We start from the raw sequence: 117,396 nt of genomic DNA, 5'->3' as shown, positions 1-117,396 counted from the left end.
AAACGGTGCTTGTATAGTTTCGTAACCAACTATATTGCATCATAAGAAGCTATAAATCGAGAATCACGTTGTTGAACTACCATTCGAAACAAAGTCACATAGTTTGGAAAAACAGAAACATAGGTTACGAGTCCAAACGTACAAACTTAGAAGCGAGGAAGAAATAGTTTGTTGCTAAGATGGGAACAGAAATGGATCAACGGTAGGAACAAATACAGAACATAACATCCAAATAATTTATGGTGCAAGAAGCTGAGGATTAAAGGTGGCGAACGCTTCAACAGCATACCTCTCACCCGCAGTACGGATACAACCTTCAGTAATGTGTTCGCAGAGGTGAAGCTTCTTTGTTGCATGAAGCTCGAGCAAGATGACTGACGCAACACATGATAAGCCTAGGTAAAGGAGGAAGTCTGTTAGCATTCAATAAATTTGGCCTGTAAAAAGTGACTAATGCAAGGGACGATGGTTAAGCGCAAGCATGTACTATACTACTCAGATGGTCAAGAAAAATAGTATGGAATAAAATCTGTACCATATCAGATTATGGACTTCAACATAAAATGAAACATTCTATGAAAATACTAGTGGAAGGTAGTAGGACCTAACCTGTAATTTCACATAGGAGATTGATGTCCAAACGCTCAACTGGCATACATTCTGTTAGTACTCCGGGCCTTGGATGTGGTCCACCATAGTGTTTCACCAGTTCCGGAAATATTACTGAGATTGGGTGTAATGTGTTCTCAACATTGGTCTCAGAGACACAAGCAGTGTTGCAGTCAAGGACATGTATGCACCACTGCTTTAAATCAATGGAAACACCAACCCAATGCTGGCCATCAATTTGGAAAGGGCAATATAGAACATCGATGTCAACACACCACCTACGAATGCTCGGAAGGGAGACACCACTGACGGTTGTGAAATTGAAAGCTGAACTGCAACCTGGATTCTGGGCCTGTCTGAACTCCCGAATAAGTGACCGTAAGAACACAGAGGGCAAGAATTCAAACCGGTGGCTGCCCTCTACCAAGTTGCGGTGGCGGATGAAGCTGACAACCATGTCAGCAGCCTGTTATAAATAGGTATGTCAGTCTGGGAACATATAACCAAAGATAGAGATACGTTCAGGCGGGGGAACAAACCTCAAAGTGAAGGGGGCGAGTTCCATGAAAAACATCCTTGAACACCACATTTGATATTGTGGCACCTTCCCCACCGTTGCAGTCACTATAAGAGAAATAATTCCTGATGAATATGGGCTATTGATAATCTCGTATATTGAACATGATGTGAGACTTACAATTGTGTTGCAGTTACATTCTGAAACGCCGCAACACGAAAAGCATTGAGGCCAACAAATGGTGAAAACCCTGACAAAAGTGTTCCTATCGGGTCATGTGTCGACGCCTGCGGAAGCTCAGCGTCCATTTGAACAATTTTCTCGACGGTTTGTTCTGTTTCAGCAATATTGAACTTAGTTTTTTTCCCTCCATCAACGGGTGGCGTATATCTGTTCGCCCTTTTTCGCAGGCGGGTGCTCTTGCGTGGTATTGCGGGCAAACAAGTTGCAACGTCATCACCGTCTCCCTTAAACAAAGGAAAATGGTAATGTGACTTTGGGGGGAACTACAACAAATAGTTGATGTAAGAAAATAGTGGATCATACTAATCCAACAAATACTACACTATAAGCACCGCAAATTATAAAATACCAGTTAACAAACAAACTTACGTCAGTCTCTTCAAGGTGCGTGAGTATCTGATTGGATGCTTCGCCAGCATGCTCAGACGAAACATCCACAGTTGTAGAGGACAGTATATGTCCTGTAGTGCTCACCTTCATCTTACGACGCAGTTGCGCTAACGAAATGTCCTCATCGTCACTTGCACTCTATTCCAAAAAATGTATGTTATACCCCGTTTAGTATACTATACCACGCCCATCATATAGTATAGGACCGGTTTAATTAAAATTTACTGTCTGACTATTCAACACCAACCCTACCTGGTCTCCAAACTGAATGTCCTTGCTCGTTGATTGAAAGCTCTTTGAAAGAGCAGTCAATGGTGGTGCTTGCGGGGGTGCGGGGACATCACCGTCTCCAGTTCCTCCAACAGTACTATGTAAGGCGGGTTGAACGGAACATGTAGCAACAAACGGCAAAGGTGGGGAAGACGGCCCAACATTATGTTGATCCTGGTTAGACAAGTGCAAATAGGCGTAAACAAATGAAGTATTTAGCTTTATTTGATGCATTATAAAGATAGTAAAGTAATTTCAATGTGCCATATTGAATAGAACACCGAACTAACCATAATCATGTGATTGCGTCCTGGTTGTGTCCCACTGGCCAAACCTCCATCGACATGTTCTCCAAAGGTTGAACGGAGAGGGGGTGGTGACGTTTCTGGAATGGCCTCCATTCGGCTTGGAGGACACCGTTGTCCGTCTTCTTCCGGTTCTGTGGGGAAATGTGGAGACCAGGATCTGTCATCCTTCGTGTACCGCAGTAACAGGTCTTTCAGTTGTTTAATTTCTTCAGACAATGAATTCTTCACGCCAGATAAAACTGTGTCGAAATGGGATTTCAAACTCCCAACCACTTGCAGCACACGTGCCTCAACATCTTCTGATGGGGCACCAGTAGAACCAGAGTGACCAACATGCGACTCAGGGACGGCTGTGTGGTATGGGGAGAAACTGTCTGGTTGAAAGTTGCTTCCACGCGCGTTTTCATCAACTAAACCAACGTCGTCTCCTACTTCCTGCAATCTCTTTGCGTCTACTGCCTTCACACCCCCTGACCAACTGTTGTGCTCAAAAGGAAATTTGTTGTTGATGAGTGCAACCATGTGGGTTACCGTGACATCAGTAACTTCATCTCTAAACCCATCTATACTATGATTAGGACATAGAATAGACGTCACAGTTGCCTGCAGCATAACGAATACAAGATAAGTTTTAAACCGTAAAAATACAACTATTGAAGTTTTCAATTATTACTATACCTGGCCTTCAACTTCCAAGTTCCTACTCGTCACAACATTTATTTTCAAACTCCGAGAACACACTTCTTCAACGATGTCTTCAATCTGGACATCTTCCTCAAGCAATACCCTATCAGCAGGGGATTCACAGATAATCTGTGGGCAGCAGCAAACTGTTACCAACACAATGGCATGTGCAAACCCTTGTATTGCTATTGTGTCGCTTGCATACTGCGCAGGTGACCGTCCCTTAACACTTCTGATCGTTAAAATAAAGGATTCTCGACCCCATGGATATTTTAGAAACCCATCCAGATCGGCCAACATCTCAACCACCTCTGCACTAATGTTTGTTGACCCACTGGTAGGGCATAAAATCCCTTCAACCAACAGCAAAAGTGCTAACCTCAATCTAGTTTCGTCGTCTTTGTATTTCTCCCGCATTGCCAGCCGTTTTATGATATCAGATGGAGTTATCTTATCATCACTGTCGAACAAAGATTTCCACACCGGTCCATCACAAGGGACAAGTTTCCCCTTTCCTTTGCCCTTCTTTTTAGGGTGGGCCACACGGCCTGTTGTAAGTGAGTTGGGCGGTGGGCAGTTACAGTTAAGGCCAGTAACTAACACAAACTCCCCTATTCCATATCGAATTGGCTTCCCCGCAAGTAGCCACCACAGCTCATACTCTTTAGCCGTTACCAACTGACGGGACAATATTTGGTGACCAAACATGACAGAAAATGTATGATGGCCCATCTGTAGAAGTTGCCGAAATTGGGTCTCCACCAGCATCTCATTCTGCGCGTATGTGAGGCTGTCTTTGATAACTTGGATCCATCTTAGGTTGAAGTAGTTGTTGATACGCTTCCGACCCGTTGGTTCGAACCCCGTCTCAAATAGTCTCTCCGGTAAGCCTATCTCTTCCATCCTACATAGAAAAGCAACATGTTACGTTGGTTAGTCGTGGTTCCCTTTACCATTTACCTGGGAACTTTACTAAAGAAAGACTATATCCTACTCGGAAACTATACTACACAACTACTATATCATAGTCACGACCCCAAACATACGGATACCGTATTTTACCAGACCAATTTACTAACAATTACAAACAGCAAACAATCGGTCACATAACAACTCCATAACAATTTCCTTACTATAACACATAGTATAGAGTAAATTAGTTACTACACCATAAGCTTACATGATTCACAAGAACCACTCCATGGACGACATTACAGTACTAGTGCATGTCCAGATCCAACAAACATGAACTTATAGAAACGGTTTACAAAACATTCCACACCAACGGACCAAAATTTAAACAAAAAGTTCCCCTGTTCTGTAACCAAAACCTTATTTAGAAAGTAACTCACCTTCTTAGTCGGTGATTTCACGATGCAGCTGTGTCCAGTACTTGTTTGTGTCGCGCCCGTTCAGTCACTGCTGCCCTGTATTGTTGCGTTCGTCGTTCTCCAACACGTACCCACTTCACCAGCACCTCAGTGGTCGAGTTACAGTTTACAAAAGGCCATTGTTGATTACGCAACCCTCTGCTTTTATTTCTGTCGCTGAATTTAAACCCTAAAAATTTACCTCTTTCACTCCCGTTTTTTTTCTCTCCTTTTGTCTTTTTCTTTTCTCTACAACATAATAGGTCTGCTACGTTTCCTATTCAATGCGCGTGGGGTAAATTGGTTCAAGGGTATTTTCGTCAAGCTGCTGCTGTAATATATATTATATCCTAGCCATGTATTTCTTATGGTTAGTCGGTGAATTTTAATTTTTTTTTTGGTTATTAGATGCAAAAACTCATAAAAATTCTTACAGAAGAATAAAAACAATTATATCTGGCGTGAAATTACTGAAATCAAAATCAAGCCCGTCGGGTCAAAAAAAGAAAAAAAAAACAAGAGAGAGGAGAGAGAGAAGCGATTCTCCCCTTTGTCTCTCCCCACATAACCCTAAAAACCTAGATCTGCCGCCGCGCTCCTCCATCTCCGGTGACCAGAAGCTCCTCTGGCTCTGGTCGCCACATCCTGTTACTAGAGCCACCAAGCCTTTTTCCCTTAGCTTCTCCTTCTTGCTAGCAGTCCTTCTTGTTTGGTGTTCTGGAGTTTCGCCGAGAGCAAACTAACCGGAGTTTCATTAGTATGTGGCTCCCCTAGAGCACCAACGAGGAGTGGCTCTGTCGGAGTGTCTAAGGAGCCTTCGTTTCAGCCCTGATTTACCAATTGTAGCAGATCTGGGTCAGATCTGATCTTGCATCTACCGAAGAAGTTGGACGAGCGTCGCTGCCTCCTCTACCCTTCTCGGTCTTGGCTTGTACCCATGCAGCTTTGACGGGCTCGTCTCAAGGTATCTTTGAGCTTCTCCCCTCCGTTTCGGAGAAACCAGCGGTGTGAAGGCTAACCACTCGGAGGACCTCTGTTATTAGTTCAATCGACGATATCCATGGTGTTTTAACGGTGTCTTCTCACAGCTTCTCTTTTCGCTCCTGTCATTGGCTCTTGGGTCTTGAGGACAACCCTTTGCGGTCTGATGCATATTGCAAGAAAATGGAGTTGTCGATCTACTGCTGTCTCACCTGTTTTTAAAGAGATTCATTCTCTTTCTATGCTTCAGTCCCCTCGCTTTTAGCTCCGATGAATCTCCCTGAGTATTCCTTGATGTTTCTGCCCTATGTTTGTGTTGCGTGGCCGGAAGAGGAGTCAAATTACCGCCTGCGCTTGACCAGTTCTGTTCTTCAAAGTAAGCGGTGTCATGTCGGATCAACTCAGTCTGTTTTTTAGTTCGAGATAGCTTTGGTTTGCTTATGCGACGTCCTCCTCTACTGGTGTTCCGGAGCCGTTGCCTGTCGCCCCCGTTGAAGCCGTGTGGAGCCACACTCCGGTGAGGTTTCGTGTGAGCTCCTTTAGCTATTCACTTGGTATCTTTGTTTATCAAGGATTCAAGTAGCGCTTGAAGTGGGACAAATTGTTGTCTTTTGCTCTGTTTTTTGTTAGCTCTAAGTTCACCATTATTGGTACTTTTGGAGTTAATTTCTAGTGTTTCTTAGGGACTTTTTTTAAACTTTTTTGCAGTCTCTAGGAGCAGATTGGCTTTTTAAGCAGAATCTGGTTCAATTCATATTGTAACTATACCTTCGTTTCTTTGGAATGACATTACAATTTAACAAAAAAAAAAAGAAAAATCAAGCCCGTCAGCCAAAAGACTCAAAGTACCCAAAACAAAGGCTTCTAACTTTAGCCCACATGTCATAATTGGGCCAACCCGATTCGACTCGGCGTTTACAAACGCGATTCCATCTGTTTATTCCGTTTACCTTACATCTGCTGGTTTTTGTGAATCTTCAATCTTGTAATGCTAAAAAACTACGATAAATTATTTATGCAGTACAGCAGTAGAGTGTAAGAATCTTATTCATTGCTACTCCTATGAATGTTCAATGATAACTCTGTACGTGCTCGTGGGGTTGAGCCTTGGAGGAGAGTTTTGGACATGGTTAAAGTCGATGTGGGCATGGAAAAATACTACATATCCATACATAGGTTATGGCCCTAACTCCATCCTACTTGCTGGCTCCTTCGCCTCTACATCTTGTTTCATCCTTCTCAAGCCTATCCTCTACGGCGAATTTATGTATAATCACAACCAACAAACCATATTAGTGTAAATGAGCAGAGTTGCTTACAGTAACTCATGTAAGAAAACGGTACCTTATGACAAACACACAACAAACAAAGAGCGCAAAACTGACAATATCTACAAAGTCAAACAAGATGTTTTTACTACAAAGCTTCTTGTCGGAAGGAATCTAAACTAGAGCGTGTCCTTTCTCCAAACCCCATCACCGAGTTACCCAAATCAAAGTCCAACACAAAGCCTTCTAACTGCAACCCACCCATTGTAATCGGACTGACCCGGTTCGACCCGCCGTCTACAATTCCCAAGCATTGGACCCCACCACCAACATCCACCAGCAGATTCTCCCCCTGAATCCTCCACCTCACCATCTCGCTCTGCAACGCCAGATCAACCGCCGGAAAATCCGAAGAAGACGTGCTCGTGAAGCAGAGACCAAACGGTGCCACGGGAGCCACCGATTTAGCGTTGCTCGCAGCAGCTTTAACGTAAGCATCCGCGAAAACCGCGTAGAGCGAGCTCTCCATCGTCGTGTAAGGGACCAACGTGCTTAGCTCTGCGGATAACGTGCCGTTCACGGCGAGCATGAACCCGTTGACTCTGATCGATTTCACGTTGATTAAGTAACCGCCGCTCGAGGTTGTTGACAGTGGCGTGTAGACCAACGATCTAGCTGCAGCCGCTCCGAACACATCCTCCACCGAACGCGTTGACACGACGCCGTTCGACGGCGAGAGATAAACAGTTAAACGACGGGGTTCGTTAGTTTCCGCGGCGAGTTGGGAAGGGAGAGAGATTTGGGCCTTGGAAAGGCCCATTACTCCTTGGGCTCCACTAGGGAGTCCACGTAACAGCAACGGAGGAGCGCAGGCGAAGAGAAGATCAACCGTTCCCTGAGAAGCAACAGATCCATATGATAAGACGTCTGTTGCGAGCTCTCCTCTCGCCGTAATCCCAACGACGCCGTTTCGGACAAGCAACTCGCAATCACCGTTTTGGTCTCCGCGCGATGAAACTCTGTCGTTCCCAGCTTTGGCTTTCAGACAGCCGCTTGAGCTTCCTGAGATCAGACTTCGCGACGTGGAGATATGTCCGGAGGTGCAATCGAACCATAGAAGCGTACCGGATAGATCAACGACGAGGTTAACCGGCTCATACGAGTCGCCAAGGCGAATCTCTGCGACGTATTGACCTGTTGATAGGTCTCGAGTAACAGGGAAAACGACACCGTTGACCGAACCAGAGATCTGTGATTTGGTAATGAGTAGAACGGAGAGGAAGGAGAAGACGAAGAGATTCAGACAAGAAGTAGAAGATGCCATTACAAGTGTGGTTGATTGAGTGAAGGGAAGGAGATGGATCAGGACGGTTTAAAAGGATAAGGTTCTTGTTTGAGAGAGAGAGAAGAGAAATGAGACGCGGTGGGGCGACGCCGGTTCAAGGATTGTTTTAAGGTAAGTGCTGAGTAGACTGCGTGTCGTTTCGGGAATTGTGGGGACTTTTTCTTCTGGTCAATGTTTTATCCATTTATTAGGAAAAAAGGTAGCCACACTAGAGGAGGTTTGGTATGTGCGACGGTAGTATTTTAATGCGTCGAGATATTTTGATTTTGTTAATTCTTTTGGGAATATCCTTAATCGTGGTAGAGTTTATGCGCCAGTTGGAGTTGTTTGGTACTTTGCTAATTCTCCACGTGACAAATAATTCATTTGAATATACAAAATTACAAAAGTTAGATTAAGCTTAGTTTATTATATACGGGCCTACTGAAAAATCTATATGGTTACGGCCCAATAGATTTTGGATCCTTTGCGACTCTATGTAGTATATAGTAGTGACTAGTGACATTTCAAAACTACATAAGACAATAATAATTTTATGAGTTGATTACACTAACACACACTTTTTGAATTTGTATTACACCTAGAGACACTTCTAACATGTGACACACTTTGTTGTGGGTCAGCAACATATTGTAGACAATTTTGCCCTTAATGGAAAGGATAGTTGTGGATGAGTGATTTGTGGACGAGTGATGTGTGGTTGGGTGATTTGTGGACGGGTGATGTGTGGATGAGTGATGAGTAATGTGTGGATACGTGATGTTAATGTGTTTATAGTACATACGTGGACAAACTCTCTATTTTGATTCTATAAAACTATACAACAATACGTGGACATAGACTCATGTTACTAAATTATACCATAAAACGTGGATACGGAATCTGTTATCTCCAATACAAACACTTGGCTTCTTCAACTCAATTGATAAATTATCTGCAGTTAAACTTCAATCAAGATGAGAAAGAGATGATATTGTGAGTATGAGCAGAGAGAAAAATCGAAGAAGCGTTTACCTTTTCTCGGAGAGTAATAGATCTTGCATGTCAGAGATTTCTGATCTAAGGAATTTGAGCTTTGTCATGATGTGGATGGATGTAATTTTGATTAGAATTGAATTTAGATCCCGAGATGATGAATGAAATCGAATGAATATTGTCCATGTCCACAACTAGTTTATAATTTTGTTAAGATGTTCATGTCCACAACTAATTTATAATTATGTTATCCACGCTTTCGTGTCCACGTCCACATTATATTTACACATTAATATATATAATTATATTTGAACATGGATCTTAAAAGATAAGAGAATTTTATATATAGTTTATTATGACAATTATTTTTGTTTAATATATTTTAAAACTTAAGATAAAAGTAAATAAATACATAAAGTAGAATAAAAAAAATAATAAAATGAAATAAGAAGAGGAGAGATATTCTCTTTAGTTTAGGATCATAAGAGTCTTTTTAACAAAAGAAAGTGTGTCTCAAGTGATAAGTGTCTTGTAGTGCAAATTGAATGTGAGAAATTGCCTCTACATGTAAAAAATTCTAATTTTATTAATCTATGTTCTTATACAAAAACCAAGAATCGAGAGTATGTGCATTAACAGCTGATCTTTCTGCCCAGTGAACCTATGTTCTGTAGTTTGTAAGTTAATGATGATAAGATTATTGTACAAAGTAATCTTAATCTAACCAGCAGCTTGTTTCATGACTCTCTGATTTTCATGGTCCTGATGTGATTGAGAGTCTATCTTTATCAAGAGCGGCTCATTTAAATCAGCCGGAACATCAGCCACATCGTTCAGCTCAGGTGAGGCTGCAACCGCTCCGTTCATGTCCCCTCCGTGCTCTGCTAAAGCTTTTCTTAGAGCGTTCTGCGCCACCTTAGTAACACACACCATTAATATCACTGCAAAGAAGAAAAGATGAAAGAAAGAAACATAAATATCTGCAGGTTTCATAAAGATTATATCATAGTGAAAATGATCTGTCCAACTAACCGGATACTACAAGGCTCAGAATCAAGGATGCCTGCAAATTGCCAAAGACCGGTCAGAAAAGAGATTGAAAAAGAAGGTGATAATGTACTTTTAAGTTAAACTTGTGCGGATCTTACCCAGTGACCGAAAGATAACTCGCTCCACTTGTGAGTCACATCAGAAAGGTCTTTTAGAGTTGTTCCAACATACACCAACGCAAGCGTTATTGGCTGCCAAATTAACAATGCATCAAACCTGTATTCTTGCTCTCACAATTTAACATTTATCATGGAGAGAAGTGGATTAGGTGAAGATTACCATCATTCCTAACCAAGAAGAAAGCAAGTATGGTCCCAGCGTAATTGGAGTTACAGATAAGAGGTAGTTCAACATGCTGAATGGGAGAAGAGGAGCAAGCCGGAGCAACAAGCAAATCTATATTCAGTTTTGCATTATTCATAAGTTTCAAAAGTCAGCAGTAAAAAAATGATTAAAACTTGCATTGGTTGTTCTCACCTTGAAACCGGATTTCTCAATAGCGAGAGCCACTGATTGAAACTGAGGATAGTCCTTGAGTTTTGCAACTACAAATGGTTTTCCAATCTGCATAAGAACATTCATCATGTAAGCAAAACAAAGAGATAGCATATGTCTGCAAATCTTCTAATCACATAAGAAGTTTAAGACACTTACCGTACGGCCTAGAAGAAATGCTGCTCCAGAGCCAAGTGTAGCTCCCACCGAGTCCGCCACGAAACCAATTGGCAGCCCAAAGAGGTAGCCACCACCGATCTGAATATCATAGCTTCAACCAAATAAGACTTCTCACACACGAAAGAGTGGATAACAGCATCCGTAGTATACTTACTACACACAAAAGAATCAGGATGTGATGTGTATACCGTTAGAACAGAGGCAGGAACAGCCAGAACTGTTAGAGGAATGTAGGCGACAGCTCTACACACATATTACAAAAGAAAGACAAGTTCAGTAACTAGGTAAAAAGGCCTCCTAACTCTTATGTTTCCTCAATTTCTAGAAAGTTTTGTTTCCCAAAACCATGGTTAAACATAGATAAAGCTACGTCTGTTGATGAGCTCACAGCTACAATTCACTCCAGAACATAATTAGTATCATAACAAGAAGGAGAAACACTTACAGGGCAAGAGGTCCCCAAGGCCCTAGATCTTGTTCAACCCATAACAAAAAATCCCTCAAAAGCTGAAACACACACACAAAGAGAGAGAGAGACAGTAAGTTTCAGATCATAACTAGCTAATCCTACAAAATCACTAGTTCAAATTAAACAAATTCAAAAGAAAATATATCAATCTGAATAGTTTCACACATAAACACAACTTTCTCATAAACCATATGCCAAGAGTTAATATTTTCCTTTCACATGATCAGAAAGACGATGGAAAAAGCTCAAAACTTTATTGCTGTGAAACCTCAAATGAGACAATTCGACCCCACATTCACCAGAAACTCTAACGAAAAGGAAATGAATTTCGAGAAAACAACAAAGACCCATCACATAAAGCCACAACTGAAACCCCAATTTGGCAATTTACGGACCTGCTCGACGGGGAGGAAATAGAAAGCTAAGACAATTGCAGCTACAAGGATCAGAAGAACGGAGATCCGGAGAGCAGATCCCCACGTCAACGCCATTTACGGCGACCCTAAATCGATTGTGGTTGTCTCTGCCAAGCAAAAAAAAAAACGAGATCTTCAAGGGTGGAGAGATTTGTCTCTTTCGCTTGCCTGGAGATTTATCTAATCAGAACAATTGAAAATGACAAGAATTTAATGTGGAACGGAGGTTTGTTGAAGGATGATCATTTCAATTGTTGATTTGGTTTGAACACTTCCCAATTCCCATCTTTACTCTGAGCCGTCCTTTAATATATTTTCATAAATATCTTAATCTTTAGGGATCATATCTTAATACAATATTTGTTTGATTTTATATTTAAAAGTTTGATATTTTACTCTCTTTTTCTACATTTGATGTTAATATTTATTGACATGTTTAAGTAAAAACTATACAATTTAACTTTCACGGTTAGGCTAGACTACTAAGAGCATCTCCAAAAACCCACTCCAAACTCCATTTTGCAGTAAAATCATCTCCAACTCCATTCCAAAATGGAGTAATAGACATGATCAACTCATTACTCCAAAATGGAGTAATAGACATGATTACTCCAAATATGGAGTAAACCAACTCATTACTCCAAATATGGAGTAAACCAACTCATTACATACATGAAACAATACTTAAACCAACAATTCATTAAAAAGAGAACAACACACAGGAATGTCTGTTTTCAGCATCAATCAGTGAGGTGAAAAGTTTGATACCAATTAACGGACTTGTACCGTTGAGTTTGATAGCTCTCTGATCAAAACCAGCCATTGACGATTATATGGAGAAGACAAGAAACAATTTTGTATAAAGAAAAGATAAAGCAACAAAAGAATTTGGGGATTATATAACAAGGACAACTTTTTTAACGATCCAAGATGAAAGAGAAATGACTATGAATCAGCTAAGAAGTTGAGTTAATTCATCGAGATTGAAATTTGTATAATTTTCATCCAAATAAATGAAAAGAAAGAAAAAAAGAAGATTTAGCTCCAAGGATCATCCCAACCACTGGGTCCTTCTCTTTTGACAAAACTCATAATGGCTTGAACAGCTTCATGAACTCTATTGGAGAGCGAGTGGTTCCCATGCTCTACCTCCACTTTCTCTGCTCCTCCCATTGCTTTACTCAACCTGCAATCACACAGATCCAATCAATCCTCTTGATTTGTTTATTCTTGTGCAATCATTTCTATACCATTTTGATAACATGTAATCACATGAATCAAATCAAATCCTTTTGATTTGTTTATTCATGTGCAATCATTTTCTACATTATTTTGGTCAAAAGTTTGTGTCTAAAGGACACTCTGTATATACTTATTTTAACTCAAGACTCTTAACATATGAACACAATGGAAACAATCTTGTCTTCCTACTGTCACTTTAGTTTAAGGCCTTACCTATTAACCAGAGCTTTTTTGTCGACATAATCCGGTACATACTCATCACCCATGGAGAAAATCACCTGTGTCCAACAACGGACATGGAGAATATAAGAAGCTAATCAGATCCCAATGGCTTCATCTAGAAACAAAATGTTCACCGGGACTGGAAATGAATCAATGATTGTGATGTTTAGTTTAGTTTTTACCTGACAAGGTGTGTTAGCCATGTGACCAAGTCTGGTTTTCAACTGATCATCACTAAGGTCAGAACTAAACATATCGTCGTCTCCCATGTAAGCGCAGAGGGAGTGGTATCTGCAGGAAGCAAACAAAAGATTGATTTTTGTATCCTCAAAACACAAGTTTTTTTTTTATTTTTTCCAAGGCTGTGATTATAATACAATGAAATAGATACTTACCTATAGGCAGAGATTGGAGCACTAGGATCAGCTTCTCTAGGCATTAGCTCCTCTGCTCGGCCTTCTTTTATCATGTTTGCAGCCAAGTCTATCATAGCTGGTGTTTCAGGAAGTGTTGCTTTGTACTCTCTATCGCTGACTGGGGCCTAAGGAAAGACAATGCAATATGCAATATGATCAGCTCTACATTAAAGTAAAAAACAAAATGATATAACAACACTAGACAAGATTCAGCTCAAGTCTTTTCACATACGATTACGAGCAGCTTTAAGAGAAGAAGGGAAAAATACAAGTCGAAGAATCTAGAACTGGCACCTGCAAAATTGCAGCCCGGACGGCTCGGGAGCATGCAGCATTTGTTCCCATATAATACACAATGTCCTGTTTCAAAGGACGTGAAGAAAAAAGTCTCTGTCATAACTTTTCTTTCAGAACCGTGGCCAAAAGTGTTTGAGGGCTTAACCAATCAATCACCTGGCAGCCAGTGCTATGACCAAGCAGAACAACGCCTTCAGAGTTCTCTTTGTTGATGAGATAGCTTATAAGTTGGTCGATCTCTTGTGCATCCTTCATCGAAAGGAAGAAATAAACCGAAGAAATTCATAGTTTTAGTCCAGAGTCTTATCAATATCATATGAAATCTATATCAATTGACCAAAAAAAAAAACACTCTTTACTTGTTTCAAGCTGGAAGTGCCGAATCCAGAATAAGAAGATGACATGAGTAGTTGAACAAGTGACCATTTCTCTTTGTCCAAAGCAATTGCAAGAGGTTCCAAGTAACTGAAAAAAAAAAACAATTTGTGAATGTTTCATTAATCAATATACATTGGAAAAAAAAAGCGAGATTCGCCTAAAAGGCAACCATCATCTAGAATCAGCGGGGAAAAAAACAGTGCACAATCTATGCGAGAAAAAGATAGAGATTGAGGGCAAAGGGAGAAGCCACATACTCAGTAGCTAAAAGCCCATCGGTTAATCCACCGATAAATATCACTTGTTGCTTATACTCCCCAGTCTTAAAAGCCACCTGAAGGCGATACATGTGGTAAAAAGACAAGGAAGCTGTTAAAAATTTGATCATAAGCATCCACAAACAAGAATCTACAGGTTTGTGCAAGAAACCATTCCGAATTTGATCATCTGCTGCTTTGAGTAGTCAACTAAAATCATCTCACATAGCTTGAAACATTGACTTAAATCACCTTAAAATGATCAATTGATCATGATCAGGAAACCAATTGATGAAAGGCATTGGCAAAGAAGCTTGAGATGAAAAAAGTCGTCTCCTTTTGACTCAAAAGCAAACGCAATTAACAAAACTGAACCTGAATTGATTTGGGACCGTATTTGAACAAAACTCCGCGAAATTGGTTCTTCCCTTTTATGGGTCCACCGTAATCCCCGCTTCCGATTCCCGTCGCGGACGCGCTTTTCGATAGCTTCGCGGGGTTGGGTTTGTCGCCGCGGCCGCGAACGATTCCGGAGAACCAGGACGTGGTCGACGAAGCGGCCGCCGGAGAAGACGAAGACTTCGGTGTCGAAGCCGCCGCAGCAGCGGAAGAGGAGGACATGGAGAGAGACATTCCTCGGCTTCGCAGAGACCGTGCGGCGGTTTATCAGATTCGTTTCGAATTCGAGACGACTGAGATATGGAATTTCAGCGAATGAAATCACGCGCCAACACCCGCGTTACTGGGAGGATCCAAAAAAAAACAACGATGGAGAGCCTAACGACTAATATTAATGGGCCGAAAAATAGGCCCAAACTAAACAAGCGAAGTAAAAAAGAAACTGAAGTTTTGGTCATTAGCTCTCTCAAGGGTGAACTTTGACGGAGATGGCACTGTCTCACATTACCTCACTCTCAACTCTACAGTCTCCGTTCCACAAACTTCAATTCGTCGGAGTATCTCAAAATCGGAGAGAACTTATAATCCCGACGGAGAAAAATTCAAGATATCATTTGGTTTCGTTATGTCATACGGCGAGAAGAAATCGGCGGACCATCAGCTGCGTCGCCGGAGAAGTATCTTCAACTCCCTCTACTACTATCTCGTCGATATTCGTGAAGGGTATATTCGATTTGATTCGTCCTTTTATGAACTCTGTTCACCATATGCCTAGGTTTTATCAGAGATTGAATCTGTTATCTCTTCAAGTGTAATTTACAGGGCTTGCGGATTCAGTGAGTGAAGGCCGTTTGAAGAAGGTCTTCTCGCAGTTTGGACAAGTTAGCCATGGTGAACCTCTCTCTCCCACTCATATAGAGAAGAGCGTTGACTATAGTTATTATGTTGCCTTCTTAAACAGTTGCTAATTGCTAGGCTAATAGGATCGAGTTAGGGAGGTTTTTGGTAGAATTTGAACCTCTTTATTAGCTTTTGCAAATCTTAAGCTAGAGAAACAAATGAGGGAATCCTGACTTTGAGCTAATGAGAAACTATTGATTTGCCAAAAAAAAGGGGGTTTCAAAACTTATCTTCTTTAGATAGAGAAACAAATGAGGGAATCCTGAATTGCTACTATTATAGAAGGAGACCATTATAACTCTCTCATTCAACATTTGGAACCTACCTGCATATGTAGCAATAAGAATATCGTTAGGTTAGCTTGGTTAGAAGAATCAGTCTGGAAGCTAGCACGTTCTTATTTACGTACCTTTTCTCTTGGCAGTAAAAATCATTGTGAACGAAAGAACTCGGCAGTCTCTAGGATATGGCTATCTCTGGTTTAACAAAAAAGAGGATGCACAGTTGGCTGTTGAAGCTATGAACGGAAAGGTATAAAAGGCTTCTTTGAATTCTATAAACATGTGTATTTTCTTCCATGCGTCAGTTACATCTCCAAGATCATTTTGACAAAAGTTTTTTTTAGCTTGATTCCGGATTGATTTTCATTCTTGAACACGTATAGGAATATAACATGACATTGTTGTTGATATCGTTTTTTTTGGTTTAGTTCTTTGATGGCAGGTTTATACTTGTTAAATTCGGCCAGCCTGGATTGTCCCGTCGCCGGAGACCAAATTCCGATTTTCTTTTTGTAAATAAATAAATGATCTTACTATATTTTCTGTTGTGAGCGAATGTAATAAAAACTCGGATTCTAAAGGAGGAACCCATTTTTTAAATGTCCCATAGAACAGGCTTTGGTACTGACTTATCGATAATTGACAATTGCTAGTAAAAATGCCTGTTGGCTAGTGAATTTGTAGTGGTCAGAGAGGCGATCGAACTAGTGATGTTGAGTGTCTCCTGCCTTCAGTGCCTCAGTGGTGTTGTGTTGTGTTATTTATTGTTCTGACCCCTTCTTAGGCATTTAGTGGGCTTATTATTGTATGGGCCTCAGTAGATACTTAATTAGCGATCCAGATATTTTATTAAAGCAGAAAAGAACTAATCATTAGAAGTTAAAAAGAAAAGGAAAGATAATTATCACGCCATTTGGTATTTTATGATACAAGTCATGTGATGCACATGGACTGAAGCATTTCCACTAGGGCTGGGACGGATCGCGTATCCGGGTAATTTTAAAGTATATCCGGCGAATCCATAGTTTTACTATTCTTATCCGGATCTGGGGTTTTCGAATATCCGAGTGTCAGATATCCTTCTAAAAATTGTAATATCCGGATCCAGATTTGGATCCTTAAAATAAATAAAAAATAATATTAATATATATAAAATATTAACAATAATTTAAAAATAAAAAAAATATAATGCTTTTAATTATTTCTATGTATAATATTACAAAATTTACATAAAATTTATATATACTATTGTAAAAATTAAATATATTAAATAAAATTAATTTTTATATATAGATATTACTATTTTTGAAATAGTTATTAATAAAATTTACGGATCCGGACATCCGGATTAAAAAATTAAAATATCCGGACCCGGATCCGACTTTGACGGATCCAGCGTTTTTTTATCCGGATCTGGATTCGACCCTTCTGGATATCCGATTTTCGGATCGGATCCGGATCGATTCTCCGATCGAATCCGGATCTCGGATAAAAATTCCGGGCTTAGTTTCCACGGATTTTCTCGTGGCCCTTCGTTCTCCCCTTGGTTTCTTTTGAGTTTCCAATAGTATTTTATTGTGAAAATGAACGTTTATTTAATTCAGTATTCTATCATCTAGTAATTATTTGGTTAAAATGAAGTTTTAATATGTATTTGACTTTGATGTGAGCAGAAAAATCAAAACAAGAATTTAGAAAAGCAAAAAGAGAAGTAGAAATACAAAATGCTTGAAATGAAACTAAAGTAGTTGTTGCGTATAAAATTTTTATAAGTATTCTCTTTTTTTGTCAACGAACATTTTAATATCCGCTATAGATGTTCTGTTTATCCATCATATTCCCATTTTTTATAAATAAATTGATGGTTTTTGAAACCTATGTTTTCGTTCATTAAACATGTTTGAAATTTTTGTTTCCCTTTAATTATAGTGAGAAATTCATGGTAAAATCTACATCATTTATATCATTAGATGACTTAATATCAATATGAAATTAAAGAAGCCTATAAAGTTTTTTAAAAAGGATTATACTTCCAAATAATTAAATGGAACATAAAACAATATTTTATACAAAAGTAAAAATATAGACTATTATATCCGTCTTTTGGACATTATCCAAAGCCGCGAGTAACCAAAAACGTGAGGGTAAATAGGATAGGACTTTTCATAGTAGTATAATCAGACTCCGCTTATCTGCTTTTTTTTTCAATTACCACATAGAGAAATCACATCAGTAATACTAATACTACATAAGTACATATACATGCTCTGTTCTGTTTCGTTCTTCATCATCATATAAGAGAATTTAGATCTCTCTGTTACCAAGGGAGAAACTCGCCTCTTCTTCTACTTCCCTGGCTTGAGTGAGTGATTTTGTAAGCAGAGATTGATAGAAGAAGATAAGAGAGTCTCGTCTTTCTTCATCTCAAAGGAACAGTGAAGCCGTTCTCAAAAATACCCATCTACCTTTTCTTCTTCTTACTTACTTCTGATCCATCGATTTGATCGCAAAAGCCACAAACTTTCCTCTCCTTTGGTCTCCGCAAGTGTTCTGATTTGTTTCAATCTTCCTTCTGAGCTTTACTAAATCTTCACTGAAGCAAACTCTGTGATCTCAATCCCTTTCCATCTCTCCGCGTTAGCCTTGATTCAAAGCTCACTACTTTGGACTCGGAAGTGATTCATATGCTCTGTAGCTGAAGATGCATCCTGATCAACGCAAAAAGGTCTTACCTTTCTTTCTCTTCTTTTTGTCAGTTTTGTCACACTATGTTCCTTCTTTGGTCTGTCTCTCTTACAAAACCTTTTACTGACATTGCGTTATTCAGTCATCGGTCGAATCAGACTTCTTCACTGAATACGGAGAAGGCACCAGATACAGAATCGAGGAAGTGATCGGCAAAGGCAGCTACGGCCTCGTCTGCTCAGCTTACGACACCCACACGGGAGAGAAAGTCGCCATCAAGAAGATCAACGACATCTTCGAGCACGTCTCCGACGCCACGCGCATCCTCCGCGAGATCAAACTCCTCAGGTTCCTGCAGCATCCGGACATCGTCGAGATCAAACACATCTTGCTCCCGCCTTCGAGGAGAGAGTTCAAAGACATTTACGTTGTTTTCGAGCTCATGGAGTCTGATCTTCACCAGGTTATCAAGGCTAATGATGACTTGACTCCTGAGCATTACCAGTTTTTTCTCTATCAGCTTCTCCGTGGACTCAAGTATATACACACAGGTTTGAGCTAGTAAACGTTTTAATAAGTGTGGGATGATGATCTTTGTTGTTAAGCTGAGTTTTTTTTTCTATCAGCTAATGTTTTTCATAGGGATCTGAAACCGAAAAACATATTGGCTAATGCTGATTGTAAACTCAAGATCTGTGATTTTGGACTTGCGAGAGTGGCATTCAATGATACACCAACTGCTATATTCTGGACTGTGAGTAGTAATCCAATGGTTACCTTTAAAAGATTGCTCTTTATTTAGTATGTAACACATTTGCTTTATGACCACAGGACTATGTAGCTACTAGATGGTACCGTGCTCCGGAACTGTGTGGATCATTTTTCTCTAAGGTGACCATGATTTTGTTTCATCACATGTTAACTGTAATTGTCTTAGAAATGTTTTTAAATAGAGTTCTTTGCTTATGTTCAGTATACACCGGCGATAGATATATGGAGCATAGGGTGTATCTTTGCAGAGCTCTTAACAGGGAAGCCTCTTTTCCCCGGGAAAAATGTGGTTCATCAATTGGATCTGATGACTGATATGTTGGGAACTCCATCTGCGGAAGCTATTGGAAGGGTCAGTGTCTCTTACCACAATGATTAGCGCCGCTGCATTGTTAGTTTTTCTTGGCTGAACTGCTTGTACTGGAATGTGACAGGTGAGGAACGAGAAAGCTCGGAGATACTTAAGCAGCATGAGGAAAAAGAAGCCTATTCCTTTTTCACATAAGTTCCCACATGCTGATCCTCTCGCTCTTCGTCTTCTAGAGAAGATGTTGTCTTTTGAACCCAAGGACCGGCCTACATCTGAAGAGGTGCTTCACACATTACATTCCTTTTGTATTCAATTAAAATTTATGGTTTTATGTGTGACTTCACAGGCACTTGCGGATCCATACTTCAAGAATTTAGCTAAGGTTGAAAGAGAGCCCTCTTGTCAACCCGTCACAAAGTTGGAATTCGAGTTTGAGAGGCGGAGGATCACAAAAGAGGACGTGCGAGAGCTCATTTATAGAGAGTCTCTTGAGTATCACCCAAAGATGCTGAAAGAATACCTGGATGGATCAGAGCCAACGAACTTTATGTATCCTAGGTACTTACTTACCTGCTTCATCAATATACTCCTGTTTTACTCGTCCATGATCTTTAAAGATATGCATTGTTCATCCCGCAGTGCGGTGGAGCATTTCAAGAAACAGTTTGCATACCTTGAGGAACACTACAAGAATGGTACTTCTCACAACCCTCCAGAGAGACAGCAGCACGCATCGTTACCTAGGTATGGTTCACTTTCTGTTAACATTTTGGGATTCTTTAGAGACAGTACAGTGAGTCTATGCTCTTATGTTCTGCAGGGCTTGCGTTTTGTACTCTGATAACAATCATGCAGCGGCTGCACAACAGAGTTCAGTGGAAGTCACTGATGGACTCTCCAAGTGTAGCATCAGAGATACAGAGCGACCGCGTGGTTCAGACAGGAGAGTTCCTGTTAACGCCCCTCAAACAATCCAAGGTCTCATGCGCTCTCTCTGTTTGATATAGTTTTGATGCAAGAACTTCTTTGGTTTCTGAAAATTTTACCTTGTTGTAATGAAGCAGGTGCCGCAGTAGCTAGGCCTGGAAAAGTAGTTGGATCAGTGTTACGCTATAACAACTGCGGAGCAGCTACAGGAGTCGAAGCTCTTGAACAACAACAGCGTAGGATGGTCAGAAATCCAGCTGGTGCGGCTCAGTATCCGAAGAGAACTCCTCAACCTTGCAAAAGCAACAGAGGAGATGAAGACTCCGAAGGTTCAAGCAGGTTAAAACAAAACCCTCAGTATATACCACAGAAAGTGGGTGGAGGGCAAGATACTGCAACGAGTCGCTGGTACTAAGATGATGTTTTGGGGCTAGCAGAAGCTTTACTACATAACGTCTTAGGGAGAGACATGGCTTAAGAAGGGTGAGAAGCAAGATCCTGCCATGTTCTTTGTCTTTATAAAATTGTTTTGTTTTCTTATTGTATCACTCACTATATTCCCTCAAAGAATTAATGTCAGATAAACACAAGGATTAGTAACCAAATTTCATTGGATATTTGATCTTAATACAAAGATTGAAAAGGATTCATTGTACTTGCTGGATCAGATAGTTTCAGATCAGCCATTATCTTTAACAGTGATTATACAATGCACAATTCTGTTTAATGCAACCGTTGCTTCACTCTTCTTCCATTGGAATCACAACCATCAGCAAATATATCTTTTGGATGTCCCGGTGCAGTTACAGAGTGTTCCCTAAGCCTCGCCAAATACTTCAATAGCTCAGTTAGTAGAGATGGACAGCTCCTTTTTAGATAATCAAACCCATCCGTTTGCATCACAGCTGATAAAAAAAGAGAGAGGGAAAATAACATGAGCAGAGAGCTGAGTTAAAACTATTTCACAGTAAAGAGCATGAGCCTCTTTTTTTTTTTTACCTTTCAAGTTCTCTGGCGACGCCACGAATTTGAGACAGACTGCTTTTAGCTGGAAACAATGGTGCTGCTCCGCTAGGGCCAAGGTGGTTGCAACAGTGTTTACGGTGATTCCTTCACAAAGTTTTGACTCGCAGATTGCTTTAAGCCGCTCAAGAGCATACCGGTCTGCCGCTGCAAGCAGATGCTGAGCCACAAGAGTAGAAGCCGATTTGGAATCTGTGCCTATTAGCTCTTGCATATCAGGCAATTCGTCCCAGTAGATAAAATGTAGCAAAACCTGCACAAGCGCAATAACACAAAACAGGGAAACAAGGAGTTTGTGTCAGAGCATACCAGTGACAATAAAACTACCATGAGTTAGGATCTGAACCTAAAGCAAAGACTAATAGCCCTAGAAGCAACTTATAGGACCTGACATTACATCACAAAACCTATCATGGCAGTCAAGTGTTCATGAAAATTTTGAAACTCTAAACCCACCACCCAATCTCACTAATGTGCCAAATAATCAATTTGTTCATTAATCTAAACCACATAGATACGTCTGATGGGAATAAGAGCAAAAGACATTCATGCAACCAACCAGGAAGAGAAGCGGAAAGAAAGAACCTTATCCCGGGTAAGTAAACTCAACAGGAGCAGCGCCCCAGGAGAAGATCCCGGATGGTACATTCTGGAACAGAACATCCTGTATGACACCACAATCACTCACCCGGAAAAAAAAAAAAAGGCAACAAACCAAGAAATCTATCTATTCCTATAAGACCTGTAGATATCTAATCTACTTACACATTCCCAGACTGAAACATAAATCCCAGAAAGAGAATTAAAGAGCGGACCTTGAAAATGGGGGCCTCCACGTCTTCTATCTCTATACGGTCGGTGTCTCTGTCTCTTAACGGTCCAAAAAGCTGCGCCCTGAAAACTGGAGAACGCGTTGCAAGAACAAGTTTGTGAGCAGAGAAAGTTTCTCCATCGACTTCAAAAGTAACATCACAGCCTTTCCCACTTTCCAAAAGACTCCCCAACTGTTGGCCCAAGTTAGAAACTGGTACACTGATATTGTAGTCCCTCGGTCCCTCGGTGCAAGACTTCACCACACCGACACGGCACCGAACCAAGAGACTATTGTCCTTGAGATAGTCTGATGTCTCTAAATTATCCCTCCTGAAAAACCTCTTGTATCCCCTAAACCAAACAAGATACATTACTAACATTGAAACAACACAAACATGGAATCACTCAAAAGTCAAAAACGTGTTCTTTCATTCCAAGATTGAAACTTTACAGGACCAGAGAGAAGAGAAGTTACTCACCACATGCTTCCACGATACTTAAGAGCATAGGGTCCGCTCTCGAGCGCTCTTCCAAAATGGCTATGAACCTTATGCTTCTCATTGCCACTCTGATCAACAAGCGTGAGCTCGAACAAAGCCCTCACATCGGCTCCTTCGCTCGCCAAGGCAATGAACAGAGAAACGTGAGAGGAGTTATCCTCCGGACTCTTTCCGTCTGGGTAGAAGTAGACAGCCCACGAGTGACCGTCGACGGTGAAGGTATCGGAGGCGACGTATTTGCCGACTCCGACGCCTTTGGTGAGAGAGTAGCCGCTGATCTTGAATTCGTGGAAGCCGTTGACGGTTTCCGTGAGGGAGGTCGACACAGTGAGAGGTTTTGTCGCGGATTTGGAGACCTCACCGCAAACCCTAGTTGTGTTCATCAACGAGACGGGATCGTGAAATCGATGATGGGTCGGTTTGAAATCGAAAGAGATCTTCGATTGTAGAGGAAAGTCAAAGGCTTTGAATCCGAATCGGGGAGATTCCAGATTCAGGAGCGGAATCAAGGTCGATAGTTTCGGAAACAGAGATGGGTTTTTGAAAGAGATTACAGAGAGACGAGACCGGGGAGGGATAATCGGCGAGAATCTCCGGTAGAGATGGAGGCGAATGGTTGATCGACGTCGTCGGTGGAAACGAAAAGGAAAGGGGAAGAGGATGATATGATTATGAGGTTTTAATGCAAGTTATTAGGAACAAGGTTGGCCAGTTACTATATATATAATTCAAAATCATTATGATGTGCAAGTAAAGAGAAGGAAAAAATAATATAAATGTGAGTAATTTAGGAAGCTTGCTAATTCACACCTCTTGGGTCTTAGGCCGTTTGTTTTAATTTATTATTTTTTGTATCCACTTGACAAGTTGACATCGAAGAACGTCAAAGACGACCCATGGAGAAGTCTATGACTGGATTTGCTTAGTCCCTATAAATTCGTCAACCACTAGATCATGTGTAGCTTATGCACATGTTTAATATATGATTTAATGTCATGCAAGAAGAAAGAACAAAAAGTAGCTTATGCACATGTTTAATATTTGATTTAATGTCATGCAAGAAGAAAGAACAAAAATGTGCATTTGTGATGTTTATGCAGTATATTATCTTATATATTAAAACAGAAGTCACAACTTTGATTCATGTGTAATATTTTAAATAATGGACCCTCACTAGAAATCAGTTATCATTCATTTATTACTAATAATATGACTTAATAATATATCATTCATAATATAACATCTACTCCTATAAAATCGGATTGGTTAACAAACCCACATTTGATTCCTTAATAAATTATACATAGTGGTAATGTAAACCATCGTATACTTGCAAATACTGATCTGATTTAACTAATTTAACCAATGTATATATAATGGTTGTATAAACATAAACCATTATAACCAGTTCATAGACTAATACATTTTCACATTGTTCTAGAGTTCTGGTATGTTAATATACATGCCGTTCATGTATTAAACAAAACCAACTCGTATCAACGACATTTGTAGACAGACCATACAGTCGGGTCGTTGTTAATAACTCGACCATTTCACCTAAAATGATCCATAAAACCTCTGTTTTAGATTGTTGTAGTCACTTACACATTATTTATACATGCTCAAAGTGATGATTCGAGTTCGGTTATTTGAACTTGTTCACCTGAAAAGAACTATCAAACCGGTCTTATCATATCAACATCGAGCATTTAAACCAATATATGGTGTCTTTCTATTTTATTCAAATAAATGTTTATCTTTAGAACCAATATAACAAGATTTTTCAAAACCAAGATTCTGTTGCAACAATATATATATATATATATATATTCTTTATATCGAAACAACTAATTTACACAGTATCATATTACTTGAACGTTTAAAAAAAGATATTCTAAACATAATGGTCGAATTATAACTTGCCGTCGACTCCTCATGTGTGTTTCCTAAATTTTTGCTATGAAATAGCGAAACAACTAAGAAGAATATCCTCTAATATATAATAACCATAACAACTTATTCAAAATTTACTACAATTAATATATATTACTTGTGACATGAAGCTAAAAGTTCATTTTTAACGATATAAATCTACGAAGCTGAAAGTTTATTTTTCTTTAAACTTTATAAATTTGTGAAATGTTACAATATATTTGAAGATGACAATAAAACAATATTTTATCAATCTTTATATATATAGTTAGGATTTCAATAATGAAATAATAATCCAAAAAATATATATATAGAAAAATATACAAATACATGTGAAAGTTTGAAACCATCTATTCAATAAAAAAAATATACCGTAAATTTTTTATGTTTTAAAAATTGATAGACACACCTCGTATATATTATAACATATATCCATTTAGAATTTAAAACAAAATATTTATATAAAAATAAATAGAAACAAAAATGTTGCACGAATCGAGATTTAGTTTAATTTATTATTGGTTAGAAGTGAACCTCGCTTTTTTTTCCTCGTTAGTTTCCCCGGAAACGTTTCATTCCTGACAGATTTTCCCGGAAAAGTTTCAGTCTGACAGGTGTATTCGTCATTTTGTAGTATTTTTTGCTTCTTCTTCCTCTGTGAAGAAGACAGCAAAATAAGGTTGGGATTTGATTCGTTGGCCAAAGTGAAAGACAAAGTAAGGAACTTAAAACATTGATTGCAGCTGAAGAAAGTTTTATTCCTATAAACTGGATAAACAAATATATATATACACAGACATACAGAGATCTTGTGATTATCCCAAGACAGAACACAGAGAAAGTCTTTTCCAATTTTTTTTCTTTTTTTGTCGGAAAACTCAGAGAATCTTTCTTTTAGGCACTATAATGGCTTCAGGAGGATCAAAGTCGGCGGCTTTCATGCTTCTGTTGCTGAATCTTGGCCTCTATTTTGTAGTCACCGTCATCGCTGCCTGGGCTGTTAATCACGGCATCGAGAGAGCTCGCGAGTCCGGTAATTAACAAAACATAATGATCCAACTACTTTCATGATTGAATGTGATCAATCAAATCTTCTTCTGGTTTATGCAGCGTCGGTGCTCTCTCTCCCGGCGAAGATCTTCCCGATATACTTCCCGGTGGGGAACATGGCGACTGGTTTTTTCGTAATATTCTCGTTGATCGCCGGGGTCGTCGGAATGGCGACGTCACTCAGCGGGATCATGAACGTTCTTGAGTGGGACTCTCTGAATCTCCACTCCGCCGCCGCTTCCTCTCTCGTCTCCTGGTCGCTCACTCTCCTCGCCATGGGGTAAAATAAAGCTCACCACCGGTTTATGATTAATCTTAACCGGGTTTTAATCCAACTTAATTAATAACCAAATCTAAACCGATTTGGTTTTGGCGCAGATTGGCTTGTAAAGAGATCAACATCGGCTGGACCGAAGCCAATCTAGTGAGCCTTTTTTTTGTTTTTTACTTAAAACGAATGTGATTTGCATAATAATATTCTCTTACGGGATGCTTGATATGTTTTCATCTTTGTTGATAATTTTTTTTTGACAGAGAACTCTTGAAGTGTTGACAATAATTGTAAGTGGTACTCAATTGTTGTGTACCGGAGCCATTCACGTCGGAGCTGGAGAAACAGCTGCCGGAGAAAGGCCTCATGCGGGAAGGGTTTGAGTTTCTAAACTTAAAGAGATACATATTGGTTTGATTTTCTTATTTCAAGCGTGCAGTTTACTCAAAACAAGAGTTTGTGATCGTGTAATCTACTGTGTGTTGATTGTTTTATTCGTCTAGTTTTTTCTATTATATTCCTTGATTGTATACGACGCTATCTGAAACTAAGGAAGTGTTATCATGCAAAAACAATTGTTGAATTAGTGTCTCTTATATCAAACAAAAAAGTTATTGAAATGCCTCTGCTGAAATGCCTCTGCCCGACTGCCCCTATACCTCTGTTCTTGTAAGTGTTAATAACGATTTGAGAACAAGATAGATTTATGATAAAGAGAGAGCTCAAAGGAGCTTTTAAGTTGTTACCTACCTACCAAGAGACTAAAAAATATCTTATTAATTTTATAGAGTTGCAAGAAGCTAATCTCTCCGCAGCTTTTAGTTACACTTAACACAATTGTCTTTCCACACATATTATATGAAATCTATCATGCTAAAAACCTTGATACATGGGCTAATCAGCTTCAATGATGGACTTAAGCTCTCCAATAGGTGTTAGTGACTTACTGTGTAAAAAAAGTTTCAATATAACTCATTCGAGATCCACGGCCAGTCTTGCTTACCATATGACGGACCAAATAGTGCACCATGATTCCTCCAGGGTTTGCATATCTTCATCCACGTCCCAGACACTCTCCAGAAACGTGAATGTGTTGTTGTTCACGTCCCTACCGCAACGCATAGAGCTTACTAACCCATGAAGTGTATTTTTTTTGTGTGTCAGATAGACCATCGAACGCAAATCTAATAACTTTCTCTATATCCTTATTATTCTCAAAATAAGTTCCGAGTTTAGGCACTTTTACCATCCACTCATCTTTGCACTTCCCACGAAAAGACGAACCTAAGACTTTGAGACCAAGTGGATAATGAGCAACAAACTTAGCTACTTCAACAGCTTTCTCCACGTAACTTCTTGGTGGAGACTTTTGACCAAACGCAGCGTACGAGGAGATCTGCAACGCCTCTTCCTTTGATGGGAAAACCACTTTGTATATCTTATTGATCCCATTAGTTTTCAGTTTATATACATCTTCACTCGTCACTATCACCTTACTTCCAAACCTCAGACCCTGAATTAGATTCCCCAAAGCTTTTAGCTCATCACAACCAACATCATCAAGAATGAGAAGGACTCTCTGGCGCTTTAGCCTAAACTTTGCTTCTTGTAAGTCAGGTATCTTCATGTCTCTGTGATCAAAAACTCCAGAGTTTATCTCGTTTTCCAAATAGTTTTGCAAGTAATGCTTGTCAAATTGGATCGTCTTATACTTTCCCTCAACATTCTCCTTATAATACTTGAGCTGGAAGTTACACGACACTTCTTTGTATAAGGCTCTAGCTATAGTGGTTTTGCCAATACCTGCAGGACCCCAGATCCCTACAACCTTCACCTCGTCTGAATCTAAGCACATCATCGATTTCACATTTGCTACATGATGGCAACTCGTTAGAAACATCCGTGACAATTTTCGACATCATCTCTGCTTCACTAGCCCTAAAAAAAGACAGTTATAACAATACTTGATCCACACGGAAACTGGTGAAATAGATTTAGTTAGGTTAGAAGAGTAGTATATACCATGAAACAGAATGTTCTCCGGCAATAACCGCAACTTGAGTCAAAGCTTGTCTCCATCTCTGTTTTTCTTCCTCTGTTTTCCCATCACAAGTTTCTTCAAAGGCCTTCCCGAAATCTCCGGTCTGTTTTCTTACATCTGACGGATCCACTTCGTAGAAGATTGTCATAACAGTCTGTCCTAAAGCTAACCTGCACTCCATGATCAACTGCAATTCGTTCAGACACCAACTTGAAGAGGCGTAGTTCTTTGAGAGAATAACGATAGCAATCCTTGCTTCCTTGATAGCTCTAACGAGCTCGGAGTTAATAGATTCGCTCCTCGTGATCCCATTGTCTATGAAAGTGTTTATTCCCTCTCTTTTCAGCCCTTCAAGAAAGTGGCTGAGAAAGGTTTTGCAAACGTCTTGACCGCAGAAACTGGGGAAGACATCGTGCATATATCCGCGAGATAGAGAAGAATTAGGATCCATGAGGGAGAGTCGGAGAGAGAGGGTGGTGTATCTCTTCTTGTATCTCCCAAATCGATCCGAAGCTTTTTTTTTTTTTTTTTTTTTTTGAACAACAAAAAATGTCTTTTTCTTGTCTTACAATGTCAACCACAGAAAATGTCTTTTTTTGAACAACAATAAATGTCATTTTTTGAACAAATCGATCTGAAGCTTTCCCTAAGAAAAATGTCTTTTTCTTGTATTGTTTTGTGTGCCAATAATAATAGAGAATTTTGGTCCTATAACCATTAAAAAAAACTACTTCAAAATTAAAAAAAACTAACCATCATTTTCCTTCTCTCTGTTTTTTTTTCTTCCTATATTTCTCTAACTCATAGTTAGTTTCTTAATTTTAGTTTTTTTTATTATTTCACCAATTCTCCCATAACATAACCGAAGTCTGATTTTTTTATTTTACTTCTGCATATGGTTCTAAATTACAATATGTTAGAGCACGTTTGCAAACCTTTGCTGATGTTGCACGTTCAAAATCTAATAAGAATCGAGAATGTTTTGACCTTTGCTCTTTCTGCAATGATCGATCTTGCGACATAGAAAAATAAACCGTATAGAGAAAAGAATAACACATGATAGGACTGTCTCTCAGTGTTCTTTTACTTTTATACTTCTTTCTCTCAGGTAATATTGGGAGTGATCTCTTGAAACTTGAAAGCCTAGCAATCTAGAATTTTTGAAAGCCTAGCATTCTAGAATTTTTGACTTAGAAATGAATCACCAAGGCTCTTCTATATCAGTGAGAAGGAAAAAAAGAGATTGAAAATGATATTAATAGTACATTCTAAAACTTCTAGGATCAAACGACGACACTTGGTTCTCTAAACATGATCCGTGGATCACACCAAAACCCTACACTTCTCATCTGTTCTCAATTTCTTAGAACATAAACAACACACAAGAGACAATAAACATGTCACTGATAATAATACATCACAAGAAGCTGCCATTGCAAATGATGACAATTATCACTGGGAAAAGACAATGACCACAACTCCAACCCCACCACCACCACCACCACATACAGCCACAAGGGTTAACATTAGAACGTAGAGCAAGAAAGACTTCATATTCTCCAAAGGGTAAAAAACCTATAGCATTAGCAACAATAACATCACCAAAAAACCCAAGAAACTTCAGCAACTTAAGAGACATGCCACTAATGATCTAACTTCAGATTAGATATCAAAGAAGATTTGATCTTACATTTTTTTCAAGCCGAGTTCATCATCTCTGCCAACAAAGCTTCTTGCCACCCTCACGCATAATCTCATAAGCAAGTTTATACTTCTCCAGAGATGAAGTCCCAAACTCTATATACTTAGAAGCAGCCTCTCTCAGACTCCAAACCATCAACGCCTTAAGATCCTGAGAGCTCACACCAGACTCCATATCACGCACAAACCCAAACTCAGCATTCTTCGTCCACCTGTGCAGTATATACTTAGACGGAAGCTCTTTAACTTCCAACAGATTAAACACTTTCAACACATGTCTACACAAAAGCCCTTCGTGCTCAAACATCTGACAGCTGCAGCTCGAGTTCAGATTCGTCGCGTTGAAAGTCACCGCGTGTTTCTCGTTCTCGTTCCCGCATTTCCTCACCAAGAACCTGCTCATCGCTCCTTCCTCGTAGGTCTTCAAGCAGAGGTAGCTGTAAGACTGGACGAGCTCGTTCTGGAAGATTCTGAAGACGGTGAGAGTGTAAAGCCTCCTGCACTGTTCCTCCACTGGCTCCTTCGTCTGCAAGAAAGGCTGCAAGTTGTAAGAGTTGAAATCCTCTTTTCTCTCCTCCTCGCGTCTCTGCTCGAGTCCTTGCTCGTATCTGCCGATGAACTCTCTGAGAGGCGTCAGAGCGTCGAGAGAAGGGCCAAAGAACGGCTCGAAGGCTCCGTTGATCGGGATCCCGGCGAAGAAGCTCGCTCTTAGATAAGCATGAGCCCAATGCTCGCGGCGCTCGTAGATCTCTCTGAGCCAGACGTCGTCTCTGAGACCGTACTTGTTGATGAGAGAGTTCCAAACTGAATCAAACTCCACCACGGTCTGACTCTGGTATATACACTTCTCGTACTCGTACTTGAACTCGCTCGGGAACGGTCTGAGATTCTCCCGCTCTTTCTCCCTCATCTGCCAAGCTGAGTACCTTCGATGCGCTCCGGGGAAGACCTGTGACAAAGCTTGCTGGATAGAAGAGTCTTGATCGGCTACAACCGACCTCGGAGGACGGCCCGACATGGCGCGAAGCCATGTCTGAAACAACCATAGGAAACTATCTTTAGACTCATCAGCAACCATTGCGCAACCGAGAAGCACTGGTTGTCGATGATGGTTAAAGCCGAGGAAAGTAGCGAAAGGGACTGAGTAACTTCCTTTTCTGTACGAAGTGTCGAACACAACTGCGTCGCCGAACTGACTACAAGCGAATCTCGCTCTGCTATCCGCCCAGAAGAGGCTGAGACAGCTTCCGCTGTGAACGTCTAGCTCGACGGCGTAGAAGAATCCCATGTCTTCGGTTTGTTTGGACTGGAAGTAGTCGAGAAGGAGAGGATACCATTCTTTACCGATTCTGTTCTCTCTTGATGTAGCTTTATTGATGTGTTTGTTGTTGTTGTTTAGTTCGATTAGCTCAACTGAGTCTAACCCTCCTGTGACATCGTCAGTTATCTTTTTCAAACCGTCTTGGTTATTTTTCCCCGGTTCGAGGTCGTGGTTATGATCTTTGTTGAGCCGGTCTACTATCCATCCGCCCGAGTCTTGCCTCTTGATCCTCATGTAAGCTCCGCATCCCATCCTCGAAGGATGCTGGAACCCTTCTCTCGAACAAACAAACCGTCTCGAAGTGATGGAGTTGTCGACTTTGGATCTGAACAGCTGACCGATCCGAACTCTAAACCCGACGACTTCCGCATAGGCTTGGTAGAACTGACACGCTTCGTTAGCCGAAGCAAACTCCAAACCTGCGTAAGGCTCACTACCGGAAACAGCTTTAGAATGATGATCGTTGCTCACTTCTCCTTCACCAACGCTACAGCTTTTGAAGCGTTTGAGAGAGCTTTTGGAGGAAGATCTTTGCTCTCTGTCAGACTCGTCAACAACTTTCATTTTCGGTCTATGCTGATTAACAGTTGTAGCAAGCTTAGTAGGAGCAGGAGCTCTAACAGGACGCGGAGTCGTCGTGGTCTCCTCAGCTTCACCTCCGAGCTCGTGGTTATGCTCTTTCTGGATCTGGTCAAGAACCCATTTCCCTGTGTCCCTTCTCTGGACGCGGATGAAAGCAGTGCATCCGGTTCTCGAATTCAACTGAAAGCCTTCCTTAGAGCAAACGAACCTCCTCGAAGAAACTGTTCCGTCTGTTCTCGATCTGTACAGCTGGCCGGTCCTCGCTTTGAAACCGGTTCTCGCAGCGTAGACGTTGTAGTACTCGCGAGCTTCCTCTGCTGTGTCGAACTCTAGACCAACGTAAGGCTCGGCTCCTCCTCCTGAGTTGTTATGTTCTTCCGTGTTGTGGTTCAGAATCCGTAGTGGGTATGCTTTTGTTACCATGGTGTTGAAACCGCTATGCTCAGTAGCTGAACTATTATTGAGGAAACACACATAAAAGAGTTAAATCAAAACCCACAATGAAGGAAGGTTGTAGATACATAACAACAGAACTAATCAATCATCCTCCAAGACAAGAAAGGTAGAAACTTTAACTAAAAAAGAGAGGAGCTTTAAGATTATAAACCTAACTACACACATCCAACAATGAGATTCAAGGGAGGGAGGGAGAAAGAACAAATCAACCAACAGTTACCTCTCCATTTCTCGACCGGAGACTAAACGAATCGGATAAGGAAAAGGTTAGCCGGTAAAAAGGGCGGAGATTGCGAGAAACTCTTCAGATTAGCCGCGGTTGGAATACACGAAGAGGATTCATTTCACGACATTCTCTTTGGCGGGAATTAGATTGGTGGTGGTGGTGGTGGGATGGTAAGAACAAATTAATTTAGGGATTTTTCGGCGAAGACGATGGATAGCGAGAAAGAGAGAGAGAGAAGAGAAGAAGAAGCAAGCCCCAAACCTTTCTTTATCCGTCAACTTGACAGCTTAGACCAAAAAAATTAAAATTAGATATCATTCTTACATTTGTTGACAAAAATATAATCTAATATTTAGTTATGTCTTGTAATAAAGTTAAAAACTTTTACATTAATCAATAAAAAAAAAACATTTTTTTTAGGGGGTGGGTGGGGAGAAAGTAAGAACCTTTCAATCTCCTTGAGAAAAATCCAAATCTAGGGTTCCGGTGAATAAAAATCACTCCTTTCTACGATTCGCGTGTTGCTGCTTCGAGATTGAATTCGAGTCAGTCGTATCTGATCACTCTCATTAGAAACAGAACTCGACAGAACCACTCTAACACACCAGATACGGAGTCTAACCCTCGAGTCTTGTCGAGATAGTGAATCCAAGTCCGACGAGCTGCAGAAATCAGAAATGGGCTAAAACTGTCTATACGATCATTAGAGAGAGAGACGGAGATGGCAGCAAACTCTGTTATTTGATTTTCCCCTCGTTTAACTTCGCGGATCCTCTGTTTTTCAGAGAACTGTTGTCATCACAGAACAACAACGTTATGTTTTCTCTCTGGTTCTTCCGTTGGCTTTGCTCCACCTTTGATTACAAACCTGATTATGTCTCTTTAAACCTTCTCTTTGGTTCCCTTTTGGATGCAAGAGCTGTAAAAGCTGCGAAAGGCTTTCTAGATTCAACCGGTTTTAACCCGGAGGTAACGTTGCTGGAGAGATACGTGAAGTGTCTTTGCAAAGATGGGTTGGTTGATGAAGGTATCAAAGTGTGTACACTACTAAAAGAGAAGAAACTCGATCGCTTCTGGAGCTTTATCACCAGTGAATGGCGGAATCTGAGTTTGATATTGTGAGGATAAAGTGTTTGATTCAAGCTCTGTGTGAAGGTGAGGAGGTTTCACAAGCCTACGAGCTTCTCAAGAAGAGTTTGAAACAAGACACGCTGTGTATCCCCAATTGATGTCTATCTGGCTACTGTAAGATTGGGAGCAACGCTTCTATGTCGGAGACTCTTCACACCATGATTGCCTGGAACCATCTCCCGACTATTTACACCTACCAGGAGGTTATAAAAGGGTTGTGTTGGAAAGAGAAGCATCGCCAGGCGTTTTGTGTATTCAACGATCTCAAAGAGAGAGGCTACGCACCTGCACCACGATGATCCACGGGCGAGTTCACTTACAGTGTGATGGTACATGCGCACTTGGAAAGAGGCGAAGTTGTGCTTGCTAAGGAACTTTACGGGGAGATGATTAGGAATGGGTTTGGATAAACGACGGTCAGCTGTAATACAATGATCACGGGGCTGTGCTCGTATGGAAGAGCTGATCAGGCTTTGGAGGTTTTCAAGAGAATGTGTGAAACTGGAGTGGCGCGGGACGCAATCACGTATAACGCTTTGGTTCAAGGGTTTTGCAAGGAGAGCAAAGTTGAGAGAGGGATTAGTCTGTTTAACGAGCTCAAGGCTTTTAGGTGTGAAGCCTTCTGATAGGACTTACGCTGCACTCCGGAAGATGAGGAATCTGAAGATGTCTGATTCTGTTGCAGCTTCCTTAAACGAGATTCTGGAGAGTGCGTGAAAGAAACTAATTTTGTTGAGTGTCTTGTGTGAGTTCACAAAACTAGTTTAGAGTGTAATGTCTATAAAGCAGTATTGAATTAGTTCTAAGAATACCTTTGCTAGAGGACAAGTTGTGAAGAAGTTCAAGTAACTTCTTATGGTTTCTTGCTAAAATGATCTTCACTTCTTGCGGCTTATTAGGATTCGCAACAAAGATCTGTAAGCACACAAATAAAATATTTTGGCCAGCGCCTGCGCAAAAACAAAAAAAGCAAGCGCCGTTGCCGGGTATCGAACCCGGGTCACCCGCGTGACAGGCGGGAATACTTACCACTATACTACAACGACTTTGTTGAACTTTTTAAACTTGAGCAATAATTCTCTACTTAGTATGCTATTTTTAAACTTGAGCAATAATTCTCTACTTAGTATGCTATTTTAATGTGTATTACTTATCTCAGTCGCACAAATTGCCAAAATCTCTTATAAATATAACAAACTGAATTTTCGTTTAATGGTTCCATTTATTCTATAGTCAAAAGTTTATAGGTCTTCTTAGTTTATTGAAGATCGACATCCCAGTTAAAATCTCTTATATACTAAATCACAAGTCACATAACCAATTAAATGTTGCCACATAATTCATGTTTACAAAATTAAAAACAATTAAAACAAAACAATCTTAAAAAAATAACTGTAGGCACCGACTTCTTAAAACAATCCACTGCTTCTTAAAACAATCCACTAGGACAACTACCCGCGATCTTCTTTCTTCCACAATTTTTTATTTTTCTCGATTCCTATAAATCTCTAAAATTTGACAATTAAAAGACGTTTAAATAGAATGTTTGAGTATTATTGAAGTCTTATCAAATGTTCGAAATCTCTAGAATGAAAGCGTGAAGTTTGTTGAAAAAAGTTTGTTCGAGACCATGATCAAATCAGGTTAGTGTTTGATTTGAAACAACAATGTTAAAATGTAACTTTTTGCTCTGTTCAGAATGATATTGTGTTACAGGAGCATAAGGTTTTAAGTATTAGAGCGAAGCAGGAAATAAATTATTGATGCGATCAGGAAGAGCTCTTGATGATATATATATATATACCAACTGCCTTGCTCATTGCTTATTTCGCAAGGCTTAATAATTTTCTCTATTCTTTTTTTTTCTCGGGTCATTTCTAGGGTTTCAGTCGCTCTCCGTCTAAATCAGAGATTATTCACTTGGCACGAGATTTCACAAAGTTTCCTTTTTGAATTGCTGAGAATTTGTTTCAGATCTGTGTGATATCGAAACACGTTCTCAAAATTTGTTGGACTGAATTTGGTAAACAGTTCTCTTAGACTCTAAGGTTTTCATATCTCTCCCACTAAGGTTCCGTACGAGAATTTCTCAAACGAACAAGGAAACGTAACGATGAAGAATCTAGAAGAGCAATGGGTGTGCTGCGAAGAAACTCTTTGAGAATAATTACTCTAGAGCAAAAATATTCATTAACTAGGCAAAGAGTTTGGATATAGATCTTGGTTGTTTAAATCAAATGCTGATTATGATCGATGTTTAATTGTTTATTGCAGGAGGAAGAGAAACTGACTGATATGTGATTCTGACTGTAGTTTGTTGCTAATGAAGAAACCGTCAAGAAACTGCACAAGAAGTTAGCTCTTTTCTTCATCTCGGACAAGAACAAGTTCAACGGCGCAAAGGGCACTTTTTAAACTGATTTTAAAAGCTTGGTCTCAGTTGTCTGATCAAGAAGGTAAACATAAAAATAGTGGAATTCAGAAATCACAAAAGCCACATGAGCCTGCTTCATCTAACAAGCCAAGGCCAAAGCCTAAGCCTGAGTATGAACCTCCGCCTAAGTTTGAACCTACTTTTTGGAAAGGGTGCAATAGATGCAAGACATATTGTGAATTCATGAGGGCTGATTACCTTAACAAGTCCTCCTGAGCATCATGCTTTACTTTTTTTCCCTTGTGTGTTCTTCAAATAAATGTGCCACTATCCATTTATACATTTAGTTTGGAAGTATGCTTTCAAATTACCCTTTTAATACGAGAATTCACCTGGCACTTGATGTTTTACTCATGTCTGATGTGAGCTTATCATTTCTGTTGTATATATTTAAAAGGTATAGTAGTAAATATCACCTATTCTAAAACTAAGGAGTTTGTTAACTTTGATTAGTCAATTATTTTCTATTGTTTTTGTAGATAAATGATTTTTTTCTTTGATTTGCTTTCACAAAACGGTGTATCTATTACAAGTTATTGTTTACTGTTTTAATTAATTGGTTGTAAATTATAATGATGGTTGACAAATAAAACTTTGTTGTAATATTGTTTTTGTTTGCAGTTGATATATATACTGAATGTTTAAAGCCATATATTACAGGTTAAGAATTAGAAAAACATAGGAAGAACAAGACATTCAGAAGTAAAACAGAAAAGCTTCAAATTAGATTATGGAGGGAGCTAAATATAAAATCATCGTATTTTTTTAAAACTAATCTAATTATATGATCAATTTATTTTTTTAGAACTAATCTAACTTAATCAGTGATAAACTGATTAGTGTGTTCATGGTTTGTTTTTTTGCTATACTCATCTTTTTATAAAAATAAAAGTTGTTTTATACATGTAATTTTAGTTATCTAAAACTGAAATTTGGTCTTATTTATAAGCAAAAATAAGTTCGCCATACTAGTACAATATAAAGTGTTTGCAATTTTCTAAGTATAATTGACGAATATGCATATAAATTTTCTTGAGATGTATCATGTAGATAATGAGATACAATGGTTTGGTTCATACCCCAAATAGGCAAATATTAATACATTACTATTTGGTTCAATTCGTGTGACTGGTTACCATTTGAGATACACTATGACAAATAAAAAAAGGAATAAAATTAAAAAAATCTCAAAAATAATGAAGAATAATTTTGTTTTATTATTCTCTACAAAAAAAGAATGATAAGGAATAAAAAAAATAATTCCTTATGAATGGTGTATTTTTATGGGAATCATAAAGAATTGAATATTCCTTCTTATTCTCTAGGTCACCAATCACACCTGTTACATCAGTAATAACCTGATTAATTTATTTCTCAATAAAAACAAATAAATGCAATATCTAGAGTGGATATATATATATATATGTGTGTCTAAAGTCCCTCCCCCTATATTTGCTCAGACCATATGCTTATGATTTGCCTACCTTAATGAGTTAAAAAGTGAAACCCTAAAACCCAAACATATGTTTTTATTGCATAGGAGTTTAGGGCTTCTGATTTGGAGACACTGTCATATCAATGTGCCCCTTCCCTATCAAATTCGTCATATCCCTCAAAACATCATCAACATATATATAGCTTCCCCCTTTTTGCTCTCAAAATATATATATATATATATATATATATATATATATATGATAAATGCAAATAAAATAACATCCCAAAGTCTTCAGAGATTTGTGAATATATTTAGAATAGCTATGTGAAAATGAATATTTTTAATAAGTTTTCTCACAGATATTAGTGTTATTTTCAGTCAAGAGAAACCTTTTTAAAAAATATATCATAAATTAAGTACATATATAGAAGAAGAAAAAACTAAAAGCTCATGTAATACAACCATCTTTTTAATAAAAATACAGAACATATTTTTTTGAACATTGTTAAAAATACAGAACATTGTTAAGTTGATTTAATGATTATGTATTGTTCTTACAAACTCTTAAGTTTTGAGTAGATGTTCACATGACATTGTGATTGTCACTACTATAGGGGTTTCGTAGGTGATCATTATTTATTAACCAGTACATATATATGCAATAGTTAGAATAGACAGGAGACATGTTTTATAAGCATAATATGAATGAGCCCACAAGCCAAGCTAAGTTAAATATTCCATAACATTGCACCAAAAAAGTCATTATGAGAGATACATGCATATGTTTAATCTAACCATATGCAGCAACGAACAAAGATTCTTTTGAAAAAAGTGTACAAAATACTGTAATAAACTAATAACTGACTATTAGTCAATGCATCATATATAATTTATAGTTCCAAGATATATTGATAATCCTCGCGTTAGAAGCAGCACTCCTCGTAGCAAAATCCAAAGTTGATTTTAGTTCAGGCATGCATATATACTTTTTATTTTTAAAAAATAAATACAACGCTTTTAAATAAGTCAGAAGCTATAGAAGCAGTAGTTGTGTAGAGGAAAATGATTCTAATGTACTAAACTGTACATGGAAGAAATTAAAAAGAGAAAATCAGTTACCTTTTGAAGAGGGCAGGGGGTTCGGGGAAGAGGGAACATGATGGCCTCCATGCTTCACCGTTCTCTCATCATCAGCTATCTTATTTATTTTCGTAAAGACTGAACCAAATCTCTTGAAAGTCTCTCCATGACAAAAGTGTCAAATATTATCTTGCTGGATTTGCACAATATGACAAAGAGATGACGCATGCTTACGCCAACACGTCTCATTATTGAGGCAACTTTATAAAAATAAAATTATATACCAGAGATAACGGATGTACTTCTCTTTGTAGAGTCTACGGCTTTGGTCCTTTGGTTGAAGCATGATATTATCGTATATATTATAGTTATTAAACCTATTTAACTTTGGTTAGTTATAAAATTGTGCTTGGTTAATTTGTTTCACCATTCGATCAAATAAACTCTTACATGAAAACCACATTCAATTGTACGGTTGCAGTGTTGAGATCAAATCAATAAGTACAGTTCTAGATATGTAATTTTGGTCCTAGAAACTTCAGTAGCAAAAAACAGAAGCAGTCTAAATCATTTAAACGGATAAAAATTAATGAAGCAAGTGTTGGTCCAGGAATCGAAAGTACAATGCATGCATGTATCAGCCCTTTCACTGGAATGATTCCTGCGTGGAGAAACCATAAGGGTCATATTATTTCCTCTCATAATCTTATTTTCTTATTCTCTACAACCAAATTAAAAATAGTTATTCTGATGTTTGTAATAAAGAGAGGAAAGCATAGCATGAGGCACGGGGAATGATTTGCATCGAATAATAAATTGCCACATATGTATCCTACAACCTCCCAAGAAAACTATACAAATACTCTTATTTTTGTTTTTGGCTAAGATGTAAATACTCTATTATTATTATACCGTATAGATTAATATACCAACTAATTACACTAGCTATTTGTTTTTTAGATCAGCTCAAGCTTAAATAATAGTATAATGATTTTTTGATGTGAAAAGAAAACACTATGGAGTATCGAGAATCATTCTGGGTTTGGTCTTTGGGCTCGAGACATCTTATTGTTATATGCATGCACTGTCTGCGTTTTCAGCATGCGCTTCTCTTTTGTTCGTTTTCCCTTCGAGATTAATATAATAACGCAAGAAACTTATTAATAAAAAAAAATGTGTACCAAAAAAAAAACTTATTAATAAAATTGGAATCTGATGACCTAATATTTTGTATGTAAACTTCTTATGATAATTTTGTAATTTAATCCAATAGCAATAAATAATTAAACATATATATATATGTGTATATATATATATATGTATGTATCGATTCTTATCTTATGATTTGATGAAGTTATCCTACTTAATTTATATTTTATTGGATGTGTCTTAACTGGAATAGTCTGAGTGGAGATATTTTCTTGGAGGATTTCACAGTTCTGGTCCAAGTATAGCAGATGAGATTATCCCAAAAATGATCCAAGCTGGTCATGGTTTCTGACTGAGTAAAAATAAGATATGTGGTCACAATATCTATACTCTTAGATATGAAAGCATAACAAATAAAAACAACAGCATATACAAAAGATAATGAGAAAGATTATTGGGAGCACAACATGAAATAGTGATGAATTAGCATACGGTGTGTGAAAGATAGTGGGCATCTTTGGTTAATTATTCTTGGATATAAACTTGTGTGCGCATGATACAGTAGCACTCAATTTATCCTAATTTGTACAAGCTTCCCCTACTCCCATTTTTAGTCTATGTTCCATTTAGTCATTTAGTAATAATATTTAATTAGAGTTAAATTAGAGACAGCAAACAGTGAAGTTTTTAACTAAAAGATTTAGATTGAAAATAAGTCCAGTAACATTGTTATATGTTTTGATATAAATCATATCTGACTGTTGAATCATGGTTTTTAGTATCTTGATAATTATCAAGAAAAAAAAGACCATCTGATAAGTATCTTGATAATTTTTTGTAACTCCAATCTTTGTAAGCAAATTTGCATTAAACCTATGATATACACTTACATACATGTACATGACCGATAAGAACGTATTTACTATACTTTTTCTTAGTCCACTAACAAACGTATTTACTATACTTTTTTTTAATCTACTAACAATCATGCTTAAACCATCTGAAGTTACTTCTGTATAACTTTATATAATCCTTTGACATATGACATGTCAAAGAAAAAAACGTACCAAATATAACTACATAAGCGTAGTTGTCACCCAGAGGAGTGACTTAAGTAGGCCACTATGTTCACATGTCACTGTCTTAAGGAATGGATTTGTTAGTTGTGGAGTCCACTTTTCTCTTATTGTCCTCGATTCAGGGCTCATTTACAATGATGCTGTAAAATTCTCACCTCTTCAGTGTGGCCCTTTTCCACATAGGCTGTTCCTTCCAAATCCATGACCTACAACATATGTTGAGAAGACGACTTGTGCCCACAAGATATGCTGATATATCTAAGATATGACATGCTTGAACTCTCGAGCTTTTGGCGATAATTCTTTTATTTTTTATTTTGGTTAAAGCGATGAGTTTATACAACTATAACTATATGGTTAATATGAATGTGCTCCCACTGATCTCTCATTGTATTGTGTATATGCTTTGTTTTCGTATTCAAGGGCATCTCCAGTGGCACACAATAATTTCCTCTATATTTCACTCTAAAATAGAGTAACTCTATTATAGTGTTGGATTTGCTCCAATAGTTCACTCTATAATAGAGTTACTCTATAATATAGTGAAATATAGATGAATGTTGTTTTTTACTCCAAATATAGAGTAAAAAAATAAGATTACTCTATATTTCACTCTATTATATAGTGAACTGTCGAAGCAAATTCAACTTTATAATATAGTTACTCTATTTAAAGTGAAATATAGAAAACATTATTATGTGCCATTGGAGATCGTCTAAGAGATTATAGAGATACCTAAATCCATTTAGCAGTCTTGGAGTGATCCACTATGCATATAGTTCCATTTCACATACCTAGTTGAAATAAGGGGTTAATCTATCTATCTTATTAAAATAGAAGTACACTTATAAATTAACTCTTAGTTTTTTAATTTATTTACATCTCAATGCCACTAAAGTAATAAAGTTACCTACCTTTTAGTATTCTTGTTTTTTATAGTTTAATGAATGCATTTTCCTAAAATGAAATACAACAAATTATGTTCTACTTATTTAAGGAATACTTCTTATAATCAAACTAAATAATAAATTACACTTAATCAATACCAGAAATATAACAAAATGTTCATTATACGGACTGGTTATTTTTTATTTTGGTATATTAACTACGTCTAAAAAACATAAAAAATGATATAAGAATAAAACTAAATACAACAAATTATGTCCTACTTATTTAAGGAATACTTCCAATAATCAAACTAAATAATAAATTACACTTAATCAATACCAAAAATATAACAAAATGCTCATTATACAGACTGGTTATTTTTTATTTTGGTATATTAACTATGTCTACAAAAATTGAAAATGTTATAAAAAATACATAATATAAAACACATCTATTTTATTAAAATAGAAGTACACTTATAAATTAACTCTTAGTTTTTTAATTTATTTACATCTCAATGCCACTGAAGTAATAAATTTACCTATTTTTTAGTATTCTTATCTTTTATAGTTTAATGAATGCATTTTCCTAAAATGAAATACAACAAACTGTGTCCTACTTATTTAAGGAATACTTCCTATAATCAAGTTAAATAATAAATTACACTTAATCAATACAAAAAATATAACAAAATGTTCATTATACGGACTGGTTATTTTTTATTTTGGTATATTAACTATGTCTAAAAAAATAGAAAATGTTATAAAAAATACATCACATAAAGCACACAAAATTATAAATAATATATAATCGATCATTTGATTGTATAAATCAAATATAGCCATAGCCAACATTTTATTTTACCTAAATTTTTGATCCATAAAAAAATACATTTACACCAATACACGGGTTATATTTTAAAAATATAGGTATAATAATTGACGGATCAAAAAATAAAATAAAATTATTCACAATAAATTATAAAATTTATGGGTTTAGAAATATATTAAACAATTATTTAATACATATAAATTTTATAAATATATATTACCATTTATATAAGATAATTGAAAAAAAAGAATATCGGCGGATGCGCGGATCAAGTTATATTTATATCTTTTTTTTTTTTTTTTTTTGTCACTGGGCGCTCTCTGGAATCCCGGAGGAGTCGAACCCGTGTGCCTTGGGATCCAGTTCACTCTAGTGTTTTACCACTAGGCTATTCTGTCCCGGCAGTTATATTTATATCTAATCTTTCAAATTTTGTTTACGGTGCAACTAAGATAAGGTTGGAATATTCTCTTCCTTTAATTATTTGATTAATAAATAATAATGTTTGGGTGTGGGAGTGATGGAAGAGACAAGTGGGAGAGACGATTGGTGGGTGCGCGTGCAGCTCCTACTTGTGGGATTGTGGTCATAATTAACGCAGAGAGGTTCTTATTGTTCTATTTTTTTTGTCTTTAAAAAAAAAAAATTATACGGTGAAGCAGTTACGAACCGCCACGTGTTAGTGTACACTGCAAACAGTACAAAAATCCACCCACAATCGGTTCTTATTTTGCATATACAGAAGATGAATCTTATGCTTTTTGTGGAGCTCAGGCCACAAAAAGTATTAAGAACTTCATTTTTTTTTGTGCGATAATCATGGCCTAATGCTTACTGCTCTCCTACCCCTAAACATTTCCTCCTTGTTTTGTCATTTTCTGTTTATCCATTTTAATAAAATCTTAATAAGATTTTTTTTTTTGAACAAAAAATAATTTTGTTTTTCTGACCAAAAATAGAATGCAATTGGTCTTCATTATTCCTTCGAAGTTAAATAAATTAACATATATTTGGGTGTCAGTAGTTAGTTATTATTTTGTTTAAGCTTACTCCAAACTCAATTAACATATATTTGGGTCGTTAGTTATTTATTTTCAGCTTATTCCAAACAAAATTGGTTTCGTTAGTGCATCATTATTTAAGAATCGGTTCTTAGATTTTTAGTTAAAAGTTAAAAAACGGTTTTTTATATTCCGATAAGAATCCCACCGTAAAAACTTTTGATTAATCATGCTCTCATGTGCTTTGATTTGCTCAGTTGAGTCAAAGTTGGCTCTAAACAAAGTAAACTCAACTCAGTTTGGGTATGTTTTATACTTTCATGTGGTGTATATACTTACATATCTAATGACTTTTGACACATCATATAACGACATTCATGTAAAATAATGGACAATGATAATGCCAGACACACAGTTAGACAAAATTGCATGGAAGCTAGAAATGATGTTGAAAGGGCACTTTTGGTGTCACGTAGCGAAGCATTCATTTCATTTTCCTAAATTAAAATTATAAAATATATAATTATCAAATTGCCACGCCTGATCGTTTTTATTTGCTAATTTCCCGTTTACAAGAGTGCGCTCAGTCTTGATACACCGTTCTCATTTGAATGGTAACCAATCCGAAGTAACTAATCTGAAATTGTAGAAAAAAAACGAATCTGGAATCGTATCAAAATTTATTTAAATATACAATAAGTTTTATATATCCAATAACTTGAATTGTCTGAAGAGCTAGAGCAACAACAGAAAAAAAAAACTAATTATTGAACTTGAATTTCTTTGGATATAAGTACATTATCGGATAAAAATAGATTCTGACTCAAAATATAAAACCGTTCGATATTATAAATTTGGTTAGACTTCTTCGTCTATTATTATTGAAAATCAAAAACTATAAAAATGAAACGTATCATTATCGAAATCGTGATTGAACACATCAACTACTAACTAGTGGTGTCGACGAGCGACTATTCCTGAATACTGGTCTGTCGTGATTAAATTCATATCTTTCATATAACTATAATCATTTTCTCTTTTGGTATCACTAAGTATATGTGTCCCAACTTTATTTATTATGTTTTAGCAGTCTTGATCCCTCTCTAGCGGTCCTAGCTATATTTAACGTATGTACATACACATTCGGATATGACCGAGCTAGTTGTGGTCAAATGAATCGAAGAGCTAAGAGCATCAACAACCCCATTCCATAATTTACTGCAAAATGGAGTTAAAAATGGAGTTATGAACAAATAAAAAATTCATTACTCCATGGAGTAATCACTTTTTTGTTTGTTCACCACTCCATTTCTCACTCTATTTTGTAGTAAATTATGGAGTGGGGTTAGAGATGTTCTAATGTGTAATGATTTATGTTGATGCAACCAAATGGACTTCACTTATGATTCAAACTTTAATAAGGTCCCTCTAAAGTTAGTCCCCAACAAAATCATCTTCAAATTAGCACACGATTTATCATTTCTCTTTCCAACCATAAAAGAGTTTCATGCTACATTCAATTATTAATTCTTTTCGCTATGTATTAAAAATTCGTAATTTTTCATCTTTTTCAGGCTGTTGTTCTTATCTTCTGTTTGAATTTTGGAGCCAGGATACATTTCGAAACTATGGATTTTTATTTATTTACTATAGCTGATTATCACTGTTTATATATGATTTTGAATGAAATACCAAGAACAAATAAACCTAAGTTTGATTGAGTTAAGAAAAGATAGTGTTTGAGTTTAGAACACATTGTCTAATGTAGATTATCCGGATTGGATCATCTTTTCATGCTCTTCATCTTCTCTTCTCAGCTTCTTATGACTAATCCTATTTGAACATATTAGATGTTTTTTTTTTAATTTGCTTGACCTGATAGTTTTAGAGGTCGATTGTTTGTGGTTTTTGAAATAGTTTTTGGTTTTTGTTTTTCATAAAACCATTTTTTTGCCAATCAAGATTTTGAGAAAATAGATTCCCTAAAATATAGGAAAACCAGATTTTGTGAATAACTACCTATTTTCAAGTAAAAACCAAAAACCAAATTTTCTTGGTTTTTCAAGTACGTGGGTTTTGTATTTCTTTTGTTCTTATTAAAATATTTGTATATTTATGTATTAATATATTAACCTTTTTTATTCTTGGTTTTTTAATATTGTACGTGAGTTTTTTATTTCTTTTATTCTTATTAAAATATTTGCATATTTGCATATTTATGTATTAATATATTAACATGATTATTATTTTTAAATTCAAAATAAACCAATCTACATATTTTTATTGGTAAAATATAAATAGTTAATTTTTTTATTTATTGATTCAGTAATGTCACATTTATTTAAATAATTTACTTATAACTAATATTTAGAAGAATTTAAATAATTTACTTATAACTAATATTTAGAAGAAATGATTAGATAAACAACATATCAGATTTAGAATCTAGTTATTACTTTGTATGTTATAATTATATAAATTTTATTCATTCTTACCATTTAAAAAAATATTTTAATTCTGTTGATATAAAATCCAACTACTCATTGTCTAAGATTAAATATACTTTTCAATTCCGGATATTAATATTTATTTTGTAAAACTGTAATTTCATAAATTTTATTCATTCTTACCATATTTTATAACAGTTTATTTTTGTTGTTTATTTTAAAAATAATATTTAATATATAATTATTTATTTTTAGTGATAATAGTAATTTTTTAAATTTTGTTTATTAATTCTTTATTTTACTTTGAAAACAAAAACCAAAATCTAAAAGCACCATTCAAGTTTTTCAAAAAACCAAAAGATACCGCAAAATCAAAAACCAAAAACTAAAAACTAAAAACCAAAAACCAAAAGCCAAAAACAAAAACTAAAAACTAACTAAACAATCATCACTTACTCTGAGGTTTGACCTTCTATTTTGAACACACTGAATGTTGACTCTTTCGGATAAGTTTGTGGCCAAACTCTAGTCAGTTCATTTCTCACCAGAGGTCCTACATCAATTGGTTTATTTCCTTTTGGTTGGACCCAGTTCTTTAATTAATGGACATGTCCTTTGGTTATTACACGCACACCAACAAATTTCCATAGCTAGCTAATCTCTAGACTGAACAATTCTCGGAGCATACGTTCAATCAGGCCTGGGCACAATATCTGTAACCTGAAATCCGAACCGAATCCGAACCAAAAAACCCGATCCGTATCCGGTACGAAATGTAAAAAATATTCAAATGGATCTTGTAAGGTGGTACAAAACATATTCGAACCCGAAGTGTTATTAACCGAACCCGAACGGTTAACCCGAAAAATCCAAAAAGATATCCGAAGAAACCGATCCGAATGTCCAAAATAATATACAATATAATTATATGAAACATGAATATATACTTCAAATATTGAATTTCATATTTATTTTGATATATTATCTAACAATAAATATTTAAAATATAAATAACTACCTTAAATACTTAATTATATATAAATAAATATATATGTCTTATGTTTTACTTTTACTTTTAAATTTTAAATTTTATTTCGGGTATATCCGAACCGATCCAATATAACCCGAATCCGAATGATATATGATTACTTTATGGGTTCTATGATGTGATACAAAACCGATTCGAACCCGATGTGTTATATCCGAACCCGACCCGTACTTGCAAATTTATTAGAATGGGACCTAGGAGGTATTATAAAAAAAAAACTGAAATCCGAAAAACCCGATCCGAACGCCAACTGGTACCCGAACGCCTACGTTCAATGGTTTGGCAATTCTGTTTGTTGGAACGGAAGAAACAAAAAATGACTATCAGGATAAATTATTTCACCTTGAAATTTTTGATCGCAAAATAAACCACTAAAGAATAATTTTGGATGCCATGATAAACCACCAAAAAAAAAAAATTATTTCATCTTCATCCTCTTTTGTTTCTCAATTATCCGTTGATGTCGCCAATCTTTTAGTAACATGATTGGTAGCTTTTGAAGCGATATTAAATTTTATTGCTAACATTTGCAAACACTATACAAATGACTTAACGATTCTATACAGTTTTACCGATACCTTAATTATGCAAATTTACATTAATCCATTACTTCAGAAACGTATGTCATAACCTACAGATCTTTCTCATTACAGAACACAAGAAACCAGAACAGAATCAGAAACACACACTAGTTAGATCTCTAACATACACTAAGATTCACAGATACATTACACGCAAAACACAAACTCTCATCATCTTTCTCGTTTCATTATGCATGTAATCATGATTTCTTGGTCTCTTAACCTCGCATGCTCCTGTTTCTCTATCCTCTAGAATATCTCCTATAAATACCACTTCTCCTCCACTAATCACCACTACTTCTCTACACACAAAAACATTTCCTCTGTTCTGTTCTATCGCCACACTTCCCCTGTTCTGTTTCACTCCCACATCTTCTTCTGACCATACAATGGCAGTGTCTGGGTTCGAGGGTTTCGAGAAAAGACTCGAACTTCGATTCTTCCACGACAACTCAACAACCAATAAAAACCCAATGGGCCTCCGTCTAATCGACTTCGAATCACTAGACCAAGTCCTAACCCAAGTGCAGTGCACGGTGGTCTCCGCCGTAGCGAACCGTAGCTTCGACGCGTACGTCCTCTCCGAGTCGAGCCTCTTCGTCTACCCAACCAAAATCATCATCAAGACATGCGGCACCACTCAACTCCTCAAATCAATCCGTCCTTTCATCCACCTCGCGCGTACTCTCAACCTCACGCTACGCGCGTGTAGATACTCGCGAGGCAGCTTCATATTCCCAAACTCACAGCCTTTCCCTTACACGAGCTTCGAAGACGAAGTCGTCATCGTCGAAGAAAGCCTCCCGAAATCTCTCCGTCACCGTAAAGCCTCCGTCATGACGCCGTCTAATAACCCCTCGCGTGCTTGGCACGTGTTCGCGGCTAGCGCTGACGTGGAACCTGATGAGAGGGTCGTTGTCGTTGAGGTTTGCATGACGGAGCTTGACCGAGTCAACGCCCGGAGCTTCTTCAGACGGAAAGGGGACGAGAAAAATAGCGATTCCGCCGGGAAAGAGATGACGCGGCTGAGCGGGATCGATATGATTAACGAAAACGCGTTTGTATGCGATTTCGCGTTTGATCCTTGCGGTTACTCGATGAACGGAGTCGACGGAGAGCGTTACTCGACGATCCACGTCACGCCGGAAGACGGTTTTAGCTACGCGAGCTTCGAGTGCGGGTTGTCTTTATACGACGACGACGGTCGTGGAGATATCGCGGAGGTGTTAACTCGCGCTATTGATGTTTTCCGGCCGAGTTGCGTCTCCATCGCCACCACTTACGGCGGCGAGGATTATGACCACGAGGTGACAAAGCGAGTGGAGCGACTGTTGCCGAAGAAGCTCGGTCTCAAGTGTCGGAGCAGACTAAAGGATGAGTTTCCGGGATCTGGAACAGTTGTTTTTCAGTCTTTCACGCCTCGCCGGAGATAGGTGTCGCCGGAAGAGAACAAAAAAGGTTTTAGATTTTAATTTAGTCGAGGGGAGAAAGAAAAGGAAGGTGGTGACGTGGAGGGAAATGATTGGTTGACTTGGGTTTAAAAATATTAAGTGGGAACATATGATTAAGCATGCACCCCACTTTGCACCTGTGGCAGTGTTGTCAGTGTGTCACGCCTAAAGCCTTTTTGAGGTTCAGTGTTGTAGAATTTTAGTGGCGGAGAAGGTAAAAATGTTTGTTCCTTTATTTCTTTCTTCTTTTCTTTGCTATGTTTGTTTTTATAAAATTTAAATCTCTTATATCAGACGTTTGATATACGGTTTACTTGTTCTTACTTATATGGTTGCAAGTTAATTCAATCATCACCGTAAAATCTAAGAAGAATATTTACATAGCCAAGGTATACATGGTTTAGCCAAAGAATAAATTACATCTAATATAATGTTGTACACACATGCAAATATGTGGATACCAAAGATATCCTCCATAGAGTAAAACATGGCATAAGTTTTGTTTAACCGGTTTTCGTTATGTTTTATCGATCTTGAGTTACATTTGGTGTTACTGTTAACAAACACATGTGGGAATTAATTAGTCTCACGCTGATATATTCTATGTCAGTTTAGATATTGACCTTATAAAAAGAAAATTAATATTATGTTAATAATCGCGCATGTAAACTCTTTATGCACTCCAACATACTAATATACAATTTGCACGTGACAATAATTAGCTAAAAGTAAACTACAATTTCGTTATATGTTTGCACTAAGATATAGTAGCAAAACGCAACTCGTTTTCGTTTTGTTTAAATTAAGATACCCTCTGAGGCTCTGAGCAGTGGAAGCCTCTTCCACTCTGAAACTTCACCTTTGTAACAGTTGATTTCTAAATTGATGATTAAGTGGTGGTTATAAAGAGAACTAACATTTTAGTAATCATCAGTAATAAAAGAAGGATATAAGCCTTAGATAGAGTGTCTACGTAGGCAAAAATAATCGGTCAATGAGAAACTATATTTTTGCCATGTCATCTCCTCTATTTATTTTTACAAAATGATCCTTTAACTTTTTACTTAAACAATTATAACCGAAAATATTTTTTAGTGAAATATATTATTTATATAAATATAATTATATTTTTTATTTACATAACAGTTTGTAAGGAAATATTTAGTATAAATAATATCATAATTTTATAAAATACTAAAATAAATTGGGTTAGTTTTCAACTTTCACAAATAAAAAGTATTATTTGTAAACTTAGAAAAAAATATATCAAAAATATTCTTTTTCATGAGAGAAAATAGAAAAATACATCGGAGACAAATCCATCTCTATTATGAAATTCTTCTATTTTAGAGAAAAAAATAGAGGAATACATTGGAGATGGTCTAAGGCATGGCCGACGTAAATAATCGACGTTGAGATTTCAGCTTTTCTGATTCTTACTATTCTAATGTTTCAATATAATTTGAATATTCTCTTTGTTTTATAATATAATGGTTTAAAAGTATTTTTTTGTTTCACTATATAAATTATTTTTATATTTAAATGTAACTTTATATTTATTGAATATTGTGTAATATAAATTTATGTGTAATTGATTAAATTTATATATTAAATGACAGTTTTCCAAAGTAATAACTTTTAAACATTACAAATTTTAATTAAAATGATTACATTTTGAAATAGATAGAGTAATCTATAAACTAACTCTATATAGATATGAGGACAAAATTGTAAAGTGGTTTCACCTTGAATTTCTTTCATTTTGTGCATTCCTAATTGGAAGGAAATAATCAACACCTAATATTATGTTACTCTCAGTATATTAAAAATGGTCGAACCGTAAACCAATTAAGGATGATGTAAGGAAGACATAAAGATGTATTTCCAGTTATCACAAATATAGAATCAATTGACAACAACTTAATTATGTCTATCGTAGGACAACAGAGAAGAGTTTCCATACCTTCTAATATTATAATATCTCACTATATTAGTGGCTAAATCAGTTTTCTCTAGCACAAATACTCACTCCATTCTTGGAGTTTAAGCTTTTCTATCTGATGATATTAGTAGTTTGATAAAAAAAAAGAAACGGTCGAACTGTACATTATAATTGGAGAAAGAATACAAATAAAAATCAATCGAAGACTTTTAAGGTGTATGAAACAAAAATTGGAAACAACAATTCTCTGCAATTAAAGAATAAGACAATAAAATTGTAAGAATACAAAATAAAACAAAAAATACGCACAGAAAAAAAGATTTAGTAAAATAAAAGCATCATATAATTTCCATAATTGATAGTGCTGAGTTACACTAAAAAGTCTAAATTTACAACATACACAATTTTATTTACATCCTCAAACCTATTATCTAATTACAATGATTCTAAAAAAAGTGTCAGCATGAAGATTTAGAAAATATACGATAAAATATAATACATAACGTTAAATAGGGGTGGACGTTCGGGTACCCGTTCGGGTTCGGATCGGGTATTTCAGATTTTTGGGTATTTCGGTATAGAGGTATAGAACTCATTCAAGTATTTCTGTACTTCGGTTCGGGTTCGGGTATTTTTAGTTCGGGTTCGGTTATTTCTGATCGGGTTTGGATATTTAGATTTTGAAGAAAAAAATTAAAATTTTCATTTCTCAAATTTGTTGTATTTAAAAATATAACTTTCATTTAACTTATTTTTTTTTATTTTTGGTAGATTGAATTGTTAATAGATTTGGACATAACATTTTAAAACTAAAAAGTCATTAGTTTGGTTATTGTTTTTAAATTTTGGATGTAACTTTTTGTTAATTCTTGAAATATAAAGTTTGACATGCATTTTAAGTGAGTAGCAAATCATTTTCTCCGTAATTCTATGTGTATCATATGAACTTAAAGTATGTGTAGTATCAATATAAATATTTTATATAAAATGAGAGATGTAAACTAGAAATATATGGTTAATTATAGATATATTCGACTATCCATTCGGGTTCGGATATTAGCCGTTCGGGTTCGGATATCCAAACTTTTCTAATTCAATACCCGTTCGGATATTTTGTTACTTCGGTTCGGATTTCGGTTCGGGTTTTTCGGATCGGGTTCGGGTGCGGCTTCGGATATCGGGTAAAGTGCTCTCCCCTAACGTTAAAATACATTATCACTGATCACTAAAAAATCATATTAGTAGTAATAAAAATGAAATGACAACACATTTATTAAAAAACCGTAGAACGACACGCAACAAGGTGTTATTAAATATACAAACTACAAATTAAATATGCTCAACGCAAACACACGTAAAAATGAGACATCGTATTTGGATATATTTAAATAAATAATTTTAAATATATTATATTCTTGATAATTTTAAAATTACTTAAAAAGAAACTAAATTATTAAAAAATTAATATACAAATAAAACTGAAGCAATATTTTGTAACGTCAAAATAATAAATGAATAAAAAATATATGATGTTAATAAAATAGATTTTAGATTTTAAAGACTTCTAATTCATGTAATATTACAAAATTCAAAATTTGTTTATTACAATTAATATTTTACCATTAGATATATTAAAATAATATTCTAGATCGATATTCAATTGTCAGTTTTAAACTATTACATGTAAAAAGTATTATTAAGTACTTTTTTTTTTGAAAATGGGGTTTTATATTTTAAGTAGGTTATTTGAGTACTTTTTTCTTTTTTTGAATTTATTCGAGATGAGATTCCGATCTTTTAAACTAAGATAATTTATGTCATATATATAATTATATATTTCTTACATAACTCTAAAATCTCGGACTTGATTCTTCATATTTTATTAGTTAATTGTGTTACATATAATAGAAATACTTAATTCAAACTAAAAATATAAAAGAAAATCAAATTTAAAAATTAGTTATATATAATTTAATATACAAAAAATCACATACAAATAAAAATGATAAATGTATCAAATTTAAATATATTATCTGCGTACGAAGAATCTGGTCTGTTATAAAAGTGAAGTTTCAGAGTGGAAGCAAATAAGAATAAATCTCAGTTTTAAGAAAGTTTCTCTGATCGTCTCCACTGACTAGTCCGTGACTGTCCGTCGAATCACCTATTCCCTTCTAATCACAAGATTCATGCTACAATTAGTTAAATAAGTAGAATAAAAATTTTCAAGGTTGTGTAGCTTTTGAAGAAAACCAGTGTCTTCATCATAAGAATCAGCTTTCTATTAACAAGGGTTCAAATAAGAGACATAACAGAGATATCCTCTGACTCTGATGAACCAAATTCAACTAGGAAGAAAAGAAACCAAGCTTTCTGAAATGCATTTATTATTGCTATTTGTTTAACTGTTATTTGTTTCGGCGAAATAACTATTAATCTCAGACACAAAACTCAACTGCTTGACAGGATCAGAGACAAAACTCAACTGTTATTTGTTTACGGCGAAATAACCATTAATCTCAGAGACAAAACTCAACTAATCAACACTTCCCAATCAGGTGTGGCTTTTGTCATTTCTTGGTTCTCCTTTCATGGCATGCCTTCAAAGCTTGAACGTCTTTACAACAAAAGATAGTCAACACCATGCCCAAAAATAGCCAGTTACTCGCACAGATAAACTAGTCAGTAGTATAACTAAACCCAATTTGTTCTCTAAAGTTAAAAACCCCAAACCCTAGTTCTAAAACCCTAAACCTCAGATTTCAGATTTAAACTTGATAAGTAAAACTGAGATAGAGAACGACGTACGTTTCTGGCATGATTTCCAGTCCCTGTTGCTATCAACGAGACAATCCTGCAAAAAGTAGTAACGATTTAGGGGGATACACAAGGAAGATCGAGGATTCGAAGAGATGATGATCTGGAAAAACAAAAGAACCTGTAACGACAAGTAGAGAGAAGAACACTCTTTGAGCTGTTTCACATTCTCATCGTCATCGTCTGCATCCATTTGATGATTCGGATGAGGAGGAGGTTGCGTCTCGGAATTGGGATTCTCCGTCGCTTTCTCCATTTCAACGGCGAAAATTTGGGTTCTTCGGTTGCGGAGGAAGAAGATTCAGATATTAATAAATCAGGGCACTTTTATTTACTTTAATGGGCTTTATTTTAGAACCCAAGCCCATTCGAAAGGTAAAACAGTACTACTAGATTGATGTCTGTCTCTAATGACTTCTGATAACCTTTGTCGGGTTGTCCGGAAATGGAGTTTGCCACGTGACGTCAACCACCAATGCGGGAGTTTGGGAGGTGGTCACATCCACCAATTTGTATATGGATTATTATTAGGAAATTTCTCATCATAATATTTCACAAATCAAAAATAATATTTTATACAACATATATTTTAAATAGTTGAAAATTTCACACACAAAATATTCGGAAAATAAAGTTTAAATATCTTTGGTTAGTATAAAAAAAAATTTCTACTTTAAAGAGAACCTCATCAATATGTAACATTCTTATATGGATCCTTTTGAAAATATTTTATTTCACTTGAAAAAAATGCCTTTTTGTGTGCGTGGAAAAATGTAAATCTGTTACTCTAAATTTAGTATTTAGAAATGTTGATCAAAGCATTGAGGATAATCTCTGGGAATTTTCTATTTCGAAGAAAAAGATAGGACTTTAGTTTCATTTAAAATTAAGAAAGAAGAACCTAAGAGAAGAGGCGGATTTTCAGTTATAACAACAGAGAAGATAAGGGTGCAAAAATCAAACAAAATGATCATGTCTTTCTCTCTTCTCTTTCCTTAGTCATTTCTTCTATTTCCCTTCCTTGCCTCATCTTCTGTCTCCAATTAATCTATGGAGCGCGTTAGAGAATCATCAGAAACTCTTGCTTCCACGACAACGTCTTCTTCGTCTCCCTCCTGGTAATTTCCTTATAAAACATCTAGAGATAATGCTTAATTGTCTTCAGAGACATACGCTGTTAACGTTGCTTGCAAAACAAGATTTGCAAATGGTTGTGTACCTTGTCTCGCAAGTCATTTCATTTATAATGCAACTCATTTTTTTCTGGTACAAAACATATGATCTCACAGCGATGTAGACGTTGAGAATCGTGGAAAACAACTAAGTCCTTTCTCGACAAGGAGATCTCGAGCTGGCTTCTCTGATTCTTTCTCTTCTCATGGTAATTAGTAATTGACTCAATAGGTTACAAATATTTAACTGACTTTGTTGTTCCTTGTGCTAAAAGATTGCATGAAAAATCTTTTTCTCTGCATCAGATTTACAATCATTCTGTTCAAATCAAGAAAACATTAAACTCTACCCCAACCAAACAGAATCAGACGATGACTTATCAAGGAGCATAGAATCTGGAACATCATGTCCCGTGGTGAGCACGTCAGACTCATCATCATCAGAAGCTCATCATCACCATTCCCACCACCATATAGGCCTCACTAGCGGTCAATGGAGAGGCCGTTTCGTCCGTTTACTCAAGAAAGGATCATCCGCAATGCCATTCAACACACCTCTTAAAGGAGTCCCTAAACTGACCAGACGTAAAAGCAAACGCATAAGAGACAACATGGTCCCTGTTCTACCTGCTACTTCTCTTGACACTGGTGACTTGTTCTGTTTCAAACCCTCCTGGAGAAACTACTCCCTCCAAGATATTCAAACCGCTACCAATGGCTACAGCCGTGGTCTGAACACTAATCTTGTAAAGAACAACTTGTTTATATGTGAAGTAATATAACATGAAAATTGTGGTTATTTTTGGCAGAGAATCTGATTGGTGAAGGAGGCTATGCGGAAGTGTATAAGGGACAGATGGCAGATGGGCAAATAGTAGCAATAAAGAAACTAACTAGAGGTTCTGCGGAAGAGATGACAATGGATTATCTGTCAGAACTAGGGATCATAGTTCATGTAGATCATCCAAACATTGCTAAGCTTATTGGATATTGTGTTGAAGGAGGAATGCATCTTGTTCTTCAGCTATCTCCTAATGGAAGCCTCGCTTCTTTGCTCTATGGTGATAAAATCTATTTCTAACTCATGTTTTCAAAGCAATCTTTAAAAACTATATGAAACTTCTAGACAAATATTTAAGTAAAAGCAAATTTATATGAAAATAGGTTTCAGTGATGTATATAGTAGGTCTTGTTTATTCAAAAACCTAATTAAGATCCTTGTAACATTTTGTAGAGGCGAAAGAGAAGTTGAGTTGGAGCATAAGATACAAAGTGGCGACAGGAACAGCTGAAGGACTGTACTATCTCCATGAAGGTTGCCAGAGAAGGATCATTCATAAAGACATCAAAGCTTCTAACATTCTTCTCACTGAGAACTTTGAGGCTCAGGTAATTATGAAGAGAAAACTAATTTATAGGCTTTTCAATTTATGATCATGAGTCAATAATGAACTTAAATTCTTATCTTTTAAATTTTTTTGCTTAGATATCTGATTTCGGGCTGGCTAAATGGTTACCAGACCAATGGACTCACCATACCGTGTCGAAAATAGAAGGAACATTCGGGTTTGGATCCTCTCAGTCACAGATATAGATCATATACGCAGATTCACATCTCTTGTGCTTCATATTATCTCACACAATCTCGTATAAATTCATGGATCAGTTACCTTCCACCGGAGTTCTTTATGCATGGGATTGTAGACGAGAAAACAGATGTATATGCTTATGGTGTCCTGCTTCTTGAGCTCATTACTGGTAAACAAGCCCTAGACAGCGCACAGCATAGCCTTGTTATGTGGGTATGTGATGTCTGACTCTCTCTTAAACCCTAGCTAGATGGAATCCTTGTCTCATACTTCCTTGACCTGGATCTTGATTAAGAAGTAGATTGTGTTATATCTATTTAGTTGTGAAATTACTAACATGGGCCACCACTTATGTTCTTGCAGGCCAAGCCATTGATCAAAGAGAACAAGATCAAACAACTAGTTGATCCGGTTATGGGAGATGACTACGACTTAGAAGAGTTGGAACGTCTTGTCTTCATAGCATCCTTGTGCATACACCAAACCTCAATGAACCGACCTCACATGAATCAGGCATGCATACTAAAACATTCAACTCCATCTTTTATTAAGTCACCAATTTTCTTATTAATTTGGTAACATATATAATGAAGTGTGTGTATATATATATTCAGGTTGTGGAGATTTTTAGAGGTGACAAGGGCAGTTTAGACCAGCTAAAACTACGACAAAACTCCAAACTGCAGAGGACTTACTCGGAAGAACTATTGGATAACGAAGAATACAACTCGACAAGATATTTGAACGATATTAACCGACACATGGAGACTGTTCTCGGAACATCTAAAAACTCATGAAACAATTTACTTAAAGCACAAGAGAGGATTAAAAAAAGCTTCAGTGTTGCTTCAACATGTTGGACTATGGTGTATGTATATGATTATGATCATGATGTTTTTCTTTCTATTTTTTTATTTCACTCTTTAACTAAAGCTATTACCTGGTAATGTCATCTTATGTATGAAATATGTTTGTTTTTGGCGTTTATTTTCACGTACGATATAAACAAGTTTGCACATAAACGAGACTCGTAAACAAGTTTTGGCAAGTTTCAAGCAAAAACTCATACAAACAGAAATTCACTAGCTCTCTATATAGTTTAATATATCTACCTTATTAATAAGGTCATGTAGATATGTTATCTTGTCGGAATACGAATTACGACAATGTCGACCTATAAAACTTGATAATGTTATTCTTGTAAAGTGGCGACACGATCAAACATACACACAGACAACAAACACAGCAGTAGTACAAATTATTTAGAAGAAACCAAATGTGAAATTTTCTCACTGATCACCGGCGAAAAGAAGCCTCCGAGAGGCGGAGACTCTCGGTTTCTTGTTATGAACCTCTAAGATCCCAGAGTCCGACTCGTCGTGATACCATCCCACCGATCTCTGCGCCTCTTGTACGATCTGAGATATACCTGTATCCAAACAGCACCGACCGTAATAAGAAAAGATATGAGAGAATCAATCCGATAGATAGAGGGGGAGGTCGAGGGTTACCTTCTCTGACGGATTGCTTGTTGTGGCGGATATCGTGGATGGTTGCGGAGATCTTCCAGTAGAGAGGACGGCCGACATAGAATAGAAGCACCATCAAAGCGATCAGGATCAGTATACGGAATGAGATTCTCGTTGGTGTTGGAGACGCCATTGATGATTGATCCTCTCACTCACTCACTCTTCTCTTTGAGAGATATCAGAAAAACTCTTAAATAAATAAAAAATGTTTATAGAAAAAGAAAGAACATCATAGGGCCCAGCAGATTAATTACGCCACGTCATCAATATGAAACTCGAGAGGCAGGGGTAACTGGGTAATTCAGTTAGCGAAAGCCTCTGGAGCTCTCAGAGTATTCAAATTTGTCCTCCTTTGTGTTGTTTATAAAATGTTTTGGATGTACTGATGCTTACATAAATGGATCTCAATCCTTAAATACTACTCCCTCCGTTTCGATTTAATTGTCGTTTTGGGAAAAAAATTTAGTTTCAAATTAAGTGTTGTTTTATTGTTTCAATGCAAAATTTATTATTAAGATTCTCTATTTTATTTTTCTATTGGTTGAAATATGGTTAGGTGTATAGGTAATTGTGTTTTTCTTTTAAAAATATACAAAATCTTATGTTTTATTAATCTACATGCATAAACGTAGAACGACAATTAAAATGAAACGGATGAAATACTAGTTTACGTATAAAATGGACGACAAGGATTGAATTGATCCAAGGGAGAATTTCTTTTTTCTTTTTTTTTTTAACATCTTAACAATTTCGAAGACACTCTACATTATGAAGAGCTCTCGCTAATCTGAAACACAGAGAATTAAATCTTGAAAAACCAACTGGTGGGTGATGAACTGTTTTTGTCAGTCCATTTAACCATGATGGTCATAACAATAAATATAGGGCTTGTGGTAAAGATATAAAGTTATAAACGTATCAAACTCTACTCAAATTACCATTAATTGCTGAATGTGAAGATTTAACAATGATGGACGAACAAATAAAATAAACCTATTCTCACAACATAGAAACAAAATCCTCATAATACTTTTTTACTTTTAAGGTAACTGATAAAGCTCATGAACACGGATTATTACTCGAGAAATCCATTCAGTGCTGATTAAAGAACCATCAAACAATGAGAATCGAGTCATTTCATTGTCTTTGAAAACTTGCTACGAAAGCATTTGAGAGAAAAAAAGTGGTGATGACAACAACAAAAAGAGGAGAGAGTAAAGCTCATTCAAAAATGAACATTTTGCTTTATTAGGCGATTGCAAATTAAAACATTGACAATAACTTGTGATTCTCATTTCAGAGGACACACTTTCTCGAAGGCTTCTTGCTCTTTCCTACACAGATCAAACTCGTTTGTGTAGTAATACATACACCCCACATAGTCATCCATCTCCTTTTGGCACTTCTGGTGTAGATCCTTCAACCTGCAACATTCACCAAACCATCAACAAAACTGAATAATATAGCAAATGTGGTGGAATCAACATCATTAATGAAACACAGTGAGATTGATAGGTACAAAATCTTTTTGATTGATACAATCATAGCATCGTATCATTGTATAAGAGTAAACAACTTCTAAACAACAAAACTGGAGTCTTAAACCAACATTCCAAGGGAAGCACTTGGCTTCTTAACAAATTTTAGCTTAGGAAAAAAAAAAAGACAATGAGAAGATGTGAAGGGAAGCATTGTATGAATCTGTTTCTACCATGCCTAGTGAAACAGAAGGCTACTCTACTACTTGGTGTGTACCAGTTTCAAGGATATCATAACACGAAAATGCATGGCACAGATAGCTCTTCTGGACTCTAAACAATACACAAACAGTTACTAGTTAATATACCGTGTTCCAAACTATCTAATGACCTCATGCTCGTGGCTAAGAATATAGCTAAGCCTGTGGTTAAGACATTAAAGCAGCTATGCTCACTTCAATGAAAGAAGTAAACTTTCACACTGAAGAATGAATCAATCCCTAAACCAACCATTTGATACTCATTATCTTCATCACAATTCACAACCAAACCAAAGAAAACCCAAAACTACTAAGCTTGCAAGAGATCATAGAACCCAAAAAAGAATTGAGCTTTTAAGAAACGTACAAGCCAAGCACGCAGCGAGTGACGTCACGACCCTTGTCGAGACACTTCTCGGGGTTAGGATCATTCTTCTTGCACTTGAGGAAGGCGACGTTCTCCGGCATACATCTTAAACCTATATGCTTCGCCGACGCAGTCAACACCGCGGAAGTAGGGATCGGGTTACCCGTCGCGTCCACCGCACTCGACATAGCTCGGAAAATTCGAAATATCCAAAGGGTAAAATCAATTGCAATCTTCCCGGTTAACCAAAAGAAAAATCAAAATCAAAATCCAACAATCCACAGTAGAATCTAAGAGCAGACAATAATCATCGTCGTACCTTTTTTCTAACGGATCGACTTGGATCTTTCTTCTCCGCTGAGTTACAAACGCGAAATGAAGAGAGAGAGAGAGAGAACAGAACGAGGTGAGAGAGTAGCTGAATGAACAATGGGCCTTATTGGGCCTATTAGATCAACTTAAAATACTGGGTTTGAAAGCCCATTCATAATCAATGGGCCCAAATATAAAGTTTTTTTGTTTTATTGTTATCACTGTTTCTTAGCTTCTTCCCACTCCCGATCGATTCCTCTCAGCCGTCGTATCGCCGCCGTCTCGTCCCCGTCTGCCTTAGGTAAGTTTCTGCTGCTCCACTCCTATGTTTGATGATCTCCTGTGAATTTCATTGGTTCAGTTTTGGATTCGCGGAAGCTTTTATTTTCTTAAGTTCTGGCTCATTTCATCGATGCATTGAATGATCTTAGGGTTTATGTTTGCTCCTTGCTGTGAAATTTTGGAAGATTTCGTGATTGCATTGTTATCTTTATGGTTGTTATGTTGCATGATGATGCAAGTATCAAAATTGAGATTTGTTGATGTTTAGTGATGTTTCTATGGTTTGGTGTATTGAAGTGAGAAAAATGGGAGACAAGAGGAAGAAGACGTTCATGTTCATCCGTCTAGTCTCAGCAGCTGGAACTGGATTCTTCTATGTCAAGAGGAAGAGTAGCAAGGGCCTTCTCGAGAAGCTCGAGTTCCGCAAGTACGATCCTCGTGTCAATCGCCATGTCCTCTTCACTGAGCAGAAGATGAAGTGATCTTTTTGTCTGCGTGTGTTTCATTGCTTTCCAAGAACAAATCTATCAATGAAATAAGCTCTCAAGTTAAGTTGTGGTTTAGACTTTGTAAGCTTCAGTTTTTGATGATTCTTTTGACACTTTTAAAGGCAAAAACGAAAGTGGGTCTCTTTAATTCTCAAATCATAGTTTTTTTCAGTAGTGAAACCATATCATTGTCAATCAATACATCGCTAACTACTCTTTAAAGTATTATCCAAGTTCAACAGTGCAGAATGACAAACTGACACAAACCCGAGCATCTTGGATATTCAACGAGTTGTTTCAGGAAACCCGGCTTGTGATTTTTCCGACAAGACTGGTTCAAACGTAGAACGATCTTCTTGAGTCTTGTCGAGTTCTCTAAGAAGTATCTTACCAGCTCCAGTTCCGTTGCTTTATCCGTGACCGGGCTTTCGATATCAACAGTTTCAAGGGACGATATCAAAGAAGGAGGCAGTAGATTCAGAAGCCTACTTGTCCCCTCCGTCACCAGAAAATGATGAACCAGTTCCTACAAAGGAACAAAACAAGGACATAGAAACACAAAGATGAGTGGGTGGAAAGTCAAGAATCTATGTGCAAAAGTAGATAGGGCAAAAATCATCACCAAGGTGAGGTGTTTGAGATTCGGGCATGCCTCAAGAATGACTGGCAACATCGCTGGAGAGGTGTTTAAGAACATAGTAGCACGAAGACGAGCCAAGCCATGAAATTTAGATCGTCGGTTTATTTCCAGGTGATAATAGATGAACTGCCAGATAGAGTTAGCTTAAAACTCTCAATAAAGAAAGTTTAGAGATCAGTGTGTAGATACCTCAAGTGTCCTCCTGGAGATAGTCATATCTCTAGCATGTGAAACAAAGGTTAGAATGTTAAGAGTGCTGGATAACACCACGTCGATATCAAACTTGACAGATTCACTCAAGCTAACTATCTGGAAGCTTGTGTACTGGTAATTTATGAGATTCAGATACTGGAGTCCCGGAGTGTCCACCACTACTGTCTCCAAACTATTTTCGACACGACCAGGATCCGCCCGTTCCAGAGTGAAGCTCTTTAGTGACTTGGACCGGACGCGTAACACTTGCACAGAATCATATTCACTCTGGCTCATTTTTAAATCCTTGAGAACCGGAGAGGATGAAATGAGCGCCTCTGCAGTTTCATCGCTGGGGAATACAACTTTTTCCAAGTGCAGAGACTTGAGACACGGTAAAGAACATGACTGGTCGTAATCACTCATCATCACGAAGCTGAGTTTCAAGCTAACTAATGTGTCACACATTGAAAAGACTAGAGACATCTCAAGGTAGCAAAACCCAAAGTAGTTCTTGATTTCGAAATGCTGAATCTTACACTTGTTAACCACTCGCGTCAGGCATGCCTCCACTGAAGAATTGGACTCGTCATCATCGTGGTCAGTGTTTAGCTTGAAGCCACGCAAGTAGGACTCACCTCGGAAATTGAGAAACTTATCGATGAAACTCACGCAGGTGTTCTCCACTGAGAAGTCAGATTTGTCCAGATCTAATCTAGGCACCCATAGCCAGAGATCTCTCCATCTAGAGGACAGAACACTTGTCCTAACAGATTCCTTGGTAGTAAGAAAGGTGAGTATATGACATAGCAATGGTTCAGGCAATATGCTTATCCTGTCTTCACCACTTGTTCCACTTCTTCCTCCTTGCATAGCTTTTTCTTTGACTTTTAGAGAGAAAACGACCTGAAAAAATTCAATTTATCATATGTTCAATCGTTTTAACTTAAAAACTTTGCAGTTACATATAGATTAGCCGAGCAAAGTAGAAGTATGGAGAAAGTAACTCACCGGAGATTGAATATTGAAACCCTCGTCGTCTATTTTCTGAAGCCCTCCTTGTTATCTTTGACCTTTCTTGTTTTTATACTCAAAGTTGGATGCATTTTGCTTGCAGCTTTAACTAATCCTTGACTAAGTATAGTATTTAAATTTCTTAGTCATTACCCAATATCCATAATAAGTTATGGGTCCAGTCAACGTCCACATTAAATATCAACCATTATCATTTGCCAAAGCACTCTTATTGATCACGACTATTTTTCAACCGTCTTGTTGACGGCAAACTCAACAAGTGGTGGAGTCAAGCTATTAAGTGACGTAAAACGGACGCATAGATTCTATGTCATTAATCAAACCAGAGCATGATATTAGCGTTAAAAGTAATAGCACTGATATCATGTTCTAAGTGCAGAGTCTTGGTAGTGATAACATATCAAAGAGCCTATAATCAAACCAGTGCATGATATAAGAGATACTCAAAATCATTCAACCAAACCAAATGGAGTCTTAAGCCATACCAGTAGTACCTCACACAAATGATTCTGAGATTGGAACCACTGGAATAACTTCGAACTGACACAAACTAGAGAGTCTTGGAGATTCAATGAGTTGGTCCAAGACACCAGGCCTGTGTTTCTCTCCAGTAGAAGACTGATTCAAACGTAGTACGAGCTTCTTGAGTGTTGTAGAATTCTTCATAAAGTATCTAGCCAAATCCAGTTCAGTAGCTATCTCCGTGACCGGGCATTCCATTTCAACAGATTCAAGAGACGACACCAAACAACGAGACAGCACAGTGGAGAGTCTAGCTATCACTTCTGGATAATGAATTAACAACTCAGCAAACACAAATCGACAGAATAAAAACCTTACTAATTGAAAAGTTTAAAAGCCAAAATTGTTACCAATGTCAAAGTGTTTCACATTGGGACAGCTCTCAAGAACGATTGGCAATAGTTCAGGGGATGCATTTAAGCACATAGTGGCACGCAAACGAGTCAAGCCATGAAATTTGGGGAGAAAGTTCGTCAGAGGGGAACTATGTATAAACTGTAAGCGGAAGAGAAAGAGCACAAACAAAGTGAGAAAGAAAAAAAAAACAATGATAATGGGAAAGTTTAAAGCTTGTCACAGACACAGTTTATATACCAGCAGTGTTCTCCATGATCTGGTCATATCTTCAGCACCTAAAAAACTCTTGACAAGATTGTAGATGATCTTCAGTTCCGACAAGTAATCAGTCATCAGCTCAAACTCGACATCAATATCAACCTTGACAGAGTCAGCTGCCATACTGGCTATCTCAAAGCTTCTGAACTGGTAGAAATCCAAGAGACTCAGACACTCAAGTTTCGGTGCATCAATCAATACTGAAGAATGTCCAGGGGCATAATAAGCAGGCTTCACTCGTTTTAGAGTGAAGCTCTTTAGCGACGGTGAGCAGACACGTAACGCGACCACAAAATCATCTCTACTCACTCTTTGCCGATAAATACTTTACTGATCTCAGAACTTGAAAAGTTTTAGCCAATTTTTTACCAATGTCAAGTGTTTCAGATTGGGGCAGCTCTCAAGAACGATTGGCAATAGTTTAGGGGATGCGTTTAAACACATAATGGCACGCAAACAAGTCAAGTCATGAAATTTGGGGACTGGGTTCGTCTGATGGAAACTATATATAAACTGTAAGCAAAAAGAAGAGCACAAAACAAAGTGAGAAGATGAACAAAAAAAAACAATGGTAATGGGAAAGTTTAGAGCGTTTCATAGAGTTTATATACCTCCAGAGTTTTCCAAGATATGGTCATTTTTGTAACACCTGAAAAATTCTTGAGAAGATTGTAGATGATCTTCATTTCCATCAAGTAATCACTCATTAGCTCAAACTCGACATCGATATCAACCTTGAAAGAGTCAGCCACACTGGTTATCTCAAAGCTGCTGAAATGGTAGTAATCCGTGAGACTCAGACACCCGAGCTTCGGGGCATCAATCAACACAGAATGTCCACGAGAATAACGAGGCTCCATTCGTTTCAAAGTGAAGCTCTTTAACGACAGTGAGCAGACACGTAAAGCTACCACAGAATCATATTTACAAAGGCATATTTTCAAAACTTGTAGAACAGGAGAGCAGGAGATCAACTCCTCTGCAGCCGCATCGCTAGGAAGACCAACGTCTTCCAGGAACATGATCTTGAGAGAGGGAAAGGAAAGAGACTTAAAACCATTCAACCAAACGGAATGGAGCTTTAAGGAGACCAATGCCTCAGACGCAGAAAGAGTAAACCGGATGTAAACAATGCCACCATGTTCAAACTCATTCTCGACTTGGAAACGTTCAAGCTTCCGCATATCAACCACTCTACCGAGACACGGCCCGTAAAGAGAAAGATTACTGTTGGAGACATCATGGTCAATGGTTAACTTGAACTCACGCAAGTAGGACTTGCCTTGGAAAGCAAGAAACTTGTCGATGAAATCAACACAGACCTTGTCGTTAGTGAAATCAAAGCTGTCTAGTTCTAACCTAGGAACCCATTTCCAGAGGTATCTCCATCTAGAGGACAAAACGCTTGTCCAAACCGCTTGCTCAGTGGTGAGAAAGCTAAGTATGTGACATAACAACGGGTCAGGCAATACGCTTATCCTATCTTCTTCTCCGCTGATAACAGCTCGTTCTTCTCCTTCTCGAGCAGATCTAGACGAGACACCTGATCTGATATTATACGATTATTACCAAAATTCGAAACGTCAACAATGCATAGTGACGCCAGAACTGTGCGCAACGATAGGATTGAGCGAGAGAGTAAGGAAGGAGGAGAAAAGGAGATTACCGCTTTTGGTACTTATAAAGGAGCTTCATTGAATCTCTCTCTCTCTCTCCTGATATCTTTGATTTGATCCGAGTAATAATCGTCTTCCCTGGAATTTTAGGGTTCGTGAACGTCGTCGTCGTCGTCGTCGTCCTCTTCTTTTTCTTCTTATTAGAAGCTCTTCTGTTTTTCTTTCTTTCCGTCTTTGGAAAAATAAAATGAATAATCGGGTATCCGGATTAAGACCGGGTCAGCTTGTATGACTGCTCATTTGCTCAAATGGGCCTGGGTCAGTGAAGAGTATAGCAAGGGACTTCTTGAGAAGCTTGAGTTCCCGCAAGTACGATCCTCGTGTCCTCTTCACTGAGTAGAAGATGAAGCGATCTTTTGATATTTACAAGGTGTTTCCTGGCGGGAAAAAGGTCATTTTACTCCCGAACTTACAAAATGAAGCCAATTGTAATCGTTTTTAAGAAGTCTACTTGAGTTGGTATTTAACAGTTCGGGATTTAATAGTTTGGGATTAAAATGACCTTTTTCCCGTTTAACAGTACAGAGTACAGAGTCGTTGAGAAGAGTAGACAAAGTTCGGGGTCCTCTACTCCCTATGGTAACCCACTTCCTCGCCAAAGTTTGGATCAAGTTACGGGGAATATCCCGCAGGTTCAAATTGCAGAAAATCACCAATCCACCTCTACAAGGGTTCTAACTCCATCTCATGACTTGAGAGACAGGCCTCAGCTACCAACGATGGAGGTCAATGCTCAACCCTCAGCTTCTAAACAGGAGATCACGCCAGCTCGTAACTTACAATCTCGTATCGACAATCCAAATGGGAGTAAAGATGCTTCACACTCGGGCTCGAGAGAAAGACGATCAGCCCTTGCCCGCCTCTCTGAACCAAGTGACAGAATGCCTCCGAGCTTTGAGTCAGGACGCCTCCAAGTAAATGAAGATAATATCGAGGGCGAGGTAATCCCGGAGCAGATGGAAGGGGAAAATGAGGCCATGGAATCAACCAGAGTCCCTACAGTTCGGAGACTGAGAGACAAACACGCGGGATCAAGCAGAACAGTTTTCCACTCTATCCCACTCGCACCCCAAAGTAAATCACTGGCTAAACGGAAAGTTACTACCAGGAAACGTATCGCAAGAAGCCCTCTACAAACACTTGCTCTCCGAAGATCAACTACTACTCGTTCCTCGACCTCAACTCGCAGAATGATAGTAGAGGATAAAGAAAGCACTATACCTTGTAATAAGGCAGGGTCCAGCAAGCAGCGAAAGAATAATGGAGCTCCGAGTACGGTGTTTATACCGGGCAGTACTAGAGGTGGGGTGGATTTTCGGCCCCAACACCACCCTCTTCCTTAGTCATATTAAGCTGGAATTGTCAAGGACTTGGGAACGTCCTTACAATCCGGCGTATCAAGGAGATCCACAAGAAAATGGCTCCTAATGTAATGTTCCTAATGGAAACAAAGAATGAGGATGAATTTATAAAGCTGAAACTCCAAAGTCTTCACTTTATCCATTACTTTTCTATACCGCCCATAGGGCTTAGTGGTGGTCTCTCATTATTCTGGAATGATGACACTGATATCACCATACTAGAATCATCTCCCAATATGGTGGACACAAGAGTAGTACATAAGGGAGTCACCACCTTCGTTTCTTTTGTGTATGGAGCCCCTGCAACAGAAGATAGAACCGCATACTGGCAGAAACTGACTACAGTGGGGCAAGGCAGAGATTCTCCGTGGTTGCTTACTGGGGACTTCAACGATATCTTAAACAATGCGGAAAAAGTGGGAGGGCCTGTGCGTTTTGAAGGCTCCTTCACGGCCTTTAGATCCTTCGTGGCACAAAATGGATTGTGGGATCTAAAACACACGGGAGAACATTTATCTTGGCGCGGGAACAGGCATACACATTTCATCAGATCTAGGTTGGATCGCTCTATGGGAAACTGCTCATGGTCAGAATCGTTCCCATTGGGACGTTGCCGATACCTGCGATTTGAGGGATCAGACCATAGACCACTACTAACCTACTTCAACGCAGATAGAAAACGAAAGCGAGGTGTTTTCCGTTTCAACAGATCACTTACTGAGCAGCCTGAAGTTACACAGCTCATAGATAAAACTTGGCATCACTCTCCTCTAGACTCGGTAATCCAGAAGCTAAATGATGTTAGGAGAGGGATCATCGAGTGGTCAAAGGATCAACAGGAGCAGAGCAATCTCTCCATCAAACGAAACCAAGAAACATTTGAGGCGGCCCTCTCGTGTGATACTCCAGACCAAAACTTAATTGACGAAATTAAGGCTTCACTTCGCATTGCTTACCTAGCTGAGGAGCAATTTTGGCAACAAAGAAGTAGAATCCAATGGCTCAAACAAGGAGACAGGAATACTGGTTTCTTTCATGCAGCCACCAGGACTAGAAGAGCAATAAATTCCATTCCAGTGCTTGAGGATGCACAAGGTGGAGCAGTATATGAGGAGCAGGACATTACTAGAGTGATATCAAATTATTTCACTCAGATCTTTACGACCAATGGCAATGACTCATTTTCGCAGATTCAAGGCCTTCTCCGGAAAAAGGTATCTCCAGATATGAACAGAATGCTAACTGCAATACCGAGTGATTCGGAAATAAGGGAAGCTGTTATGTCCATAAACGGTAACAAAGCTCCAGGCCCCGATGGCTTCTCCGCCACTTTCTACCAGTCTTACTGGCATATAGTGGGTGCGGATGTGATAAGGGATGTTCGGGATTTCTTCACTTCAAGCTCTCTTCATCCACAACAAAACGAAACCCACATTAGGCTCATTCCCAAGATCACTGCACCTCGCTCGGTTGCGGATTATAGGCCCATTGCCTTATGTAACACTCACTATAAGATCATAGCTAAGCTGCTTACCCGAAGACTCAAGCCGCTTTTACCGTCTCTTATCTCTGATACCCAGTCAGCGTTTGTGTCGGGAAGATCAATTTCCGACAACGTTCTCATTACCCATGAGACTCTCCATTACCTACGGACGTCAGAGGCTACAAAGAGATGCACAATGGCTGTGAAAACAGACATGAGCAAAGCCTACGATAGGATAGAATGGAGCTTTGTTAAAGAGGTGTTAAAGCTACTCGGATTTGATGATATCTGGATTAGGTGGGTCATGCTGTGCATTGAATCAGTTTCATATTCTTTCCTGATCAATGGCTCTCCACAGGGACTAGTGAAGCCGACTCGAGGCCTACGCCAAGGCGATCCACTATCCCCTCATATCTTCATACTATGCACGGAAATTCTATCAGCACTGTGTGCCAAAGGACAAGCTGATGGATCACTACCGGGAGTAAGGGTCTCCCGTAACAGTCCACCGATCAACCACCTCCTTTTTGCCGACGATACTATGTTCTTTTGCAAATCAAAACCAGCTTGTGTCGAAGCCCTGAAGAAGATCTTATCTCTCTACGAAACGGTCTCGGGTCAACGGATCAACCCACAGAAATCAACTATCACCTTCTCGGCACAAACATCTGATTCCATTCGAGACAGGGTCAAGGAAACATTGGAGATATACTCTGAAGGAGGTGTGGGTAAATATCTCGGCCTTCCCGAGCAGTTTGGCCGAAGGAAGCGAGACATTTTTGCTTCGATCTTGGATAGGATTCGTCAGAAGTCACATAGTTGGACTGCTAAGTTCCTCTCCGGAGCAGGGAAGCAGATCATGCTCAAATCGGTACTAGCCGCCATGCCATGCCACGCAATGTCCTGTTTTAAACTCCCACTTTCTCTGTGCAAACAAATACAGTCACAGCTTACCCGCTTCTGGTGGGATTCAAGTCCAGAGAAAAGGAAGATGTGTTGGGTTTCTTGGGACACTATGACTCTACCGAAATACGCAGGGGGGCTTGGTTTCCGAGACATAGAAACGTTCAATGACGCGCTGCTTGCAAAAATTGGATGGAGACTTCTAAAAGAACCCCACTCCTTGCTTGGACGGGTGCTATTAGGAAAATATGCACATACCTCCTCATTTATGGAAGTTCCTATCCCAGCATCAGCCTCCCATGGCTGGAGGAGTGTTTTGGCAGGACGGAGTATTCTCAGACATGGTCTCAGTTGGGCAGTGGGAAATGGCGAAAAGATTAGTATTTGGAATTCGCCCTGGCTTTCCTTCAAAACCCCTTCTCAACCGATGGGTCCAGTCACATTAGAAAATCAATCTCTAATGGTTAGCGACCTGCTCTGCCCGTTAACAAACAAATGGGAACTGGACAAGATCAGAGCTCTTTTACCTCAGTATGAGGACACTATTTTGCAAATAAAAACTAGCTCAACACCAGTGGATGATACTCTGTTATGGTTACCGGAAAAATCAGGCATCTACTCTACAAAGACAGGCTATGGGGTGGGAATACTGAGAGAAAAACCCCTACATGTAGGGAATCAGCCGGTCAACTGGTTATCACACATTTGGAATGTCAAAACGGTGCCGAAAATCAAAGACTTCCTATGGCGGGTGGTGAGGAAAGCCATCCCAGTTAGCTCTAACCTTGAGAAGAGAGGAGTTCCAAGCTTCAACTGTAAAACATGTGGAGTACATGAAGATGACCTTCACGTTTTTCTTACGTGCCCGATAGCAGAGGAAGTGTGGCGACTCATTCCGACACGGCATACACCTTCTAGCCTACTTCCTTCAGTCTCGGAATTGATAAAACAGGGCAGTAACTTTCTACCATTGCCTCCGACAGGATTAACTTCTCCTTTGTGGCCTTGGGTTATGTGGAACTTGTGGAAAGCTCGAAATAAACTTGTCTTTGAGAACAGGGTCTTCACAGCTCAAGAAATTGCACTTAAGAGCATTAAAGACGCCAAGGAGTGGAGTGAAGCGCAAAATAGTACCAGAGTGTCATCATCTAACACCCCATGCTCACTTCGCCCACATCAACGCTCCCCTTGTCCTCCACCGCCTGTGCAGACCGGAGTACTAATATGCAAAGTGGATGCGGCTTGGGACAGTAGCTCAGGGAAGTGCGGTATTGGAGTAATCTTCAGCGGTGATGTAGCGTTTAGTCACCCCACCATATCTGATTCCCTTAGTCACGTATCATCAGCTCTCATGGCCGAAGCCATTGCTGTTCACCGAGCGGTTGCTCTTGCGTTTTATTCAAACGTCCGATCCTTGGCGGTTCTATCCGATTCCTTATCTCTGATCAATCTGTTGAAGACGAGAGGGTGTCAACCGGAACTGTTCGGTATCATGTTTGATATCTACCACTTTATGTCCTATTTTGATGTCATTTCCTTTGCTTTCATTTCTCGAAACTTTAATTCAGAGGCTGATTCTGTGGCAAAATCAACTCTCGATCAGTTTGTAAGAAACACCATTCGCGGTGGGTAGAACCCTTCTAGCTAATGCAATGCTTGTTTGATCAAAAAAAAAAACTCATTCCAAATAAAAACATCGAACGAACACAAATATGGTATTTGATTCAAAGTCATTACAAACTTAGTAGATAAGAGAGAACAAAGTACAACATTCCAATACAGAAAAAAAACTACAACATACCAACAATGTAAGAGAGTGCCACACGGCCCACACCCATGAGCAAATTATACACCAAAAGCCATTGATAATGGCTTTGGAACTTTGAAATTCGACTTTTGCTGACTTTATATTTCCCTCTACTCTTTGACAACACATTTTAACACTTTGATCTCTTTGTTGATATTGCAAATTTCCAATTCATGGAAGAAACCACACATTCACGACATACACCAATAATTCTTACAACACCAAGACAAAGCCAAGATGGCAACATAATTCTCTGAAATTCTAGCTTTCTCCCTCTGGAGAGTTAATGGAGTCACAAGCCTCTGGATTATATTTCGTAATCACGACGAGGAGAAGTTTCAAGTTTTTAGGAATTCAGGGTTCTTATGATAAAACCTGGGGGTTTAATTTCTAAATGTCTACTAAACTATGGGTAATAAAACTTGACAGAAGTTAAATGCATTTAACTGTTGACTTTCTATGGGTTCAAATTAGTCCGGTCAACGAGAATTCAAGTTTTAAATGGCTAATTTTGAAAAACTGGAGATTTAAATGGCTCATTTAACAGTTCGGGATTTAATTGGCTTCGTTTTGTAAGTTTGGGATTAAAATGACATTTTTCCCGTTTCCTGGCCACACTTATAGTAAGTTTAGTACCTTTGACAAGGACGAACCTCATACCACATATTGTTCTTCTCGAGCCAAAAAAACATATGTGAAAACTTTGGTGGCCGGTACAACTCATAATCCAGGGCCGTACTTGCACCTGCAAGCCATTCACCACCAGAAAGAATCCTTAAACAAATTTATGCGCCAGTAGTATTGTTACTATTCAATCAAATAAAATTTTAAGCAACATTGAGGTTTAGGTGATGATTGTTTCTATTAGTTTTTGGTTTTAGTTTTTGGTTTTTAGATTTTGGTTTTTGGTTTTTAACTTTTAGATTTTGGTTTTTGATTTTCAGCTTTTGATTTTGGTTTTTGGTTTTTAGATTTTGATTTTATTTTATTCTTAGTTTTTTTTTATTTAAAATAAGCAATACATTGTTTTAAAATAATTTTTTAAAAAAAATTACCATTAAAATTTTTCAAAATATAGTGGCTGTTATTTAAAATAAAAACATCACCATGTTGTAAATTATTTTATGTTAAGTGTTATACTTAAATATAATTAATAAAATATCTATAAATATAAAAATTAAAATATTTTAAAATTTTGAAACTATTTATAAATTTTATTACATAGAAACAAAAGATGAGTGGGTGGAAGGGCAAGAATCTATGTGTAAAAGTTGTAGACAAAAATCATCACCAAGGTGAGGTGTTTAAGATTCGGGCATGCCACAAGAATGACTGGCAACATCGCAGGAGAAGAGTTTAAGAAAATAGTAGCACGAAGACGAACCAAGCCATGAAATCTGGATCGTCCGTTTATTTCCAGGGGATAAAAGATGGACTGCCAGATAGCAAAACTTTAACATAAATTTAGTAAAAACTCTCAAGTGAAAGAGATCAATCAATCAGTGTGCGAGTATTTTACCTCAAGAGTCCTCCTTGAGATGGTCATATCTCTAGCATGTGAAACAAAGGTCAAAAAAATTCAAAGTTTTGAATAACACGACGTCGACATCAAACTTGACAGATTCACTCATAGTAACTATCTCGAAGCTTGTGTATTGGTAATCTATGAGTTCAGATACTCGAGACTCGGAGTATCCATCAGAACTGTCTCCAAATTGTGTTCAACACCATCAGGATCTGCCCGTTCTAGAGTGAAGCTCTTTAATGACTTGGAGCGGATGCGTAAGACTTGGACTGAAGAATTGGGACTCATCATCATCATCATCATCGTGGTCAGTGTTTAGCTTGAAGCCACGCAAGTAGGACTCACCTCGGAAATTCAGAAACTTATCGATGAAACTCAGGCACGTGTTATTCTCTGAGAAGTCAGATTTGTCCAGATCTAATCTAGGTTCCCATAGCCAGAGATCTCTTCATCTAGAGGACAAGACACTTGTCCTAACAGATTCCTTGGTAGTAAGAAAGGTGAGTATATGACATAGCAACGATTCAGGCAATATGCTTAACCTGTCTTCACCACTTGTTCCACTTCTTCCTTGCATAGCTTTTCTTTTAATTTTCAGAGAGAAAAAGACCTGAAAAATTCAAATGATCATATGCTCATATCGTTTAAACCAAAAACTTTGCAGTTACATAGACCAGCAGAGCAAAGTAGATATATGGACATAGTAACTCACCAGAGAGTGAATATTCCGGCGGAGATGAAACCCTCATTGTTATCTTTGACATTTCTTGTTTTTTGTAGTCAAAGTTGGATGCATTTTGCAGCTTTAACTTATTATTCTTGAGACTAAGTATAGTATTTAAAAATTTCTGTCACTACCCATAAGTTATGGGTCCAGTCAACGTCCACAATAGATATTAAACATCACCAAAGCACTTGTATTGATCACAAGTACTTCTCAACTGCCTCGTTGACGGCAAACTCAACAAGTGCTACAGACACAAACTCTTACGTCATTATCAAATGGCTTATAATCAAACCAGAGCATGATATTAGCTTTGGAAATGATAACATATTCCAAGTGCATAATCTTGAGACAAAGTTTAATAAAGAGACTCAAAAGCATTCAACCAAACTAAATGGAGACTTAAGCCATACCAGTACCTCACACAAAAGAGAAAAAAAAAAGTAAAGGGAAGCCATGGGAATCAAGCTAAAGGCTGAGCCAACTAGTTTCTGTTAACGCCAGCTTTAGAACCTATCGGATTTTACATAAACATACCCTGGAGGCAATGGATTCGGAGTTGGAACCACTGGAAGAACTTCGAACCGAGACAAACCATAGCGCCTTGAATATTTCTTGAGTTGTTCCAAGACACCAGGCTTGTGTTGTTCTCCACTCGACTGATCCAAACGTAGCACGAGCTTCTTGAGTGTAGTCGAGTTCTTCATAAAGTATCTAGCCAAATCCAGTTCAGTAGCCACCTCGGTGACCGGGCTTTCCATTTCAACAGATTCAAGAGACGACACCAAACAACTAGGCAGCACAGTGGAGAGTTCAGACAGCCATCTGATTGGATAATCAAAAAACAATTCCTGCAAATACAAATCGACACAATTCAAATCAAGGACTGACCAGATAAATACCTTACTGATCTCAGAACTATAAAAAGTTTAAAAGCCAAAATTGTTACCAATGTCAAGTGTTTCAGATTGGGGCAGCTCTCAAGAACGACTGGCAATAGTTCAGGGGATGCGTTTAAGCGCATAGTGGCACGCAGACGAGTCAAGCCACGAAATTTGGGGAGTGGGTTTGTCTCATGGGAACTATATATAAACTGTAAGCAAAGAGAAGAGCACAAAACAAAGTCAGAGAAAACAAAAAAAAAACAATGATAATGGGAAAGTTTAAAAGCTTGTCATCAGTTTATATATACCTGCAGAGTTTTCCATGACATGGTCATATCTTTAACACCTGAAAAGTTGTCGAGAAGATTGTAGACGATCTTCTTTTCAGCCAAGTAATCAGTCAGCAGCTCAAACTCAACATCGACATCAACCTTGAAAGACTCAGCCTTACTGATTATCTCAAAGCTTCTGAAATGGTAGTAATCCACGAGACTCAGATACTCGAGTTTCGGGGCATCAATCAAAACAGAATGTCCACGAGGATAAATAGGTTCCACTCGTTTTAGAGTGAAGCTCTTAAGCGACGGTGAGCAGACACGTAAAGCTACCACAAAATCATCTCTACTAAGGCATATCTTCAAGACTTCTAGCACCGGAGAGGAGGAGATCAGAGCCTCAGCAGCCGCGTCGCTAGGCAGAACAACGTCTTCCAAGAACATGATCTTGAGACAGGGAAAGGAAAGAGACTCGAAGTCATCATTCAGACTAACGAAATGGAGCTTTAAGCAGACCAATGCCTCACACGCTTTGAGTGTTAAGGGTGTCCGGAAGTCATCAAAGCCACCACCACGTCCAAACTTATTCTCGACTTGGAAACGCTCAAGCTTCCGCATATCCACTCTACCGAGACACGGCTCGTAAAGAGAAGCCTCGCTACCAAAGACATCGTGGTCAATCGTCAGCTTGAACTCACGCAAGTAGGGCTTGCCTTGTAAAGCCAGAAACTTGTGGATGAAATCAACACAGACCTTGTCATTAGTGAAATCAAAGCTGTCTAATTCTAACCTAGGAACCCATTTCCAGATGTTTCTCCATCTAGAGGACAAAACACTTGTCCAAACAGCTTGTTCAGTTGTAAGAAAGCTGAGTATGTGACATAACAACGGTTCAGGTAAAAGGCTTATCAAATCTTCTCCTCTGACAACAGCTCGTTCTCCTCCTTCTCGAACTGAACTAGAATAGACACCCAACCTGATAATATTTATATACAAAAAATCGAAAACTTTCAACATGCATACAGGGGTTGAGTGACGAGCGCAACAACAAGATTGTGCGAGTAAGGACGGAGAGGAGCTCTTACCGCCTTTGGGACTTATAAAAGAGCTTCTCCATTGAAGCTTACTTCTCTCCCGTTTATCTTAATTTGATCGATTAATCGCTTCCCTGAATTTTTAGGGTTTGTAAAACGTCGTCTACTTTTTTTTGTTTTTATGCTCATCATGGGCAGGCCCGGACGTTTTTACCCCAATCCGAAATCTACCTAAACCCGAACCGAAAAAACCAAAACTAGATCCGAACTATTATAAAAAATATCCGAACGGGATTTATGAGTTTTTGGGGTTTGGTTATAACCCGAACCGAACCAAAATCCAAACTAGAATCCAAAAATATCTGGAATTAGTCAAATATGTTAATGTTTCTATAAAAAAAAATTCTAGTTTGTTTCATTACATTTTAGTTAATTTAGATAGTTTATCCAATTTTTAATTAGATTTGTGAATAATTTATATATTTTGAAAAAAAACATTTTATCAAGTTTTGAGGTTTAAAAAATATAGTTTGGATGATTTCAAACATTGGTTACAATCCGATCCGAACCGAACCCAACCTGATAATAATTAGTAAAATCCAAACGAGACTTATGAATATAATACCGAAAATCCGAAATCTAAATCAACCGAACCGAAACCGATGGCCCCTCGAACGCCCAAGGCCTAATCATGGGCCTCTTCTGTTTTTGTTTCCCTCGGACAAAAATAAATAAAATCCCTTTTTCTATAATGAGTAAAAACCGGGTATCCAGATTCAGACCGGGTCAGCTTGTATGGGTATTTTGGGACTGGACTGGGTATCTCCAACAATCATACGAGGGTGAGGGTATGTTACTCCAACTGCGAATCTCAAATTTATTTTTGAGTTTACTAAATTTTTATAAACAAATAAAAAATACAATTTGAAAATACTAAAATTAATTTTTATATGACTAAACATATATAATTATACAAATTTGAGGATGCTCTATTCATTCTCGTTCAAAATTTTAAAAAGGTAAAGATATGTTTGAATGCGAAATCTCAAAAAAAAAAAAAAAAATAACAAGTAGAAATGTTATAGAGAATGGATCTCTTTGACGGTATCACATCACACTTGTCCTCATTGAATTTGAAACCATATCATTGTCGAGCAATACACAAATTACTCCACAGTGTATAAAAAATAATTTCAACCAAACCAAATGGAGTCTTACGCCATACCTGTAGTACATCACACAGAGAAGTGAGAGAAAAAAAAGGAAAGGGAAGCCATGGGAATCAAGCTAAAGAAGGCTGAGCCAACTAGTTTCATCTTTAACTTCAGCTTTAGAACCTATGGGATTTTACATAAACATACTCCTCAGGCAATGGATTCGGAGTTGGAACCACTGGAAGAACTTCGAATTGAGACAAACCATAGCGCTTTGAAAATTCTAGGAGTTGTTCCAAGTCACAAGGCTTGTGTTTAACTCCAGTAGACTCATTCAAACGTAGCACGAGCTTCTTGAGTGTTGTAGAGTTCCTCATAAAGCATCTAGCCAAATCCAGTTCAGTAGCTTCCTCCGTGACCGGGCTTTCTATTTCAACAGATTCAAGAGACGATACCAAACAAGGAGGCAGCCTCACAGTGGAGAGTCCAGCTATCGATGCCACAGGATAATCAATAAACAATTCCTGCAAAAAACACATATCTGACAGAAGTCAAATCCAGGACTGACCAGATAAAAAAAACCTTTACTAACTGAAAAGTTCAAGCCAAAATTGTTACCAATGTCAAGTGTTTCAGATTGGGGCAGATCTCAAGAAGCATTGGCAATAGTTCAGGGGATGCGTTTAAGCACGCAGTGGCGCGCAGACGAGTCAAGTCATGAAATTTGGGGAGTGTGCTCATCCGATGGATTTCATATATAAACTGAAAGCAAAGAGAAGAGCGCACACAAAGTGAGAGGAGATAAAAAAAAAACAATGATAATGAGAAAGTTTTAAAAAGCTTATCGTCGGTTTAATTATATATACCTGCAGAGTTCTCCATGACATGGTCATATCTTTAACACCTGAAAAATTGTTGAGAAAACTGTAGATGATCATCATTTCCAACATGAAATTACTCTTCTCCGCAAAATCGACATCAATATCAACCTTGAAAGACTCAGCCGCACTGGTTATCTCAAAGCTTCTGAAATGGTAGTAATCCATGAGACTCAGATACTCAAGTTTCGGGGCATCAATCAATACTGAATAGTGTCTACAAACATAACAACGTTCCACTCCTTTTAGAGTGAAGCTCTTAAGCGACGGTGAGCAGACACGTAGAGCTACCACAAAATCATCTTTACTAAGGCATATCTTCAAAACTTCAAGAACCGGAGAGCAGGAGATGAGCGCCTCTGCAGCAGCGTCGCTAGGCATAACAACGTCTTCCAAGAACATGATCTTGAGACAAGGCAAGGAAAGAGACTTCAAATCATCGTTCAGCCTAACGTAATGGAGCTTTAAGCAGACCAACGCCTCACACACGGAGAGTGTTAAGGGTGTCGGGAAGTCATCAAAGCTAACAGGTCCAAACGTATTCTCGACTTGGAAACGTTCGAGCTTCCGCATATCCACTTTGCTGAGACAAGGCTCGTAAAGAGAAGCATCTCCACCAAAGATGTCGTGGTCAATGGTCAACTTGAACTCACGCAAGTAGTACTTGCCTTGGAAAGCAAGAAACTTATCGATAAAATACACACAGACTTGGTCGTCTGTGAAATCAGAGCTGTCTAGTTCTAACCTAGGAACCCATCTCCATATATGTCTCCATCTAGAGGACAAAACACTTGTCTGAACCGCTTGCTCGGTGGTAAGAAAGCTGAGTATGTGACACAACAACGGTTCAGGTAATGAGCTTATCATGTCTTCTCCTCTGATAACAACTCGTTCTCCTTCTTCTCGAACTGAACTAGACGAGACACCTAACCTGATAAGATTTATTACAAAAATCGAAACTTTAACATTTGCGTATACTATAACACAAGAAATGAGCGCAACAAGAAAATTGAGCGAGCAAGGAAGGAGAGGAGCTTTACCGCTTTTGGGACTTGTTAAAGAGCTTCTCCATTGAAGCTACTTCTTTCCTGTTTATCTTTGATTTTGATCCAAGTAATCGTCTTCCCCTCATATTTTAGGGTTTGTGTGCTTAGAAGAAGAAGCTCTTGTTTTCCTTTGCTAGGAAAAATAAATAAATTTATGAGTGTAAGCGAATAACCGGGTATCCGGATCCAGACCGGGTCAGCTTGTATGGCTCTATGCTCAATTGGGCTTGGCCACAATCTAGTTACCTGTTTCTCTTTACCTTGCCAGCTACGTTAGGGTTTAGACTTTTGTGTAAGTTCCAGTTCGAAGATTTCACTTGGCCTCAAGAGTATTTCCAACAATCAATCTCATTTTGAAAGGAAAATGCTCTTAAACTAAGGAGACAAAAGTATGTTATTTCAACGGCCACTCTCCATTTCTTTCTCTTTATACCAGTTTACATTATAAATTTATAATCATCAAATCTTATTCAAGTCTCGGAGTATCGATCACAAACTGTCTCCCAGCGTATTTTCAACACAACCAGGATCTGCTCGTTCCAGAGTGAACGCGTAATGCTTGTATTGATCACAACTACTTTGAACTGTCTTGTTGACGGTAAACTAAACAAGTGCAGATCAAGTGACCTTATAATCAAAACAGAGCATGCTATTAACGTTGGAAATAATAACATATATTCTAGGTGCGTAATCTTGAGACAAAGTTCAATAATAGAGACTCAAAATCATTCAACCAAAAACCAAATGGAGTAATCAGTACCTCACATAGAAAAGAGAAAAAAAGGAAAGAAAAGGAAAGCAATGGGAATCAACCTAAAGGCTGAGCTAACTAGTTTCATCTTCAACGCCAACTTTAGAACCTACGGGATTTTTCATGAACATACCCCTCAGGCCATGGATTCGGAGTTGGAACCACTGGAATAACTTCGAACTGAGACAAACCATAGTGCCTTGAAGATTTCACGAGTTGTTCCAAGACACAAGGCTTGAGTGTACAATCATTCAAACGTAGCACGAGCTTCTTGAGTGTAGTGGAGTTCTTCACAAAGTATCTAGCCAATTTCAGTTCAGTAGCTTTCTCCGTGACCGGGCATTCCATTTCAACAGATTCAAGGGACGACACCAAACAACGAGGCAGTACAGTGGAGAGTTTAGTACTCCCTGCATCAGCATCATCATCAATAACCAATTCCTGCAAAACACACAAAATCTGACAGAATTCAAATCCACGACTTAATCTCACAACTTGCAAAGTTTTAGAAGCCAAATAGTTACCAATGTCAAGTGTTTCAGATTGGGGCAGCTCTCAAGAACGACTGGCAATAGTTTAGGGGATGCGTTTAAGCACATGGTGGCACGCAAAACAGTCAAGTCATGCAACTTGGGAGGTCGTTTCATACGATGGAAACTACTATATATAAACTGTAAAGCAAAGAGAAGAGCACAAACAAATTGAGTAAAAAACAACCATATATGATAAATGGGAAAAGTTTTTAGAGATTTTGTCATGATCATATAAACATATTCTTATACCTCCAGAGATTTCCATGATATGGTCATATCTTCAGCACCTGAAAAACTCTTGACAAGATTGTAGATCATCTTCGTTTCCGACAAGTAACCTTTTATCAGCATAAACTCGACATCAATATCAACCTTGAAAGACTCAGCCGCACTAGTTATCTCAAAGCTTCTGAAATGGTAGTAATCCATGAGACTCAGGTACTCAAGCTTGGGTGCATCAATCAATACTGAATAGTGTCCACAAACATAGCAACGCTCCACTCCTTTTAGAGTGAAGCTCTTAAGCGACGCTGAGCAGACGCGTAAAGCTACCACAACATCATCTCTACTGAGGCTTATCTTCAAGACTTCAAGAACCTGAGAGGAGGAGATCACACGCCTCTGCTGCCGCGTCACTAGGCAGAACAACGTCTTCCAAGTACATGATCTTGAGACAGGGCAATGAAAGAGACACGAACTCGTTTAGCCTAACGAAATGGAGTTTTAAGCAGACCATCGCCTCACACGCGGAGAGCGTTAAGGGCGTCGCAATGTTATCAACGCTAAGTTTTTCAAACCGGTTCTCGACTTGGAAACGTTCGATCTTGCGCATATCCACTCTACCGAGACACGGCTCGTAAAGAGAAACGTCGCTATAGAAGACATCGTGGTCAATGGTTAACTTGAACTCACGCAAGTAGGACTTGCCTTGGAAAGCAAGAAACTCGTCGATGAAATCAACACAGACTTTGTCGCTAGGGAAATAACTATAAGAGCTGTCTAATTCTAACCTAGGAACCCATCTCCAGAGATGTCTCCAACGAGAAGACAAAACACTTGTCCAAACAGCTTCGTCGATGGTGAGAAAGCTGAGTATGTGACATAACAAAGGATCAGGTAATGAGCTTATCCGATCTTCCTCTCTGACAACAACACGTTCTTCTCCCTGTCGAACTGAACTAGACGAGACACCTAACCTGGTGAGATTATTACAAAAATGCGAGACTTTAATTTCCATACAAAAGCAAGATTGCATACGATAGAGGCAAACAGGGGAGAAGATGAAAGAGGAGCTTACCGCTTTTGGGACTTGTAGAAGATCTTCTCCATTGAAGCTAGCTCTCTCCTGTTTATTCGATCTACCGAGTGATCGTCTCTCTGAGATTTTAGGGTATGAGAACGTTACATCAAGTGAATGAGATTAATATATAGAGTCGTTTTCTCTTTCTTCGTTAAAAAGTCACGGCGAGATTTTAGCCTTTTAGGATTTGAGAACGTTACATCAAGTGAATGAGATGAAATGAAATATATAGAGTCGTTTTCTCTTTCTTCATTAAAAAGTCACGGCTGTGATTTTATGATTTGAGAACGTTCCACATCAAGTGAATGAGATGGAATATATAGAGCCGTTTTCTTTTTCTCACTAAAATGTCACGGCTGTAAAATATATGTTAAAAAAGGGGCGTTCCGAGAATCGAACTCGGGACCTCTCGCACCCAAAGCGAGAATCATACCACTAGACCAAACGCCCTTGATGTTAGATGATAACAGTAGGCTAAGGACAACGCAAAGCTGAAACTTAAACATAATTCCTTCCGATCTTACAATAACATCTTTAGACTTGCTGCAAATTTACAGTGCTTAAACTTTTCATTCTAATGAACCACATAGAGAAAGTCTTTTCCCTACATTGTCAAAATACAAGATTTAAACCCAACAAAAGAACAATCATGGAGAAAAGGCTAAGTTTAAACTCTCTTATATCTCCAGTCAAGAACACCAAAAAGCTAACAAAACGGAACCCTTCCCTCACATCCTTATGCGCCATGAGGTAACGCTTTTTTATCAACTTCAAAGAGCACTTCCATCTCTCCATCTACCTCTTTGATTACACGAGAAACAGGAAGCGGATGAGAGAATCTTAGCATTTTCGACTGTGGGATTGTAAATACCACTCCTGTCCCATCCTCCTCATAACAATAAGATGGCCTACGCTTAGCTGCTCTGAAGAAATGATTTTTGTCTTCACTACTAACCAAGGCACGCTCCAAAGCTAAAACCTTGTAGTTCAAGGCGTCATCAAGAACTTCAACGACTTCAAAATCCAAGTAGTGTGTTTTTCTAGTGCTACCAAATTATAGTGAGGAGCCCATTCTGTGTAAATCATCCACACTTGGCCGATCTTGGGGAGAATGGTACATTCATTTCCATCCATGGAGGCTTGAGGAAATATCTGATGTGTAAGGAGTTCTGGAACGAATATTGAGCAACTCTTAGGCACCGAGAAAGTTCCACAACCGACAGGCATTCTCTTGTCCTTCCACTTGATGACAATCTCAGGGAATGAATTCTGCTGCCTCCTCGAATGCCTGAGTTAGGATGATCTTCTGAATCCTACCATAGAACCGAGGCGTGTGATCGTAATCTCCACCAAATGCCCAGAACTGACCAGTTTGAAAAACCTTTCTCGTATGCTTACTCGGAAAGCCTTGGGATTAGATGGGAAGGGACGTCTTTCTCTTCGATTGTTTTAGGCAACGCAGCTTGGTCCAGCTCATAAGCATCTTTCGGTAAGCCTTTTGCTTCAAAGCCTGTCAGTTTGAACTTTGAAGGAAGGGATCATGTGGGAGAACTGATATATATCCTGAGGCAGAATCTGAGATGTGTCTGCCTCACCACCAGTTCCCATTCGAAATGTGTCTGCATCACCAGTTCCCATTCGAAAGAAGACACTTGCAAAGCCTTTTGCTTTATGCAAGAACGCAACAGATACACCCTCAGCTCCATCAGTGGTATCAGACAAGATCTCAACGATGTCATACTTGTAACTGCCGTGAGAGTCTGGCTCTGAAGACCAGTTGATAATATCCCAGTTCTTGAATAATGCCCAAGTCTCTCCTTTTCTTGGGGAAACAGTGAGATGACCAGTGTTGCCTCCTTCCTTGCAATGTATAACATGTGAGAACATCGAACAGTCTTTTTTCATGTTCTTATTCTTCCCAAGTCTGAACTGCCCAGCAGAAACAGGTAAGTCTTGTTCAAACCATAGTATCTCTCTCTCATCATCAGGATCTGGCTCTAAGTGTGTGATCCTCAACTCAAAGGAAGGAGCTGAAACTTTACGGATCCGGGCATACAACCTAGGCATCCCATCAACTTTATCATACATAGCCCAAGTCTGCCCAGCCAAAAAGTTTACTTCTTTCCGCAGCTTCTCAAAGTCGTTAAACTTGAGACCACCACTGACATCATTTGACACACCATGCTCGTTCCTCTTTCTCTTGTCGCCAACACCACTCAAACGAGGGGAGTGAACCGTTTCAGCAGAAGCAGAATAAAATGCTGCAGTACCGGTCCCTTTCATCGAATTCTCTGAAACAGCTTCCCTTTTAAGAAGCTCCTTCGAAGAGATATCCATCATCAAACAAATAAAAGTATAATAAGCACACAAGAAGACCACTTCCTCCTCCTCCTGCGGAAAATACAGTATATACTTTTAACATTGATAAGATAATGTTCAATCTCCCTGAATCAAAAGGGGCTAGGTATTTTCAAGCGCCTAAAACAAGTGTAGATTATGTAGAGCATCACTAAACCATAATAAAAATAATAATAAGAGCTCTATATTAAGAATCTCTGGAAACCCCAAATCTGACGTACAAAAAGAGAGAGAACACCTAAAACCCTAGACTTAACGCGGGGTAAGGAGGAAGAACGACGTTTAAGGAGCTCACTCTGTTTATGGTCGACGTCGGAAAGTACTGTGGCGTGGGCAAGGTTCTGTCGTCTTTGGTGGATAACAAAGCTCTATTCCCCAATCCAATTTGGCGGGAAAATATCTTAGAGAGAAGAGTATAAATGGGCTAACGATCATTATGAGCCCAACAAGTCCAAGCTAAATATTTTGTATTTTGCATCAAAAACAGCTTCTTTATTTTCAAACTACTTTTCAACTGGGCAAACTCAACAAGTAGTCAAGCTTTTAAGTGACGTAAAACAGACGCATATGTCATAATCAAACCAGAGCATGATATTAGCGTTAACATGTTCTATGTGCATAATCTTGGAAGTAATAACATATCATCTATTGCTTATAACTAGGGATGTTATATAGGGTTTAGAGATTTAGGGTTAGTCCAGCCCATCCAAATAATTAGGAGCCCTAACCATAATGCATTACTCATAAACTATTCATGGCTAACTTAGAGTTGGATTAAAGAAATACAGAGTTTTGACAGGGTTGAACCCTGTTAGATACTTTTTTTTTTTGTAAACAACAAATATTTGGTATATGGTTAAAATTTCAAAAATGAATTTTTCTTAGAAAATTGTAAAATTGAGTCTTTTCACTGAAACAAAAAAAATCAAGATTTTCCGCTAACCGAAAAAGCAGGATTTCTTGCCAAAATGAGATTTTTCGTCTTTCCACCAAAACAGTAAAACAAGATTTTCCACCAAAACTGTAAATTAAGTTTTCCCGCTAAAATCCACAAAAATAGAATTTTCCGTCAAAACCGCAAAAAAAAAAAAAAAAAATCCCACCAATACCGTAAAATCAAGTTTTTCCGTCAAAATCGCAAAACGAATTTTCCTACCAAAACCGAATCTCATTACACTTATACTGTAAAAACGAATTTTTCCGCTAAGAACCCTCGGTTAATCCCTAAATTATAAAGGTACTCAAAAAACATTCAACCAAACCAAATGGAGTCTTAAGCCATACTTTGCATATGTTTACACTTATTTAAATCCAGCTCTAGAACCTATTGGATTTTACATAGACATCCTCCTCAGACGCTGGAACCACAGTAATAACTTCCAACTGACACAAAGTAGAGCGTCTTGGAGATTTAATGAGTTGTTCCAAGACACCAGGCTTGTGTTTCTCTCCAGTTGAAGACTGATTCAAACGTAGCACGAGCTTCTTGAGTGTTGTAGAGTTCTTCATAAAGTATCTAGCCAAATACAATTCAGTAGCTATCTCCGTGACCGGGCTTTCCATTTCAACAGATTCAAGAGACGATACCAAACAACGAGGCAGCACAGTGGAGAATTCAGACAACCTTCCCAACCATAAATCACGAAACAGCTCCTGTAAAACACAAGTCGACAGAATTCAAACTAGATAAAAAATCTTCCTTAGATAAGAACTTGCAACACGTTTAAGCAAATTGTTACCAATGACAAGTGTTTCAGGTTCGGCATGGTCTCAAGAACAATTGGCAACAGATCAGGCAATGTGTTTAAGCACATAGTGGCACGCAAACGGGTCAAGGCATGAAATTTTGGGAGTGGATCCTTATGATAGAGGACATATATAAACTGTAAGAAAGAGAAGAGCACGAATGAGAAAATAAGACACAATAATAAAAATACGAAAGTTTAGAGCTTTATTATAAGTTTATATATACCTGCAGAGTTCTCCATGACATGGTCACATCTCCAACACGTGAAAAGTTCTTGAGAAGATTGTAGAGGATTTCCATGCCCGAAAAGTACTCTCTTGTCATCACAAAATTGAAATCTAAATTAACTTTGACAGACTCAGCCATACTGATTATCTCAAAGCTTTCGAAGCTTACGAGTTCGTAGTAATCCATGAGACTCAGATACTCGAGTTTTGGGGTATCGATCACAACTGAATGTATAACAGCACGAGCATCAGCATGAACAGGTTCCGCTCGTTTTAAAGTGAAGCTCTTTAGTGACAGTGAGCAGACACGTAAAGCTACCACGAAATCATCTTTACTCAGGCATATCTTCAAAACTTCTAGAACCGGCGAGCAAGAGATCAACTCCTCTGCAGCCGCGTCGCTAGGCAGAACAACGTCTTCCAGGAACATGATCTTGAGACAGGGCAAGGAAAGAGACTTCAAATCATACAGCCTAACAAATTGGAGCTTTAAGCAGACCAATGCCTCACACAAGGAAAGCTTTAAGGGTGTCGCTATGTAAAATATGCTATTGAGTCTAAACCGGTTCTCGACTTGGAAACGTTCAAGCTTCCTCATATCCACTATACTGAGACAAGCCTCACCATCGAAGAAATCGTGGTCAATGGTTAATTTGAACTCACGCAAGTAGTACTTGCCTTGGAAAGCAAGAAACTTGTCGATGAACTCCACACAGACTTTGTCGTTTGTGAAATCAAAGCTGTCTAGTTCTAACCTAGGGACCCATCTCCAGATATGTCTCCATCTTGAGGACAAAACACTTGTCCGAACCGCTTGGTCGGTGGTGAGAAAGCTGAGTATGTGACATAACAACGGTTCAGGTAATAAGCTTATCCTATCTTCCCCTCTGATAACTACTCCTCCTTCTCGAACTGACCTAGAAGCGACACGTAACTTGATAAGATTACTACAAAAATCGAAACTTTTAACTTCCTTACAAAAGCTACTGCGTTCCAAGAGGTAAACAGGGTAGAGTAACAGACAAACAAGCAAGGAAGGAGAGAAGAAGATGAAAGAGGGCTTACCGCTTTTGGGACTTATAGAAGAACTTCTCCATTGAAGCTCTCTCCTGTTTATTCGATCTATCAAGTGATCGTCTCCCTTAAGTTTTAGGGTTTTTAAAGTTCAGTAAAATTTGCCAGCCGTAAATATGTAAAAAAAAGGGGGGCGTTCCGATAACCGAACTCGGGACCTCTCGCACCCAAAGCGAGGAATCTACCATTAGACAAACACCCTTGCTTTTAAATGGTAACACAAGACTAACATTTTTTTTTACATTTAGAGGGTGTTTGTTTCATCATCTGTCATATCCATCCAAATGATCCATTTATATGATTTATGTAGATGATCTATCCAAATTTTATGTGATTGTTTATTTGTATATGTAAATGGTTCATCTAAATGAGTCATCTAAATTCTACTATATATTAATTGAGAAGTCCATCTATTGACTTTTGTGTCGATCATAAGTAAACTCTTACAAAATTGTTATAATTTGATTGGTCGATGATTTTTAATTTTTATTTATTTTTTTTAGATCTAAAAATAAAGATAAGTCTATAACCAATTAATATCACTCAACGAAAAAAATAACCAAAATAAGTTTTATTAAAGAGTAAAGATATATTTTTACCTTATGTTTAACTAATCTAGACTTATGATTTAGAATTAAGGGGTGGGGTTTAAGGATAAAGTTTCAAATTTTTTTAAAAAAAAAAAATAAAATAAAATAAATACTCAAATGTTCAAAATAAAAAGAAGCTATTTTGGTCATTTTTTTATGGTTATTTTTGTGACAAAAATTTAAAAATATGTTATTTGAGAGAATTGTACTTTTTAATATCATTTTCTGTTATTCAATGTAAGACATGTTTTATATAATTACATTAATATATATATATACAAACTATAAAAACGGATAAACTAGGGTCATTCCAATGTTTCAATTTACTGGAATCAAGTCAGAATTTATCATGGTTTAAAATTTGAAACCAATCGATAATAATTGGATTAATTCAAATCTCTTTTATAGTAGTCATGTTAATCCGATATAAAAGTTTTATGTTCTTATATTAACCCTAGGAGAAGGTCTCAGCTATTGACAAAGATGTTGGGTCCCTCCTAGATGGAGAGAACCAAGTGGGCATGAGACATAATAATAATTCTCATGACCCTTTGCACTGTAGACTCACAATAATAGAGTTTAGAGAGAGAGACAAAAGAGAGAAAGAAGAGAGAAAAAGGAGAAAACTCGTCAGGCTATTTCAAGACTGGTTTTGGAGGATCAAACGGAACTTGATCGGGCTGATATTTTGTGGGAAGCTTCTTCAGTCAGTGGGTTAGAGATTCACCGAAGGGATTTGGATTTCAACGGTTGGATCTTCTGTTGTCTGGGTTTTAGTGAAGCTGGTCGTCACAGTTCTTCAGCGGGACAGTCTTGGGTGTTTGGTAAATCCGACGGTGAGATCTTCTATTCTTGAGCTGAAATTTGGCGAAGGTATTGTTGACTTGTTTATCTTGGATTTGTACGGTTGGATTAGTCTCTGGATGCCGGAATCCTTGTGAGCTGAGGTCGTTTGGTTGCTGCCGGTTTTGAAGCTTTGTGTTGCTCTCTTGTTGTTGTTGTTTGTGTTGGAGATAACTCTTTGTAGCTAGACTCTCTGTTCTGTTCAGGCTGTTGAACAGGGAGGACGTGGTTGTACTCATACCATTTATATAGTGGATTTTTGAGTGGACTACGGTCCCGTGGTTTTTCCTTCTCACATCGTGGAGGTTTTCCACGTAAAAATTGTGTGTCTCATTTAGTTATCGCAACTTTGATATCTTGCCATCGTCGAAGTATTTTCTTCACAGGTTCGCAGAAGGTCAGGGGAACACGACCATTAGTATTTCCGCTGCGCCGTGTGACTTTCCCCAAGAAAAGAAAATGTTACTAACTTTGTCTTCTTCTGTGAAAGCAGAGGAGAGAGAGAGAGAAGCATGGCACATGTGATAGTTGTACATAGAGAGATCATAGCTGAGACATTAGGGCTAAGAAAGGTTTATGAGAAGAGACGCAGCTTTATCACTTACAAATTGTGTTCAACGAAGTTTTCTAGTGGATTTCTGATCAAGTAGCACTCTCAGTTGAGACTTGAAACTGGGTAAATCTTGTGTGCTTAAACACACGAGTGATCGAACAAAGATGGTGACAAGTGAGAGTTTATCGTTTACGTATGAAACTAACCAAAGATTCTAGCGTTTTCATCAACAAACCACATGGAGAAAGTATTTTCATACATTGTCAAACTACATACTATCCCGTTAGATTTAGAACCAACCAAAGAAAAGACTCAAGTTTAAGCGTCTTTATATCTCTCCAGCAAAGAACACCAAAAAAGCTAACAAAAAGGAACCCTTCCCTCACATCCTTTGCTCAACGGTCACCACCCATAAGGTAACGCTTTCTTATCAACTTCAGAGAGCACTATCATCTCTCCATCTACCTCTTTGGTTACAGGGGAAGCAGGAATCGGATGAGAGAATCTGAGCATTTTCGACTGTGGGATTGTAAATATCACTCCTGGCCCATCCTCATCATAACAATAAGATGGCCTACTCTTAGCCGCTCTAAAGAACTTATTCTTCTCTTCACTAGTAACCAAGACTTGCTCCAGCGCTAAAACCTTGTAGTTAAAGGCGTCATCAAGAACTTGGACCATGTCAAAGTCCAAGCAGTGTTCGTCTAGTGCTCCGACACCAAAGTGAGGAGCCCAAAGTCTGTAAATCACCCACAACTGACCAACCTTGGGGAGAATGGTAAATTCATTTCCATCCATAGAGGTCTAAGGAAATATCTGATGTGTAAGGTGTTGCGGATAGAGCGTTGAGCAATTTTTATGCATCGAGAATGTTCCACAGCCAACAGGCATGCTCTTGTCCTTCCACTTGATGACATTCTGAGGGAATGAAGTAGCCTTTAAACGACATACATGCACCTTTGTTTCTGCTGTCTGCTCGAATGTCTGATTTACGGTGATCTTCTGAATCCTACCGTAGTACCTAGGCGTGTCATCGTAATTTCCACCAAATGCCCAGAACTGACCAGTTTTAATAACTTTTCCTTCACTGCTCGGAAGACAGAGAGCTTCTGGTTTAGGGACTGGGATTAGATGGGAAGGGACGGGTTTCTCTTGGACTGTTGTTGCAGGTAACGCAGCTTGGTCCAGCTCATAAGCATCTTTTGGTAAACCTTTTGCTTCGAAGCCTGTCAGTTTGAAGGAAGGGATCATGTGGGAGAATTGATATATATCCTGAGGCAGAATCTGAACTATGTCTGAATCATCACCAGTTCCCATTCGAAAGAAGACGCTAGCAAAGCCTTTTGCTTTATGCAAGAACGCAACAGATACACCATCAGCTCCATCAGTGGTATCAGACAAGATCTCAACGATGTCATACTTGTAACTGCCGTGAGAGTCTGGCTCTGAAGACCAGTTGATAATATCCCAGTTCTTGAATAATGCCCAAGTCTCTCCTTTTCTTGGGGAAACAGTGAGATGACCAGTGTTGCCTCCTTCCTTGCAATGTATAACATGTGAGAACATCGAAATGTCTTTCATGTCCTCATTTTTCCCAAGCCTGAACTGCCCAGCAGAAATAGGCAAGTCTTGTTCAAACCATAGTATCTCTCTCTCATCATCTGGATCTGGCTCTAAGTTCGTGATCCTTAACTCAAAGATAGGAGCTGCAACTTTCCTGATCCGGGCATACAACCTAGGCATCCCATCAACTTGATCATAAAGAGCCCAAGTCTGCCCAACCAAAAAGTTTACTTCTTTCCGCAGCTTCTCAAAGTCGTTAGACTTGAGACCAGCAGTGTCACCATTTGACCCATCATGCTCATTCCTCTTTCTCTTGTCGCCAACACAACTCAAACGAGGGGAGTGAACAGTTTCATCAGAAGCAGAATACAATGCTGCAGTACCGGTCCCTTTGATCAAAGTCTCTGAGACAGCTTGCCTTTTCGAAGTGATATCCATCATCAGACAAATAAAGTATAAGCACAAGACGACTTTCACCTCCTGCGGAAGAAACATTATATTACTTTAGTACTGATTAGATAATACTTTAGTACTGATTAGATAATGCTCAAGCTCCCTAAATCATAAGTGGTTACAAGTATTTTCAAGCGCCAAGTAGAGCATCACAAACCATAATAAGCATCTATGGAAACCCAAATCTGACGATTTAGATGGATAAAAAAAAAACGAGAACACCAACAACCCTAGATTTAGCAATAACCCTAAATTCGGATGCGAAAATGGTACTATAAGCAATTGATTCCTTAGGCACAAATTCAATATTCAATTTCACAAAGACAGCTGAAATTTTCAAAATCGGAAGAAAATTCGAAGATACAATCCATGAAAGTATACTGAATGAAAGAAGAGCAACGTTTAAGGAGCTCACTCTGTTTAAGAGATCGACGTCGGAGAGTACTGTGGGGCAAGGTTCCGTCGTCTTTGGTGGAGGATAAGGAACAGTTTCACTCTTTTTACAGTTTTTGCCTCACTCTCAACACTTCACGGCACTAAAAAGAGCCCTAATTCCCCAATTCATTTTGGCGGGAAAATATATCAAAGAAGAACACTATAAATGGGCTAACGATCATTATGAGCCCAACAAGCCCAAGCTTTTGCACTTAAAACAGCTTCCTTATTTTCTTTACTCCATTATTATCCTTAGGATTTGAATTTTGAAAATTTCCATTTTTTTCTCTGTAAGTCTGTAACATTTTTCCTTTATTACTATACTAGGGTCGGGATATAATTTATTTGTGATATATAAAATTATAATATTCTATATAAAATATTCTTTTTATATTTATTTTTTTGTTTTGAAATTTTTGGATATATATTATGTATAAATCATTATTTTTGTTATTGTTTTTTTTAAAACGATTGTGTAGATTATTTTAGTAGAGCTATGTTTTATTTTTATTTTTGGGCTGTAAAACTTTTAGAATATTTCATTGACGTTTTTTTGTTAAATTGTTTTATATTATGTCTTTAATTCAGTAAGTTAAATTATATATATATATATATTTTTTTTTCATATCGCTATTAGATTTATGTTTAAGATTCTTTTTTGGAATTCGTGACATAAAAGTTTTAAAAGAGGAAAATATATTAGATTCAATGTTTTTAATTTTCATTGATCTATGGGAATTGTTGTTTGATTTTTTTGTTCGTGTGTTATGACTACTAATGGGGGTGATATTGTATGTTAATGTCTTTTTGTATGTAATTATGTTTGGGTGGATTGTTTGATTGAAAGAAAAAATATAGGTGGTATGCATGATCGTTTAATAACGTGTGCTAGTGGAACACTTGAGCGAGGTCCAAGTCTAAAAATAAAATTAAAATATTAAGAAATTTTTTCAAAACCAATACATAAATTTGGTTTAAAATTCATGTATTATTAAATTTATAGTTTATAATTCGAAGAGAAACCTCAAATATTTATAGATAAAACTATTAATTCTTAAAATTATTTCATTACATTGTTAAATATATAGTCAATATTTTTTTTTTGAACAGGGTCTTACTATAATCTAGGACGGCCTTGGTGGATTAGAATTGTCTTGATGTTAGTTGTTTTTAAAGATGTTTAGCTCATATTTGGGGGTCACTTGGAGTTTATTTTGTTGTGGACTCGTAAGGAGTGGTATTTGGGTTTGATTCCTTGTTTCAATTCACAGATCTTTCATGTTAATCTTGTTCAAGACAACTCTGATAGTTGACCCTTAAAACCTCTTTTTATTTGAAGTAGAATTTGAATGTCGCGTACTTAAACTAATCCTAAGTAATGGATCCTAGACAAAAACAAACAAAAACACTAATCTTGAGTAGTTAAATGACATGAGTAATATATCGACTAATTTAACTTAGACATATTTTGTTTTAAAAAAAGAACTTAAATTTTATAAAGATTGTCCGAACCAAACATAGCTCCAGAGGGGGAAAACAAAACTAAAATTGTAAAGAAACACTGATGTGTTATTTAAATAGGAAATACTGCATCCAGAGCTCTTATTATCTTAACCTATGCCATCCATGCTTTCTTGGCCATCTTGGAAGCTGCTCCAGCTGGAGGCTTCTTATATTGTCGGCACCACTTGGAGCTGCTCCAGTGACTATGCTTCCTGCATGTCTGCAAAAAAATGGGGGGGGGGGGGGGACCTGAGTTTCCTGTGGGTTCACAAACTCTCCAACCTAAGTGATCAATGATTGGTTGGAAGTATATTAGAACATATTCAGAGCAAACTGGTGGATAATGATATGCGCTGAAATTGACGTACCAACAGAACCAGCTTCACAAGCACTGATGTTATGTAAGTTTGTCATTTCCCAATCAAAACCATCAAATAGACCTTCAGCAGTATCATTAGCAATGGTCATCTCCACACGATATCAGTCAGTAAACATGCATTTAAAATCAGGGGTATATCTGCGTGTGTGGACTTTTGGTGCAAATGATTGATAATAAAATGTTACTGAATGATACATACTGGAGGACACCAACAACATTAGTATTGTTGCAGTGCACGCAGGTAAAGGATGAGACAGTCCATTGAAGTTTCTTGGTACACTTGGAGCAAGAAACTTAACACCACCCTTTGTCCATCTCGATGTCGTTGACCTTCCAGGTGCAGGCAAACGAAGTCAATCTCCTACATTCTTTGAATATTAGAATCACATACAAAGTTCAAAAATGCAGGACTAACAAATTCTAAAGCTAGTTGTACAACCTGAGATGGAGTAGTGATAATAAACTCGTTGTGATCAGCCATGGTCAAACGTTCAACCTTTACGTAGCCTCTAAAAAGTGAAGCTGCTGATGTATTCCCAGTGTCTTTGGAGACCAGCCTACATGGATGAACAATATCCAGGCAGATTGAGTGCAGGATAAGTAATATAACGTACTCATATAATTAATCATTTAATAATCACCAAGATACTTACTTGTAAAGTAACTTTCCCCTGCATAAGTCTCCTTGTCGAAACAGCTATGTGTCTCTGATGTGGCATTGTGAAACAGACGTGAAGAAGAATTCATAATCAACTAACGGGTTCTAAATTTATTATTCAAAAGAGGTTCAATGAAGATATGAATACAAAAGTCTTATAATCATGAGGTGAAGAAGAAATCATAATCAACCGACGGGTTCTAAATTTTGCATTTAAAAGTGATTCAATGAATATATGAATGCAAAGGTCTGATAATCATGAGTTTTAAGAACATAATAACCTTAGAATCATGAGGAGAAGCATATCGATGCCATCAGCTCACCACCGAGTTTGACGTTCCTTGCTGCCAAGAATTTGAGCAGTCGCACCTCAACGGTGGAGGAACATCGCCCGTCTTTCAAATCAGCAAGAAGGATTGATGAATTAGCCATTATACTTTAAATAAGTTTTCTTTGGTGTTTTACGAATGAAGAGAATGATTTTCAAGGGATGAAGACTGACCTTTTATAGTTGTGAATACACCGCCTGGCGTAAGAAACTGCTTGTAGATTGGTGAAGGACCCTAATCTAAGTCAACAGAGGCGATTTTTCTCCATATAAAGATGCCATTGACAGAGCTGCTGTTGAAGTACTAAAGGAAAGAATCCAAAAGGAGTTAGGACCGAGAAAATATATTCATCTCCAAGGTCCATCTTAACCATACTAAACCAAAGTCTCCAAAAGCTCTGTACCTACGCTCTCTGTATTAAATGTTACAGAGCCGCATGCTCAATTAGAATAAAAAAATATGGACCACAAAAGCATCTCAGAAAGTGTGTAACTCAATTATTTTCTTACCCTTTTGCAAAGGATCTGTCGCCTAATCAGCTGCTTCAGCCTAAGAAAAACAAAACAAAAACTATAAATAGATAAAATAAAAGTGATTACAAAAAAGAAGAAAATTACATGGGTGGATGAAGTGGAGCATCTCTTGAGCTTGCTCTCGTCCATGGATTAATTCAAAAGAGAAGACACATTCAGAGAAAGAAACGAAACCATCGTTGTTTCAATCATGAACATACATGTCTCTTTGAGTCATATTCACGATCCTTTGCGGAAGAATGCATATTCCACTCAGTCAAATTTTTCAAAAAATCTGACATATGAACATGACATGAGGCTGAAAGATCTAAAACTTAAAGCATATCAAAGCTCAATTATTTTCTATCTCAGTCCAAGTTCTCGGGTAGCATAAAGATGATGTCGTGAAATCTGCAGTATATCATATAAGTCACGTTACCGAAAGCACTGTATTTTCTGATGAGTTAAGAACGAATGAGATGTAGTCTCCGAGAGAATAATGCATACCTTTTTATAGTCGACTCAAACGCCTTGCACATCAACAATATCGCATTGAATCCAGATCGTGGGTGATAGATTAATGGAAGGGGGGGGGGGGTTAAAGATGATTGATTGATCGGTTTTTGAGTGCTTGCGACGAAGGAGACGGAAGGCCAGCTGCGCAAGAGGTGTGTCGCCTTTCGATCTGGAGACACGAGAAGCACTCCGCGTAAACCTAATCCTAAACGGGGCGTTTAGTCACCATTATATTCTAAAACACGTGATGGGCTGCATGCTGTAAGGCCCAACAAAACAATGGAATCCAGAGACAACAACTTAAGAAACGCTGACGTGTCACTATTTCCCCTCCTCTCGTGGACAGCCTAAAAAGACAGATACTTCAACTTTATAGTTATAGATAGATGCTTTTATCATTTTTGTTTACTGCACTAACTTTATTACTACTATGTTTAAATATAGTTATTTTTATATTGTTTTTATACAGCTATTAAATGATAAATCTCTACAAAATAATTTTGTAGATGGATCCTCTTTTTTGTCAAATCTGTGGTTATACTTATAACTAGATTCAAATCATATCATAGATAAGAAACATCTATGATGCACCGGGACGGAAACGGGGACGAAAAACGGGAAAATTTAAAAATTATGGATACATGTACGGCAAATATATACTAGTAAAAAATATAAAATATTTATAAAAAAATAAATTTATATAGTGAATATAACATAATTAGATATAATTTACTATAATATGTCTATTTTGCCAACTAAAATTAGAAACAAGATAACAGTGACAGTTAAAAAACAATTGCACAAGGATTATGTCCCGTGAAAACTAGTCTTACTCATAGCTATGTTGTCTAACCGTCCCCAAACCGTACCAGTGCTGTCCCCGTGAAGTACCCGTCCCCGAAACGTTTCCGGTACCAGTACGGCAGCTAAATAGACGTCCCCGTGCTACATAGAGAAACATCATAGAAAAAGTCTTAGGATTCTTAACCAAAATAAACTAGCAAAAAAGAAAAAAAAAAGAATCGCTAGCCTCTCTTCCTTTCCCACTTCATGTGTTCAGTGACCTAAGAGGTTTATAGGCAATGCTCTAGATTCAACTTTAAAAAGGTCTTCTAAATCTCCAAACCTCTCTTTGGTCACACGTGAAGCAGGAACCTGATGAGAGAATCTAAGCCTTTCCGTCTTCGGGATGGTGAATATTGGTTCTGCCCACCCATCATCATCGTAATGCTGATACTTCTTAACTTCCTTGAACCAACTAATTTCATAGAATTCACCTCGATCATGACCAGACTCGCGCCCCAGTAGCAAGACCTTGTAGTCCAAGGTATCATCAAGAACTTGGACAATGTTATAAGTACAATAATCCAACCTCTCAGCCTCGATGTCACGTCTCCAGTATCTGTATATCACCCAAACTTCACCAGTTTTGGGGAGAATTGTATATTCTTTTCCACCTAACGAGATTTGAGGCATCATTACCTGATGCGAAACAGCATCTGGAGTGATGATTTCGAGAACCGTTTTAGGGTAGTAAGTTCCACAGCCGAGAGGCATTTTCCCATCTTCCCAGTCGATGACGTCCTTGGGGGAAGGAGTTGCTTTTTTGAGCCTGCTTATGTGTAGTTTGAGAACTGGCTCCTGCTCGAGTACTTGAGTATAAGTGATCTTCTGAATCTTACAGTAGTGTAGAGGCAAATCATCATTGCCACTGTAAAATGACCAAATCTGACCAGTCTTGAAAACGTTCCCCTTCCTAGCAAAGTAGATGGCCTGGCCTTTATGCTTTCTGTTCTCACAGAGTTTGTAGGCAGGATTGTTTTTGGTAACGCAGCTTGATCCAGCTCGTAAGCATCTTTTCCTTTAAATCCAGTCAGCTTGAAGGAAGGAATCCTGTGGGAGAATCGATACAAACTGTGAGCTAAGATAAGAAGTATGTCTTCAGGACCAGTTCCCACTCGAAAGAAGACACTTGCAAACCCTTTTGCTTTATGCAAGTATGAAACGTATACACCAGCTCCATCTGCGTAGTCAGACAAAATCTGGACGAACTCGTACTCAAAACTGCGGTGAGAATCTGGCTCTGAAGACCACTTGATAATATCCCAGTTCTTGAAAAGGGCCCAGGTCTCTCCTTTTCTTGGTGAAACAGTGAAATGACCAGAGTTGGTTCCTCCTTCATTGCATTGGATTTGGATAGGATGAGAGAATCTGGAACGGTCTTTTGTGTTCTCAGAACTCCCAAGTCTGAACTTACCAACAGAAACAGGCAAGTCTTGTTCAAACCACTGGATCTCTTTCTCATTATCTGGATCAGGCTCTAAGTATGTGATCCTAAGCCCAAAGGAAGGAGCTGAAACTCTTCTGATCTTAGCATACTCTCTAGGCATCCCATCCGCTGTATCGTAAAGAGCCCAAGTCTCGCCAGCTGCATAGTTTGCGTTCTCCCTTAGCTTCTCGAAGTCGTTAAATTTTGGACCAGCACATTCAGTACTCTCTGGTTGTATCATCAGCCCTTCTCCCCTTTCTGTAACATTGTAACCTCTTCTATTGTTTTGTTCAGCACTGCAGTTTTCAGTAATGCTCCTCTTTCTCTTCTCACCAGAAGAAGTCTCATTTCCAGTCATCAGATACTCTCACATATAAAAGTATAACAAGGCAAGAATCTGTTGAAACAAGGACACTTAGAAAAAAAAAAATTCAAACACACAACAACGACAACAGAAAAGTTATAGTATAAACATTTCAACCCCAAATCTAACTCACTTATACATTAACAAACCTAAATCTAATATTGGGCTAAAGTGCCAGCAACCCTACTCTAAGCTCAGATACATTATAAATACAAATCAACTAACTACTATTCTTTAAAAAAAAAAAAGAAACAGATTGAATACAGTCCACGAACCGGTTTGAACAACTTCAAGCAACAGCAAAATCGAAGTCGTCCGCGTAGGAGACTTTTGCCGCCGGGAAAGTAGTGAATTTGAGCGAACTGTAAAAGGCACTCTTATTTATTTAGGATATGACGTTTATTGGGAATAAAAGGAACTTTATTTGCTAGCTGCTCACCATATTTCGCTGTAAAAATAAGCATTAGCAATATATTGGGCGGAAAACAAATAAAAGATTATAATTTTACATTTGTAACCGTTCACCAGGGCATCAAAAACCAAATCGAAAGAAAGCGAACCAAAAAAACTAAAATGTGTAAAAATCTAAACTGTTTCTATTTTTCTAAATCCGAGAAACCAAAATCGAACTGATATTCGAGCATCCGAAATATAATTTATTTACCAAATAATAATTATTTTAAATTTTGAAATAAATAAATATATAAAATATATTTATAAATTATCTTAAAAACTTGTATTATATTTTATATTTTATTTTTGATTTTTTGGGTTTAACTTGAATTTTTGATTTTTATCGTTTTTTTTGCTTTAAACCCGAACTAAATCCAAATTACCTTATTTCTAATTCGATTTTGTTTCGGTTTTACAAAAATAGAAAACAGACCCAAATCCGACAATATTTAACCCATCCGGAAAATGTATAGTTTTTAAACGGGTCCTAAACATCTTAACCCGACACAAACCGTTAACCTGAATGGCTAGCACTACCGTGAAGAGACTAAATCTGTGATCAGCAGAGATAATTTTAACGACAAATGCTCAAAATCACATATGATATATATGCTAGTGAGTTTAAAACCTTCAAATAATGCTACTTCATAAATGGATGACAAACAATGGATCAAAGGAATTAGTAGCCATTAGACAGAGATGTCTTTTACTACTACCTTCTCAAAGTACATTGATTTGTCATGGATTTGAACCAATCAAAAGAAAAGAAAAACATAAATAAACCACAGAGAAAGTCATCAAGTAAGTCTGAGGGGTCTTTTGACAGAATGCACCAAAAGCTTACAAAAAGGAGTCCAACCATCCCTTATACCCTTCCTTCACGACTACCTTTGCTCAATGATCTTGAGCCCTCCTCACGTTTGCAGGTAATGCTCTATAATCAACTTCAAAAACCTCTCTCAATTCTCCTTGCATCTCCTCCGTTACTCGAGAAGCAGGAACCTGATGCGAGAATCTCAGAATTTTCGACTTCGGGATTGTGAATATCACTTCTCTCCCATCCTCATCGTCACAATCACGATGCCTACTCTCAGCTGCTCTAAAGAGTATCCTTTTCTCTCCACCTTCACTGGAAGACAACACATGCTCCAACGCTAAAACCTTGTACCCCAAGTTATCATCAAGAACTTGGACAATGTCATACTCACAGCACCCCACGTCCTTGAACTCTTTCTTGCAAGTCCAGAATCTGTACACAGCCCAAACTTCCCCAATCTTGGGGAGAACGGTGTACTCACTTCCATCATCTGCAGTGATCACATCGTTGATTCTCCTCACCAAGAAAGTCCCACAACCAACAGGCATTCTCTTGTCCTCCCACTGGATCACCTCCTCATCGAAAGGCTTAGCCTTTAACCGGCCCACATGTAGTTTAAACACTGGTTCTTCCTCAAACGCTTGTACAAGAGTGATCTTCTGAATCCTACAGTAGTGGAGAGGCAAGCTATCATTACAACCACTGTAGAACGACCAGATCTGGCCGGTTTGAAAGACCTTCCCCTTATTGGGAAAGCAAAGAGCTTCCGGTTTAGTCTCTGCGTATAGATGTAAAGGGACGACTCTCTCTTCGATTGCTTTAGGTAACGCAGCTTGGTCCAGCTCGTAAGCATCTTTTGGCACACCTTTCACGTCAACTCTTTTCATTTTGAAGGAAGAGATCATATGAGAGAAACGGTATAAGCTGTGAGATGGAATCTGAATAACTTCTGCTTCACTAGCTCCCATCCGGAAGAAGACACTTGCAAAGCCTTTTGCTTTGTGCAAGAATGCAACAGATACTCCTTCATCAGTGGTGTTAGACAAGATCTCAACGATGTCATACTCGTAACTGCGGTGAAAGTCTGGCTCTGAAGACCAGTTGATAATATCCCAGTTCTTGAATAACGCCCAAGTCTCGCCTTTTCTTGGGGAGACTGTGAAGTTACCGGTCATGATGCTTCCTTGGCAACGAATGGCATGTGAGAATATGGACAGGTCTTTCGTGTTCTGGTTTTTCCCAAACCTGAAGTTACCAACGGAAACAGGCAGGTCTTCTTCAAACCACTGGATCTCTTTCTCGTCAACTGGATCTGGTTCTAAGTATGTGATCCTAAGGCCAAAGGAAGGAGATGAAACTTTTCTGATTAGAGCGTACTGTCTAGGCATCCCATCTGCTTTGTCATAGAGAGCCCACGCCTGGCATTCTGAAAATTTTGCATCTTCCCTCCGTTTATTAAAGTCGTTGAACTTCAGACCAGCACACTCAGACATCTTTGGTTGTACTGGTACATCATCTCCTGAACCTGAATCACATAAACCAGGGGTTTTGTTCTTTTCATTCAACTTTTGATTGTTGCTGATGACATTAGGCAATGTTACTTCAGGACGATCAGCCTCACATAGTTGCTTCCCCCATTCTGACGCTTCTAGCCTTCCTGCTGCATCTCCATCATCATTGAATCCTCTTCTGTTATTATCTACAGGCTTGTCAAGAACATCTTCAGAGTGTTTATTCACCTCAAGATTCGCTGAGTTCCCTATGATATTTGGCAATGCTACTTCAGAACAATTAACTTGATGGAGTTGCTTCCCCCATCCTGACTCTTCTTGCCTTCTTGCCTTCCTGCATCTCCATTATCATTGAATCCTCTTCTGTTATTGTCAACAACATCTTCAGAGTTCTCCACTACTGTTCCCACTTGAGTATCTTGATTCCTATCCATCTTCTGATTCAGGTTTATGGCATTTGAAATTGGGTCTTCAGTAGTAGAAAGATCAACCACATGGACTTGCTTTACGCTTTCAGAATCTTCTCTTGCATCTCCACTATCACTGGTAACCCTTTTGTTCTTGTGTAGAGCACTGCAGTTTCCAGCATTGTAACTTTCCCCGCACTCGTTCATCTGTCTCTTCTCACCAACCTTCACAGCACAGCTCAAACCAGGAGAGCTTGCCTTCCCAGAGAAATGTGTGGCTTGAATCTTACTCGTGGCTGCCTTCTGTTGGGGCGAGGAGGAACTCACTTCAACCGTTTTGAACTTCTTCTTGCACTTACAAACGAACCATTTGTTGGTCCATTTGATCGGGAAACGATACTTGAGCTTACAAAATGGACACATAGCACAAAGTCTTGGACTGAGACTAGATGTTGCAGTCTGAGGCTGAACCTGGCTCTTCGGTGTCGGTGCAACCACATTGCTCCTAGTAATATGGTTTTGACTGCACATACTTTTCTCTATGGTAGACAAGCTTGTCTGAGTTGCTTTATCCATTGTCGTAGTGCCTTTGACAAGAGACTCGCTAGCAAGGAACTTCAAGTAGCAAGATTGACATCGTGTGGGTTTGTTGAGAAGGCTTATGTAGGATTTGTACCTGACGCTACAGAAAGGACATATAGTCCAAACCATTGAACGGTCACTTGATTGAGCTGTAGTGGAAGTCTCTGAAGCTTCTTTCTCTCTGTGAAGCTCGTTCATGATGGTGATATCCATCAAAGAATCTAATAACTTTCTTCTCTTTGGATCCTGCAAGAAGAATACAATACAGTTTATGGAAAGCCAAAGCATGTGTTCTTTGATAGCATTTCGAATCAGAACAAATTAATAAGAACCCTAAATCAAGCGTGTGTACATTAAGAAAGCCAAAGACAAGACATTTGGATACATACTACTAACCGATTCAGACAATAGCGGGAGCGGGAGCAAGAAGCTGTCACAAAGGGCGGAGACGTTTGCCCGAGAAAAGAGAGAGAGATGATTCGTCGTCAAGAGAATGTAGCTAAATTAAAATATACATTCTTCTTTTAGCGGGAAAAGTCCAACCGCTAATGGCGGGAAACAAAAAAATGTTATATCTTCATATTATTATTATTATTTTTTTTAAACACACGTTATAATATTTTGATCATTTATGCTTTAGTTTGTGTTTCTGAAATTGAGTTTGAATATGTGTTTTGCTGGTCGGATTTTTTCTAGTAAATTTGATAATTCGTTGCTAAATTTTGTAAAACTATATCAGATCACATGATTAATAATAAGAAGTGCAGATGAAGAAGCTGCTAAGAGATGACACAAACGTTGAGATTTACTTCAGTTCAAAACACATACTGTATATGCAAGAAGGAGAGAGCTTGATAAACACTTAACAGAGAACTACCTACTATTGAATCAAATGACTAGTAACTAACTAAACATGGAGAGAGTTCAGTAAGTTTCTCAGTCTGATCTAAACCACTTGCTCTTTTTCCTACATTACCATCTCAAGATTCATGACTTTCCATAGATTTGAACCAACAAAAGAAAAACATCCATAAACCTTGGATAAAGTCTTTAAACAAGATCAAACCTTGAGAGTCAGAATGCACCAAAAAGCTAACAAAAGGGACTTATCTTTCTCCTACATCCGTTGCTCAATGCTGTTGAAACCTCACAATACAGGTACTGCTGTAGAATCAAGTTCAAAAAGCTCTTTCAACTCTCCATCTATCTCCTTTACTACCCGGGAAGCAGCAATCTGATGAGAGAATCTCAGCATTTTCGACCTTGGGATTGTAAAGATCACTCCCGACCCATCATCATCATCATCAAAATCAAGTGGCTTGCTCTCAGCTGCTCTAAACACTCTCTTTTTCCTTACATCTTCCTTAAACTGCAACGCAGGCTCCAACGCTAAAACCTTATAGTCAAAAGCATCATCAAGAACTTCTACAATGCCATAGTCCACGTAGTTTTTCTCCATTTCATCGGCACTAAGGTAAGGAGTCCAGAATCTGTATATCGCCCACACTTCACCAATCTTGGGCAGAATAGTATATTCATTGCTTCCCTTGGAGGTTCCAGGCACTATAAGATGTGAGAAACGATCAGGGGTGAGTGCTAAGGAGCCTTGAGTCAAAAAGTAAGTTCCCCAACCAACAGGCATTTTCTTCTCCCCATATCGCTCCTCCTTCCAAGGGATGATATCCTTAGGAAAAGGTGTAGCCTTAAACCGGAACGCGTGCATTTTGTAAATTGGAGCCTGCTCAAACGCTTGAGTCAAACTGATCTTATAGATCCTACAGTAGTTCCTAGGCATGTTATCAAAACATCCGATGTATGACCAGATCTGGCCAGCTCGAAAAACCTTTCCATTTATAGTAAAGCTGAGCTCTTTTGGTTTAGGCTTTGGAGCGGCTAATAGATGTGAAGGGACGGTTACCTCTGCAATTTTTTCTGGTAACGCAGCTTGGTCCAGCTCATAAGCATACTTTGGCACACCTTTTGCTTCAGTTCCAGTCAGTTTGAAGGAAGGGATCATGTGCGAGAATTGATACATATTCTGAGGTAGAATCTGAGATGTGTCTGCCTCACCAGTTCCCATCCGAAAGAAGACACTTGCAAAGCCTTTTGCTTTATGCAATAAAGCAACAGATACGCAAGCAGCTCCATCAGTGTAATAATCTGACAAAATCTCAACAAACTTATACTCATAATTGCGGTGAGAATCTGGTTCTGAAGACCAGTTAATATCCCAGTTCTTGAATAGAGCCCAGGTCTCTCCTTTTCTTGGAGAAACAGTGAAATGACCAGAGTTGCTTCCTCCTTCGTTGCAGTGGATAACATGTGAGAATAACGAACGCTCTTGAGTGTTCTGATTTTTCCCAAGCCTGAACTTACCATCAGAAACAGGCAAGTCTTCTTCAAACCATTGGATCTCTTTCTCATCATCAGGATCCGGCTCTAGATATGTGATCCTAAGCCCAAAAGAAGGAACTGAAACTTTTCTGATGAGAGCATACTGTCTAGGAACCTTATCTGTTGTGTCATAGAGAGCGCACACCTGGCCAACTGCAAAGTTCACTTCTCCCCTCAGCTTATCAAAGTCGTTAAACTTCAGATCAGCAATCTTTGGTTTTACATTACTTCCTGAACTTGAATCACATAAACCAAAGTTGTCATCCACCTTAGCATTCCCAGAGCTTGACGCTTCATCTCCATTATCATTGAATCCTCTTCTGTTATTGTCGACAGGCTTGCTGTGATTTTGAGATAAAGCAGCAACCTCTTCCCTCTTTCTCTTCTCACCAACAACCTTCACGCCACAGCTCAAACCAGAGGAATAATTTTTCTTCCGCCCGGGTTTCAACTCCAAGAACAATTTGTTGAACAACACCTCGCCGGAACTAGCAAGGACCTCCATTGCAATGGTCTCCCCATGGCACTTCTCACAAACGAACCATTTGTCCACATACAGTTTAAGAAAACGCTCTCTATGCCCACAGTTTCTACACGTGGTCCAAAAGCTTGGACGTGTATTGGATGCAACTGGATGGCTCTGCTGTATACCAAGGAGCCTTTTAATCAGTACCCTCTTGTGCATAACATCTTTAGATGAGTCTTTCCCTGGTAAAAGACCATGACGAGGTATCTCACGCGCGAGGAACTCCTTGTTGCAAGATCGACACGTGTTCGATTTGTGGAGAAAGCATCTATGCAATCTGTACCACGCCATACACTCTGTACACCAAGTCCAGAACTTTTGAATGGCAGTGGAAGGAGGAGGAGTTTGGTCGGAGGAAGGACTCTCTTTATTAATCCAAGTCTCTGTAACGCCATTGATGGTGATATCCATCTTCTAACAACGTGAGGCCTTCTCGTGGGTTTCTCCTGTAGAAGAAGAATACATTATTATTTAATGGTTATCAGATGAGAATGACCCTAAAGCATGCACTCATCAATTGAGACTATGTGCAGGATTGATGAGTGATGGCAAGAAAACAAGAGACAAGACATTTGGATACAATCTACTAACCAAATCACGCAATTGCGGAAGCAAATACCAAGCAGCGGTCGTAAGTGGCGGAGAGTTTTGCCGGAGGGGAAAATACAAGTGAGTGAGACGACTAGTCGCGCACACGTGCGATAAAGTGTAACTTAAAATATCTCCTTTTAGCGGGAAAAGTCGCAGTTAGCAATTTGGGGAAACAAATTAAAATATGATAAAACGTAAAATATCTGAAGAATCATATGAATTTTCTGATTACAGAATAATTGTGTCAGGTATAAGGACGATTAAAAGAACAAGAGAATGTTGGTTTGATGTTTTTTTTATTTAACTTTAAACAAATTATATATAACAATAATTAACATTTTTTTAGTCTTGTTTTCCAAAAAGTTTTGAAAATTAAACGTTTCTAGTCTTGTTTTCAAATATGAAACCACACCTAAAGGCCAACGTAAGGATTACTTCACCACAAAAGCACAGATTAACACCAAACTACAGATACCTCCTACTTTAAAGATAGGGGAGTTCACAATGTTACAAAGGGACTACTAAACCCGAAGAAAGTTCAGTGACTTTATCATCGCAAAAAGGTCAATCTATGCTCTTCCTTTTCACCGTGCTGTTTCAGCTGTACAAGTCAGAGAATCAACTCAACAGGCAATAATACCTCAGATATTAGGTTCATAGACTTCTTGCAAAACTCCATGCATCTCCTTTGTTACTTTCCAAGTATGAACTCGATGCGAGAATCTAAGCAGTTCACATTCCGGAACTGTGAATCTCACGTCCTCGCCATCCATCCAATGCTCAGTAGCAGCCACATACACCGAACCAAAACCCTTAGAATCAACTGATTCAAAGCCATCATCAAGAGCCAGCAGCAGCACCTCGTAGCCCACTTTATCATCAAGAACTTCCACAAGATCATAACTCTGGGATTGCAGATCAGCGACTTCAATGCCATTACTCCAGTTTCTGTATATTGCCCAGACATCACCAGCCTTGGGCATGATGCTGTAATCATCCCCATCTCCAGAGGAGCCTTGGCTTATCAGACGTGAAAACACATCAAGATCAGTGAATATCTCCAGAACTTTCCTCGCCCGGAAGTTCCCACACCCGATGGGCATCTCCTTGTCAATCCACTGGATAACGCCTTTGATAGGTCTAGCCTTAAGACGACCTATATGCAGTTTAACCACCGGATCTTGCTCAAAAGCCTGAACAAACGTGATCTTCTGAATCTTGCCGTAGTACCGTGGCAAGTTGTCGTCGCCGCTGCCGAATGACCAGACTTGTCCCGTTTGAAAAGTTATTCCTTTACTAGCAAAGTAAACGCACTGAGAATGTTTATTATCCTCCTCCTCAGAGTTAGCCTCTTCTAGTAGATGTAAAGGGACGTCAATCTCCTTGATGTTTTCTGGTAACGCTGCGGGATCCAGCTCATAAGCACCTCGAGGCACACCTTCTGCTTCTATTCCAGTCGTCTTAAACGATGGAACACGATGGGAGAATTGCTCTGTATGGCTACATTGAATGTAAGATTTAACAACTTCCTTAGCAAAGCGACAGAACACATTTGAAAAACCTTTTGCCTTATGCAGGAATCCAACAGGTGGAGCATCTGTATGAGCATCTTCTTCTGGCACGATTTCGACAAATTGATAGTTATATTTACGGTGAGAACCGGGATCAGCTGACCAGTCAATGTCCCGGTAGCTCCAGGAGTTATCGCGCTTGTAGCGACCCTTGAAGATAGCCCACGTCTCTCCTTCTCTGGGATAAACGCTGAATCTTCTACCTGCGCTGCTGCTTCCTTCGTTGCAGTGAACAAGATGAGAGAACCTTCTGTGATCTTTTATATCCTCCGTTTTGCCGAGTTTGAACCAACCGACAGAAACAGGCAAGTCTTTTTCATAGCCCTGTAGTTCTTCCTTGTCGTCTGGATCAGGCTCAAGCCATGTGACGCTAAGACAGGAACCGGGAACTGAGAGTTTTGTGATCTGAGCGTACAGTCTAGGCATCCCATCCACTTTATCATCATAAAGAGCCCATGTCTGACCAACTGCAAAATTTCTTTCTTCCCTCAGCTTATCAAAGTCATTAAAAGTTGAATAATCCTGCTTTCCTCTCGCTGGCTCTTCTCCTGATTCTTCTTTTAGCAAAGACCCTTTAAGATTCATGTTGTTTTGCACCTCAAAGGCCTGTCGCTTGCTAAACAAAGACCTCTGAGACTGAGACTGAGACAGCTCTCCTCCATCAAAACCAAGTATTTTTATAGCCTTGGTGTCACCAACTAAAATAACTTCTTCAGCTTCTCTTTCTCCACTCACCAATCCTTCCCTCTTTCTCTTCTCAGCCGGAACCTGTTCGACACCAGATGGATAAAGCTCTCCATCACCATCACGGTTGGTCTCTTCCATTAATGTTCTAGCTTTGAGTCTCTCCCCTCTGGTATGATCTCTACTTGGTAAAGTTCAATCCTTTTCACTAACAACAATGAAACAAATAGAGTAATCAAACACCAAGCCAACGTCAAACAAATTTTCACAAGATTAACTGCAATAACCAAAATGTATTCCTCAAGGGAGGCATATACTCAACATTCACCACATCGTAAATAAAAAAGAGTGAAACTTTCAAAAAAGTAGACGATAAGAGAATGAGATACAGCGATACAATCCAGGAAAGTATAAAAGACGAAATATTCGATCAGGATTACGCAATAACGGAGAGTAAATCGAATATATTGGCGGTGAGTTTCGCCACCGGATAAGGAAGAAGAAAGAAGAAAGGTGGTTAAGGAGCTCACACAGTCTACGAGGCCGACGTCGGAGAGAAACTGTGACGAAGGTTCCGTTCGTCTCCGGAGGAGAACGAATAATTTCACTCTTTCACAGTTTTTTTGCGCTACTCGATTTACCGCTTCCCCCCCACCCCTTTTCACGGCGGTAAAAAAGCCCATTTCCCAATTCATTTGGGCGGGAAATATCTTACAGAGAAGGATAAATGGGCCCAACAAGCCCAGTTTCTTCATTTTAAATTCCGGTAGCTTCTTTATTTTTCAAAATATATTAATCAAATTCAAAATTATCCTAAATTTGTCCACTAGGGGGTTTGAATTTTGAAAATTTCCAGTTTATTTTCTCTCTACCATTTCCCCTCTCTTTCTCTTCCTTCCCAGATCGATTCAACAACGGACGACACTAATTAACCTTAGAGCTGAGAAGATTCCGAATCGGATCTCAGGCGGGCGAGTTGAAGCTTTGACGATGAACCAGTACCACATATACGAAGCGATTGGGCATGGCAAATGCTCGGTAATTTCTACTCTGCTTTACCATTACCCAACCATTTTTTATTTGTGCTTAAATCACTTAGTAAATTCGTTGCAGACTGTGTACAAAGGAAGGAAGAAGAAGACGATCGAGTATTTTGCCTGCAAGAGTGTCGACAAGTCGCGCAAGAGCAAGGTTCTTCAAGAGGTACGCACGCACGAGAGATCTGTTTCCTCTTTGCCGAATCAGTGATTTCATGCTTGGTTTACCTGAGATTGATTGCTTGATTTTAGTGAGCTGGTATCTGAATAGTGACGGATTCACTCTAGATTCGTCATCAGTTAGAGATCTTAAGTTTCTATTTTCTGGATGATTTGTTTGTGAGAAAGGCCGAATTGACTTTTCACGATGTCTGAGTTTTTCTAACTGCTTTGGTATTTGAACTCTTTACCTCTTTTTCAGGTCAGGATCCTTCACTCGCTAAATCATCCAAATGTACTCAAGTTCTATGCGTGGTATAGACTTTTGCTATTATCTAAACAGTTATCTGCCTCTCTCTTTGTTTACTTGTTTCTGATTATCTTCTTCTTGTGGTCTCTCAGGTACGAAACTTCTGCTCACATGTGGTTAGTTCTGGAATACTGCGTTGGGGGTGATCTCAGGACGTTATTGCAGCAGGTATTGCTTCTACTTCAACTCTCTTATTGATGGTAGGTCACAGGTTTTCTGAACGTCATTTGTTTTGTAGGACTGTAAGCTGCCAGAAGATTCAGTCTATGGTCTTGCCTATGATCTTGTCATAGCCTTGCTGTAAGATCATTCTTTTGCTAGTTTGACACTAACTCTAGGTGCATCAATAATATGCTTTCTCTTATGGACATTTTTTCCGGAATTTTCCAGGTTCTTACATTCGAGAGGAATTACATATTGTGATCTGAAACCATCAAACATCTTACTTGATGATAATGGACATATTAAGGTAATCATTTTTTCTGCCTTTTCTATGCCGGTATGCAGTTTATTTGGTTTAAATGATATCATATTGCTTTGTGTTGCAGCTGTGTGATTTTGGGTTGGCAAGGAAGCTAGATGATATTACTAAATCTCCATCCACGGTAAAGAGTATTTATATGTCCGTTTTTTTTCTATATATAGGCTTTACAGCGTTAGTGAATCTATGATTTCAAATTACACCGGAAACTGTATGTATGACATAAATACTCATCTCTTGTGATAACTTGCATCAGGGAAAACGTGGAACTCCGTATTATATGGCTCCAGAACTATATGAAGATGGAGGGGTTCATTCTTTTGCTTCCGACCTATGGGCCCTTGGCTGTGTGTTATATGAATGTTACACTGGGAGACCTCCTTTTGTGGCAAGAGAGTTCACCCAGCTTGTGAAATCCATTCATTCAGATCCAACTCCTCCACTCCCTGAAAATGCAAGCCGTTCATTTGTCAATCTCATCGAGTCTCTTCTTATCAAAGACCCAGCTCAAAGAATACAGTGGGCAGATCTCTGTGGTCATGCATTTTGGAAGAGTAAGATAAATTTAGTACAGTTGCCTCCTCAGCCTGCTTTTGATAATATGATTGGCATATACACAAAGCCATGTCTTTCTGAGCATAACGGAGACAGACCATGCAAGACCCCTCCAAAGTCTCGGGAGAAAGATCCAAAAGGTGGTTCAAAGCACAAGGAAAACTCCACTCAAGGTTCAAGGGGCCATGAGACGCCACAAAAGGGTACTCCTGTTGGTTCAAAAACACAAACAAAGCTTCATAGTAAGGCAACTCAGGAAAAGCATGGAGGTTGTCCGGGTGCTAACCGACAGGTGAATATTCTAAGATTGTCCAGGATAGCAAAGGCAAATCTCCAAAAGGAAAATGAGAAGGAAAACTACAGGAGACCCTTACCTAATAGCAACGAGAACTGTGCTGAAGTGAAGATCGATAACACTGATATGGAACTTGATTTTGATGAAGACAATGATGAGGATGGTCCAGATGAATTAGAAGGAAATGAGAACACCTCTGGTGCACAAGATGAAAGAGTTTTGAGTCACAGAAGGCAAGGAGTTAGGAGCAATAATGTGCTTGATGAGAACTCGTCTGCGAATGAAACACCAACCTCGGGAACCTCGGGTGAAGCCAGAGATTGCCATGAAGAGCAGTCAGAACCTATTGAAGTGTCAGCTGCGCTACCTAGTGCTAGTCCTCAAGTCAAAACTCATAGAGGAAGAGATGTTTCTGGGATTAATGTTCACCACGACTCGTCTAAATCACCTAATAGCCTCAGTGACGTCGTTTGGCATTTATCCGATCTTTCTGTTAGACCCGTCATGCCCAGCAGAAAATCTGACAAAGAAGCTGTGCCTTCTCTCTCATTCGAAGCACCACAGCCTTCTGATTTTGGTAAGATGGGAAAGCAAGAACTTGAACCGCTTAACAATAGAATCATAACGGTTCTAAGTGGGAGTAGTGCTGGCATCTCAGAGAAACAGAATTTGATCAGATACCTCGAGGCACTGAGTAGCAATGCTGATGCAGCCAACATATTGACCAACGGGCCAATAATGCTTGTGCTTGTTAAAGTTCTGCGATTATCCAAGACCCCGGCGTTTCGTGTACAAATTGCTTCACTAATTGGTTTGTTAATTCGGCATTCTACTGCTATCGAAGATGAGTTGGCAAATTCTGGTATCTTAGACTCTCTTACCAATGGCCTCAGAGACAAGCATGAAAAAGTGAGAAGGTTCTCTATGGCAGCCCTAGGTGAATTGATGTTCTACATCTCAACTCAAAATGAGCATAAGGATTTCAAACCAACAGAATCCCCATCCAAAGAAACCCGGTCTACATCGGGTTGGCAGGTCAGCATTCCCGGATTGTTACTCTTAATTTGGCTTTTAATGTTCATGGTGTTATTCATGGACCAAAGTACATTGCTTAATCTTAGTGGTCTTATCTTTTCACTGATGCCGGTTTAAAAATATTCCTTTTTCTTGAACTAGGTTTCAGGTGCCTTGATCTCTCTTGTATCATCTACCTTACGCAAAGGAGAAGATGACCTGACTCAGCTCTACGCTTTAAGGACAATAGAAAACATCTGCAGTCAAGGTGCTTACTGGGCCACCCGTTTCTCTAGCCAAGATTTGATAAGCAATCTCTGCTATATCTACAGAGCAGCTGGTAAACAAGAGAGCATGAGGCAGACTGCTGGATCATGTTTGGTCCGTCTTTCTCGTTTTAACCCTCCTTGCATTCAGACGGTTGTAGAAAAGCTCTCATTGAAGGAAATAGCTTCATCTTTCGTCAAAGGTAGCGCACGGGAGCAGCAAACTTGCTTAAATCTTCTGAATATGGCTATGATTGGAAGTCACACGTGCCCAAGCTTTGGAAGGCATCTTGTGTCATTGACAGAGGAGAAAAATCTTTTCCCTAGTCTGCTTTCCATCTTAGAGCAAGGAACTGAAGTTCTGAGGGGAAAAACTGTTCTCTTCGTTGCACTTTTGTGCAAAAATAGTAGGCGGTGGCTAACAAATTTCTTTTGCAATACAAGATTTCTTCCCGTGGTGGACAGATTAGCCAAAGAAAAAGACACTTATGTGCAACAATGTCTTGAGGCATTCGTGCATGTCATTGCCTCCATAATACCAGGTTTGCTGGATACGATAACCAGTGATATCCAGCAGCTAATGACAGGAAAACGCCATGCACCTGTTTCTCCCCTTAATGGTCGAGCTGCTCCAAAGACTAATCTACACTTGTTTCCTGTGGTTCTTCATCTTCTTGGAAGCTCTTCGTTTAAGAACAAAATGATAACCCAACAAATCCTGCGCCAGCTGGCAAATGTTACAAAATTTGTGGAAGCCTCATTTCAGGTCAGTAGTTACAACTTTCCGATGCCCTTTTTGTATTACTCTCTTCCTTCAAATGAAATGCTCTGTGTTTTATCTTGCGCTAATGGGATTGAATAATTGCTCGTCTGCGTTTAAATTCCTTGCCTTATGCTAGTTACTACTATTCTATGATATGGTTAGGATTGCTTACAGGATAGGAAAGAATCTCATACAACTATTATCGGAACTTTCACTATAGATGTGTGTTTAAGATCTAACATGTTTGAAGAACTTTCTCCATTTTCTCTCTTGTCCTAATCATGGTTTATGACACAGTGAACTTTGATATGACATACTTGTCAATTTTTCATGACTTGTTAACAATTTGCAGGGAAGAGATGACTTCCGTATAACCCTTCTTCAAGTTCTAGAATGCATAGCAGAAGACGCTCCTCTGGTTACACAAAATGCTGATATTATTTTCCGTGAGATTCTCCCATCTCTGGCTGCAATTTACAATGGGAACAAAGATGGGGATGCTCGGTTTCTCTGTTTGAAGATCTGGTTCGATACAATGACAATTCTCTTAACCGAGTGCACAGACATCGAACAACAAACCTCTGAGGATTTGAAATCAGTATCCAACTCTCATTTCCTCCCACTCTACCCTGCACTGCTCCAAGACGAAGATCCAATCCCAGCTTACGCACAAAAGCTCCTCCTCATGCTAGTTGAGTTTGACTACATCAAAATCTCCAGCATTTTGCAACAGAACACAGTTTCACAGTGCTTCGAGTTTCTTCTCGGAGACTTGTCAAGCGCGAATGTGAACAACGTCAAGCTCTGTCTCGCCTTGGCCTCAGCTCCAGAGATGGAAACTAAACTACTTTCTCAGCTCAAAGTAGTGAGGAGGATCGGGAACCTGCTAGAATTTGTGAATGCCAAAGACATGGAAGATTTCCTTGAGCCTACTTTAAGTCTCTGCAGAGCTTTCTTGTTAAGGTCACTTGGGAACAAGAAAGGTCTCCGCTCAAACTACACGAAAGAGCCAACGCTATTATCAGAGGCATCTTTCACATTCGAGGTCGATCCACAAGAATGTATAAGAGACATTGCAGACTTCGGTAGCAACATCGGCTTGCTCTTGGACCTCGCGGCCTCAGATGACACGAGCATCGCAGTAGCAGATATTGCCTCTGAATGCGTCGTGTTGCTACTTAAGACTGCTTCGAGAGAAGCCGCCACGGGGTTTTTAACCAATCTTCCTAAGATCACACCGATCCTCGACTCGTGGCGCAGGAGGAAGAGCACGGAGACACAAGTGTTGGTATTGACGAGAATCTTGCATTGTTTGGGTTATGCGTGCAAGCAGTATCTATCGCATGCCATGATTTTGTCGATATCAGGATATGATATCTATAAGATCAACGCCATTGTCTCTGAGATCAAGAACTCAGACGTCGCGGGTCTTAACATCGTCGCTTCGCTAGTTGCTGTGGAGTTGCAGAGGTTGCCTCGTTGAGTTTTGGACTATTCTGAACCAAGGTAGCAGTTTATGATAACGATTCAAGTCTTTTTATTGTTATTTGTACAATGCAAAGTATGTCTACATTCTCGTTGTTAAACTAGGAGTAAGCTGTAGCTTTTGAAAATGCAAAGTATATCCAGGCTTTTGCCATTTTCTCGAGGAGCTTTGAGACGAGAATTGCTTGTGAATAATTTATACAACATTTTCACAAGTATTTTGTAGAATTTTGTAAATTGTGGTTTGTGTATTTGATAATGTTGTAGTTCCTTAAGGCACTAGTAGTACTAAACGGGGAACAAGTGTAACATGTGAGTCTTATCCTCTTCTATAGGTACTTTTCTCAGTTGGTGTTTTTAATAGTGCAGTATCTATTAAAAATACTATTTGTATACGAACGTAGTATCAGTTTTCTACATTTACTCAAATTTGGATCATAATTTTTTTTTTTTTGGTCGAAAAATTTGGACCAAAAAGGAAGACTCTAAAATAAGAAAAGAAAAATATGGATCACATGCTTTGCAGTTCTGGCACATGCCAATAAGGCAATAACCGACCGTTTACAGGTACGTACGTACCTAACCAATTCAAATGAACAATTAATCTAAAATATTTAAAAACTCCAAAAGTATTGCATCCGTAATTACCCAGCTTGACTCTTGAAACTGACTTTTTGTCAAGTTTTTATTTGAATATTCAGAAGATGGTACTTAGGTGATGTAGAAAACCGCGTTCTTGAAAAAAACAAGAAGTCGTAGAAGCTTATATAATACTTCAACTTTATTTATTCACGATACGGTTGATTATGTCTACTCAAAACCATATATATATCCACTACTGGTCTAGACGAAAAGAACAAGAAAAACAATGACAAAGAGGAAAACAATACAATTTCTTCTTCTAAGCTTGGTTCATATACTTTTATGTGTATCCTTACAGGTTGGTGTGACAGAGGCAAGATTCCGTCACCTAGGTCAGTCTCTTTTTACTCAGCGAATTATAAAATTTACAGTTTAGTAAGTTATTACTTTAAATAAATTTTCTAATTCTGGTGGGTTAATTTTGTAATAGGTGTTGTGAAATGGACAGAAAAGATAGGCGTAAGCCCTTCCCCGCCTTGTGGAGCTCTACAAAGAAGGCCTCCTTATAAGAGAGAAACGGAAAAGTCTTGTAGACTCTTTCCCCCGAGAGCTCCTTAACTTGTGCTCTCGCTACAAGAGTTAGCAACGTTGAATATGTACGCAGAATTTGCCCACCACCGATATTGTGTAATTCCGATCACTATTTAGTAACGATGTAACATAAGGGAAAAATAAATATATGCACGATGTGACAACGCTATCATTGATTATTTTCTTTCAAAAATTCATGTGTAGATGGTAAAAATAATAACAGTAACGATAATGCATGCTAGGCTATTACATAGTTATTTGTAAAATATAATTGTAACCGTAAACCAGGCGTCTGTGGTCGGGTGGTCAAGGCGTTCTGTGGATCCCCAAAAGACCTGAATTCGAATCCGCACCATACCAGATTTCCACGGCGCGTGGCCACCGGAGCTTTCACATTCTCTCTCCGTGAAATGGTTTACCATTTTTTTTTAATAATTGTAACCATAGTTTTATCTTATATGGTCATCGATCTTTTCTTGGTTTATCTGTTATATATATCAAACATAGAAGTGAATATACAAGCATGTATCTATAGACAGTAGGATACGCAACCATAATGAGATTTTTTTAGAAACGAAAATAATGAGATTCAATGGGCTTATGAAAAATAAAAGACTACGCAATAGGATGGATCTACTACAACGGCGAATACAAGACTGGCTGTCTGATCAACAAGGCCGTTTATCATTCGGCAGCAGCATTTACCTAAACATGGCTTCTCCGAGAATAAAAATAGAGCACCACATTGATCACGTGCAGCCATTGTAAATGACATCGGAGTGAATCGAAATAAGCTTTCTTCTGAGTTCTATTAATTAACAAAAGGATTTAAAGGTTTCGGTAGGGTCTGGTTGGGATTTAATGATTCTCAAAATGGTTTTAAAATAAAATCTTAGTTTCAAAACGTTTAATCGATTGAACATTGGAAGATATCACTGATTAGGCAAATGATTGACATTATATGTTTGTCACAAAGATGTTTCAATTTTAATATTACAAATAACAATAGAACGTTCACAACAAACACATCTAACTATTTAAAATGAACAATCTACAATAAACGGTGAACGGTTAAGTCTACAATATAAGGAAACCTCAAAAAGTCTTACATCCATAATTATCCATCCAGGATATAATCTCTAATATTTGACTATTCAGAACATGTTACAGCTAGATGATGTACAAAACCGCGTGCTAGAGAATACAAATTATCATTGATTTTGTAATGTTTATTTATTTGCTATATGTTGAAAAAATATCTTGATCAACACTACAAATAATTAAGTTCAATTGATAAAATTAAAATCTTATAAAAAAGTCAGACTATATATAGACTAATTTTCCCTTTAATATAATAGAATATTATTTTTTTTAAATTACCATTGCGTATAGCCGTGTAGCATAGAAAATCTCCTAATAAATAAATATATGTCAAATCGTCGAAGAAATTCATTAATTTATTTTTTCACTATATGTTTGATCTTGGCAGCTTCCATTTTCTTAAATTTATTTTTCTTGACTTCTACATATATTCTATATATTCTACATTCCTACTGGTGGACATGTTACAGATTGGAACCAAACAATTATGATAATGAATAAAACAGCAAAAACCCTTTCTTGTATATGTTTGATCAGCATCCATTTTATGTTATTACTTTTCTTGACTTCTTAGATATATACTATTTGTCGACATGAGTACAGATTGGAAACCAAACAATTATGATAATGAAGAAATACACAAAAGCCTTCCTTCTTCTAAGTTTGTTTTATATATATTTCTATGTCTATCATTTCCACAATGTTTTTAAAACCGGACAAAGCTTCTTCTAATTACTCAAATTTCACGCCCTACCAGCAAACCAATGAGCCAAAATCAGAAACTAAAACAAGAGTAGACCACTCGCTACTCGCTAGTTCTATCTCTCAGTCCATTTTTGGTTCAACTCGTTTCTTCCTTTCATAGGTTAGAAATGTTATCTGTCACGAAGTTTATTCATGCAAACTTTTTCTATCTATTAAGGCAACGAAGCCTTATCATGTAAACATTTATATTTTTAATTTGAAAGTACTTTGTCAAAAAAAAAAAAACAAGAGTAGACCAGCTTGAGAATATATAAGTACAATTTTAGGATATTTTTTACTACATTTTGAAAAAAAAAGGAAGCTATATTTATTACACCGGATCTATATTAACATATTTCTTTCAACATATGATATGAAAATTCAAAATGATTATCTGGGCA

General features: G+C 38.2%; 24 protein-coding genes, 2 non-coding genes and 7 pseudogenes across 34 annotated transcripts; 8 read left to right on the top strand and 25 right to left on the bottom strand.

Moving 5' to 3' along the window:
- Nucleotides 1–6,640: 6,640 nt before the first annotated feature.
- LOC106386782 (probable aspartic proteinase GIP2) lies at nt 6,641–8,132 on the bottom strand. Its single transcript, XM_013826593.3, has one exon. The coding sequence runs from the start codon at nt 7,962–7,964 to the stop codon at nt 6,789–6,791; it is 1,176 nt and encodes a 391-aa protein (XP_013682047.2). The 5' UTR covers nt 7,965–8,132; the 3' UTR covers nt 6,641–6,788.
- A 1,406-nt stretch (nt 8,133–9,538) lies between these two features.
- Nucleotides 9,539–11,882, bottom strand: LOC106386783 (TVP38/TMEM64 family membrane protein slr0305). Its single transcript, XM_013826594.3, has 9 exons — nt 11,550–11,882; nt 11,131–11,192; nt 10,874–10,928; nt 10,665–10,763; nt 10,488–10,574; nt 10,290–10,406; nt 10,109–10,201; nt 9,993–10,023; nt 9,539–9,901 (listed from the first exon to the last, which is right to left on the bottom strand). The coding sequence occupies exons 1-9, from the start codon at nt 11,643–11,645 to the stop codon at nt 9,681–9,683; spliced, it is 861 nt and encodes a 286-aa protein (XP_013682048.2). The 5' UTR covers nt 11,646–11,882; the 3' UTR covers nt 9,539–9,680.
- A 527-nt stretch (nt 11,883–12,409) lies between these two features.
- LOC106386784 (UPF0613 protein PB24D3.06c) lies at nt 12,410–15,128 on the bottom strand. The gene is made up of 9 exons (XM_013826596.3): nt 14,758–15,128; nt 14,383–14,459; nt 14,107–14,212; nt 13,904–13,996; nt 13,745–13,810; nt 13,430–13,575; nt 13,217–13,325; nt 13,026–13,090; nt 12,410–12,756 (listed from the first exon to the last, which is right to left on the bottom strand). Exons 1-9 carry the CDS (start codon nt 15,013–15,015, stop codon nt 12,609–12,611), a joined length of 1,068 nt encoding a protein of 355 aa, XP_013682050.1. The 5' UTR covers nt 15,016–15,128; the 3' UTR covers nt 12,410–12,608.
- Nucleotides 15,129–15,221: 93 nt separating this feature from the next.
- On the top strand, nt 15,222–16,569 carry LOC106385133 (uncharacterized RNA-binding protein C25G10.01). The gene is made up of 4 exons (XM_013825087.3): nt 15,222–15,504; nt 15,604–15,672; nt 16,106–16,212; nt 16,391–16,569. The coding sequence occupies exons 1-4, from the start codon at nt 15,270–15,272 to the stop codon at nt 16,484–16,486; spliced, it is 507 nt and encodes a 168-aa protein (XP_013680541.1). The 5' UTR covers nt 15,222–15,269; the 3' UTR covers nt 16,487–16,569.
- A 1,635-nt stretch (nt 16,570–18,204) lies between these two features.
- LOC106386787 (mitogen-activated protein kinase 16) lies at nt 18,205–21,310 on the top strand. Its single transcript, XM_013826598.3, has 10 exons — nt 18,205–18,687; nt 18,790–19,198; nt 19,274–19,401; nt 19,479–19,538; nt 19,621–19,770; nt 19,853–20,008; nt 20,075–20,286; nt 20,368–20,472; nt 20,549–20,706; nt 20,793–21,310. The coding sequence occupies exons 1-10, from the start codon at nt 18,664–18,666 to the stop codon at nt 21,068–21,070; spliced, it is 1,680 nt and encodes a 559-aa protein (XP_013682052.2). The 5' UTR covers nt 18,205–18,663; the 3' UTR covers nt 21,071–21,310.
- On the bottom strand, nt 21,249–24,161 carry LOC106386788 (BTB/POZ and MATH domain-containing protein 1). 4 transcript variants are annotated; one of them, XM_013826601.3, is made up of 5 exons: nt 22,971–23,694; nt 22,462–22,842; nt 22,264–22,342; nt 21,655–21,931; nt 21,249–21,560 (listed from the first exon to the last, which is right to left on the bottom strand). In XM_013826601.3, exons 1-5 carry the CDS (start codon nt 23,372–23,374, stop codon nt 21,379–21,381), a joined length of 1,323 nt encoding a protein of 440 aa, XP_013682055.2. In that variant the 5' UTR covers nt 23,375–23,694; the 3' UTR covers nt 21,249–21,378. The 4 variants fall into 4 exon arrangements, with proteins under 4 accessions (XP_013682055.2, XP_013682054.2, XP_048608026.1 ...); XM_013826600.3 differs by lacking the exon at nt 22,264–22,342 and having other exon boundaries at nt 22,494–22,842; nt 22,971–24,161; XM_048752069.1 differs by lacking the exon at nt 21,249–21,560 and having other exon boundaries at nt 21,692–21,931; nt 22,494–22,842; nt 22,971–23,695.
- A 1,534-nt stretch (nt 24,162–25,695) lies between these two features.
- On the top strand, nt 25,696–26,864 carry LOC106385134 (membrane protein PM19L). Its single transcript, XM_013825088.3, has 4 exons — nt 25,696–25,956; nt 26,034–26,253; nt 26,352–26,397; nt 26,508–26,864. The coding sequence occupies exons 1-4, from the start codon at nt 25,830–25,832 to the stop codon at nt 26,625–26,627; spliced, it is 513 nt and encodes a 170-aa protein (XP_013680542.2). The 5' UTR covers nt 25,696–25,829; the 3' UTR covers nt 26,628–26,864.
- Nucleotides 26,865–26,944: 80 nt separating this feature from the next.
- LOC125584137 lies at nt 26,945–28,841 on the bottom strand (annotated as a pseudogene).
- Nucleotides 28,842–29,484: 643 nt separating this feature from the next.
- Nucleotides 29,485–32,886, bottom strand: LOC106386792 (protein FAR1-RELATED SEQUENCE 12). 2 transcript variants are annotated; one of them, XM_013826605.3, is made up of 3 exons: nt 32,566–32,886; nt 29,976–32,338; nt 29,485–29,860 (listed from the first exon to the last, which is right to left on the bottom strand). In XM_013826605.3, the coding sequence occupies exon 2, from the start codon at nt 32,310–32,312 to the stop codon at nt 29,997–29,999; it is 2,316 nt and encodes a 771-aa protein (XP_013682059.2). In that variant the 5' UTR covers nt 32,313–32,338; nt 32,566–32,886; the 3' UTR covers nt 29,485–29,860; nt 29,976–29,996. The 2 variants fall into 2 exon arrangements, with proteins under 2 accessions (XP_013682059.2, XP_013682058.2); XM_013826604.3 differs by having other exon boundaries at nt 29,976–32,343; nt 32,566–32,882.
- Nucleotides 32,887–33,064: 178 nt separating this feature from the next.
- Nucleotides 33,065–34,595, top strand: LOC106383501 (annotated as a pseudogene).
- An 81-nt stretch (nt 34,596–34,676) lies between these two features.
- Nucleotides 34,677–34,748, bottom strand: TRNAD-GUC. The gene has a single exon. It is a non-coding gene; the product is annotated as a tRNA-Asp (tRNA).
- A 13,002-nt stretch (nt 34,749–47,750) lies between these two features.
- Nucleotides 47,751–49,454, top strand: LOC106385124 (S-adenosylmethionine decarboxylase proenzyme 4). The gene has a single exon (XM_013825080.3). The coding sequence runs from the start codon at nt 48,068–48,070 to the stop codon at nt 49,109–49,111; it is 1,044 nt and encodes a 347-aa protein (XP_013680534.2). The 5' UTR covers nt 47,751–48,067; the 3' UTR covers nt 49,112–49,454.
- Nucleotides 49,455–53,091: 3,637 nt separating this feature from the next.
- Nucleotides 53,092–54,202, bottom strand: LOC106385123. Of its 2 annotated transcripts, none has more exons than XM_048752064.1 (3): nt 54,010–54,202; nt 53,880–53,925; nt 53,092–53,245 (listed from the first exon to the last, which is right to left on the bottom strand). In XM_048752064.1, the coding sequence occupies exons 1-3, from the start codon at nt 54,142–54,144 to the stop codon at nt 53,232–53,234; spliced, it is 195 nt and encodes a 64-aa protein (XP_048608021.1). In that variant the 5' UTR covers nt 54,145–54,202; the 3' UTR covers nt 53,092–53,231. The 2 variants fall into 2 exon arrangements, with proteins under 2 accessions (XP_048608021.1, XP_013680533.1); XM_013825079.3 differs by lacking the exon at nt 53,092–53,245 and adding an exon at nt 53,442–53,688 and having other exon boundaries at nt 54,010–54,201.
- A 30-nt stretch (nt 54,203–54,232) lies between these two features.
- On the top strand, nt 54,233–57,801 carry LOC106386674 (receptor-like cytosolic serine/threonine-protein kinase RBK2). Its single transcript, XM_013826489.3, has 9 exons — nt 54,233–55,006; nt 55,178–55,269; nt 55,367–55,789; nt 55,870–56,121; nt 56,295–56,449; nt 56,547–56,626; nt 56,727–56,862; nt 57,013–57,162; nt 57,264–57,801. Exons 1-9 carry the CDS (start codon nt 54,939–54,941, stop codon nt 57,444–57,446), a joined length of 1,539 nt encoding a protein of 512 aa, XP_013681943.2. The 5' UTR covers nt 54,233–54,938; the 3' UTR covers nt 57,447–57,801.
- A 23-nt stretch (nt 57,802–57,824) lies between these two features.
- LOC106385122 lies at nt 57,825–58,404 on the bottom strand. The gene is made up of 2 exons (XM_013825078.2): nt 58,161–58,404; nt 57,825–58,078 (listed from the first exon to the last, which is right to left on the bottom strand). Exons 1-2 carry the CDS (start codon nt 58,309–58,311, stop codon nt 57,939–57,941), a joined length of 291 nt encoding a protein of 96 aa, XP_013680532.2. The 5' UTR covers nt 58,312–58,404; the 3' UTR covers nt 57,825–57,938.
- Nucleotides 58,405–59,297: 893 nt separating this feature from the next.
- Nucleotides 59,298–60,719, bottom strand: LOC106386630 (NADH dehydrogenase [ubiquinone] 1 alpha subcomplex subunit 8-B). Its single transcript, XM_048752063.1, has 3 exons — nt 60,603–60,719; nt 60,284–60,516; nt 59,298–59,602 (listed from the first exon to the last, which is right to left on the bottom strand). Exons 2-3 carry the CDS (start codon nt 60,469–60,471, stop codon nt 59,470–59,472), a joined length of 321 nt encoding a protein of 106 aa, XP_048608020.1. The 5' UTR covers nt 60,472–60,516; nt 60,603–60,719; the 3' UTR covers nt 59,298–59,469.
- Nucleotides 60,720–60,775: 56 nt separating this feature from the next.
- On the top strand, nt 60,776–61,564 carry LOC106386629 (50S ribosomal protein L33-like). The gene is made up of 2 exons (XM_048752065.1): nt 60,776–60,896; nt 61,175–61,564. The coding sequence occupies exon 2, from the start codon at nt 61,183–61,185 to the stop codon at nt 61,357–61,359; it is 177 nt and encodes a 58-aa protein (XP_048608022.1). The 5' UTR covers nt 60,776–60,896; nt 61,175–61,182; the 3' UTR covers nt 61,360–61,564.
- Nucleotides 61,487–63,945, bottom strand: LOC106386627 (FBD-associated F-box protein At5g18780-like). Of its 2 annotated transcripts, none has more exons than XM_048752061.1 (5): nt 63,718–63,945; nt 63,209–63,331; nt 62,195–63,103; nt 61,988–62,131; nt 61,487–61,891 (listed from the first exon to the last, which is right to left on the bottom strand). In XM_048752061.1, exons 3-5 carry the CDS (start codon nt 63,068–63,070, stop codon nt 61,601–61,603), a joined length of 1,311 nt encoding a protein of 436 aa, XP_048608018.1. In that variant the 5' UTR covers nt 63,071–63,103; nt 63,209–63,331; nt 63,718–63,945; the 3' UTR covers nt 61,487–61,600. The 2 variants fall into 2 exon arrangements, with proteins under 2 accessions (XP_048608018.1, XP_048608017.1); XM_048752060.1 differs by having other exon boundaries at nt 63,727–63,944.
- Nucleotides 63,513–66,214, bottom strand: LOC106386625 (F-box/FBD/LRR-repeat protein At5g18770). Its single transcript, XM_048752062.1, has 5 exons — nt 66,036–66,214; nt 64,981–65,917; nt 64,349–64,882; nt 64,105–64,249; nt 63,513–64,017 (listed from the first exon to the last, which is right to left on the bottom strand). The coding sequence occupies exons 1-3, from the start codon at nt 66,062–66,064 to the stop codon at nt 64,706–64,708; spliced, it is 1,143 nt and encodes a 380-aa protein (XP_048608019.1). The 5' UTR covers nt 66,065–66,214; the 3' UTR covers nt 63,513–64,017; nt 64,105–64,249; nt 64,349–64,705.
- Nucleotides 63,728–64,492, bottom strand: LOC125584459 (F-box/FBD/LRR-repeat protein At5g18770-like). Its single transcript, XM_048752944.1, has 3 exons — nt 64,349–64,492; nt 64,105–64,249; nt 63,728–64,017 (listed from the first exon to the last, which is right to left on the bottom strand). Exons 1-3 carry the CDS (start codon nt 64,490–64,492, stop codon nt 63,728–63,730), a joined length of 579 nt encoding a protein of 192 aa, XP_048608901.1.
- A 6,511-nt stretch (nt 66,215–72,725) lies between the features above and the next one.
- Nucleotides 72,726–73,827, bottom strand: LOC125584135 (annotated as a pseudogene).
- Nucleotides 73,828–74,119: 292 nt separating this feature from the next.
- LOC106386628 (F-box/FBD/LRR-repeat protein At5g18770) lies at nt 74,120–76,222 on the bottom strand. 2 transcript variants are annotated; one of them, XM_048752059.1, is made up of 4 exons: nt 76,093–76,222; nt 75,041–75,983; nt 74,798–74,941; nt 74,120–74,699 (listed from the first exon to the last, which is right to left on the bottom strand). In XM_048752059.1, exons 1-4 carry the CDS (start codon nt 76,122–76,124, stop codon nt 74,355–74,357), a joined length of 1,464 nt encoding a protein of 487 aa, XP_048608016.1. In that variant the 5' UTR covers nt 76,125–76,222; the 3' UTR covers nt 74,120–74,354. The 2 variants fall into 2 exon arrangements, with proteins under 2 accessions (XP_048608016.1, XP_048608015.1); XM_048752058.1 differs by lacking the exon at nt 76,093–76,222 and having other exon boundaries at nt 75,041–76,082.
- An 883-nt stretch (nt 76,223–77,105) lies between these two features.
- On the bottom strand, nt 77,106–79,241 carry LOC106386218 (F-box/FBD/LRR-repeat protein At5g18770-like). The gene is made up of 4 exons (XM_013826096.3): nt 79,114–79,241; nt 78,062–79,004; nt 77,814–77,957; nt 77,106–77,719 (listed from the first exon to the last, which is right to left on the bottom strand). The coding sequence occupies exons 1-4, from the start codon at nt 79,203–79,205 to the stop codon at nt 77,372–77,374; spliced, it is 1,527 nt and encodes a 508-aa protein (XP_013681550.2). The 5' UTR covers nt 79,206–79,241; the 3' UTR covers nt 77,106–77,371.
- A 5-nt stretch (nt 79,242–79,246) lies between these two features.
- Nucleotides 79,247–81,928, bottom strand: LOC106386219 (annotated as a pseudogene).
- Nucleotides 81,929–82,081: 153 nt separating this feature from the next.
- TRNAP-UGG lies at nt 82,082–82,153 on the bottom strand. Its single transcript has one exon. It is a non-coding gene; the product is annotated as a tRNA-Pro (tRNA).
- Nucleotides 82,154–82,253: 100 nt separating this feature from the next.
- LOC106383474 lies at nt 82,254–84,699 on the bottom strand (annotated as a pseudogene).
- A 226-nt stretch (nt 84,700–84,925) lies between these two features.
- Nucleotides 84,926–89,893, bottom strand: LOC106383473 (F-box/FBD/LRR-repeat protein At5g18770). Its single transcript, XM_048752943.1, has 4 exons — nt 89,561–89,893; nt 86,034–87,176; nt 85,783–85,944; nt 84,926–85,714 (listed from the first exon to the last, which is right to left on the bottom strand). Exons 1-4 carry the CDS (start codon nt 89,891–89,893, stop codon nt 85,379–85,381), a joined length of 1,974 nt encoding a protein of 657 aa, XP_048608900.1. The 3' UTR covers nt 84,926–85,378.
- LOC106386622 lies at nt 89,298–91,789 on the bottom strand. The gene is made up of 2 exons (XM_013826449.3): nt 91,527–91,789; nt 89,298–91,138 (listed from the first exon to the last, which is right to left on the bottom strand). The coding sequence occupies exon 2, from the start codon at nt 91,097–91,099 to the stop codon at nt 89,900–89,902; it is 1,200 nt and encodes a 399-aa protein (XP_013681903.1). The 5' UTR covers nt 91,100–91,138; nt 91,527–91,789; the 3' UTR covers nt 89,298–89,899.
- Nucleotides 91,790–93,012: 1,223 nt separating this feature from the next.
- LOC106386623 lies at nt 93,013–98,613 on the bottom strand (annotated as a pseudogene).
- A 301-nt stretch (nt 98,614–98,914) lies between these two features.
- On the bottom strand, nt 98,915–102,059 carry LOC106383471. Its single transcript, XM_048752942.1, has 2 exons — nt 101,238–102,059; nt 98,915–101,187 (listed from the first exon to the last, which is right to left on the bottom strand). Exons 1-2 carry the CDS (start codon nt 102,057–102,059, stop codon nt 99,424–99,426), a joined length of 2,586 nt encoding a protein of 861 aa, XP_048608899.1. The 3' UTR covers nt 98,915–99,423.
- Nucleotides 101,181–105,395, bottom strand: LOC106386175. Of its 2 annotated transcripts, none has more exons than XM_048752057.1 (2): nt 102,236–105,395; nt 101,181–102,092 (listed from the first exon to the last, which is right to left on the bottom strand). In XM_048752057.1, the coding sequence occupies exon 1, from the start codon at nt 105,175–105,177 to the stop codon at nt 102,994–102,996; it is 2,184 nt and encodes a 727-aa protein (XP_048608014.1). In that variant the 5' UTR covers nt 105,178–105,395; the 3' UTR covers nt 101,181–102,092; nt 102,236–102,993. The 2 variants fall into 2 exon arrangements, with proteins under 2 accessions (XP_048608014.1, XP_013681517.2); XM_013826063.3 differs by having other exon boundaries at nt 102,243–105,395.
- Nucleotides 105,396–105,677: 282 nt separating this feature from the next.
- LOC106386619 lies at nt 105,678–108,260 on the bottom strand (annotated as a pseudogene).
- A 136-nt stretch (nt 108,261–108,396) lies between these two features.
- LOC106386617 (serine/threonine-protein kinase RUNKEL-like) lies at nt 108,397–114,252 on the top strand. Its single transcript, XM_013826447.3, has 10 exons — nt 108,397–108,650; nt 108,726–108,815; nt 109,071–109,123; nt 109,211–109,286; nt 109,357–109,418; nt 109,509–109,587; nt 109,667–109,723; nt 109,856–111,484; nt 111,626–112,495; nt 112,845–114,252. Exons 1-10 carry the CDS (start codon nt 108,603–108,605, stop codon nt 113,973–113,975), a joined length of 4,095 nt encoding a protein of 1,364 aa, XP_013681901.1. The 5' UTR covers nt 108,397–108,602; the 3' UTR covers nt 113,976–114,252.
- Nucleotides 114,253–117,396: the final 3,144 nt, after the last annotated feature.

This window comes from Brassica napus, chromosome C3 (genome assembly GCF_020379485.1).
Source record: "Brassica napus cultivar Da-Ae chromosome C3, Da-Ae, whole genome shotgun sequence".
NCBI lineage: Eukaryota > Viridiplantae > Streptophyta > Magnoliopsida > Brassicales > Brassicaceae > Brassica > Brassica napus.
This window is presented reverse-complemented; position numbering and strand designations above follow the sequence as displayed.

What these genes read in the sequence shown, in the direction of transcription:
- LOC106385123 (XM_013825079.3), bottom strand. Translation starts at nt 54,144, where the DNA reads ATGGAGAAAGCGACGGAGAATCCCAATTCCGAGACGCAACCTCCTCCT. An exon ending in CTCTCTACTTGTCGTTACAG is followed by an intron (nt 53,926 to 54,009) that starts GTTCTTTTGTTT and finishes TACTTTTTGCAG; the next exon opens with GATTGTCTCGTTGATAGCAA. An exon ending in CTGGAAATCATGCCAGAAAC is followed by an intron (nt 53,689 to 53,879) that starts GTACGTCGTTCT and finishes TTTGTTGTAAAG; the next exon opens with ACGTTCAAGCTTTGAAGGCA.
- LOC125584459 (XM_048752944.1), bottom strand. Translation starts at nt 64,492, where the DNA reads ATGGCAGCTGACTCTGTCAAGGTTGATATTGATGTCGAGTTTGAGCTG. An exon ending in GATCATGGAGAACACTGCTG is followed by an intron (nt 64,250 to 64,348) that starts GTATATAAACTG and finishes TTCCGCTTACAG; the next exon opens with TTTATACATAGTTCCCCTCT. An exon ending in TGTGAAACACTTTGACATTG is followed by an intron (nt 64,018 to 64,104) that starts GTAACAATTTTG and finishes TTCATTATCCAG; the next exon opens with AAGTGATAGCTAGACTCTCC.
- LOC106386622 (XM_013826449.3), bottom strand. Translation starts at nt 91,099, where the DNA reads ATGATGGATATCACTTCGAAAAGGCAAGCTGTCTCAGAGACTTTGATC.
- LOC106386628 (XM_048752058.1), bottom strand. Translation starts at nt 76,024, where the DNA reads ATGTTGAAAGTTTTCGATTTTTTGTATATAAATATTATCAGGTTGGGT. An exon ending in TGTCATGGAAAACTCTGCAG is followed by an intron (nt 74,942 to 75,040) that starts GTATATATAAAC and finishes CTTTGCTTACAG; the next exon opens with TTTATATATAGTTCCCATGA. An exon ending in ATCTGAAACACTTGACATTG is followed by an intron (nt 74,700 to 74,797) that starts GTAACAATTTTG and finishes TTGTATTTGCAG; the next exon opens with GAATTGTTTTTTGATTATCC.
- LOC106385134 (XM_013825088.3), top strand. Translation starts at nt 25,830, where the DNA reads ATGGCTTCAGGAGGATCAAAGTCGGCGGCTTTCATGCTTCTGTTGCTG. An exon ending in CTCACTCTCCTCGCCATGGG is followed by an intron (nt 26,254 to 26,351) that starts GTAAAATAAAGC and finishes GTTTTGGCGCAG; the next exon opens with ATTGGCTTGTAAAGAGATCA. An exon ending in GCTGGACCGAAGCCAATCTA is followed by an intron (nt 26,398 to 26,507) that starts GTGAGCCTTTTT and finishes TTTTTTTGACAG; the next exon opens with AGAACTCTTGAAGTGTTGAC.
- LOC106385122 (XM_013825078.2), bottom strand. Translation starts at nt 58,311, where the DNA reads ATGGCGTCTCCAACACCAACGAGAATCTCATTCCGTATACTGATCCTG. An exon ending in CAAGCAATCCGTCAGAGAAG is followed by an intron (nt 58,079 to 58,160) that starts GTAACCCTCGAC and finishes GTTTGGATACAG; the next exon opens with GTATATCTCAGATCGTACAA.
- LOC106386629 (XM_048752065.1), top strand. Translation starts at nt 61,183, where the DNA reads ATGGGAGACAAGAGGAAGAAGACGTTCATGTTCATCCGTCTAGTCTCA.
- LOC106386784 (XM_013826596.3), bottom strand. Translation starts at nt 15,015, where the DNA reads ATGTCTCTCTCCATGTCCTCCTCTTCCGCTGCTGCGGCGGCTTCGACA. An exon ending in GATGGGCTTTTAGCTACTGA is followed by an intron (nt 14,213 to 14,382) that starts GTATGTGGCTTC and finishes TTTTTTTTTCAG; the next exon opens with TTACTTGGAACCTCTTGCAA. An exon ending in TCCGGGCTGCAATTTTGCAG is followed by an intron (nt 13,576 to 13,744) that starts GTGCCAGTTCTA and finishes GTCTTTCCTTAG; the next exon opens with GCCCCAGTCAGCGATAGAGA.
- LOC106386674 (XM_013826489.3), top strand. Translation starts at nt 54,939, where the DNA reads ATGGAGCGCGTTAGAGAATCATCAGAAACTCTTGCTTCCACGACAACG. An exon ending in TACCAATGGCTACAGCCGTG is followed by an intron (nt 55,790 to 55,869) that starts GTCTGAACACTA and finishes TATTTTTGGCAG; the next exon opens with AGAATCTGATTGGTGAAGGA. An exon ending in AGCATAGCCTTGTTATGTGG is followed by an intron (nt 56,863 to 57,012) that starts GTATGTGATGTC and finishes ATGTTCTTGCAG; the next exon opens with GCCAAGCCATTGATCAAAGA.
- LOC106386782 (XM_013826593.3), bottom strand. Translation starts at nt 7,964, where the DNA reads ATGGCATCTTCTACTTCTTGTCTGAATCTCTTCGTCTTCTCCTTCCTC.
- LOC106386175 (XM_048752057.1), bottom strand. Translation starts at nt 105,177, where the DNA reads ATGGATATCACCATCAATGGCGTTACAGAGACTTGGATTAATAAAGAG.
- LOC106386218 (XM_013826096.3), bottom strand. Translation starts at nt 79,205, where the DNA reads ATGAGGGGAAGACGATTACTTGGATCAAAATCAAAGATAAACAGGAAA. An exon ending in TTTAACAAGTCCCAAAAGCG is followed by an intron (nt 79,005 to 79,113) that starts GTAAAGCTCCTC and finishes AAATCTTATCAG; the next exon opens with GTTAGGTGTCTCGTCTAGTT. An exon ending in ATCTGAAACACTTGACATTG is followed by an intron (nt 77,720 to 77,813) that starts GTAACAATTTTG and finishes TGTTTTTTGCAG; the next exon opens with GAATTGTTTATTGATTATCC.
- LOC106383471 (XM_048752942.1), bottom strand. Translation starts at nt 102,059, where the DNA reads ATGGATATCACCATCATGAACGAGCTTCACAGAGAGAAAGAAGCTTCA. An exon ending in TAGTGGAGAACTCTGAAGAT is followed by an intron (nt 101,188 to 101,237) that starts GTTGTTGACAAT and finishes AGATGCAGGAAG; the next exon opens with GCAAGAAGGCAAGAAGAGTC.
- LOC106383473 (XM_048752943.1), bottom strand. Translation starts at nt 89,893, where the DNA reads ATGGATGGAAATGAATTTACCATTCTCCCCAAGGTTGGTCAGTTGTGG. An exon ending in TGTCATGGAGAACTCTGCAG is followed by an intron (nt 85,945 to 86,033) that starts GTATATATAAAC and finishes TCTTTCTTACAG; the next exon opens with TTTATATATGTCCTCTATCA. An exon ending in TGGTAACAATTTGCTTAAAC is followed by an intron (nt 85,715 to 85,782) that starts GTGTTGCAAGTT and finishes TGTGTTTTACAG; the next exon opens with GAGCTGTTTCGTGATTTATG.
- LOC106386625 (XM_048752062.1), bottom strand. Translation starts at nt 66,064, where the DNA reads ATGAAGCTCCTTTATAAGTACCAAAAGCG. An exon ending in CTTTATAAGTACCAAAAGCG is followed by an intron (nt 65,918 to 66,035) that starts GTAATCTCCTTT and finishes GTATAATATCAG; the next exon opens with ATCAGGTGTCTCGTCTAGAT. An exon ending in TATCTTGGAAAACTCTGGAG is followed by an intron (nt 64,883 to 64,980) that starts GTATATAAACTC and finishes TTTTGCTTACAG; the next exon opens with TTTATATATAGTTTCCATCA.
- LOC106386788 (XM_013826601.3), bottom strand. Translation starts at nt 23,374, where the DNA reads ATGAACACAACTAGGGTTTGCGGTGAGGTCTCCAAATCCGCGACAAAA. An exon ending in AAGTATCGTGGAAGCATGTG is followed by an intron (nt 22,843 to 22,970) that starts GTGAGTAACTTC and finishes TGTTTGGTTTAG; the next exon opens with GGGATACAAGAGGTTTTTCA. An exon ending in GTCGCCAGAGAACTTGAAAG is followed by an intron (nt 21,561 to 21,654) that starts GTAAAAAAAAAA and finishes TTTTTTTATCAG; the next exon opens with CTGTGATGCAAACGGATGGG.
- LOC106385124 (XM_013825080.3), top strand. Translation starts at nt 48,068, where the DNA reads ATGGCAGTGTCTGGGTTCGAGGGTTTCGAGAAAAGACTCGAACTTCGA.
- LOC106386630 (XM_048752063.1), bottom strand. Translation starts at nt 60,471, where the DNA reads ATGTCGAGTGCGGTGGACGCGACGGGTAACCCGATCCCTACTTCCGCG. An exon ending in ACTCGCTGCGTGCTTGGCTT is followed by an intron (nt 59,603 to 60,283) that starts GTACGTTTCTTA and finishes TGAATGTTGCAG; the next exon opens with GTTGAAGGATCTACACCAGA.
- LOC106386617 (XM_013826447.3), top strand. Translation starts at nt 108,603, where the DNA reads ATGAACCAGTACCACATATACGAAGCGATTGGGCATGGCAAATGCTCG. An exon ending in TCAGGACGTTATTGCAGCAG is followed by an intron (nt 109,287 to 109,356) that starts GTATTGCTTCTA and finishes TTTGTTTTGTAG; the next exon opens with GACTGTAAGCTGCCAGAAGA. An exon ending in TTACTAAATCTCCATCCACG is followed by an intron (nt 109,724 to 109,855) that starts GTAAAGAGTATT and finishes AACTTGCATCAG; the next exon opens with GGAAAACGTGGAACTCCGTA.
- LOC106385133 (XM_013825087.3), top strand. Translation starts at nt 15,270, where the DNA reads ATGGCACTGTCTCACATTACCTCACTCTCAACTCTACAGTCTCCGTTC. An exon ending in GTTTGGACAAGTTAGCCATG is followed by an intron (nt 15,673 to 16,105) that starts GTGAACCTCTCT and finishes TTCTCTTGGCAG; the next exon opens with TAAAAATCATTGTGAACGAA. An exon ending in TTGAAGCTATGAACGGAAAG is followed by an intron (nt 16,213 to 16,390) that starts GTATAAAAGGCT and finishes TTTTTGGTTTAG; the next exon opens with TTCTTTGATGGCAGGTTTAT.
- LOC106386783 (XM_013826594.3), bottom strand. Translation starts at nt 11,645, where the DNA reads ATGGCGTTGACGTGGGGATCTGCTCTCCGGATCTCCGTTCTTCTGATC. An exon ending in CATTTCTTCTAGGCCGTACG is followed by an intron (nt 10,575 to 10,664) that starts GTAAGTGTCTTA and finishes GTTCTTATGCAG; the next exon opens with ATTGGAAAACCATTTGTAGT. An exon ending in TTGAGAAATCCGGTTTCAAG is followed by an intron (nt 10,407 to 10,487) that starts GTGAGAACAACC and finishes AACTGAATATAG; the next exon opens with ATTTGCTTGTTGCTCCGGCT.
- LOC106386627 (XM_048752061.1), bottom strand. Translation starts at nt 63,070, where the DNA reads ATGCAAGGAGGAAGAAGTGGAACAAGTGGTGAAGACAGGATAAGCATA. An exon ending in TCTCCAGGAGGACACTTGAG is followed by an intron (nt 62,132 to 62,194) that starts GTATCTACACAC and finishes TCTATCTGGCAG; the next exon opens with TTCATCTATTATCACCTGGA. An exon ending in ATCTCAAACACCTCACCTTG is followed by an intron (nt 61,892 to 61,987) that starts GTGATGATTTTT and finishes GTTCCTTTGTAG; the next exon opens with GAACTGGTTCATCATTTTCT.
- LOC106386787 (XM_013826598.3), top strand. Translation starts at nt 18,664, where the DNA reads ATGCATCCTGATCAACGCAAAAAG. An exon ending in ACTCAAGTATATACACACAG is followed by an intron (nt 19,199 to 19,273) that starts GTTTGAGCTAGT and finishes TTTTTCTATCAG; the next exon opens with CTAATGTTTTTCATAGGGAT. An exon ending in CTGCGGAAGCTATTGGAAGG is followed by an intron (nt 19,771 to 19,852) that starts GTCAGTGTCTCT and finishes GGAATGTGACAG; the next exon opens with GTGAGGAACGAGAAAGCTCG.